Source organism: Choloepus didactylus, chromosome 1 (genome assembly GCF_015220235.1).
Source record: "Choloepus didactylus isolate mChoDid1 chromosome 1, mChoDid1.pri, whole genome shotgun sequence".
NCBI classification, from domain to species: Eukaryota; Metazoa; Chordata; class Mammalia; order Pilosa; family Megalonychidae; genus Choloepus; species Choloepus didactylus.
Genome location: NC_051307.1, coordinates 107,045,652 through 107,189,830, shown reverse-complemented (window position 1 = coordinate 107,189,830; position 144,179 = coordinate 107,045,652). Strand labels below are relative to the sequence as shown.

The 144,179-nt window shown below is 38.5% G+C and overlaps 1 protein-coding gene, 1 long non-coding RNA gene and 1 pseudogene across 3 annotated transcripts; 2 read left to right on the top strand and 1 right to left on the bottom strand.

The window, feature by feature from the left end:
- Positions 1-22,888: 22,888 nt before the first annotated feature.
- On the bottom strand, positions 22,889-95,213 carry EHHADH (enoyl-CoA hydratase and 3-hydroxyacyl CoA dehydrogenase). Its single transcript, XM_037839068.1, has 7 exons — positions 95,065-95,213; positions 77,732-77,835; positions 61,381-61,553; positions 57,754-57,865; positions 50,407-50,511; positions 30,585-30,926; positions 22,889-24,504 (listed from the first exon to the last, which is right to left on the bottom strand). The coding sequence occupies exons 1-7, from the start codon at positions 95,136-95,138 to the stop codon at positions 23,243-23,245; spliced, it is 2,172 nt and encodes a 723-aa protein (XP_037694996.1). The 5' UTR covers positions 95,139-95,213; the 3' UTR covers positions 22,889-23,242.
- Positions 81,673-82,787, top strand: LOC119536316 (annotated as a pseudogene).
- A 27,160-nt stretch (positions 95,214-122,373) lies between the features above and the next one.
- Positions 122,374-135,419, top strand: LOC119536298. Of its 2 annotated transcripts, none has more exons than XR_005217380.1 (5): positions 122,374-122,477; positions 122,706-122,802; positions 123,433-123,698; positions 125,470-125,596; positions 135,219-135,419. It is a non-coding gene; the product is annotated as an uncharacterized LOC119536298 (long non-coding RNA). The 2 variants fall into 2 exon arrangements; XR_005217379.1 differs by having other exon boundaries at positions 123,074-123,698.
- The last annotated feature ends 8,760 nt before the right edge of the window (positions 135,420-144,179 follow it).

Sequence of the window (144,179 nt, the reverse complement as noted above, 5' to 3'; positions counted from 1 at the left end):
TCAGAAAGAAAGACATTGTGAGACATTTTCCTGGTCTCAAAACTGTGAGTGAATAAATTCCCGCTCTTTAACCTGAACCCTGTCATGGTATTTGCTTAAAGCAGCCTAGGAAACTAAAACGGAGGCCTAATTCAGTTTCAAGAGAAGCTGAAGTTGCCTCAGCCACTTGCTAACTGGTATCACTGGACAAGGTAATTATGCCCTCCGAGCCAGCATTTCCTTCACTGTAGTAACACTAACTTCAGTAGGGTTGTTGTGATTAAATGAGGTAATGCTCATTAAATAACAGGGACAGTTCCTGGCTCAAAACAGGCACTTAAGATATGGTAGCTGACATCATGATGGTGATATAATAATAGCCATCATCGCCAAAGTACACTGCAGCACACAATGAATATCCTCACCGTAATATTCAGAATGCAGGATAGTCATCTTTAACATCCATGCTAGAACTCTTAGTACTCAATGCCCAGGAGTGTGTGTGTGGTTGCAGATACTTCAAGTAATGGGAGATTTAATGGGAGGTTTGATGTAAGGATGCACATGGTGTGATATGGGAATCCACAAACAGAAGCCATGGTATAGCCAGGCCTTCAGAAAGCAGAGTTGGATCCAGTGGCAACAGGAATTAATGAAGCTTCACTTCTGAGCTCCAGAAATGTGACTTTGCTATTCTCTGTGTGTTGGTGCCTCTCATCACCAAAGCACTTATTTGATTTTGTCTTTTCTCTACCTTATTACTTCTCTTTACTCAGAGTATCTGCTTCTTCCTAACTTCAACCCTATAGAGAAGAGTCCCAACCTCACCTTATTCTTTTCCACTATAATCCTTTCTGATATAACTCATGACGGGAACCTGACTGTCCTCTCCTCTCCCAGTTTGAATTCCTGGGAGTGAGGATCTGTTTTGACCATCATCTCAGTGGCTGAAGGAAAAGGAGAATTCATGTAATACAAAGGCCACATACACTGCTCCTTTCGCAGGAGATATGAGCACAATTTCCCAAAAAAAGGGACTGTGGACATGGAGGCACCACAACTGACATGCCTAATATAGAGCATAGTAAGTGTGTATCCAGTGAAGGTCAGGAGGCTAGGGGTGGCAGGGCAGATCAGAAATAGGATACTGCAATTTTCAAAGTCAGTATATGACTAGTTACGGGAATATAACATGTAACCAGTACAAAACTGGGAGCTTCTCCCAGGAGTCCCTTCTCCTTCCCCTCCTAGGGGAGTTAGCTCCAGACATAACGTCTATGTATTCTTCATGTAGCTATCTGGAAAATGAACCCCTTCTCAGCCCCTGCTTCAAGGGGACAAGGATGAGGCTTGCTTCCTTTCTTTGCCTCTCATTCTTACTCAGCCTGGAGGTGTACCTGTGTGGGATTTGGGGGCACCACTGTTACTCCAGCCCAGAGCAGGGCTATTTCACCCTGAGTCAAAGGTCAAAGCTGCTTCTCCCTCACTCACACCTGGCTTCCCCGAGGGAATCGTTGCCTTCTGAGATTTTCATCCTCTAGCTCCCAGAGAGAGAACCGAGCTCCAGAGCAGCTGTTGTAGAATTTCCAGGAGGCACAGAGCTGGGGACACCCCACCCTCCTCACATCTCCCATAGACATCCAAATACATGTCTGTGTTTAGAAATTGAAGGTGTAAATAGCTTTTAAAGTGACTAGGAGGAGAGATTTGTGGATTCATAGATCAACAAGGTTCGTTAAATAAAAACCCCCTTTCCTTATTCAGGAACGTGGAGTCACAGCAAGGTGATAAGGTGACTTGCCCAAAGTCCATAAAACTAGTCATTCCACAGACTATTCTTGGTGGAGAAGAAAATGGAATCAATGTTTCATGATTCCTAGGCCACTGCTCTTCCTTCTACTCTAGAGGTGTGAAGAGGAATTGGGCTATGTTTTGATACATTTTAAATTTTGATTACCCGGTTTCACTCTCTACCTATTGTTCGTTATTAGGATGATGTTTTGGGACTATGTTTATGGTATTATAGGCAAGGACCCAGCAATGACAAACCCTGCCCTTCCAAATAGGCTCCAAGGAAGTTAAGCACAATAAAAGAATCATAGCTTGTGAAACCAGACACTTCTTTGTTAATGGCTCAGGCATCCATTCCTTAATATGAGCCCAAGTGGTTGCTCTCTCCTGTAAAAAGCAAGCGGGGCCTCCTAACTCTTGGGTTCTCCCTGCCCTCTGGACAGTATGCAGAGGGACAGAAGTCTAAGAAGTAGGGGAACTATATGGCCAGGTTTGCACATCCGGCTTTGGCTTCTTTACTTATGCAAATGCATGTTAGGAGGAAAATGGGAGAGAGAAGAGAGCAGCTAGGACTGATCCACCTAGAGGTTTGTAAGAAGCACAAGAGAGGAGCACATACGTTCACTTCTTTAAAACATAGTTATCACATCCTTTAGTAAACATAGCCTGTATTGGTTATCTCCTCCTATGAAACAAATCATCCCAAAACTTAGTGGCATAGAACAACAATAATTTTATAATATCTCTACAGTTTTTGTGGGTCAGGAATTCAGACAGGGTATAGTAAGGATGACTTTTCTCTGCTCCACAATGTCTGGATCAGCTGGAAGACTCAAAGGCTAAAGACTGAACACTTCTGAAGGACTCTTCTGTGTTCACCCACATATCTGGTGGTTGGATGTTGGCTGGAACATTCACGCCTGGTCTCTCCATGTGGACTTCCTCCCAACATGGTAAGCATCCTGAGAGAGAACCAGGTGGAAGTCTTATTAACTTTTATGACCCAGCCTCACAAGTCAAGCAGCACTGCGTCTGCTGCATGCTATTAGTTGAGGCAGTTACAAAGGTCTGGCTAGGGTCAGAGGGAGAGAACATAGAATGGAATGTTCTCTCAATTCCATTCTCTCAATGGAAGCATGTAAACATCACACTATAGGAAAAGCATGAGGGATCAGATGTTTTTGGAAAATACAAGCAGCCACATAGCCCAAAGAGTGTCATGGCCTCTGGCCATTCAGATTAGAAACATTCCTTGTTGATAGGGGAAACAGGAAGGAAGACGATCTGAGAAAAGCAAAGTTGATTAAGAAGAGGACCTGAAATTCCATTTTCTCATGGAACCACCACTCTTCTCCTACAGAGATTCATTTAGAGACTCCTTTCCACTCTCTTTGTAACCTCTTTATCTTGACCCATTACAAAAAGTTAAATAAACTGTCTGTTTTTGACATCTGGATAGGACTAGGTTGATAAGCAAGAAGACTCACATGTGGATACTCAAGAAGGAGCCCTGCACAACCAACCTTCTTCCAACAAAACAAAACAAAATAAAAAAAACCTAACTACCTCATTTATTATGCCTAAAAGTCCATAGTAAATTTATATTTATTTGTCTTCAGATTATGTCAAATGTTGAGTTCAAAAATAGAAGTGATATCTTATTAATCATGTATACCTTAATACAAATTCATTTGGGTTTTCCACAGAGAGCCTCTATGTTGCTCAGTTGTGGTCCCCTCTCTCACTAAGCCCACTTGGCAGGTGAACTCACTGCCCTCGCCCCTATGTGGGACTTGACTCCCAGGGTTGTGAATCCCCCTGGCAATGCAGGATATCACTCCCGGGGATGAATTTGGACCTGGCATCGTGGGATTGAGAATATCTTCTTTACCAAAAGGGGGATGTGACATGAAATGAAGGGTCAGTGGCTGAGAGATTTCAAATGGAGCCAAGACGTCACTCTGGAGGGTACTCTTATGTGCTATATAGATATGACTTTTTAGTTTTTAGTGTATTGGAATGGCTAGAGGGTGATACCTGAAGTTGCTGAACTGCAGCCCAGTGACTTTGATTCTTGAAAACAATTGTACAACTATGTAGCTTGTATAGTGTGACTGTGTGACTGTGAAAACCTTGTGGCTCACACTCCCTTTGTCCAGTGTATGGACAGATGAGTGGAAAAATCGGGACAAAAATTTGATGAAGAATAAGGTGGGATGGAGTAGATGGAAAGAGTTAGAGATACTTTTTTGCTTTTATTTTTCTTTTGGAGTAAGGAAAATTTCAAAAATTGATTCTGGTGATGAATGCACAACTGCATGACGGTGCTGTGAAAAATTGTACACTGTGGATGACTGTAGGGTGTGTGAATATACCTCAATTAAACTGTATTAAAAAAATAAATGAACAATGGGGGGAGGAGGGGAATGGGATGTTTTGGATGTTCTTTTTATTTTAATTTTTATTTTACTTTTTTGGAGTAATGAAAATATTCAAAGTTTGATTGTGGTGATGAAAGCACAACCATATGACGATACTGGAACAAATGATTGTACACTTTGAATGATTGTATGTTATGTGATTATATCTCAATAAAATTGCATTAAAAATTCATTTGGGTTTGAACTTGGGGAAAAAAGGAACGAAAGAGGAGGGCAGAGATGGGCTTGAGAGGCTGGTAAGGAAAAGGTAGAGGTGAAGGAAAAAGAATAAAGAGTAGAAGCTATAATTACTTAAAACTTTGTCTGCATTAGAGTTTGCTTAGGGCCAGTTCTTGAGAGCAGTTACCATGGTTTTCTAGCCACAAACCCACAATATCAGCCTGGGGATCACATCCCCTTCTCCACCCCTCACCCTGAGACTGACCCTCAAGGTCAAGTCTTCTCTTTCATCCTACCCTTCACCAGAAAAGTTCTCACCAGAGATGCCTATTCCCTCTGCATGATCCTGTAGAAGGAGCTAGGTAATTAATACTTTCTACTTAAAAATAATAACAGTGACAACTAACATACTAACATTTGTTAACTACTTATTATGTGTCAAATACTATGCTACATGTTCACACTATCTCATAAAATCTTCACAAAAGTAATCTCTGAACTGCAACCAGTAGCCTTGATTTTTTTATTTATTGAGATATATTCACATATCCTAGAATCATCTGCAATGTACAATTATTCACAGCACCATCATATAGTTGTGCATTCATCATCAGAATCAACTTTAGAACATTTTTCTTACTCCAAAATAAACATAAAAATAAAAGTACAAAAGAACACCCAAAACATTCCATATTCTCATTCAACCCTATTTTTCATTTAGTTTTTGTCCCCATTTTTCTACTCATTTGTCCATATACTGGACAAAGAGAGTGTGAGCCACAGGGTTTTCACAATCACACAGTCACACCGTGTAAGCTACATAGTTATGCAATTGTCTTCAAGAATCAAGGCTACTGGGTTGCATTTCAACAGTATCAGGTATTTCCTTCTAGCTATTCCAATACACTAAAAACTAAAAAAGATATCTATATAGCACATAAGAATGCCCTCCAGCATGAACTCTCGACCCCATTTGAAATCTCCCAGCCACTGAAACTTTGTTTCATTTCACTTCCCCTCTTGGTCAAGAAGATTTCTCAATCCCACCATGCCGGGTCTAGTCTTATCCCCAGGAGTCAAGTCCCATGTTGCCAGGGAGATTTATACCCCTGGGAGTAATGTCCCAGGTAGGGGGAGGGCAGTGAGTTTACCTGCAGTGTGCAGCCACCTTGATTTTTAAAGATGATTGTATAACTACATGGTGTGACTGTGTGATTGTGAAAAACTTGTGACTCATACTCCCTTTATCCAGTATATGGATAGATGAGTAGAAAAATGGGAATAAAAAGTATGAATAATAGGGTCATGGGGGATGGGATGTTTTGGGTGTTCTTGTATTTTTATTCTTGTTTTTATTTTTTAATTTTTATTTTATTTAATTTCATTTTTGGAGTAATGAAAATGTTCAAAAATTGATTTTGGTATGAATGCACAACTATATGATGGTACTATGAACAATTGATTGTACACTGTAGATGATTGTAGGGTATTTGAATACATCTCAATAATACTGTATTTTTTTTTTTTTAAAGCAAAAACAAACAAAACATTAATCTCCAATGTAGGTCCTGGTACCATTTCTACTTTACAGATGAGGAAGCTGAAGCACAAAGAGGTTAAGTAACCTGTCTCAGGCAGCACAGCTGGTAAGGTCTGAAGCTGGGATTTGAACCCAGATAGCCTGGCTCTGGAGCCCATGCTCTTAACCACTGCATTGTTATATAGGGAAACCACATACAAACGAGTTATTAGAGAAAAAGATCATTCTGAACACCTTTATTATTTAAAAAAAAATAAACATAATGAATAGAATCCTACCTAAAGTATTTAGTGAGGGGAAAAGTAGCAAGTCAAGAGTAGAAAACATGAAGCAAGAATATACATAAACAAAATGGAGAACAAAACCAGGATGGAATATTGTAAAAGTAAAAAGTGATTTTTTTTTTTTTTTACAAAAGACTTGTCTCAATCAAAACAAGAGAATTAATAAGATTAGAAATAACATAATTTTTACAACTAGTACAAAGCAGATTCAGCATTTGAAAGAATATTGTTCTGACATATGTAGGTACAAGTAAATTTTGATAACCAAATGGGTGCTTGCTTATAAATATATAAAGCACTTTGATAGATCAAATACCTGGAAAAGAAATAGAAGCAGTTACCTCCCAAAAGATGCCTGGTCGTGCCAGATTTACTGAAATTTTCTTAACTTTCAAAGAACAAATAAATCCCTATGTTACATAAACTTTAAATATATGTGTTTGTGTGTGTATGTTACATGTTATCAACCCATTTTGTGAAGTGAAAATGATTGATCCCAAAATCTGAATAGGAAACTGAAATCAAATTATAGACCAATCTCATTTACGAACATAAGTGTTAAGATTTTTTTCTTAGCAAAAGGAGAGAAAAACACTTTATATGTACTATTCACTATGCTTAATTCTAGAAACACAAACTGGAATGCAGAAGGAAAAATAACATAGCACATCCATATTCAGGAAAAGTGAGAAAAAATGATTAATTATCCAAGGAGATTTTAATAAGATGTTTGCTGTAATTCTCATTTCTTCCTGATGAAAACTTTAAAAATGGGTGTTAGTAATAGGGATTGCTTTTGGTTATATAAGATTTAGTTCAGTAACTCTTCAGAAAATCAGATTGCCTGGTCTGCATTGTTTAAACCCATCTCTCTTATATGAGAATGTATCCTTTACTCTTGGAGAAAGAATGTGGATGAAGGGGGAGATTGGTAATGAAAATAAATCACTATCTTGGGGCAGAGACCCTCATATATATAGACTATGGCAGTAGGTATCTAGGGCCCAAGGAGAGATGAATTCAAGAAACTCAGCTCTATGAAACACCTTAGCAGTGCTCAGAAAGATGGGCCAGGAACAATTGCTTCTAGATGTCCTAATGATATACGTTTTGTTGTTTCTTTTTATTTGAACTGACTCCACACTATTTTTGGCCTTCCAGAAAAGAAATGAAGGTAACTTTAGCTATGTTGGGTTTCCAGTTTTAACATGATCTAGTGCATATTGAAACAAATAATCAATTTTATTCTTAAAGAAGAAACACATATTGGTTTTCTCAAGTCAGGATTTATCAGTCCAGATATGTGGTCAATAACTATACAAGAAGAAATTAAAATACATATAAATATTGGAAAGGAAGAAACAAAAGTACCTGTTTTGCTGATGGCATGACTGCAGACCTAAAAATCTAAGGAAATCAACTAAAAATTATTGTAAGAAGTGAGTTCAGTGCAGGACTGACTCTAATACCTCAAAAAATGTATGTATGAATATATACATGTGTGTATATATAAGTCAGTGTATACTGACATATAAGAAGGAAATACAATGAAAATGGATTCATTGTTGCTATTACAACAAGAAACATTAAACACATGGGATTGGCTCAAGTTGTAGTGAAGTTTTTTTAGGAGACATCAAAGAGCAAATGAAAAACTAAAGAAAGTTGTTAATAAATCAAATGCCATACCTGCTTAGAAAAGTAAATATAGTAGTATTTCCTAGGTTAATATGTAAACTCTTCAATTAAGGCCTCAGCAGTTTACTTTAAAGTATGTAACAATAACAAGAAGAATGCCAAAGAATATTTGTTTTAAAAGACACAATCATTACTTTGTGTAATATTTTTTGTTCTACCATGTCAAATATTTTTTGTTCTACTAAATTTTAAACCATTATTAAGTATTAATTATAAGAGCAATGGAGCATTAAGGTAAAACAATAAAACTGAATTAGAAAAAACAGAAATATAACAGATTAATTCAAACTCCAAGACAATATGTGACAAATCGGACACAGTGAGTAAAGGAATCGCTAATAAAGGCCAACTGAGATAATTAGATATTGCTATAAAGAAGCATTTACTTATATTCATAGCAATTAAGAACAAGATTTTGCAACCAGATAGTCTTTGACAAGTTTCTTAAAATGTCTAAGTCTCCTTTTCCTTATTGGTAAAATGGGACTAATAAGAACTATCTTTAGGGTAGTTTTAAGGAGTGACTTAAATAATGCATGTAAAGCACTTAGCACAATGCCAGACACATAGTAAACAGTTATTAGCATGAGTCAGAACGTTAAATATAGACTAGAACAAACAAAGTGGTTAAATGATCTAGAAATGCAAATAGAAGAACATGTATATTCCAGTAGTGGTGGAGAGGAAAAAAATTTCTGATAATAGAAGCATGAAAAACATTATTGGAAACAAGAAGTATATTCCAAAACTTAAAAAAAAAAAAATGTATTATTCGGAGTAAACACATAATGTTGAGCTCTCAAGTGAGGTAGTTTTGTAAAGTGTGGTGCCAGGCCAGTGGAGTGATGGACTGAATTACAGAATGACCTGAAAATTTCACTCCTTATTCATCTAAAAGCACCCCTGGAGGCGTGCCTGGGAAGGAAAGTTCATGGGGCCCTTCTTCCACTTGGGCCCAAAGACCCTCAATCTCTCCCCCACAAAAGGAGTCCCCGTTTGTACTGCCCTCCCCTTTGAGCTGGATTTGTCCAGAGCATGTATTCCCTCCTTCTTCAGCTTGGGGTCCATAGAGCTTCATAGGGGTCTCATAGGGGTCAGAGGGGTTGTGGTTTTCCCTGGTAATGCTGCCTGCTGAGCCAGCCCCCTCTGCTCACAGTGTCTGCTCATCGGGCACAGCTCTCGCCAGTCCAAGTGCACCTGCTAGTGACCCTCAGCCTGCCCAAAGGTCCAAAGTCCTCTTATACCTCTTCACTCATTGCCTCACCTTTTTGTTTTTTCCCCCCATGTTCCAGCCAATACATCCTCACAATGTACACACTCCTTTGAGCCTTTGTACAGTTCACTTTTTCTGGAGGGCTCTCTCCTTTTTCCTTCTTCATCAGGATCGCTGCTTTATCCTTTAGAAATCAGGTCACTCCTTTGGGAAGCTTTCCTTAATCCACCCCCAAGCCCCCCACCCCCGGCTTGGAAAGGCCCATTCCAGGCAATTTAGCAGCCTGTGTGTTTCCCACTAGATTGCATATTCCTTGAGGGTCAGAGACATACATAGCTCTTAGGCATCTTTGTTCCTAGCACAGGCTGGGCCCACAGTAGTCCTGATAAATGTGCCATCTGCTGCCATTGATCCCACTGCTCGTTGCTTGATTTGACATCACTGCCTGTAGTATTGAAGCTGCTCATACGAATTTAGGCAGTGCTTCTCAGCCTTGAGTGCATGCTAGAAATTCCTGGGGAGCTTGCAAAAATACCAGCTCCCAGGCCCCACCCCAAACTAAGTAAATCAGAAACTCTGGGAGTCAGTCCTGAGTATCAGAATTGTTTCAGAGCTCCACAAATGATTTGCCTCTGCAGCCAGGGCTGAGAACCAAAGATGCAAGACGTTTATCCAGAGCCACACTGAGAGCTGATCTTAAATCGACTCTGGCTCTAGCAGATGGGAAAGCTCACCCCTGCTGATACGGTTGCTATGCAGAGCCTTGGGGAGTCAGGAAGCATCTGGGCTCCCTCGCAGTGCTTTTCCCCAGAAGCACACACCCCCAGCCAGACAGGGATGAATACAGTGTTATCACTTTCACTTCTCCTTGGAGGGTAGCTGTTTAAACTCTCTTGCTGGAAACTGCCTTTGAATGCTGCCTCAGCAGTTCACATGCACCCACATAATTTAGTGGGATAAGACACTTCAGTTTGCATTACAGCACCTCGTCCCTCAAGTACTCCCTTTAAAATCTAAGTGTAACATAATAGTAATGGGAGGATCCAAGGTGAGCCTGAAATGTATATAATTTTAGGAGGGTTCTTCAAGGAAAAGGATACAAAATTGGAAATCACAAAATTGCTACCCAAGGTTTTGGAAAAGGCCCTTGCAAGTGCATTTTAAATGAACTTTAAGCTCCACTAGCTTTAGAGTAAATCTGCCTCTGCAAATAAGTAACATTTATCATGTCAATAAGTACCAGAGACTTCTCACATATAGGTTTACTTACAACCAACCTGCCTGGGTGTAATATCTTTGTTTTATGAACTAGGAAAATCAGGCTTAGGAAGATTCATTATTTTTTCCAGGTCACATATGGGAAAGCAGAACTCAGGCTCAGTTCCGGCTGATTCCTGAACCCAAGCAGAACTCAACATCTGCATAAACTGTGTACCCCAGGGCCTGGGGTTCTTAGAAGCAAGCACATCCATGTGTTTACCATGTATTGTCTGTAGACTGAAAACTTAATGAGGCTTGCATGTGCATGGACCATTTTTTGCATTATGTGGATGCCGTTGTAATTAACAAAATAAAGTCATTTATGACTTTAACAAAATAAACGATAATAATATTTAAAAATAATTATTAATTAATCAATATAATTAATATTAATTATTGATAATTAATCAATAATTAATTATTAATGTTACTAATTAACAAAATAAAGTCATTTATGAGAGTTACTTAATAGCTTTCATCATTATATCCCTTCTCAATCAACAGATATTAAAGGTACAACTCTTACATGAGCACTTGCAAAAAAAAAAATTATGGTAAAAGAGACCTCTGGTGGAAGTACTGGAGAGAGTTAGAAGTGCCCTGCATTAATTGTGGAACGGCGTGGCACTTCTTCCCTGAGACTGCTCCCGCAGGCTCCAAATGCTCAGATGGAGGTCTCTAAAAAGGTGGTTTACTAGATAATCCATTGGGGTGAGGGAAGAAAATAGCAGAACTTCTATTTATATTTACTTTTACCTTAACTTTTAAAAATGTCTATGTTTGCATATGTTTCATGAGGTATATGTTATTACAGTAGCAGATGTATGTGATTTATAAATAAGTCCATATAGTCTGGCATAGTAGTTAAGAGAATAGACTGCCTGGGTTATAATCTTGGATTTGCTACTCTGTGTCCTTGGGGAAGTATCCTTTCTGTACTTCAGTTTTCTCATCTGCCAAATGGAGATAACAATATCTATCGCATAGGGTGGTTGTGAGAATGAAATGAGTCAATACACATAAAACATTTAGAGAAGTGGCTCACAATAGTAAGCATCATAGAAATTTTTCTATGGTTAAGACAATGATGATTATTATGCATACATTAAAGGTACATCCTTTTTCTTTTATTTTTTTAACCAAAAAGTGTGTGATTTTAAAATTTTGGCAATTACTGCTCTAACTATTCTACTAACACTTCTAGAAGCACAGAACCAAATGACTCTGGAGCATCAGGTCAAGACCCTTGCTCAAGCTGCCCCCTCCTACTTAAGCGCCCTTGGGACCCAGGCTAGGACTCACTACCCAGATGCCTAATCCCACAGGAGTTAAAAGGTGCCCTAATATGCTGCAGTTATTTCTCTTTGTGCTGTCCTCTGGCACAGCCCTGCCCAGGAATGGGAGACAGACCGCTACACACAGCCTCCCTCTGATAGCTGGGGGATGGAGAGGCTGAGAAACAAGGCTCTACTTATAGCAGTCGCTGCTCCCTCCAAGGAAGAAGAAAGGGGTCTGTGTGTGAGGCCGCTGCCCTGCCAGCATCCCAGCAGAAGAGCCACTGATCCACAGCTCCCAGCTCCGCTTCCTTCGTCTCCGGGCCAGGACACTGGGAAATGGAAACATCCACCAACAGAGAGAAGAAGAAAGAAGTGCATTGAGTTTTGTTCATTCTGCCTCCTTTTCTTTCTTCTCTTGCTCTTTCCAGTGACAATCTCATCGTCTGTATCCTTCCAACGGCCCCAGTGCCCTCAAGCCCAGAGGACTGCTCTTTGGCTTCCGGAGTCTTTGGGTGCTGTCATTCCAGATTCTCTTTTCCCTGAAGGGCCTTTGCCAAGTGCAACCCCCCACTAGGTTCCCAGTTCTTATCTTCTTTCTTGTTGGGTCTGCCTCTCATCCCTTAGTCAGATTTATAGCTTATGCAAATAAACGTAGATGATTAGGCAAATGATTATGTAAACTATGCCTTCCCTTTTCTCATCCCAATTCTGGTGGTACTAGAAGAAAATAACAATAATGATTAAAAGATGGGAAATGGAATCAATGTGTGAAAAGTAAAGAAGCTGGAATTTAATCCAGAAAAGAAACGTAACAGTGATTTCATAGCAAGAATCTATTCCCACAAAGGATAAAATAAAAGGAAACTTTGACCCTCAAATTTCTATGAAAGGCTTAAATACATAGCAAATTCTAGGATCTTGCTCCTTATAGCCATTGCATTTTCCCACTGAAATTAGTGGCTCTTAGGAAATGATCATGTGAACTAATTTCCAAAATGAACTAATATGTTTTATGAATGGCTCACCCTATTACACTGATATACAGTATATAATATACACTGAAAAAATACTCCTGACTTTACTGACAAATAGACAAAATATCTACTGTAAAGAAACATGAATCCAATTGTTCAATGATTATTTTTAAAACTCTTGCCTATATTTTAAAGAAATAACAAAACTGGCTTTTGTTGAACCATGTAAGAATAAGCAATTGGTTTTAAAGACTGAAACAGTATTTAATGCTCACTCTTGTAGCTTGAACAAAATCAACAAGAAAAGTATGTTCATCTTACATAATTTTAAGTCTGGGAAAGGTTTTGGAATCCAAGTATGTGAAGATCACTGGAAAACTAATAGTGTCAAATGCTTTTGCAGCCAAAATTCTATCTCCAGTTTTCACCTACTCATATTGCCTGTATTTATGAAACTGACCCACGTCCCATCACAAGCTGTAGGAACCCACGGAACATTTTATCTAAAGTTATAAAAAACAGAGGTTATTAGAGAACCGCTGTTGAACAAATGAATTATATTCTCTTGCTTAGTTAAAACTGGCATTTTAACTAATTGGAATAGGAAGTTTTAAGAGAATTCAGCAGCACCATCTGGTGGGAAATGCAGCTCAAAACCCAAACAAGGGCTGAAGCAGGTGTCCAGTTAGAATGCTTTTGCCTCAGAGACGACAGCTTGCACCCAGGTGATAGCAGAGAAGGCAGTGACAAGTGGTTGTTTTCTGAATATATTTGAAGGTAGAACCACCAAGATGTGCGAAGGATTAGAGGTGAGGAGTGAGATAAAGAAGAGTCAAGGATAACTCCAAGGTTTTTGTCCTGAGCAACTGACAAGATGGAGCTACTATTTACTGGGGATGGAGAAGGCTGCAGGAAAAGCAAGATTTTTTTTGGGGGGTGGGGGTGTGGGGAGTGGGGAGGGAGGTTGGTGGTGGTGGTAGAGATCAAAAGCTCAATTTTGAACATGTTAAGTTTAGATATTCATTAGACACCCAAATGTGAACGTCAAGTAGAAAGACAGACAAGTAAGTCTACCTACTGCTTAGGTTAGAGGTCTAGGCTGAAGATGTGAATTTAGGAGCTTTCAGTCTGTAGCTGTAAAGCTAAATGAATCACCAGGAGAGGGGGTATAGTTAGAGAAAAGAAGAAGCCCAAGGACTGGGCCCTGAGTCTCTCCAATATTTAGAGGAGGAGGAGATAAAGAACCAGCAATGGAGAGTGAACAGGAGGCTGATGAAGTGGAGGAAAATCAAGAGAGCGGTGGTGTCCTGCAAGCAGGTGAAGCATGTGTTTCAAGGAAGAGGGAATGATTGATAAGCCAGGTAAGATGGGAGCCAAGAAATGACGGTTGGATTCTGCAATAAAAAAGTCCTTGGTGGCCCTGACAAAAGCAGTACTGGCAGAGTGGTGGGGACAAAAGCCTGTTGGTATAGATTCAAGGGAGAATGAGAGGAAAGCAATGAGAAGCCATGGGAATAATCAGTGAAGTTTTGCTATGACAGAAAGGAGAAAAAAGTGCCAGAAGGGGAAATGGGATCAAGATTTTTTTAAAGAGGGGAGAAAAAAATTTTGTTTTTCAAACAGCCTTTATGTTATTTTTTATGCATTTATGTAAGAATATATGTATTATTTACATCCATCCTTACTTATTTTAAGAACCATTTGAAGTGATTAGATCACATAAAATTTCACAGGAGAAAACAGTTTTAAAGGGATTTTTTTTTAAGATGGGAGAAATTACTGCTTGTTTACATATTGATTGGAAAGAAGCTGTAGAGAGGGGGAAGTTGATGAAGCAGAAGAAAGAGAAGAGAATGCTGGAGCCATGTGTTTGAGTAGGTGAGAGGGCCAGGATCTAGTGTACGAGTGGAGGAGTTGGATCTGATCTGCACGCATAGTCTGCTCATTGGAATAGGAGGGAAGGCAGGTTGTACAAGCGCAAAAGCAGGTGGGTAGATGCGTTGGTGGGTCCTTGTAGAAGTTCTCTTCTGATTGCTTTTTTTTTTTCCTCAGTGAAGGAAGCAAGGACATGGGACTGAGAAGGAGGAGATGAAAGAATAGGCGGTACAAAATAGGCATCTAAAAGAGTGGGGGAATAATGGACTAGGGAAATGTAGCAGGATGGCACCCTGGAGGTTAGTGGGCATTAATTTTTTAGTGATCACCTCCTTCTCCCAATTCTGTATTGATATTCTTTATTATTCATTCAGCACTGACATGCTACATTCTATATTTCGTCTCTGTTTTTGAAAGTCCTCTCTCTTTTTTATAATTACATCTCACTTGTTTCCAAAAAGGGTCTGAGACAACTTCCATGCAATAGAGAATGATTTAAAACTACTTAACTGAGAGCTTTAGAAAAAGTGGCATATATGCGAGGTCCTGTGCTTCTGAGACCCTGTGGGGAGGTCTGTCTAATGATGAGGTGCAGTGTGATCAAGTCCACGAAGTCAATCTAACTAAGGCTGTATCGTCCAACCTGGCCTCTACCACTAAGCAAGGTGATATTTTGGTTCCTATAGCTACTTTTAAGTTTTCAACTTTTTCAGAAGCTGGTTGAGGAAGCCATTCATCGGAGACCCCCTAGAAAACCCCCAGAATTTAGGCCAAGAAGTTGAGACTAGAGAAGATTTTGCTGATGCAAACAGTGAATTCTAGAGGCCTCAGGAGAAAGATTTGGTGAGTTGAGGAAGACGGGGCATCAGATATGGAAATGTTCAGAGCCATTCAAGAATGAGTGTTCAGGTGATGAGTGATGGCTGGGAATTATGGGCTTCAAGTAGTGACCGAGGAAAACAGGGATAAAGGTCTGATAAAAAAGACATACTTTTGAGGTCTACAAGGCAGAAGCTGTGTATTGGACACTGTGATGCACTGCCCAGATCCACCCCCTTCAGTACCAAAGCACTCACTCCTCCAGCTGCTGGCAGTGTTAGCTGCTGGGGGGAAGCTAAGGACCTGAGTTCCCCCAAGGAAATTGACCTTGGCCGAAGGTACCTGCTTTTCCCAAGGTCACACCTCCCTCCCTGGAGGCAGCCCACATCCAAAGGCAAGTCAGGTGAGGGTACAAAGATCCAGCCCCCTTGCCTCAATGCAGGATATCTCTGAAGGGCTCCGCATTGCAGCTCAGCTCCTCCTTCTGCTCAACCCTGCTGTCTTCACTCCCTTAGCGGTGTCATTCTCAAGCGCACTAACCATAGACCTCCTGCGTGGAAATCTCTCCCTCAGAGTCTGTTTCCTGGGGAACCCGGCCTATGGTAGGTGCTAAAAGAAGTAGTCCTAGGAAGAAAATTCTAAAATGGCATTATGAGCTGGATCACTGATGAGCCAGCTGGCAATGAGGCCCTCATTAGTGGTGGTAGGTAGAGTATTGCTAGCCCTGGGCATGCAGTGACTGTGCAAAAGTTAAAACTTTCACCAATAAAGAGGTTGGGATGGGATACCAGTAGAAGGAAAATGTGGGCAATATTTCAGGCTTTTGAGAGGTTTATAGGGAGTTGTAATTACATGGAGCCAGATGGCTGTTGCTGGGGGCTATTGCTGCACTAGAAAAACAAAATAAACGGTGTGAAGGTGATTAATTACCAATGTAAGATGAACTGTGAAAGTCAGGACTTTCCTGGCAGCATATAGGGAGACTCTCATCTCCTCTATAGTCACAGGGCAGAAAAAACAGAGGATCAGGTCCAGGACTTAATTATAAGGAAAGTGGAGTTACAAAGAAGGTTGAATTCTCAACTATGCCATGCTATGCCATGGTTAGGGCCTTAATTGGGAAATGGGACCCTGTGTCTTGGGATGGGAACATCTGGGACAACAAATTTGAAAATCCTAAATCCTCATATTCCCCTGAACCCTTTGAGCCTGCGTAAGTGGCCTGCTCCTCTTTGCTAAAGGCTTATACACCCACCCCTTTGCCACTGAATTGTACACTTGGAAATGGTTAAAATGGCAAATTTTATGTCTCATATATATATATATATATATATATACACATACACATATATATACATATATATATATATATACACATATATATATTATCAGCAGTGTCAGCTCTGCCATTTTCTTGTTTGCCTTTGCTTGCATTGTTTGTATTACTTTCAAGGAGTATTTTTAAGGGTGTTTTCTTTTATCAAATCTTTTGTTAAGGATTACTTTAAACTACATAATTTAGTCTGAATATTCACTTACCCTGTCATACATAATCTGCAATGTTTCTCAATATGCTGAAAGCAAATGAAAGCGGGAGAATGCCATTATCAGCCTCTTGGCATTTTGGAACTCACCCACTTCCCTCAAGAGATCTCACTCTTGACATTTGGCTATTTGCGATGCAACCTGGTGAGGACAAGAGTGTCCATCTGTACATTAAATATTAACATAGATCAATTTAATATTTTATACAAAAAATACTTTCAGCCAGCACTTCTCTGGATTGTTTTTCACACTCCCTTGGGTAGGGGCAACCCCATTTTGTTTTAGTGAGCAGAATATTTATGCACCCCAGATTCACCACCTCCCTTTTGATCAGTGCTGAGAGATATTGCTTCTTGAATTATTCTCCTTTTCCTTTCTGCAGTTGTTGACTAACCTTTCCTTCTGACTTTCTTTATTAATGTTTTTATTGCTAATTAAGTACCAATTTGAGGTCAAGTAGGCCTCTGAAATTTTTTCGTACTAAATGTTGATTTAAAGGCCTAACTTCAGATTCTTAGTGGGCATCTCCATGACCTGCCTGTAACAATTATAAGTAGAACATAATATAAAATTTATGAGAAATTCAACAACAAGTTGAAAAACAAGAGAAGACTAAATAGAACCTTTCTATATCAGTCTGGCCAAAAAAACTTTTTCTTTAAACAAGAAATACTGTTTAATGAGACTAGAGTAGTAATTCCCAAATCTCCCTATGCATCAGAATTTCTTGTGGTGGTAGAAACAAAACAAAACAAAAGCAAAAAACCTACCTTCATCAGTTATGATTAAGTTCAGCTGTGAGTAATTAAAAACCTACAATCACAGTGACTTAACCATGAATAGGAATTGATTTCTTTCTCACATAAATGACTGTTGGAAGGCAGAGTGGCAACTCTGCTCCATGAAGTCCTCAGGGACCCAAGCTCCTTACAGCCCTCCACTCCCATCCCTGGGCATGCATAACCCTTGTCCTCTTGGTGCAGTGTAAGGGTGGAACTCCAGCCATCACATCTGTGTTCCAGGCGGCAAATTGGAGGAAGGGACAAAAAAGAAATGGGCAAGGGATGCAGCACATCATCTGACTTTTAAGCTGTGTTTTCAGAGGTTGTAAGGTTACACTTAAACTTATATTCCATTGTTTAGAAAGTCTCATGTCCACCACTTGATGCAAGGGAAGATAACAAATATATTATGTATTTCTGAGCAACCACATGCTCAGCAAAATACTGGGGAATTTGTTACAACAGAAGAAGAGCCAACAGTCTCTGCCCAAATTTATAAATTGACAACTTCCAGGTCTCAGCCAGCTTAGGGAATCCAAGTGCACTTACGATTTAGTTGGAGGTTTTGTCCACTCCCATCCTATGGCCCTCACATTATGGCTAGATGTACCGAACGCCTCTCAGCTTTCATAGAAAAGAAGGAATAACCCAAAGTACAGTGAAAGATGTGTACAAATATATAGCACCAGCTCTGCTCTTGTCATTTCTAAGTGGCTTTCAGATACTCATCCTACCAGGCTATTATAAGTTTGTTGGAAGAGAACAAATAAATGTTGCAATTAAAATGCCTTGAAATTCTTTGGACTTTAAAAGACATGTTCATCTCTCTCATGTTCCTCATTGTCAGGGTGCTAGAAAAAAAAACATTAAGAAGAACAGATAAGATATAATTTTTTTTCTAAAAATGTAGTTCTACTAGAGACAATAATTTAAGTGGAAAAATTTCCCCCCACTTTGTTTTTTGTCTAGAAAACCTAATTTTATTATAGAAAGATACTTTCAGCAGCAAACAGAAGAAAGAGCTTTTGGCTTGAAATCTGTAGATGGAGTACCCTGGAAACAACACTAGGTGTTGCAGGGCTCTAGGAATTGTTTCTTTGTGAATTATTCCTGTGTGAATGGCACCCTGTTGGAGCACAGTATTAAAGGTGTTCCCTGGAGTTGTGTAATGCAGCTCTCCTGCCTGGAATCTGCATAGCTTGTCAATCTTAAGACATGTATAAGCTGACAAGATAAACAGATGGCACTGACAGTCCCAAGAATAGTCAAGGACCATTCATTTCTTACAGAAATCCATTTTTAAACATAGTCTGAAGAACTTGATTTAGATTAATCTCATCAGTGACTACCAAGAAGATTCAGATAATTGAGCGAGCCTGCAATATTTCTAGGTGTGTATTTTAAAAACAAATATAAGACCCTAGAAATTGCAGGTTCCTACAGTGCTGTGGAGTAAAATTTGCATAAAAAATTCTGTAATATTATTTATTAATCATGGGAATTTAGGGCCCTCATGTGCTCTCTCTCATGCACACCTGTTCCCACTGGAAATGAGTAAATAGGTAGCAACTGCAGCTGCGCAGGGGCTTTACGTATTCAAAGAATAACAGTCTCATCTTTAAAGCTAGAGTCTTAGGGCAAAGCTTAAAGGGTGCTAAGTCAAATATCATTAGAACACTTTTTAAAAATGTCATTCAAAAATTTTTTAAAGATAGTCATTAAATTACTAACAAAATCAGCTTTATTTAAATTGGAGAAGTTGTGGGTTTACAGAGCAATCATGAATAAAATATAGGATTCTCATATACCACCCCACTACCAACACCTTGCATTGGTGTGGAACATTTGTTACAATTTATGATAGCACCTTTTTATAATTGTACTATTGGTTAAAGTCCATGGTTTAACTTAGGGTTTACTATTTGTGTAGTGCAGTTTCATGGATTTTTAAAAAATTTTATTCTGTTACCATATGTACAACCTAGCATTTCCCCTTTTAGTCATATTCAGATATATATTTCAGCTCTGTTAATTGCATTTATAATGTGCTACCATCATAACCATCCATTATTAAAACATTTCCATCATTCCAAACAGGAACCCTATACATTTTAAGCCTTAACTTCCCATCCCCTATTGCCACCCTGTCCCCTGGTAACCTATATTCTAGATTCTGACTCTATGGGTTTGCTTAATCTAGTTATTTCAAAATACTGAGATCATACAATATTTGTCTTTTTGTGTCTGGCTTATTTTACTCAATATGATGTCTTCAGGGTTCATCCATGTGATCACATGTATCAGGGTATTATTCCTTTTAACAGATTAATAATATTCCATTGTATGCATATACCACATTTTGTTTATCCGTTCATCAGCTGATAGACACTAGGATTGCTTCCATCTTTTGGCGAGTGTAAATAATGCTGCTATGAACATCAGTGTGCAAATGTCTGTTCAAGTCCCTCCTTTAAATTCTTTTGGGTATGTACAATCTGTCAGGTCATATGGTAATTCCATACTTAGCTTTCTGAGGAACTGCCAAACTGTCTTCCACAGTGGCTGCACCATTTTACATTGCCACCAGCAATGAATGAGTGTTCCTATTTCTCCACATGCTCTCCAACACTTGTTGTTTTACTTTTTTTTTTTTTTTAAATAGCAGTCATTCTGGTGGGTATGAAATGATATCTCATTGTTTTTGATTTTCATTTCCTTAATAGCTATTGATGTTGAACATCTTTTCATGTGCTTTTTGTCCATTTGTATATCTTCTTTGGAGAGATGTCTGTTCAAGCCTTTTGTCCATTTTTTAATTGGGTTTAATTGGGGAGTGTTGAAACAATGTCCCCTGCTATGTTTGTTCGGGTGGAGTTGAAACAATGGCCACTGGGCCACCTTTGTCTGGGGCAGGTTGAAACAATAGCTTCCCTCAGAGCCAGGAGCCAGCGATCAGAATTTGCTAATCAAAAGCCAAGATTGGCTGTGCCTAGCCCTGTTCTTGGGCAAGAGGATTTTTGTGTTCCTTTTGGTCACCAGCAGCTAGCCAGAGACTGGACCCTGCAGTGGCCTGCCCTACGAGTGGGGGAAGGTGCTGGTAGAGCTGTGTAGAGACAGCAGTTTACAGTTCTTTACCGTAATTTATCTGTCTTTCTTTCCCACTCTTCCCTGGATTCTGAACAGTGTCCTTCTGGCCTCTGGAGTTTCAAAATAGTTGTTTCAGACAGTTCCTATCTGTCTAATCATTGTTTTGGAGGACTGAGTCCTACAGCTCCCTACTCTGCCATCTTCCCCCAAAGTTCCCCCAAATCAGCTTTTTAAGCATGTGCATTTTCAAGGATGAGACAGGATATTCTTGGAAAGTTTCATTATATTAACTACTATTGCTGATAAGACCCAACAAATTAAAATTAATTTTGCCTCTTTTAATATAAAAAAAAAATAAATGGACTATCTTTTTTCATTTTCTATATAGAGTTTTGGTCCTTAATCTTTACTGGATCATAGACATGTGAGAATATGATGTAAGATATGGTACCTCTTTTAAGAAATACGCACGCATACAATTTCAGGGGCTATTGACTCATGAAATCTATTCATGGACTTTTTAGTTTCAAAACCCCAATATAAAGGCTAGTGTAGAGTGAAAATGCATTTTAAGAACTTGAAATAAAATCCATTCAAGATTCAAATGAGGTAACACAGGCTTTTTTTTTCTTTTTTATATTAATTTGAAAATAAGTCACTTTGGAGATAAAGTTCATATTTTCAAGAGCCTTTTCCATTGATGTCTTTAATTAAAAAACTAATTTATATAAAATCCATTAATATGTACCTCAAATATATTCTAAATTACTGCAATTCAAGGCACACTCTAGATTTTTTTTTCCACAATGAAAAATTTATCCATTCATTCAGGATGTATCTATTAAAACTGTTGATAATTTTGCTTGAGTTCATTGGTGAAAATATTGTGAAACAGTCCATTTACATCACACTGAATAACAACTTTAGCCTTTATTCATTCATTCATCCATTTAACAGCTTTATTGAAATATAATTCACATACCATACAATTCACCTATTGAAAGTATACGATTAAATGGATTTTAGTATATTCAAAGTTGTATAACCATCACCACAACAATTTTGGAACATTTTCATCACTTCATACCCATTAGTAGTCACTCTCCATTCCCCACTTCCCCACCCTTCCAGGCCTGGCAATGACAAATCTTTTTGTCTTTATAGATTTGCCTATTCTGGTTATTTCACATAAATGGAATTACACAATATGTGGACTTTTATGCCTAGCTTCTTTCACTTAGCATAATGTTTTCAATGTTCATCCATGTTGTATAGCCGGTGTCATTCCTTTTTATTGCTGAATAATATTACACTGTATGGTTGTATCATACTTTGCTTACCCATTTTATCCCCTGATGGATTTGTGAGTTCTTTCCACTTTTTGGCTATTATGAATAATGCTGCTGTGAAAAATCATGTACAAGTTTTTGTGTTGACAGCTCTTTAATTTTTAAGCACACAAGACAAAAAGTAAAAACAGAACTCTTACAGTTATAACAAAATTATACAAAATTTGTTTTGCAGTCATTTCAGATTTTTCAAGATTCAACCATTTCTATTTCTAACATTACAAAGGATTGTTGTGGCAGGGAAACTGGCATCAAGAAAGCCTAGAAGGTTAGATGTCCAAGATCCCTTCTTACATTGTCAATAACTTAATACTTTCTATTACTACTCCAAGAAGAAGAGTAAAGACAAGGTTGTGGACACCTACTGGTCTCACAGCTGTGGACGTGTGCCTGGGCCTTGCAGAAGTGATGCGCAAAGCATGCCTTGCCAAACTACCCTGAGTTCCTTATTCTGGTGTGCAGTATTTAGTTCCCTCACCGTTTCTCAACTGTGTTTTGCCCGCAACTTCAAAACTGTTCTGCTTTTGACATGTTGCCTCTCTTTGGGAAGATTTCCATGTCCAATCACAGAGTCTCTCACTGTGACCCACCAACCGTCTCTACCCTACCCCCAACAGTATAGACTGAACTTCACCCCAGGCTTCCATGCTGGTTTAGTGCCCCTCTGGACTCTAGGTCTGCCTAGTGCTGTCAGATGGTATAAGATGCTCAGGAGCTGCTCGATGAATGCCTGTTGAATGAATGATCCATTAGATTTCACACCAGTGATGTATGTGTGTGAAGGTGAAAGAAGCAAAATGAATTAATGACTTAGCTCCATTCATGATTTATTAATTTATGACAATTCTCCATTGATCAAAGCACCTGGGAACCTCAACTTCTTCCTGAGGCTCTCTCCCTAGCTATCATGGTATCAACACAAGTTTATTCATTGGGACTGAAATAATTTATCTGATAGGGATAGATTCAGAGGCATAGGAAGCACATTCCTAAAGTTTTGTCCCATTAGAATCATCAGACAGAAGACCCAAAGAGGAGGTTTAAACTGACTATTTCTTTTGCTTTATATTTCAGAGCAATCTTAATCTGGATCTTTGGATGGAATTTCACTGAAATTCAGTGAGCAATACCTACATGCCAGCATGTCAGGTATAACCTGGAAGGCCGAATCACAATTTACTGCTGGGGGGCCCTGCCAAGCTTTGCCATTCTTTCAGAGGGGGGTTTCCCAGGGAAGCCAGTTTTTTCAGATAATCACTGGGTTCGAGTTGGGGGATATCAGGATTCTGCCTGTAATATTTCTGCAACTTCTCTAGCACTGTGGGCAGTCCTACGGTGGAAGCGTAGAACATGGGCCCACCCCTGTGCCTTGGCCATCCATACCCATGTAAATAGACAACGTCAATGTGCTCTGGGCCAGCAGCTATTCCTTCCCCCAAGATTCGGAAAGCTTCATTGATGAGAGCATATAAGCAGCGCTCAAGGATCTCATCTTGGTTAATGATACGTGGTTCAATGTGGTGGGTTTCTCTGTACTGTGACAGAAATTTGGAAAGCCAGGGATCAGGTTTGTGAATCCTACCCAATGGCTTGTCATATTGGTACCAACCCTTACCTGTCTTCTGGCCGAATCGTCCAAGTTCACAGAGCGTATCTGGAATTGGGCAATATCTACTGCTGCCTCGCTTTCGGGCAGGAGTTTCTGGAGGCAACGTAGGTCCAGTAAGATGTTGCCCCTTCCGAGATTTCCAACCTACATCTAACCCAGCAAGATCAGACACTCTAAAAGGTCCCATTTTAAAACCAAACTCTTCTATCACCTGATCTATCTCCTCTGGCTTACTGCCTTCTTCCAACAAGAAGTAAGTCTGATTGTAATAAGGATTCAACATTCGATTCCCAACAAATCCAAAGCAGTTGCCTACAACTACTCCGATTTTGTTAATCTTTTTTGCTAGGTTCATAACAGTGGCAATAGTAGTGGGGGAAGAGTACTGGCTGGGGATAATCTCTAACAACTTCATGACATGAGCTGGTGAGAAGAAGTGGGTGCCAATGACCAAGTGAGGACGATCAGTGGAAGAAGCAATCTCATTGACGTCCAGGGCTGAAGTGTTGGTGCACAGAAAAGCTTCTGGCTTGCATATGGCTGACAGTTCAGCAAACACCTGCTTCTTCAGGCTCATTTCTTCAAATACTGCTTCAATGACTAAATCCACACCACCAAGCTCCTTCATAGAAGTAGTTAACCTGGGTTTTGGTCCCAACCAAGGCTGGCCATTCTGCTGCATTTTGGATGCTTCCTTTTCCAAGAGGGAGGTTATTATACTGTTCGCAGTTTCGAGCTGCTTCTTGTCTGATTCTACAGCAATCACAGGGATGTTGGCCCTTGCAAGAGAAATGACGATGCCTCGGCCCATGGTTCCCAAACCTGCAAATAAGAGTGAAGGAAAAAAGAGTGATGAAATGTTACTGGAAACTGGAAAATTTCTCACTGGATGGAAGGCATCTGTGGAAATATGGCATTTATAGAGATTAATTCAAGGAATACAAGGGATTAAGTATTAGTTATGACTAGGTACTGTGTTAAGTGCCTCAGAGAATATAAAAATGTGTCAAATTCACACACACACATAAACTTTTAGAATTAATAAATAAGTTCAACAAGGCTATAGGACACAAGAGCAATATACAAAAATCAATTGTGTTCTATATACTAGCAATGAACAATTTGAAAATGAAATTAAGAAAATTCCATGTACAATGGCATCAAAAAGAATGAAATACTTAAGAATAAATTTAACAAAAGAAATGTAAGACTTGTACACCAAAAACTACAAAATACTGTCTAAAGAAATTAAAGAAGTCCTAAACAAATGGAAGGACAACTCATGTTAATGCACCAGAAGACTTAATATTATTAGGATGGCAATACTTTCCAAATTGATCTGTAGATCCAGTGCAATCCCTATCAAAATCCAAACAGTACTTTGTAGAAATTGACAAGCTGATCCTAAAATCCATATGGAAATATAAGGAATCCAGAATAGCCAAAACAAGCTTCAAAAAGAAAAACTAAGTTGGAGGACTCACTCTTCCTGATTTCAAAACTTATGACAAATGTACAGTATTCAAGACAATGTGGCATAAGAATAAACATATAGATTAATGAAATAGAATTGAGAGTTATTAGAAATAAACTCATACATTTATGGCTAATTGATTTTTGACAAGAGTGCCAAGACCATTGAATGGGTAAAGAATAATGCTTTCAACAAATGGTGCTGGGACAACTAGATATCCACATGCAAAAGGATGAAGTTGGACCCTCACACCATGTATAAATCCTGACTCAAAATGGATCACAGACCAAATGTAAGAGTTAAAACTATAAAACTCTTAGAAGTAAATCTTAGAAGTAAATCATCATGATCTTGGATTAGAGAATGATTTCTTAGATATGACACCAAAAGCACAGCAGCAAAAGAAAAAAAAATAAATTGAACATCATCAAAATTAAAAACTTTTGTACCTCAAAGGACACCATCAAGAAAATGAAGGCAATCCATAGAATGGGAGAAAATATTGCAAACCATATATCTGATAAGGAACTTGTATTTAGAATATATAAAGAACTCTTATAACTTAACAATAAAAAGACAAATAACCTAATTTTAAAAAGGGCCAAGGATCTAATTGACATTTCTCCAAAAAGACATATAAATGACCAACAGGAATGCTGAGAAAGTGGCACCCTGATACATTGCTGGCAGGACTGTAAAATGGCACAGTTCCTCAAAACATTAGACATGGAGTTACTGTATCACCCAACAGTTTCACACCTAGGTATATACCCAAGAGAACAGACAACCTACGTCCACATAAAAACTTGTACACAAATGTTCATAGCATTATTATTCATAATAGTCAGAAAGCAGAAACATCCCAAATGCGTATCAACTGATGTCCAGATGAACAAAATGTGGTATATCCATATGGTAGATATTATTCGGCAATAAAAAGGCATGAAGTACTGTTACCTGCTTCAACATGGGTGAAACTTGAAAACATTATGCTAAGTGAAAGAAGCCAGATATAAATGTCCACATATTGTATGGTTCCATTTAAATAAAATGTCCAGAGTAGGTACATCAGTAGATACAGAAAGTAGATTGTATCTACCACTGGGGCTGGGGACAGGGGGTAATGAGGGATGACTGCTAATAGTATGGCATTTCTTTTTGGGATGATGAAATATTCTAAAATTATTATGGTGACGGTTGCACAACTCTGTGAATATCTAAACAACATTGAATTGTACTCTTTAACAGAGTGAATTACATGGCATGTGAATTACATATCAATAAAACTGTTACAAAAAACCATGAGTAGGGCATGGCATCAGCACTCAGGGAGCATATAATCCAGTGGTGGGAAGATGAAAAATTCATAAATAACCATCATATAAGGTCAAGTAATTGACTTGAAAAATTCAAATTTCTTTGGTGATTCAAAAGAAAGAGATTATCTTTGGTTGCATGAACTAGGGAAAACTGAAAACTTCAAAACAAAGGCATTTGAAATGGGCCTTGAAGAAGGATCATATGGGAATAGGTGAAATTGGGGAAGTTGAACTTCTCAGTCAGATGAGGGAAAAGAGAAGGGGAAGAATATTTTAAACGAAGGCAATAATAGTGAAAACTGTAGAAAAATTATTTGGTGGCAAAAACATTGCAGTTCATCTTCCTCTTGGGCACACAGGAGACTGTCTTTTCCTGGTCCCTTGCATCCTGGAGAGCCTGTGACTAACTCTGGTCAATGCAATGTGGGAGGAAGAGATGTGTGCCATCTCTAGGACTGGCCCAAAAATCTACTGCGAGATCCCTCACTGGCACCTGCATGTGAAGGTTGCAGAGAATGACTCTGAGGCCTTGGAGAAGGCGCTAAGGCTAATGTTGGCAAACTATGGCCTGCAGGCCAAATCAGCCCACTGCCTGTTTTTACACTGCCTGCCAACTAAGAATGTTTTCTTTTTTTTTTATATTTTTAAATAGCTGAAAAAAAATCAAAATAAGAAGACTATTTTGACACATAAAAATTATATCAAATTCAAATTTCAGTGTCCATAAAGTTTTATTGGAACATGATCATACTTATTTATTTCCATATGGTTTAAGTCTGTTTTTGTGTTCTAATGGCAGCAGAGACTGGCCCACAAAACCTAAAATGTTTATCAGACTCTTTACAGTAAAGTAGGCCAGCCCTTGCTCTAGACAGTGGAAGAACCACTAGTTGGAAAAAATCTGGGTCTCAATGATCTGTGGGGTGAGCAAGAAATAAATCTTTATTATGTTAAGCCACTAAGATTGTTCAGTTACCTGTTAACAGCAGCAGGTGTTAAATACCTTATTTGAACCCATTGTGAATGAAACATTACTCTTCTATACTTCATATTGACTGTCTTTGGGGATTGGTTTTGAATATAAATTATCATCAGATAATTGATTTAGTTGCTCTGGAATAAGATAATTCCATTTAACTTTCCAAATTTATTAAACGTCTGCATTTTGCCCAGTAATAAGAAGGCTGAATAGCTCTCACTGCTTTAGCAACCTGTACCCTAAACTTGAGCTTGGTAAATACTAGGACATAGAGTGTAGGGTTCCAAATTGAGGCCTTCTAGCTCTTAGTCTGAGCCTCATATAAAATGTCCAACATTGTAGAAATTATGTTCTCACAGGGAATATAAGGAATAGTGAGAAATTACATGAAAGTGCTTTGTGATCTGTAACATAACTTAGGTGATATCTTAGATCTGAAGACAGAGCAGGCAAGGAAAGTGCTTACATCTCAGAGTGGGTCTGCTGAAGGACTTTCAGGGGGCTACAAATCAATTCCCAATCCCAAACACAAAAGCGAACCAATTTAATGCTTTGTAGAAGTGTTCCACCTGTAATTTTAGATATTTTTTCTTTATTTCTCTAACTTGGCACTTTTCATTTAATCACTGAAATTAAAACATGTGAAAACACATTTTTTGTTTTTTTCAAAAAGTTCTTAGCCTAACTCTTAATTTCTCTTCTCACACCTTGTAGTCTTAAGACATTCAAAACTGTCAGACAAAGGGCTGAAAGCTTTTCAGTTTGTTTTTTTATAGTCTTATATGCACACATATTTATACTGAATTTAGTTTCCTAATTTTGCCTCAGAAACACATATGGAGTCCTGCTCCCCTACAAATTACGACCTTTAACTGCCATGGAATTAAATTTTGTCAGCAACCTCTTCTACTGAGAGAAGTAAACAAAGAATAAGGGATGCTTCAAATACCAGTTCTGCAGCTTTTAATCAACTGCATTCTTCTGCCCTGCCAGCCTGATGACCCTGAGAAGTGGGAGAACACGAATTTGCAGTGGCACAATCTGAGCTGTGCTTCCAGCAGAGCTGAGAAACCTGGGCATGGGCTCATAGAAAGTGCAAAGTTGGCATCATCTAGGGTTGGGGATTTTCCAGGGGGCATGGTGGAAGGGCAATGAATCATGGCAAGGCAGCGGATGAAGTGATGACACTGGAAAATAAAGCTGAATAGAGAAGAAAGTAAAGATAAGGAGGACTGATCAAGTAATGGCTATAGTCAGAATAACCGACTCAGGGACATGGAAGGATGCGAGGTTGTGGTGAAAATACGAAATGTCTGATTTCAGAGGTGGGGAAATATTCAGGTGATGACATGGTCTATGGTGGAGTCCTAAGTGTGGTAGTGGAAGTGAAGTGAGGCAGAGCCGCTGGCTCTGAGGAGGCAGAAGAACTCAGAAGTGAGGGAGCTGAGAGAATTATCCACATAGGTGACAAAGACAACCAGGACAGCTGCAGGATTTGGGGCAAAGTGGCTAACTGTGAGCCAGGTACCAAACATGTCAGCAAACGAGGGAGAGCAATGCCAGTGATGAGGAGAGATGGACTGACAGACCAGAGGGCAGGACCACAACGGAGAGTGTCCTGAAAGGGAAGAGACCACAGGGTCCGTGGAGTGTGGGAGAAGCAGTAGCCTTCTCCTGAGAGTCTTGCAGGGGAAGCTGGCCTCAAGGAAAGCCAGGTTTCAGCCAGGAGAAGAAGAGGGAGCTTAGTGAAGAGGACAAGGATGAAGGAACATTCCAGAGGGCACATGAGAGCAGAGGGAGGCTCCAGAAAGATGAAACACACAGCAGTGTGGGGATAACCACAAAGAAGGGGGTAAATGACCCAGTTTCCTCACTTTATTTTTATCTACATTGACCTCTATATTTTCTATAAGCCCTTTCAAATATTTACAGAATGATGTGGGTAAACTTGAAAAAAACAAAATCAACTTCAAATTGTTAATCACTATATGCCAGGCACAAGCCTGAAGTCTTTTAAAAAAGCTCACAACAAGGAAATATGGAAACTTTCAGGCAATGGTTGACAAACACGATACTGATAAACTTTTGCTATTGCTTTGTGTTAATTGTTCTTGGCTTAAAGAAATGTAGGGAAAAAGAAACAGGTAAGTGTACAAGGATTAGAAACAAACTGGTGTTTCTGAAAGAGAGTACTGTACAGAAAGAGGAACAATCAGTGCTCTTTGTTGAACCATTTTATCCACCTCCTTAAAAGAGCAGAAGCAAACTAACAGAGTCAGGGCCAGAAAAGGCACATTGTGTTTGTATTAGAGACATAATGTTATATCAAAATTTGACTGAGACAATGAGCAGATTGAGAAGATATGGAGTGGGTTCTTTGCCCCCAAGATGGGTTGGTATTAGAGAGCTGGGTGAGGGTTAAGAAAGTTGGCACTTTTAGTAAACTATGGACCTCCTCCCCAGAAAACTGTACACAAGCTAGTGCATATAACATTTCCATTTATCATTTCAGGGAGTTAAAAATCCCCCAAAGATCATCCCTGGCCCACGACTAAGAGCAAGTGAAGCTTCAGAAAGAGGCCCAGAGGAGCCAATCAGGGAGCTAGCTTCTGAGGAAAGAAGACATTTTGTTGGGGAAAATGCTGAGGAGAAAAAGTAGGAAAGCCACTGTTTCAGGGCTCAGATGGATTTTAGGATAGTGGTTTTCAATCAGGGGAAGTGAATGGATCCAGGAACCAGAAAGACAGCCTTATTCCAAATGCCTAGTTACAAGAGTGAGAGGCAATACCTTGAATATGTTACAATAATAATCATTATTTGGAAATCCAGGAGTGAGGTTCATATAGGAAAGAACTAGAGAGGAGCCGAAACTATCCATTGCCTGGAGTCAGGCAGGCCTGGAGTCAGATCTTAACACCACTCATACTTATTAGCTCATTGTTGAGTAGCACTTCCAGACCTCACATATAAAATGAAGACAGTAATTTATACCTCATGGGCCAGGGTGAGAATTAACGTAGCAAGCACAGTTAATGTGTACCATGGAAACTGGCAATCAGTGGCCTCAGCAAATGGAAGCACTTTGCATGTGTAGATTTGGAGACTGACGTTAACCATCCCATATTCTTACCAAGAACGCCAACTGAGGAGATAGGCTGGGCCGATGCTGTTTTCCAGGATGCTCCAGAGGGAGTTGACCACTTATTTACCTCCCTCTCAGCCAGGAAGGCATATTGCAGGGCTCTAGCTTGCCCTGATTCCTGAAGGTACATAAACAGCTCCTCCTCCTTCTTGATGCCCACCTCATAGGGATGCTGCACGGCTGCCTGGACCGCACGGACACAAGTCTCCTGAGAGAGGCACCCAGGATACTGCCGCCGCATCTTCAAAAGGGCTTCGTGGAAAATGGTGTCCATGTTGGGCAGGCTCTGAACTGACTTGTTGCAGAGTCTACGAGATTCTAGAGATTGATCTGAAAGGAATGAGAAAGGAAACTGGATCTCTGGAAAAACATTATTTATACAAAGGGAATATATCATCATACATATTAATTAATGTATAATAATAACTAATACATAATAATAATGATGCCCTGCTCAAATTCAAAATAGAAAATGAAATACTATTCATCAAGACATTTAATGTAACACTAACACCAAAATCCCTGACATCTTTGCAATTTAGTCCTATAAGATAGAATTTAATAGATTTAAAGCAATTTTAAGTTACCTAATTGATGCATAAAAATTACTTTTTTCCTTTATTCTAAGGTCAAGACAATTTTATAATGATTAAATGTTAACCTGTCAATGAGTTTGAGGAAAATAATTTCTGAGTTAATAATATTTTAAATTCAAAATAATCTTAACTCAGTTCACAGTACTAACAAAAACTTTTAAATACATAGAAAAGAAAACCTATACTTGCACAAGGGAAGGCATATGTATCAATAGAAGAGAACTGAGAGTGCAGAAAAACACTCTTACAATTATGGTCAAATGATTTTCGACAAAGTGCCAAGTCAATTCAATGGGGGCAGGGAGAGTCTTTTTTAAAAATGGTAATAGGAAAATTAGATATCCACATGCAAAAAAATAACTTAGATTCTTACTTGGCACCATACTCAACAATTAATTCAAGATGGATCTTAAGTCTAAACTTAAGAGTTAAAAATATTAAAATTTCTAGAAGAAAACATAGGAAAAATGTTCCTGACTTTGGGTTAGACAAAGTGTTCTTATATATAGCAACAAAAGCACAATCCATAAAGAAAAAAAATCAATAAGTTGAACTCCATCAAAAGTAAAACCATTTGCATGCCAAAGGCCACCATTAAGAAATTGAAGTGTGGTAGCCAGAATAATGTTCCCCAAAGATATCCACTGTCCTTATCCCTGGGACCTGTGAATATATTACTTTACATAGCAAAAGCAACTTTGCAGATGTGATTAAGGTGAAAGACCTTGAGATGGGGAAGTTATCCTGGATTATCCAAGGGGGGCCCAATATAATCACGTGAATCCTTAAAAGCATAGAGCCTTTCTCAGCTGTGGTGAGAAAGAGTCAAGGGAGAAAGAAGGGTATGAGAGATCCAATGTGAGAAGGACTTGACCTGCCATTGCTGGCTTTGAAGATGGAGGAAGGGGGCCAAAAGCCAAAGAATGCGGCAGCCTCTAGAAGTTAGGAACAGCAATCAGTTCACAGCCAGCAAAGAAGTGGGGATCTACAGGATGAGGAACTGAATTCTGCCAACAACCTGAATAAGCAGGAAATGGATTCTCCCCTAGAGCCTCATGAAAGGACTACAGCAGCTGACACCTGGATTTTAGTCAGCTTACCAAACTTCTGATCTAAAAATGGTAAAATAACAAATTCGTTTTGTTTGAATTGCTAAATTTGTGGTAACTTGTTAGCACAGTAATAGAAAACTAACACGATTTATATTTTCCTCAAACTCAGTGACAGGTTAACATTTAATCATTATAAAATTGTCTTGACCTTAGAATAAAGGAAAAATGTAATTTTTATGCCTCAATTAGATAACTTAAAATTGCTAAAATTGTTCAAATATTTAAAAAAGCATTTATTTCCAAAATATATAAAGAACTCTTGTGATTCAAGAAGACAATCAATTTTAAAAATAGGTAAAAAAAAAACAAAAAACAAAAAACAAAAAGTTGAGTAGATATTTCACCAAAGATGGTATATGAATGAATGGCTAATACACAAAAAGATGTTCAACATCATTAGTCATTAGGGAAATGCAAATTAAAACCACAATGAATGTTTTAGGCAGCTTCTAAATAATGGATATCATTTCTGAGATTGGGCTGCAGAAAGACTCTGGCTTTGGTCTTGCTCACTCTCTCTTGCTCTCTCACATGCTCACTCTGATGGAAGCCAGCTACCATGCTACGGGCTGCTCTATGGAGAAATCCACGTGACAAAGAACTGAGGGAGGCTTCTGGCCAACAGCTAGTGAGGAACTGAGGTCCTCAATCCAGTGGCCCACAAGGAACTGAGTCCTTCCAACAACCACATGAACGAGCTTGGAAACAGATCCTCTCCCATTCAAGCCCTGATGTGACCACAGTCCCAGCCACCACCTTGGATACAGCCTTGTGCGAAATCCTGAGTCAGAGCACCTAGCTAAGCTGTACCTGGATCGCTGGCCCACAGAAACTGAGATAATAAATGATTGATTTTCAAGCCATTAAGTCTTGGGGTAACTTGTTATGCAGCTATAGTGAACTAATACAGATCCAGAAGAATCACTATCATTGAAAAGGCAGACAATACCAAATGTTGATGACATTGTGGAGAAACTGGGACCCTCATCCATTGCTTGGGAGAATGTAAAATGGTACATATACTTAGGAAAACAGTTCACAGTTTCTTAAAAAGATAAACAGAAACTTATTGTTCAACTCAGCAATTTCCCTTCTAAGAATCTACCTAAGAGAAATGAAAACATATGGTCATAAAAAAACTTATAAATGAATGTTTATAGCAGCATCATTCATAAGAGCCCCAAACTGATGTCCATTAACTGATGAATGGATAAAGAAAAATGTGGTATTGCTATACAACTGTATACTCAGCAATAAAAAGCAAACTACTAATAAATGTTGCAACACAGATAAACCTTCAAACCACTAAGCTAACTGAAAAAAAATAGGTAAAAAAGATTATTTATTATCTGATTCCATTTGCATTAAATGTCCAGAAATGGCAAATCTATAGAGACAGAAGGATCAGTAGTTGTCTAGGGTTGAGGTGGGGCTGGGAAGTTAACTGCAATTGGGCATGAGGGAACTTTCTGAAGTTATAGGACATGTTCTAAAATTGTATTGTGGGGATAGCTGTATAACTCTATAAGGTAAATTACACTTCAGTAAAGCTGTTAGAAATACCTAAAGATGAATGGATCAGGAAAAGTACAAGACCTTTAAGAAGATAATAAATAATATTTTATTAAAGAACATAAAAATACCTTAATAAAAAGATACCATGTTCCTGTATATAAAAATATAATAGCATAAAAATATAATTATTTTATGCACACACAAACATAGTTATCTATACAGGAAATTCTAAGTAGAATCTGTATGGTTCTATTTTTTTGAAATAACTCAAAAGAATGATGCTAATGTTTGCATGAAAGAATAAATGTGTAACAAATTACAGTTAACAAAATTTTAGGAGAAACTATTTTCTGAAAAGTGCCATCAACTTTTCAAGAATAAACCACCATATCAAACATGTAAACCTTAGTTACTTATGAACCAGGTTTATAAAGCAGTTTCACTATAAAAAGATGCATGAATATGTTAATGTGTGTCCAAGGGAGAGTGGGTAAGGTTTGAATGTAATCTTGTGCACATGGAAATATATCTTTGAGGCTCTGTGTAATTACAACCTCTCTCTCCCCTTTTTTTTAACCTAGGAGCCAAGAATTTTTCCTTAATGCTTGATTAATAAGTGGAGCTGAAAAGAATGGGTTTCTAAATTAGTGATTTCCTATGTGATTAAGAATAAGATTCAGGAAATGAGAGAAGACAGCAGCAAGCAGCATATGGTCCCTGCTCGCCCTGCTCCTGTTGAGGAAACCTGAACTCTTCCCAACAGGCCACCAATTACTTGCTCAATTTTCTAATGAGTTGGCCCAATATTGAATTTACAGGAAGACAGGCTCAGTAGAGAAGTATGGGGATTTCTTTCCAGGGTCTATAGCTGATTAAACTCACTGGTGGGTTTAAAAGGAAGGCAAGCGTGGACAGTGGGGAGAGAAGTGGAGGGAAAGGACGAGTGTGAGGAGGATCGAGTGGAAGAGGAAAGAGGGCTGAGCTCTCGGTGCTGTGGCTTAAACCTGCGGCTGATGTGATCTATGCATGTACCGGAATAGATGGCTTGGGATTTCTTAGAGCTGTATCTCTGTCCTTGTGACGCAACCACTGTTCCCAACATTACTGGAGCTGATTCTCAACCACATGGTGCATATCAGAATCATTTGAGGAGTTTACAAAATTCACATCTTCATGCCCCACCATAGACCCAGATAAGAATGTCTAAGGAGTGGGACCTGGGCATGACTATTTTTAAAAAATTCAACAATTCTTATGTATAGCCTCTGGGAGGTCCGTGTACACAGTTAGTCGGCCCCTATATATTCAGCCCCTAGGGCAGCTGCAGCTCCTGGCAACTTTGCCCTGGGTCAGCGAGGGGAAGGCCAGGGAGGAGAGGGGAGGGGAGGGACAGTTTAATGGTGTGTAGTAATTATTGCTGATCAGCATAATCCTGTTATCCTGGTGTTTTAGTTTCCTAGGCTGCTCAAAGCAAATACCATGAAATGGTTTGGCTTGAACAATGGGAATTTATTTGCTTATGGTTAGAATCTGGGAAAATGTCCAAATCAAGCCATCATCAAGGTGATGCTTTTTTCCTGAAGACCAGCTGCCAGTGATCCTTGTCTCCTCCTCCGCCATATGGCAAGACGCATGCTGGCATCCGCTGGTCTCTCCCTTCTCTTCTGGGGAAGAGATTTCAGCTTCTTGCTTCAGTGGCGCACACTCTCTCTCTCTCTCTCTCTCACTCTCTCACTCTCCTCATTCAGTTTATACAGGACTCAGTAATAGGATTAAAACCCTTCCTGAATGAGGTGGGTCACACCTTGACCAAAGTAGCCTCATCAAAAGGTCCTACTTACAAGGAATCCATAGGAATGGATTAAGATTAAGAACATATTTTTCTGGGGTACACACAGCTCCAAACCACCAGACCTGGGGATACTCAGAACCTCTCAGACTGTAGATGGGCGTTCTAGGTGCTCCCCAAGGCCAACACGGCCAAGCTTGGCCCACCCACTGGAGAACCATCATAGATGGTTTTTCCCTGCTCAATTTCCTATCCCTCTCTTGCTGTAGCTGTTTAATTGAAGGATGATATTATCGTACAGCTTCCATTTATTACTAAAAAATACACTCAGCATTTCCCCTTTGGTTCTACAGGTATGGTGTTTTCAAAGTGTATTTCTTATATTGAAGCCTCTGTAGTTTTCAAGTCCCTCAGCTGTACCTATGTAATAAGTAAGACAGGCAGTGTCAGTGGGTCAGCACCACCATTAGCTGCCCAGGAAAACCAGGATGAAAGGAACTGCTAATTAGTAACTCAAATATGCTTATAATTGAATTCTTTCTTTTTTTTTTTTTTTGTGATTTAATCTTTTTTTTTTTTTTTTAATCATCATTTTATTGAGATATATTCACATACCACGCAGTCATACAAAACAAATTGTACTTTCGATTGTTTACAGTACCATTACATAGTTGTACATTCATCACCTAAATCAATCCCTGACACCTTCATTAGCACACACACAAAAATAACAAGAATAATAATTAGAGTGAAAAAGAGCAATTGAAGTAAAAAAGAACACTGGGTACCTTTGTCTGTTTGTTTCCTTCCCCTACTTTTCTACACATCCATCCATAAACTAGACAAAGTGGTGTTTGGTCCTTATGGCTTTCCCAATCCCATTGTCACCCCTCATAAGCTACATTTTTATACAACTGTCTTCGAGATTCATGGGTTCTGGGTTGTAGTTTGATAGTTTCAGGTATCCACCACCAGCTACCCCAATTCTTTAGAACCTAAAAAGGGTTGTCTAAAGTGTGCATAAGAGTGCCCACCAGAGTGATCTCTCGGCTCCTTTTGGAATCTCTCTGCCACTGAAGCTTATTTCATTTCCTTTCACATCCCCCTTTTGGTCAAGAAGATGTTCTCCGTCCCACGGTGCCAGGTCTACATTCCTCCCTGGGAGTCATATTCCACGTTGCCAGGAAGATTCACTTCCCTGGGTGTCTGATCCCACGTAGGGGGGAGGGCAGTGATTTCACCTTTCAAGTTGGCTTAGCCAGAGAGAGAGGGCCACATCTGAGCAACAAAGAGGCATTCAGGAGGAGACTCTTAGGCACAAATACAGGGAGGCCTAGCCTCTCCTTTGCAGCAACCGTCTTCCCAAGGGTAAAACTTATGGTAGAGGGCTCAACCCATCAAACCACCAGTCCCCTATGTCTGTGGTCATGTTAGCAACCATGGAGGTGGGGTAGGCGAATACCCCTGCATTCTCCACAGGCTCCTCAAGGGGGCACTACATCTTTTTTTTTTTTTTTTCCCTTGTTTGTCTTTTTTCTTTTTTTTTTTTTTTTTTTTTTTTTTTAACTTTCCCTTCTTTTTTCAAATCACCTGTATGAAAAAAAAAGTTAAAAAGAAAACAAACATACAATAAAAGAGCATTTCAAAGAGACCATAGCAAGGGAGTAAGAAAAAGACAACTAACCTAAGATAACTGCTTAACTTCCAACATGTTCCTACTTTACCCCAAGAAAGTTACATAATATAGCAACATTTCAGTGAACTTGTTCCTACTACAACCATCAGAAATTAACAGACCATAGTCATTTCTGGGCATCCCCAGAACGTTAAATAGCTTATCTGTTCTTCTTGGATTATTGTTCCCCCTTCCTTAATTGCTCTCTACTGCTAGTTCCCCTACATTCTACATTATAAACCATTTGTTTTACATTTTTCAAAGTTCACATTAGTGGTAGCATATAATATTTCTCTTTTTGTGCCTGGCTTATTTCGCTCAGCATTATGTCTTCAAGGTTCATCCATGTTGTCATATATTTCACCAGATCGTTCCTTCTTACTGCCGCGTAGTATTCCATCGTGTGTATATACCACATTTTATTTATCCACTCCTCTGTTGAAGGACATTTGGGTTGTTTCCATCTCTTGGCAATTGTGAATAATGCTGCTATGAACATTGGCGTGCAGATATCTGTTCGTGTCACTGCTTTCCGATCTTCCGGGTATATACCGAGGAGTGCAATCGCTGGATCGAATGGTAGCTCTATCTCTAGTTTTCTAAGGAACTGCCAGACTGACTTCCAGAGTGGCTGAACCATTATACAGTCCCACCAACAATGAATAAGAGTTCCAATTTCTCCACATCCCCTCCAGCATTTGTAGTTTCCTGTTTGTTTAATGGCAGCCATTCTAACCGGTGTTAGATGGTATCTCATTGTGGTCTTAATTTGCATCTCTCTAATAGCTAGTGAAGCTGAACATTTTTTCATGTGTTTCTTGGCCATTTGTATTTCCTCTTCAGAGAACTGTCTTTTCATATCTTTTGCCCATTTTATAATTGGGCTGTCTGTACTATTGTCATTGAGTTGTAGGATTTCTTTGTATATGCAAGATATCAGTCTTTTGTCAGATACATGGTTTCCAAAAATTTTTTCCCATTGAGTTGGCTGCCTCTTTACCTTTTTGAGAAATTCCTTTGAGGTGCAGAAACTTCTAAGCTTGAGGAGTTCCCATTTATCTATTTTCTCTTTTGTTGCTTGTGCTTTGGGTGTAAAGTCTAGGAAGTGGCCTCCTAATACAAGGTCTTGAAGATGTTTTCCTACATTATCTTCTAGGAGTTTTATGGTACTTTCTTTTATATTGAGATCTTTGGTCCATTTTGAGTTAATTTTTGTGTAGGGGGTGAGGTAGGGGTCCTCTTTCATTCTTTTGGATATGGATATCCAACTCTCCCAGCCCCATTTGTTGAAAAGACCATTATGGCTCAGTTCGGTGACTTTGGGTGCCTTATCAAAGATCAGTCGGCCATAGATCTGAGGGTCTATCTCTGAATTCTCAATTCGATTCCATTGATCTATATGTCTATCTTTGTGCCAGTACCATGCTGTTTTGGCAACTGTGGCTTTATAATAAGCTTCAAAGTCAGGGAGTGTAAGTCCTCCCACTTCGTTTTTCTTTTTTAGAGTGTCTTTAGCAATTCGAGGCATCTTCCCTTTCCAAATAAATTTGATAACTAGCTTTTCCAAGTCTGCAAAGTAGGTTGTTGGAATTTTGATTGGGATTGCATTGAATCTGTAGATGAGTTTGGGTAGAATTGACATCTTAATGACATTTAGCCTTCCTATCCATGAACATGGAATATTTTTCCATCTTTTAAGGTCCCCTTCTATTTCTTTTAGTAGAGTTATGTAGTTTTCTTTGTATAGGTCTTTTACATCTTTGGTTAAGTTGATTCCTAGGTACTTGATTTTTTTAGTTGCTATTGAAAATGGTATCTTTTTCTTGAGTGTCTCTTCAGTTTGTTCATTTCTAGCATATAGAAACATTACTGACTTATGTGCATTAATCTTGTATCCTGCTACTTTGCTAAATTTGTTTATTAGCTCTAGTAGGTGTATCGTCGATTTCTCAGGGTTTTCTAGATATAAGATCATATCATCTGCAAACAATGACAGTTTTACTTCTTCTGTTCCAATTTGGATGCCTTTTATTTCTTTGTCTTGCCGGATTGCCCTGGCTAGCACTTCCAGCACAATGTTGAATAACAGTGGTGACAGCGGGCATCCTTGTCTTGTTCCTGATCTTAGAGGGAAGGCTTTCAGTCTCTCACCATTGAGTACTATGCTGGCTGTGGGTTTTTCATATATGCTCTTTATCATGTTGAGGAAGTTTCCTTCAATTCCTACCTTTTGAAGTGTTTTTATCAAAAAGGGATGTTGGATTTTGTCAAATGCTTTTTCAGCATCTATTGAGATGATCAATTGATTTTTCCCTTTCGAGTTTTTAATGTGTTGTAATACATTGATTGTTTTTCTGATGTTGAACCATCCTTGCATGCCTGGAATGAACCCCACTTGGTCATGGTGTATGATTTTTTTAATGTGTCTTTGGATTCGATTTGCAAGTATTTTGTTGAGGATTTTTGCATCTATATTCATTAGGGAGATTGGCCGGTAGTTTTTCCTTTTTTGTAGCATCTTTGCCTGGTTTTGGTATTAGATTGATGTTAGCTTCATAAAATGAGTTAGGTAGTGTTCCATTTTTTTCAATGTTTTGAAAGAGTTTGAGTAAGATTGGTGTCAGTTCTTTCTGGAAAGTTTGGTAGAATTCCCCTGTGAAGCCATCTGGCCCTGGGCATTTATTTGTGGGAAGATTTTTGATGACTGATTGGATCTCTTTGCTTGTGATGGGTTGGTTGAGGTCTTCTATTTCTTCTCTGGTCAGTCTAGGTTGTTCATATGTTTCCAGGAAATTGTCCATTTCTTCTACATTATCCAGTTTGTTGCCATACTGTTGTTCATAATATCCTCTTATAATTTTTTTAATTTCTTCAGGATCTGCAGTTATGTCACCTTTTTCATTCATTATTTTGTTTATATGGGTCTTCTCTCTTTTTGATTTTGTCAGTCTAGCTAGGGGCTTGTCAATCTTGTTGATCTTCTCAAAGAACCAACCTTTGGTGATATTTATCCTTTCTATTGTTTTTTTGTTCTCTATGTCATTTATTTCTGCTTTAATCCTTGTTATTTCTTTTCTTGTACTTGGTTTAGGATTGGTTTGCTGTTCATTTTCTAGCTTCTTCAGTTGATCCATTAGTTCTTTGATTTTGGCTCTTTCTTCCTTTTTAATATATGCGTTTAGTGCTATAAATTTCCCCCTTAGCACTGCTTTTGCTGCATCCCATAGGTTTTGGTATGTTGTGTTCTCATTTTCATTCGTCTCTATATATTTAGCAATTTCTCTTGCTATTTCTTCTTTAACCCACTGATTGTTTAGGAGTGTGTTGTTTAACCTCCAGGTATTTGTGAATTTTCTAAGTCTCTGATGGTTATTGACTTCTAATTGTATTCCATTGTGGTCAGAGAATGTGCTTTGAATAATTTCAATCTTTTTAAATTTATTGAGGCTTGTTTTATGTCCCAGCATATGATCTATTCTGGAGAAAGTTCCGTGAGCACTAGAAAAGTATGTGTATCCTGGTGATTTGGGATGTAATGTCCTGTAGATGTCTGTTAAATCTAATTCATTTATCAGATTGTTTAGGTTTTCAATTTCCTTATTGGTCTTCTGTCTGGTTGATCTATCTATAGGAGAGAGTGATGTGTTGAAGTCTCCCACAATTATTGTGGAAACATCAATTGCTTCCTTTAGTTTTGCCAATGTTTCTCTCATGTATTTTGTGGCACCTTGATTGGGTGCATAGACATTTACGATTGTTATTTCTTCTTGCTGAATTGCCCCTTTTATTAGTATGTAGTGGCCTTCTTTGTCTCTCAAAACATCCCTGCATTTGAAGTCTATTTTATCTGAGATTAATATTGCTACACCTGCTTTCTTTTGGCTGTAGCTTGCATGAAATATTTTTTTCCATCCTTTCACTTTCAATTTCTTTGTGTCCCTGTGTCTAAGATGAGTCTCTTGTATGCAACATATTGATGGTTCATTTTTTTTGATCCATTCTGCGAATCTATATCTTTAATTGGGGAGTTTAATCCATTTACATTCAACGTTAAAACCGTGAAGGCATTTCTTGAATCGGCCATCTTATCCTTTGGATTATGTTTGCCATATTTTTCCCTCTCTCTATTAATATCCTTTATTGTATCCATACCGAATCTCTTTAGTACTGAACCTTTCTCCAAGTCTCTCTGTCCTGTCTTTGTTTCTCTGTCTGTAGGGCTCCCTTTAGTATCTCCAGTAGGGCAGGTCTCTTGTTAGCAAATTCTCTCAGCATTTCTTTGTCTGTGAAAAATTTAAGCTCTCCCTCAAATTTGAAGGAGAGCTTTGCTGGATAAAGTATTCTTGGCTGGAAATTCCTCTCTCTCAGAATTTTAAATATATCGTGCCACTGCCTTCTCGCCTCCATGGTGGCTGCTGAGTAGTCACTACTTAGTCTTATGCTGTTTCCTTTGTATGTGGTGAATTGCTTTTCTCTTGCTGCTTTCAGAACTTGCTCCTTCTCTTCTATGTTTGACAGTGTGATCAGTATATGTCTCGGAGTGGGTTTTTTTGGATTTATTCTATTTGGAGTTCGCTGAGCATTTATGATTTGTGTATTTATGTTGTTTAGAAGATTTGGGAAGTTTTCCCCAACAATTTCTTTGAATACTCTTACTAGACCTTTACCCTTTTCTTCCCCTTCTGGGACACCAATGAGTCTTATATTCGGACGTTTCATATTATCTATCATATCCCTGAGGTCCATTTCGAGTTTTTCAATTTTTTTCCCCATTCTTTCTTTTATGCTTTCATTTTCCATTCTGTCATCTTCCAGGTCACTGATTCGTTGTTCAACTTCCTCTAGTCTTGTACTATGAGTGTCCAGAATCTTTTTAATTTGGTCAACAGTTTCTTTAATTTCCATAAGATCATCCATTTTTTTATTTAGTCTTGCAATGTCTTCTTTATGCTCTTCTAGGGTCTTCTTGATTTCCTTCATATCCCGTACTAGGGTCTCATTGTTCATCTTTAGTTCTTTGAGTAGCTGCTCTAGGTGTGTCTCTTCTGGTCTTTTGATTTGGGTGCTTGGGCTTGGGTTATCCATATCGTCTGGTTTTTTCATATGCTTTATAATTTTCTGTTGTTTTTGGCCTCGTGGCATTTGCTGACCTTGATAGGGTTCTTTTAGGGTTTGTAGACCAGTTGAAGTCCTTATCTCTAATTTATCAGATCTACAGCTTCGTGGAGTACACTTTCTCTAACTAACCAGCAGGTGGCGTCCACGAGCCACCTGTTCTCCACAAGCCAGATCTCCCCTGCTTAGCCTTTTTGGTGAGTGGGGGAGTGAGTCTTGTGGGGCCCAATTGGTGTCCCAAGCTTGCGTGTGTAGTTGGTGTTGCCTGCCCTGTATGTGGGGCGTGTTTCTGGGCAGTCGGGGAGGGGGGGTGGCCCTAACAATCAAATCTCCCTGATGATCCTAGAGTTTTAAAGCTACTGCAATAGTCTAATCCTTCAGTTCAGTCCTGCCACAGTTTGTCTCTGCCACTGACCCACAAGTCTTTGGTATTGGCGTATGGCTCCTGAGACTTGCAAGTGGGCCCCTCTTCCAGGCTGTGCACCCCGGGTCCTCTGTTGAGGGATGACTGTGCTATGTCGCAGGTGAGTGCCGTCCCCCCAGGGCAGTTCTGGGCTGCTGGGCTGTGTTGGGAGGCTCCCAGTCTGCTCAAATGATGGCTGAATGGGGCTCTGTTAATTCACACTGCTCCCCCTTCCCAGCTCTGGGACATTCAGCTGAGGTTGCAGGGAAGGCTAATGTCCACGCCCAGTTTTGTGGTGTGTGCCTGTTATTTGAAGCACTTCCGTCACACTGGGTTGTCTGGGGCAGCTCTGGGCTATGGGGCTGGCGATGGGCAGGAGTGTTTCCTGTCCACCAGGATGGTGGCTGTGAGCGGACACCCCCCTTTTCTTGGGAAGTTGTGTTGTTTAGTGAATTTTCTCAGCCACTGGATTATTGCCTTTTGTCTCAGAGCTCTCTTAGTTCTGCTCTTGACTTGACGTGCCCAAATTTCAATTCTTTGAAGCTTTCTGTATTGAGCTTCTTAGAGTAATTGTTTTAGAAAAAGCAAAAAGGATTTAAAAAAAAAAACAAAAAAAAAAAAAAACGGCCCTCCTCAGAGATCTAATGGGTTATTGAAATGCTAATAGACAAAGCAACCAGGGCCATTAAGGAAAGGTGCCCCGGGCAGAGAGATCAGCCTTGCTTCGGGATTTGCATATGCGCCTCAAGGCCTGATCTCCGCCCTTCCCCTTTCTGTGTTCACCAGAACTCCAAAAATCCTCTGCTTTTACTTTGGAGCTTCTCGTGTTGTTTTCCTTCTATGCCCGTCTCCTCTCTGCTGGGCTGGCTGCTCTCAGAGTCTCTGGTGTCTGGCCTCAGTCTATCTATGGTTGGAGTTTGAATCAGTAGAATGAGTTTCCAATAAGAGCAGCCACTGCAATTCTCCCTTCTCCTTCCTGGAGCTGACAGCCCCTCCTCCCCCGGGACTGAGCCTGGCAGGGAGGGGCGCGGGTCCCCTGGCCGCAAAAACTTACAGATTTCGCTGATCTCAGCAGTTCCACGTTTTCATGAGTGTTGTATGAAGTATGCCCAAAGACAGATTGCTCTGTGGTGTCCAGTCCACGCAGTTCCTGGCTTTTTACCTACTTTCCTGGAGGAGTAACTAAAACATACAGCTCACCAGTCTGCCATCTTGCCCCGCCTCTGAATTCTTTCTTTGACACGTCCACATTATTTTTCTTAATTCTATGAGAACTTCTAAGGCAGAAGAATATTCAAGTTTTTACAAAAAAATAAGTGAATCATGCTCCTGAGGGAAGAAAAGGTGGTGACAGTTTTCCTTCCTCCTGCTAAATGGAAAGGAAGAAATTTTCTTTGCCTAGGGTAACAAGAGACTCAACTTGCAGTTCACAGAAATAGTTTCCTTAGACTTAAAGGACTTGCTCTTCTCTAACCCTGATAAAGAGTAAGCTTTGTCCATCACAGTGGCTTGGCAAAGGACAGAACAACTGCACTTTTACAGGCTTCAGAGAGGCCACCCACAAAACTATGTAAAAAAGGAGACACGTACTTAGGCCTAGGGAAGGCAGAGTCACGGTGCTCTTTTGAAACATGTTTATATAAATGTTCACAGAAAGTAAAAATAAATTACAAGGAGCAAAACGTTAACATGAAGAGAAAGACAGATGAAACAGCTAAGATTTTTTTTGAAAGTCACAAAGTCCAAATGAACAAAAAGACCATAAAAGTTAACTGAGGTCTTAGGCAGAATTAGAATCGCTGAAAATGGCTAACACAGCCCAGAGCAGCCACACTAACAGGACCAGAGTTCATTCCAGGGACAAAAACAGCATTCAGCTTCCTGAGTTGAGGCTCCCAGGTAGATGTCCCTGTGTGCTCTACGTGAGCCACCTGCTGGGAAGGCCTCTTTATGCTCTTGGTCTTTGAATAACAGCAGGCACTTCAAGCTTCATTCTAAAAACATGCACATGGAAACAGTTCTTACCAAGTTTGGGAATAAGCAGCCTGTCAGCCACATGCAAATACAAACAAATAGCATGTTACAGGAACCGATCCTCCCCATTTTAGCTAGAGCAATCTGGTTCGTCCAAGTAATTCTGCATTGCTCTGCTAAATCTACCGCACTGCAGTAGTCTGGAGGCGTCACGAAGCTAATTAACTTCTACAGTTAACTCTCCAGGATATACCTTAAGTTTGTAGAGAGATTTGCAGCTACTTCCCAAATCACATTTTTAGATACATTTTAACCTCCTACACTCCCCTCCCCTCCAAAATTAGTTCCAAAACTGCTGATTGGAACTTTGGCCACTGGAAATTCCCTTCCCTACCTACTTTCCTATTGGATGTGGAAACTAAATAAGTGTTCTTAATTTTCCTTTTGCTATTTATTTTAAAGTCATCATTTGAGCACTGAGGGGGAGTGGAAGGGTTGAATTAATGGAATATTTTTACAAGTGAGAGAAGAGAACTCGATATTTTTCCATATAATGTTAAAAACTGAGATATAATTTACATACCACATACCATAAAATTCACCATTTCAAATGTACAATTCAGTGTTTTTCAGTATATTCACAGAGTTGTGCAACCATACATGCATGTTTTTAGCCATGTCTTTCATAACTAATTTACTGAGAGACTGCAGATTAGTGTTCCCATGCCAGTTGTAAAAAGTCAAAACTAGGAAAAGTTATTTCCATTATTACCCTTGGTCTCTGTACATCAGCGGTTCTCAGGGTGTGGTTCCCACAACAGCATATCCACATCACCCAGGAACTTATTCGAGATGCAAATTCTCGGGCCCCACTGAATCTAAAAGCAATGAGTGGGGTCCTGCAATCCATGTTTTAACAAGCCCTCCATGTGGGAGAAATGAGAGTTGAACTGCTTTTTGTTTATCTGAGATGCAGATTATGTCTTGAAGATGACTATTATATATGCAAATTCAACCCTTCCTCGCCCTCTTCCAAGTTTCCTCACAAAAAAAGCCACCCAGTGAGGCTTCCTGTTGGAAGCAGAGGAGCACAGCCCCTGGGCTCCACGGGAAGGGGAGCAGACTGAAATCCATGTCTTTGTTCTGTTAATAAAATCGAGTTTGTGAGCTTTACAAAATTGTTTCTAAATAGAGGAATAGATGACTTTCTTTATGTTGGTGGGGGCTGGAACTTGTTTTTTAAAAAAAAGATTTGCTTTTGTGTAGAATGCATATTTTTGTTGGATTTTTTTGGTTTATTTTTTTAGAATCCTCCATAGCAAAAAGCAAGACCTTTACCAAAATGGAGTTAAAGGAACCCAGAGACCTTTATCAATTAATTGTACTGTTTGTGAATTTGTAAAAACAATAACCAAGATGCTCTTAAAATGTTTATATTCTTATAATAAAAGGTTAATATGATATTTATATAATAAAAGAGGAAATATGAAGTATGTTTTTGAAAAAACAAAAACAAAGCAAAACAACAAAAAACAAGCCCTCAAGTGATTCTGATGCACAGAAGTTTGAGAACCATTGCTCTAGATCAAGACAATTACATCAGCTTCAGAAAACCACAGATTTGTACTTATGTATATACTTTCTATAATATATACATGTTTATTATTAATATATTAGATTTTTGTGGAACTTGTCCTCCAAATCAATCTGTCAGTTTCATTCTGCCAAAATGACCACATATTAATTGCCATATTTCAAAACAAAAAAGGAAGAGGAAGACAGAGAAGCATGAAAAGAAAGGAGAAGCACAAGACCTCACATGAAAGTAAAAGATAAAATAAATAATCTAGCTAAACTACATGTTTTCTAAGATAAGAAACAGCAAATGTAGATAAGATTCTCTGAACTAGTCCTTCAATGGATCTGTTCCATTTCTCTACCTTGTATCTCCAGCATTTATCTATTACAAAGCAGCACCAAGAAATCATAAGATTTCAAACAGTGGAGCTCATTTTCAAAAGAATAAACAAGCAAACAGTCAAAGTCCCAGAGCTTTCCATGGGATCCTAATCCCTAAAACCCAAAACAGAAACAGTAGAGCTGATCAGTTTGTAACAATGACAAAAAACTGGGAGTCCAACCACTGAGCCTTCCCCGCCACTACAGTGGTCACAGAACCAACTAATTTTGTTGAACTCTTTCCTTTTTACTGATGAAGAAAATGAAGACCGAAAGGCCAAAAAGACCAAAAAGGTGAGGTGATTTAAGGTCTACATAGTTAAGGTTGAGACTAGAATCCCGGTCTCCTGACTTCTAGTCCTGAGCCCATTTCTCTACCAGACTGCCCCCCTCCCACCCTAGCACGGTATTCCTTTTTCAAAAGATAAGCATTTTTTTTTTTTTTAAATCAAGAGTCTTTATTACCTACTACCTAAATATAACTACTGTTAAAAATTTGGTATATCTCCTTATTCATATGTATTTGAATACACACACATCTGTGCCATTTCCTATCCAGCTTTTTTCCTACTTACCATAACATGTAAGCATTTTTCCAAGTTCTTCAAATTCTTCAAAACTGGGAGTTTTAATGGCTGAATGGGGTTGATTCATTGAAATCTACCATTTATGTAATCACCCAAATTAGATATTTGAGTTGTTTCCAATATTTTACAATTAGAAATAAAGCTTTAGTGACTATCACCATATATGAGTCTTTGTATATTTCTGTGTTGATTTCTCTATGACAAATTCCTAAGGACAAAGTTCCTAAGTCAAAGGGTGTAAATACTTTTAAGCTTCAATAATTATTGTCCAGTTGCCCTCCAGATACGATATACAGTGTGATGAGAACTTATTTAAATTCAATCTCAGCATATTATTTTTTCTATCTATTCCAATTTTCTTGGAAAAAAATTAATGTCTTAAATCACTGCAGCTTTTCATTATTCATCAAGTTTAAAAACCATTTAAGAGTTAAGCATACTCTTATTATATGACCCTGCAATCCTACGCCTAGATATTTACCCCAAGAGAAACAAAAACATACGTCTACAAATATTTGTGTCGCCCCAAAGTGGAAAGAGCACAAATACCCATCAACTGAAAAATGGATAAACAAATTATGGTATATCCAAACTACAGAATACTATTAAGTAATAAAAGGGAATGAAATATTAATGCATGCATCAATGTGGCTGAATATCAAAACAAGCTAAATGAAAGAAGTCAGATACAAAAGATTCCATCTACATAAAATTCTATAAAAGGTAAAACTGTAGTGACAGAAGGCAGATCAGGATTGTCTGTGTCTAAAGATCAGGAGAGGGGATCAACTAGAAAGAGTCTTGGGAATACTCTTTAGAATACCAGAACCGTTATGTTGATTGTGGCGGTGGTTACACAACTGTATACAATCACCAAAATTCATCAAACTCTACCCTTAAAATGGGCAAATTTTACTGTGTGTAAATTATACTTAGATAAATCTGGAAAAAAAATAAAAGCAAAACTCATTTAAGAAATTTTGGGGAAAAATTAATTTCTTTCAGTTTTGCTTATTTCCTTCTAATTTTTCTTTGTATTCATGATTCTTCCTGTCATGTAGCTATGATAGGATATATGTAAACTAATATTTTAAGGATTTACATTACAAACATTTTTACATATTTCTACAAAGTCTTCGTGATCATAATTTGAAATAGTTACAAAATTGTCCACAGAGTTGAAAGCTCAGAACAATTCCCGTGCTGTTAGATGAATTACCAAGTTTTAAAGCAGATGATTTTTTAATATTTGGATGCCACCAAGTGGACAAACTGTGTAATGTTGTGGAGACTGAAAAGACCATTTTATAAAAGACTAGAGCATGATCCTCATCTGTTTCTTGAAGTAACCTAACTCCTGTGGTGGTGTGGAATTACGTACTCCAGTAAAACATGTTCTTAAACTTAATCCATTCCTGTGGGTGTGAACACATAGTAAGTTGAGCCTTTTGATGAGGTTACTTCAGTTAAGGTGTGACCCAATCCAATCAGGATGGGTCTTAATCCTATTACTAGAGTCCTCTCTAAGCAGAATTAAATTCAGACAGACAGAAAGCCATAGGAAGCAAGAAGATGACAGTCTACAGAACCCGGAACAGAAGGGAGAGGCCAGCAGAGGCCACCAGCGTATTGCCATGTGACAGAGGAGCCCAGGGCCCAGGATCACGGACAGCCAGCCCCAGAACGCCAGTCCACGGGAAGAAAGCATCACTTTAATGATGCCTTGATGTGGGCTTCTCCTATCCTCAAAAATGTGAGCTAATAAATCCTCATTGTTGAAGCCAACCCATTGCATTGCATTTCCTTGAGCAGCCAAGGAACTAAAACAACTCCCAAATCTGAATCTAGGGAAATCAGGCTTCCTGTCGAGACTGAGACGTTCACAAACTAAAGCAGGAGTGTGAACAGGCATGGGTCTATCTAAAGCCTCAAATCAAAGAATCATTTAGGGACCTCCAAATGCAAATAGCCTTTACTGTTGGGTAATGGAGTTACTGCTAACAAAACAATAAGCCCTCTGAGAAGGCACCATAAACCATGCAATGAAAACTTGAAGATTGTATGGAAGGCATAGAAAGATAGCAGTAAACTCATTCCCATTTGGGCAAGAACTTGCTAATTCTCTTTACCAGTCACTGCATTTTCTCTGCACGGTTCCTCACCTCTCCAGTTTTAAGCTTCTATTTTTGCATTGAAACAGCAACTGACTAGAGCCACAAAAAGAAATATTATTTCAGCAAAGTGGTCCCTGTCAGGCTAGACAAAAGACAAAGACTTTGAATGGTTTCGTTTACCACCAGCCAGGAAGAGATCTATATGCTGTCCTGCTCGAAACCCAACACTCCTCTCAATTATTTTTTCTGACAATCTTGAATCCAATCCATCTTGTTCATTTAAAGCTGCCAACCTCCTTAGATTGAAAAGAAACAGGTTATAAACAAAAATGAGATTTTAAAAAACCTCCAGGAGTGTCAATCCAAAGAACTCCTAAAGGAACACCATGAGTCCATAAGGTAAGAAACCAGTGAGAGATAGAACTCTGTTCGCTGAGACAAGCTCTGGAAGTCCATGGCTTTACAGTGGTAAAGTATAGAGAATGCCTATTTTCTGAAATGTGTGTTTGCTTGTTTGTTTGTTTTAACTTTAATTATATTTCTTAATAGCAAATACATTGAAGTGATAAAAATTCAAGATACGGAAGAGAAAACAGTGAAAAGTCTCCTTCCAACTGGTTCCCCTAGCTGCCCACCCCATCCCCAGAGGCAACTCTTTCCTGTGAATCCTCCCGGAAATACTTTATGCATAGACAAACAATTACATATATACATTCTCCCATATACACATTCTATCCCATTCCCCCTTTTTGGTGATACAAATGGAAACTACTCTATACAATAATGCTTTTTTCACTTAATGAAGTGATGTTGGAGATCACACCATATCAGTATATAAACAGTTTCTCATTCAGTTTTAAGCTGTATCATATTCCATTGCATGGATGAACTGTAAAATAGTTAAGCTGTTCCTTATTAAAATGGGCAGACAGTTTGTTTCCAACCTTGTGCTGTTTTTATTATCTTCTTACCTGAAACTTGCTGTGCGAATTTGACTGCTTCTTCAACTGGGTCTGAGTTTACAATTTCATCCAGGATACCTAGCTTGAGTGCTTCACTTGCCAAAACATGTCTTCCTAAAACAAAACAAAATAAAGCAAATCAAAGAACTCTGTGAAATTAAAGCAAAAGCATTATTCTCTCTAGTAGAAAAAGTTATCCGTCCTGGATGTAAGTACCTATTATTAAATAAAATCCATGAGAACCATACTGACTATTGTAATAGAAAGAGTAATATAGAGGGAACCAGAAAACTTGGATTTAAGCTCCAGGTCTGTCTTTTACTATTTGTATGACCATGAAGAGCTGTACATGGACCACAATTTCCTCACTGGTAAATGGGAATAATTATGCTTACCTCAGTACTTCTGAGTATTAAATGAGAATAATATATATGATAGCACTTTATAAACTGCAATGCTCTATCGAAATATGAGATGAATGATTTTTTGATAATAATAGAGGTAGTAGCAGCAGAAGCATCTACCTCATACCTAGCACAAACCAAGGGCTGTGGTTAATTTTTTAAAAAATAAGATAGAGTCCCCAAACATAAATATAGTTGGGTTGATAGGAAAAGTAATTATTGGTTAAATTGATATCATATAAGTTATAACCAAAATTCCACAGAACAAATGGAGTGAACTTCTGCCACTTTTTGGCTTCCCAGCACGTCTCTTGGTGTGTGGAATCGATACTGTGTGAGCTTTTGACCGTGCCTCCTATTACATATGCTGAAAAGGAAGCAGAAATGATCAGGCGATGGTTTCTTCAGACCGTGGCACCACGATGTACCCTGTGACCCCAAGCTCAGCCAATCGAGCACTCATCCAGGGTTTTTAGTCTGGAGCTAGTGACACTAAGCCTCAGACACCGTTCAGAGCCCACTTAACAGGTGGCACTATTTAGTGTCTGTGGTGGTGGTAGTGGGAGCATCTCATGTCCAGGAGGGGCTGAGCAGCCTCTCGTGTTCAGTGGTGCAGCCTCCAGGGTCCAGCCATTGCACTGGCAGCATCAAGTAGAGGACAGCAGCTCCAAGGGCTAATGGGAGTTTGGTGGGAGTTTGTATTACTCCAGGATTTTTGCCTTAGCAGTTCTTCACCGGGTGTAAATACATAATTTCATCTGCATATTCTGAAGTAGGGGATTGGGGATGCAGGCATCTCTTACCACAGGGTCAGAAGGAAGGAGACAATGACCTATTGCTTGCTTTCTTGCCAGTGCCATCTTGCCTTCTGAAGAGTGATTATCTTGTCTTGGTGGCAAACAATTCCACAGACTTCACTGCTCTCACAGACAGTGTTGGTTTCTGCCATCTTTGAGACAAATTCTCTATTAACAACTCTTTTTAGTGCTTGAGAGAACCACAAATAGGTTTTGTTGGTCAGACAGATGGTTCAATGATTGTTGGCCCAGGTCACTCTGCAACAGCAATATTTGGGCAGTTTTCTGGAATTGCCTTTGAAAACAGGCTTCCAAATCTCCTGGGATGGGGATAGGGGTGCAGAGAAAGTGGTGAATGGGTGAGTGACTTCTGGAGCCAACTCTCCGGTGTACAAAATCGCTTGGGTTGGGAGTGAGTGAGTCAGCCTCCCCAGGTTAGAGAGACCAAATGGGCATAAAGTGGAAGACAGAAACCGGGAAATAAAAGGACCTTCAGGGCAACTAAGTAGGGACTCACGAGCTACTCACAAGATGGACTAAAATTTTATTCAGCTGTAATGATTTCTTCTGGCCTGGATTTCACCAAAGTGGAGGATTACCAGTACTTTTCTTACAGAGTCCATGAGATTCCAGGCACTTTTAATCTGCTTCAAAGAACTAAGGGCTTAAAGATAGTTTTGTACCTCCAACCCAAATCCTCAGGCTGTGGTTTACACTTGTTTTTCTCTTGTGCTGCACTCAGTGTAGACAACACTCAGTGTAGAACCCAGTCCAATGGGCTCTAATAGGAATCCTGTATAGACTCATCCAATCTGGGTAATCTTAATTTTCTTCATAGCTTATTTACAACCTTAGTTTTTTTTTCCTACATGGAACCCTCTCCAGATGTCATTTTAAAGTGCCTCTAAAATTCAACTGCCTACTTAAAGTAGAGGTATTAGCTTTCTTCTAATTCACTGTAACCTTTCCATGCAAATCAAAAGCCCTCACATTCTTACTGTTTTTACTTTTGTCTCTTCAGCATGTTAAAAATAGTGATATTTCTCTAAGCAGTGCTGTGGGAAAAGGCCAATCCTAGTGCACTTCATTTCTTTTTGTCAAAGAAGTCAGTTTTCGTCATGATTTCCCTTAAGATACTCTTGCCTTTTCAGAGTTAATTCTGAAGACAAGACCACAAAATTCCTCGATAACCCCCACATACTTTAATTTTTGTAAACCTTAAAATTTACAAACTCACCTCACATTACTGATTTTCCCTTTATTATATGCCTCTTTGTTTCCTTTCTATTTTGTCTTTTGCAGAATGAACTGTTTCATGTGCTTTGAATTTCTGCGGTTTGTTGAACTGTACACATCCTGTTATGATTTCTATATTAGATACTTAAAATAGTTCACATTTTTAAAAGTATACTTATACTGCTGTAAATTAAAACAATTTCTAGCTTTTTAAATTGAAGACAAGAAATGTAATACTTTTAGTTTTTCCATTTCCCCTTTCTCATTCTATAGGATTTATATCTACCTCTCATCTGATAGAAAAAATCCACTTTTATGCATACACTCATATTTTTTGAATTTGGATCATGTACACATAGTTTTATATCATGATTTCTGCATCAAAACAAACAGGTTTTGATCAGCAATTTTCAAACTTTTTAGTCTTAGAAGCCCTTTGCACTCCTGAAAATGATTGAGGATTCCAGAGAGCTTTTGTGTATGTGGGTAATATTTATCAATATTTACTGTATTAGAAATTAAGTCGAGTGGATCAAAGACCTCAATATAAGAGACAGTACCATAAAACTCCTAGAAGATAATGTACTTCAAAACCTAGTATTAGGAGGTCACTTCTCAGACCTTACATGCAAAGCACAAGCAAAAAAAGAAAAAAATAGATAAATGGGAATGCCTCAAAATCAGAAGCTTCTGTACCTCAAAGGAATTTGTCAAAAGGTAAAGAGGCAGCCAACTCAATGGTAAAAAATATTTGGGAACTATGTATCTGATAAGGGACTGATGTCTTGCATATATAAAGAAATCCTACAACTCAACGACAATAGTACAAACAGCCCAAGTATAAAATGGGCAAAAGATACGAAAAGACATTTCTCTGAAGAGGAAATACAAATGGCTAAAAATCACATGAAAAAATGTTCATCTTCACTAGCTATTAGCAAATCAAGACCACAATGAGATATCATCTCACACCAATTAGAATGGCTGTCATTAAACAAACAGGAAACTACAAATGCTGGAGAGAATGTGGAGAAATTGGAACGCTTATTCATTGGTGGTGAGACTTTATAATGTTATAGCCACTCTGGAGGACAGTTTGGCAGTTCCTCAGAAAACTAGATATTGAGTTACCCTATGATCCAGCAATTTCACTTCTCAATATATACCCAGAAGAGGTGAAAGCAGTAACATGAACAGATATTTGCACACCGATGTTCATAGCAGCATTGTTCACAATTGCTAAGAGATGGAAATAATCCAAATGTCCTTCAACAGATGAGTGGTTAAACAAAATGTGGTATATACACATGATGGAATACTAGGCAGCAGTAAGAAGGAACGAAGTTGTGAAACATATGACAACATGGATGAACCTTGAAGACATAATGCTGAGTGAAATAAGCCAGACACAAAAGGAGAGTTATTGTATGTTACCACTAACGTGAACTCTGTGAAAAATTTAAAATAAGTGCCTTAAAAAGTAGAATATAGGGTACCTAGAGATAGTCAGAACCTAGTGAAGGGGGAACAATAATCTAATATGTACAGATGTGATAATGAGAGTGAACTTAATGGTATGGGAATGGTCAGGTGTGACTGGTTTGTTAATGGGATTATAAGTATCAGTGATGCATTGAAGGTAAACATGTTTGTAAATGGTTGTTTAAAGGCAAGTAACCCACAGAGTAGCACCACAAACCTAAAAGTATTAGCATGATTACTTACAAGGTATGACAATGATGCAGAGGGTTAACACCAGAGTGGTATGGAAAAACTACCCATTACGTATTAATAACTATATTTAATAGGAATATCTTACCAACTTTACACAAATACTAGGGATGAATAATTAGCAGCAGAAAAGAGCTCTGGGATGTATTATGTTATGATAATTGTTTAAAGTTGAGAATGATGATGACTGCACAACTAAGTGAAGATAATGTAAGAAACTGACCATTTATCTTGGGATAGAATATATATTAAGTCAAGATAGGAACATACTACTTAATAAATCAAGCCCTTGACTTGAGAATTGCTGTGTGAGATCAAAGGAAGAGATGGTTATATGGAGCAAAATCTATATTTTCCTGTAGCACACTATATAATTTAACTTGTATGGTCAGTTTACTCAAATGGTATGTGAATATCTTTCAATTTAACAAAATTAAGAAAAAAAATCGGGGGAGTAGGGGTATGGGATGTTTTGAGTGTTCTCTTTTACTTTTATTTTTATTCTTATTTTCATTTTTATTTTTTGGACTAATGAAAATGTTCAAATATTGACTCTGGTGTTGAATGGACAACTATATGATAAAACTGTGAACAATTGATGTACACTTTGGATAATTGTACGGTATGTGAATATATTTCAATAAAATTACATTTAAAAAAAGAAATTAAGTTGAGAAAGTTAAAAAAGTTTATTAATTGATTTTAAAGTAACAATAACAAACCCACTACCTGTAATATAAACCTCTTTTACGCAAAATAACTATATTTTTAAAACAAAGAATTTTGTGAGAAGAGTGTCACTGTTTTATATTTCTGCAAATTTCTTTAATATTTGGATTAGTAGAAGACAGCTGGATTCTCATATCTGTGTCTGCATTCAGTCATGATGTCATATGGCAAATAATAGGCTCTGGAAAATTCCACTCTACACTTCTGAGAGAATGAGAGTGAAAAAGGCAAATAATGTCTTATTATTAAGAAAATAGTTCTGATCTCATAGAGCTCTAATGGATCCAGGAAACACCCAGGAATCCCTAGACCATATTTTAAGATTTAGATTTAGATTATAATTTCAAAGACTGAATAGCATTCTAGTATATGAATGCTCCATATACCTAGGATTTATTTCTGGCCAGAGTGATTTTAGTTCCTTTTGTTTCATTTTATTTTTATCCTTTGAAAGATTGCAGGATTCCATTTTCTGGAAGTATAAAATCTTTACCAAAAATACATCAGAGTATTGATATCTCCTCATCATTTTTTTCCAGCAAAACAATGTGCTTGTTAAAATTCAATCTCTGATTCTATTTCATATCTGAAGAATTTCTTCTGTTTTTTCCTTTGGTTATTGCTTCTCACCTTTTTGCTTTGTTTTGTGCTTTGGGAGCTCTAATTACCCACAGCAGAGACCTCTGTTATTTACTTTCCATGTCAGCCACCTTCATTTGCAGGTTATCATTTTGCCAAATTCCTCTGAATTCTGTGTGTCTCTATATTGCTGATTCAGTTATCTGTTCTATCTTTTCTCCTTTCTATTGCTTCAGAAGTTAATGGTAGAGGCTAATTTTTTATTTTTAAAAGGGTGTTATTATTTAATAAAGAAAATATTTTCTTTTCTAATTCAGAATTTGATTTTTCTAAAACTTTTTGTTGCTTATCATCTGTTTCAGCAGATTCATATTTATGTTTCCATTTTCCTAATGCCGTAGACTTTTTTCACAGGTTTTGGGGTTTTCAGTTTTTTTTTGTTTTTTTTTTTTTTTTAATTTGTTTCTTTGTTTCTTTGGTTCATTGAACACTATCTGCTAATATTTGTTATTACTGATTGGGAGCCCTGAAACGCTAGCACTAAAACCCACCCTCAACATCCTGTTCAAATATAGAGAAAATCTACCTGGACCTAAAGCTGGTTAAAAGCATTATTCCCAACATCTCTCCCAGTACTTTGGGTGCCAAGAATGATCCCACCAAAGTCTAGAGCCTGAGAGCATCCTTGTCCTGTGAATGAACATAAAGAATCTCATCAGGTCCCAGCCGAAGCTCTCTGTGAATAGAGCAGAGGCTTTCTACACTGCTCAGTGAACAAGGAAGACAGCACCCAGAAAATAAAAGCAGAAGAAAGAACAGGACACTATTGTTCTCTTAGGCAGTTGGACAGAGAACATCTGGAAGTGAACTGCAGTGTGCTCAGACATATCTTTCCCAGATGGTATCTTAAAGGAATTGTGGAGAAGTGATGACTGGTGTTGCAGTTGCTCCACTTTCCAGAAGTACTTCTCTTATGGATTTTAGAAGATCAGAAGTTTATGGTCACTTAACCTTTGGGGTATCCCCTTTGGGGATAGTGCCTACAGGGTTGGTGGATTTTCCTCACTCATATCATTAGGGAATATTTAGCTTTCAATAACAATTTTATTAATCTTTTTTCAAAAATATTCTTTCTCAGAAAAAATGTTTTCTAAACTATAAGGCAAGATTCTTAGTATTATTAACAGCAGCTGTATTAGTTTCCTATTGCTGCTGCAATAAATTACCACTAACTTAGTGGCTTAAAATGACACAAATTTATTATCATACTGTTCAGGAAATCAGAAGTCCAAAATGGGTTGGCAGAGTTGTGTTACTTCTGGAGGTTCTATGGGAGAATAATCCATATCCTTGCCCTTCCAATTTCTAGAGGCTGCCTACATTCCTTGGCTTGCAGACCCTTCCTCAATCTACAAAGCCAGCAGTGTAGAATCTTTCTCCTCTCTGACCTCCTGCTTCCCTCTTATAATGTGCTCTTGTGATTACATCAGGCCCATTCAGAAAATCTCAAGATTCTTAACTTCATCACTTCTGCAAAGTCCCTTTGGAATGTAAGATAACATACTCACAGATTCTGGGAATTAGGACATGGACATCTTTGGGGGGGGGGCATTATTCTGCTTACCATGTCCATCATTATCAAATACCTTCCATGGGACTGGCACTATACCAGAGGAACATCATATTATTTCATTATTCCTTAAAACAAACATATTTGGTTGTTTTACTAATAAGAAAATGGAGGCTGAGAGAAGTTCAGTCCGGGCCAGTCTTTTCAACTGCCTACTTGACATCTCCACTTGGATATACAACAGGCTTCTCAAACTTAAGTCCAGTTCCTTGTATTGATCTAGACAGCTGCTGGCAAGGTTTGTACTGACCTGAGGTAATTAAGTCGAGTGCAGTAGGAACTCCAATGAGTCTGGGGAGAAGTTGGGTTCCTCTTGCACCAGGAAGAAGTCCTAGTGTGACTTCTGGGAAGCCAACTCGAGCCTATCAAAGATTGAAGGCATAAAAGCAATTGAACAAGATGATACTAAAGAATAAAGGCAAGCACTCCCCTGGATTTCCTACACCTTCAAAAACATTGCTTCATAGACTTCAGCAAGAGCTTCTATGGGGAAAGTTAATGCACATCCTTTCCTTTAATTAACAACATAAAAATAACTGTGCCATCCATAAGTTTTCATGTTGAAGCACATCTCTAGCATTCTTACACATTTTTTCTCTGACTCTATTATGACCTGTCTCAGCCAACAAAAATAATGGTCTTCAGGAATGACTTTCTGAAGTTCTGTAAAAGTCAAACAGCTTAAGAATGTGAAAAGACAACCCACAGAATGGGAGAATATATTTTCAAGTCATATATCTGATATAGGAGTTATATCTGGAATATATAAAGAACTATTACAATTCAATAATAAAAAGAAATCTAATTTTAAAATCGACAAGGGAGCTGAATTGACATTTCTCCAAAGAAGAGAACATGAAATATGCTCAATATCATTAGGTATCAGGGAGATGCAAATCAAAACCATAATGAGATACCATTTCACACCCACCAGGATGGCTCTAATCAAAAAGGCAGATAAAAACAAGTGCTGGAGAGGGTGTGGAGAATATGGAACACTCACACATTGCTATTGGTGATGCAAAATGGTGCAACTGCTTTGGAAATCAGTCTGGCAGTTCCTCAAAAGGTTAAACATAGAGTTACCATATGACCCAGTGTGAAGGTTAGGTTCATGTGTCAACTTGGCCAGGTGATGATGCCCAGTTGTCTGATAAAGCAACTTGGCCTAACCATTACTGCAAGGACATTTGTGACATGAAAGCTGGTTTATTAAACGATCAGTCAACTGATTGCATCTCCGGCTGATTGCATCAATGAAGGGAGTGTCTTCTTCAATGAGAGGATTCAATCAGCTGGATTTAATCCAATCAGTTGAAGATTTTTAAGGGATAAGCAAGATAACTTTCATTTCTTCTGCAGTCAGCCATCCTCTCCTGGGGAGTTCACGGAAGACCTTCATTGGAGTTGCCAGCTTGCTGCCTGCCCTACGGACTTGTGCATCCTGCCCTATGGAATTTGGATTCATGCATCCCCACAGTTGCATGAGACACTTTTATAAAATCTCATATTTATAGATATCTCCTGTTGGTTCTGTTTGCCTAGGGAACCCTAACTAATAGACCCAGCAACCCCACTCTTGGGTAAATACCTAAGATAAATGAATGCATATATTCACACAAAAACTTGTCATAAATTTTCATAGCATCATTATCGAGGCAAGTTTAAATAAATGATGATATATCTATATAACAAAAATTATGCAGTCTTTTAAAAGAGTATTTGCAGTAAAATTAACAGCTTATTTCTTATCAGAAACCCCAAATGCCAAAAATCAGTGGAATGATATATTTAATGTGTTGAAAGAAAAAAAGTCTCAACCAAGAATTTTACATCTGACACAACCATCCTTCAAAAAATGAAGGAGAAATTAAGAAATTCCCAGAGAAACAGGAAGTGAAAAAGCTTGTCACTAAAAGATTTTCCCTACAGGAAATATTAAAGGGAGTTTTTTGGGCTAAAGTGAAAGGATGCAAGACAGTAAATCAAATCCATATTAAGAAATAAAGAACACCAGTAAAGGTGACGAAACGGTAAATATAAAAGATGGTATTAATGTATTTTTTGCTTGTAACTCCTCTTTTTTCCTATCTGATTTAAAAGACAACCACATAAAGCAATAATTACAAGTTATATTGATGGGCACACATTGTATAACTAATTTGTGACAATAACAGCATACATGGGAGGAAGGGAATGGAGCTATAGAGGAGCAAACTTTTTGTATATCATTGAAATTAAGTTGGTATTACTATGAACTAAGATGGTTATAAATTAAGATCTTAATTGTATTCTCCAGGGCAACAGCTAAGAATAATATAACTCTAAAATATATAGTAAAAGAAACAACAAGGGAATTAAAAGGGACTAGAAAACATCTATTTAACACAAATGAAGGCAGAAATGGGGGAACTGAGGAATAAAAAAAGGCACAAAACATACAGAAAACAAATAGCAAAATGGCAGAATTAAGTCTTTCCTTTTCAGTAATTATATTAAATATATATGGATTAAATTCTTCAATTAAAAGGCAGAGATGGCAGAATGAATTAATAATAATTAATTATGAGTTAAATATAATATTAGTATAAAATAGAGTAAAAACTAAAGACAATAAAATCTCAGATACTGATTTTTTTTTTTTAAAGGTTTCTGTAAGAAAGAAAATGCATAGGAAAAAGATCAGAAGGAAATATAATAGAATGTTAATAGTGGTTATTTCTGAATTGTGAGTTTAATTTACATATTGTTATGGGTTGAACTGGTCCTCCAAAAAGATATGTTGAAGTCCTAATGCCTATACCAGTGAATGTGACCATATTTGGAAATAGGGTCTTTGCTGACATAACCAAGTTCAGATGATGTCATACTGAATTAGGGTGGGCCCTAATCCAATATGAATGAGAAGAGACACAGACACAGAGACAAAGAGGAGAACGCCATGAGAAGACAGAGACACAGAGGGAAGATGGGCATGTGAAGCTGGAGGCAGAGACTGGAGTTAGATTGCTACAGGACAAGGAATACCAGGGATTGCCAAAACAGTCAGAAGATAGGAAGAGGCTCTTCTAAGAGCCTTCTAAGAGAGCCTGGCTCTGCTGACACCTTAATTTTAGACTTCTAGCCTTGAGAACTGTGAGACAATACATTACTACTGTTTTAAGCCACCCAGTTTGTGGTACTTTTTCATGGCAGCCCTAGAAAAATAATAAACATCTGTATACATTCCTGTTATTTTCTAATCTCTTGCAATTACAAGGATTATTTTTATCATTAGAAAAAAAGCTACTTACAAAAATGTTACCTTTATAAGACTTGTATCACAGATCTCATTTTGCATGCTTAAAAACCCAAATTAAATCTTTTCCAAAAATAAATTCATTTTCTAATTTTGTATTCTTTTCAAATAGGACCTTGTCATCTCAGGTACTGCTAATTATAAGGGGCCACAAAATTGAAACCTCTGAAATAGGAAATGAGAATGTGAATATTTATGCATACTCAGGGGTGATAATTACAATATTCAATACTCTATACTGCATGAGCATGGCTCAGTGAAGTCTGATACCGACCCAGGAATTCTCCTTTAGTTGGTGGATCATGGAAAAGTCCGAGAATTATGGTTAGGGAAATCAAAGGAACAGTCAGGGGGCTCAGGGTAGCAGCTATTTACCAACCAGAATGGAAGTATTTTAACAATCGGTACCACTGTACTGGTAGGTATCAGCTGAATATCAACATTAGAGATACCTAACAGTCATTAACCAGTAAGCTAACCATTCACTAATTATCACTTCTGATGCTTATGACTACATTTACAGCCTGCCCTAAAGAAAAGCCCCACAGACCAAGCCCCACATGGAGCCTCAGCCATTACCTCTGCATGGGCAATCCTGTAGTGACAGCCCAGGGCCAGCTCGAGTCCCCCTCCTAAAGCCAGGCCTTGGATAGCTGCTACCACCGGCTTCTCATTTCTCTGTATTTCATCTACTAAGTTTCCCAACGAGAAATCAGAAAGTCTCGGAGCTTGGAAGCTGCGGATATCAGCACCTAAGGACACAAAGAAGAGGAGAAAAGAGGGTTGAGAAAGACATGAGCTTTGTTATACGACAATAAGGCACCAGATAACTCTTAAGGAGTCTAAGGCCTCTTTGGGCCCATGAAACACTGCACATAAAGAAACAAGTAGCCTGGAAATGGAGAAAGATGAGGGAAAATCCTTAAATGTTTATCAGGAATCCTGTAATATTCTAATATCTGTCTTTCCATATGACAGGCAGCATTTATATCTTTAGAAAAATTTAAAAGTTCAAAGAAGGTAACAGGGATTCTCCTCCAAAGATCATTATTCTGAGACTGAGTCAGCCCCTCTCATTTTGTGCATGATGCTCACCAATCTTATGCATGACAATTTAGCCCCATATCTTTGTTAAGGTCACAAGTCATGACATTATAAAATCTCAGAGTCAAATACATACAAATTTATGAGCTATATGTTAATTGACCAACTTGGAATCATGTTTCTGTGACAGAATTTTTGTGATCAATGAAGGTAACAACAAAAATAAATAAATAAAACAAAAATAAAAGTAACAATATTTATGGCTTTTTTCTGTTATAAAAATAGCATGTATTATGGAAAATTTGAAAGATACACATTACAAAGTACATAAAGATCACTCTAAATATTATCACACAGAGATAAATTAATTTTTTAGTGAGTTTCTAGTTTTTTACCCTATGCACATATAATTTTCCTGCTTTGTGACCCTGAGTAAGTTATTTTATCTTTTTGTCTCAATATGTACCTTAAAGGAATGAAATGAGAATTAAATGAAACTTTAACTATAAAATGTTTTTAAACAATATTGAGAGCATACTATAAAATCATTTTTAATATTTTCCTTTTTTCACGTAACACTATACATAGTGAACTTTTTATCTGTTCTTTGAAAATATTAAGCTTTTTGTAAATAAAGTAATTATTTCATGTGTGGACTATTTCATCCTTTTTCTTTTTTTTGGGGGGGGGGTGGGGGGTGCTTCTCATCTAGCATCAGTCCAGGAGTTACACTTCTTTTTCAGCAAACCATCAGATTTCAATCTCCAGTCCAATGTTGAGTTCTCTTTTGTTTGTTTGTTTGTTTGTTTTTAGATCCCTTTTGGTTTTAGAGAAACAAGATCAATTTCAATCTGGATCTCAAGCCTCTATCATTCCTGTGTCCTTAGGCTGAAATGGTTCTTCATGTAATAATGGGAATTACCATCTATTGGGTGAATAAGAAGCAAGTAGTTTCTTATTTAATTTTCATAACACCCAGTTTAAGTAATATAATATCCTCATTTTATGAGTAAGGAAGTTAATAAGGCTTTGAGATGTTAAATGACTAGAGTTCACACATGACTTGTAACTGGTAGACTAAGGATTTGAATCGGGCAGTTTAACTACAGAGCCAACATGCTTAAATACTATACTACATACAAAGATATAATTTTTAATAAGGACAAAAAAAGAAGGGGCAGGGGTGGAGGGGTATAGGAACAATGTATGTGTATGTTATTGAAAATAAGTTGGTATCAAAGCAAATATGATTGTTTTATGTTTGGGAAGTTACATTTTAACCTCATGGTAACCACAAAGAAAATACATTCAGAAAGAAATGAGAAGGTTCTCAAAATGGCACAATACAAAAGCCATATAAATATGTAAGTAGTCATTAATGGAAGAATTGAGAGTCAAAAAAGGTATGACTTACAAAAACAAAAACAAAATAACAAAATGGCAGAAGAAAGTTCTGCATCATCAGTAGTTATTTTAAATGTAAAGAGATTAAGGTCCCCAGTCAAAAGGCAGAGAGATTGGCAGAATGGATTAAAACATGACCCAACTATATACTGTTTATAAGAGACTCACCAAATTCAAGAACATAAGCAGGTTGAAAGGAAAGTAGTAACAAATTATCTGGTATTAATAAAATAGACTTTTAAGTCCAAAACTGCTATGAGGGACAAAAAGGTTCACAATATACTGATAAAAGGGTCAACTCAACAAGAAGACAAAACAATTTTATATATATATATATACACACACACACACCTAACAGCAGAGTCCCAAATATATATGAAACAAATATTGATAGATTTGAAGGGAGAAATAGATAGTTCCTCACTAATACTAAGAAATTTCAATATACCACTCTCAAGAATGAATAGAGCATCTACACAGAAGATCCCTAAGGAAATAGAAGACTTGAAAGATACTCTAAACCAGCTAGACTTAACAGAAGTCTATAGAACACTCCACCCAACAGCAACAGAATACACATTCTTCTCTAGTGCACCTGGATCATTCTCCAGGACAGACCATATGGAAGGTCACAAAACAAGTCTCAATAAATTAAAAAATATTGAAATCATATAAAGTATCTCTCTGATCACAATGGAATGAAGCTAGAAATCAATAACAGAGGGAGAAATGGAAAATTCACAAATATATGGAAATTAAACAATGTATTCTTAAACAACCCATGGGCCAAATAAGAAATCACAAGGGAAATTAGGAAATATCTTGAATTGAATGAAAATACACAACACACCAAAACTTATGGGATGCAGCAAAGGCAGTACTGAGAGGGAAATTTAGCTCTAAACGCTTACATTAAAATGAAGAAAGATCTTAAATCAGAGACCTTACCTCAAAATTAGAAGATCTAAAAAAAAACAAAAAACAAAAAACAAAATAAAACCAAAGCAAGCTAAGGGAAGGAAATAACAATGAGATAGAGAATAAAAAACAATAGAAAGAATCAACAAAACTGAAAGTTGGTTCTTGGAAAAGATCAATAAACTCGACAAACCTTTAGCTAGACTAACAAAGAAAAAAAGGGGACACAAATAACTAAAATCAGAAATAAAAAAGGACTATAAGAGGATACTTTGAACAACTGTATGCCAAGAAATTGGATAACCTAGATGAAACAGACAAATTCCTAGAAACATACAAACTACCTACACTGACTCAAGAAGAAATAGAAGATCACAATAAACCAATTACTAGTAAAGCGATTGAATCAGTAATCAAAAACCTTCCAATGACGAAAACTCAGGACCTAATGGCTTCATAGGTGAATTTTACCAAACATTTCAAGAAGAATTAACACCAATCCTGCTCAAAGTCTTCCAAAAAATTGAAGAGAAGAAAATTCAGAAACAAGAAAACAAGAAAAGAAAACTCAGACAAATATCCCTTGTGAATACAGATGCAGAAATCCTCAACAAAATACTAACAAAACAAATCCAACAGCACATCAAAAGAATTTTATAACAAGATCAAATGGGGTTCATCTCAGATATGCAAGAGTGGTTTCCAATAAATGTAGTACATCACATAACAGAACATAGGGAAAAAAAAAACCCCACATGATCATCTCAATGCAAAAAGGCATTTGACAAAATTCAGCCCTGCTTCTTGATAAAAACACTTAGAAAACTAGAAAGAAATGGAAAGACATTCTGCATTCATGAATTGGAAGAATAAATATTGTTAAGATGTCACTTCTTCCCAAAGCAATTTACAGATTCAACATAATCCCAATGAAAATTTTGACAGCCTTCCTGGCAGAAATGGAAAAGCCAATCAACAAGCTGATATGGAAGGGTAAGAGGCCCCAAATAGCCAAAGCCATCTTGCAAAAGAACAAAATTGAAGGACTCAAACCATCCAATCTTAAAATTTATTACAGAGCCATAGTAATCAAAACAGCATGGTACTGGCACAAGGACAGACATATCAAACTGAGAGCTCAGAAATCAACCCTCACATATACGGCCAACTAATTTTTGACAAAGGGTGTCAAGTCCACTCAATGGGGAAAGAATAATCTCTTCCACAAATGGTGCTGGGAAAGCTGGCTATCCACATGCAAAAGAATGAAGTTGGACCCCTATTTCATACCATTTACTAAAATTAACTCAAAGTAGATAAAATACCTAAATATAAGAACCAGGACTACAAAACTCCCAGAAGAATACATAGGGAAGCCTCTTTAGGAGCTTGTGTTAGGCAATGGTTTCTTAGAATTTACACCCAAAGTAAAGCAACAAAAGAAAAAAATAGATAAATGCGACCTCTTCAAAATTAAAAACTTTTGTGCTTTAAAGACTTAATCATGAATGTAAAAAGCATACCCAATGGGAGAAATTATTTGGAAACCAACAATCATAACGGTTTAATATCCAGAAGATATAAGGAATCCTAAAACTCAGCAATAAAAAGACAAACAACACATTTTAAAAATAGGCAAAAGATGTGAATAGACATTTCTCCAAAGATTTACAAATGGCTAAAAAGCACATGAAAAGATGCTCAACATCACTAGCTATTAGGGAAATACAAGTCAAAACCACAGTGAGATACTATTTCACACACACCAGAATGGCTACTGTGAAAAAACAACAACAGAAAATAACAAGTGTTAGAACAAGTGAGAGGATGTGGAGGAATAAGAACATGCATTCACTGCTGGTGGAAATGCAAAATGGTGCAGCTGCTATAGAAGACAGTTTGGCAGTTCCTCAGAAAGTTAAGTATAGAATTAGCATATGACCCAGCAATTCCACTTCCAGGTATATTATATACCCAAAAGATTTAAAAGCAGGGACTAGAACAGATATTTACATACCAATATTCACAGCGGCACTACTCAAAATTGCCAAAAGATGGAAGCAACCCAAGCATCCATGGAATGAAGTCCTGATACATGTGACAATATGAATGAACCTTGAAGACATGATGTTGAGTGAAATAAGCCAGACACAAAAGGACAAATATTGTTTGATTTCACTGATATGAAATAATTAAAATAAGCATACTCATAGAATTAGAATTTAGAATTTAGGTTACCAGGGGATGGGGTTAGGGTAGAGAATCAGGAGTTAATGGTTAAATTGTACAGTTTCTGTTTTGGTTGATCATAAAGTTTTGGTAATGAATGGTGGTGATGGTAGTACAACAGCGTGAAGATAATTAAGCGCAATGAATTATACATGTGAATGCTGTTGAAAGGAGAAATCTTAGGGTGTATATATTTTACTAGAATAAAAATTAACAAAAAAACACACATAGAACTGTACAACAGAATCTGTGAACCCTATTGTAAACAATGGACCACAGTTAATAGTACAATTATAAAAATGTTCTTTCATGACTTGTAACAAATGTACCACATGAATGCAAGGTGTTAATAATATAGTGCTATATGGGAACTCTGTATTTTATGCATGATTTTTCTTCAAACCTACAACTTCTCTAATAAAAATACATACATACATACATAGTAAATAAATAAGAGAGGGAAAAAATACTGCATTACATTCTTCTGCATACAACATAAGGTTAGTATTATGATTATCCAATTTTACAGAAACCAAGGCACCAACATGAATACAGTCATTTCACTTTTTAACTGTTTATTTTGTGCACAAAGAAATGGAACTAATTTTTGGATACTGACTTCATATTCAGTAAAATTTTAAATTATCTTATTATTTCTGATTGATTGTTGCAATTTTTCTATAAGTACCATCATATCTTCTGTATAATGAAGCTTTGTCTGTTTTCCAATCCTTATCCCTTTTATTTCTTTTTCTTGCCTTAGCTGAACAGAAATGATGAAAGTAGTCAAGTTGAATTGTTCCTTTCTCACAGGGAAAACTTTCAATTTACCATTTTGTTTGATGTTTGCTGTAGTTTTTTTTTTTTAATAGATACCTTTTGTCTGATTAAGACATTTCATTCCTATTTTAGTTTACTAAGAAAATTTATCTTTAATGAATGTCATATGTTCTCAAATGCTTTTTCTGTAGCTATTGAAATAATCAGGTAATTTTTATCCTTTAATTTTTTTTTTTTTTACTCATCATTTTATTGAAATATATTCACATACCACGCAGTCATACAAAACAAATCGTACTTTCGATTGTTTACAGTACCATTACATAGTTGTACATTCATCACCTAAATCAATCCCTGACACCTTCATTAGTACACACACAAAAATAACAAGAATAATAATTAGAGTGAAAAAGAGCAATTGAAGTAAAAAAAGAACACTGGGTACCTTTGTCTGTTTGTTTCCTTCCCCTATTTTTCTACTCATCCATCCATAAACTAGACAAAGTGGAGTGTGGTCCTTATGGCTTTCCCAATCCCATTGTCACCCCTCATAAGCTACATTTTTATACAACTGTCTTCGAGATTCATGGGTTCTGGGTTGTAGTTTGATAGTTTCAGGTATCCACCACCAGCTACCCCAATTCTTTAGAACCTAAAAAGGGTTGTCTAAAGTGTGCGTAAGAGTGCCCACCAGAGTGACCTCTCGGCTCGTTTTGGAATCTCTCTGCCACTGAAGCTTATTTCATTTCCTTTCACATCCCCCTTTTGGTCAAGAAGATGTTCTCCGTCCCACGATGCCGGGTCTACATTCCTCCCCGGGAGTCATATTCTACGTTGCCAGGGAGATTCACTCCCCTGGGTGTCTGATCCCACGTAGGGGGGAGGGCAGTGATTTCACCTTTCAAGTTGGCTTAGCCAGAGAGAGAGGGCCACATCTGAGCAACAAAGAGGCATTCAGGAGGAGACTCTTAGGCACAAATATAGGGAGGCCTAGCCTCTCCTTTGCAGCAACCGTCTTCCCAAGGGTAAAACTTATGGTAGAGGGTTCAACCCATCAAACCACCAGTCCCCTATGTCTGTGGTCATGTTAGCAACCATGGAGGTGGGGTAGTCGAATACCCCTGCACTCTCCACAGGCTCCTCAAGGGGGCACTACATCTTTTTTTTTTTCCTTGTTTTTCGTTTTTTTTTTAACTTTCCCTTCTTTTTTAAATCAACTGTATGAAAAAAAAAAGTTAAAAAGAAAACAAACATACAATAAAAGAACATTTCAAAGAGACCATAACAAGGGAGTAAGAAAAAGACAACTAACCTAAGATAACTGCTTAACTTCCAACATGTTCCTACTTTACCCCAAGAAAGTTACATAATATAGCAACATTTCTGTGAACTTGTTCCTACTATATCCATCAGAAATTAACAGACCATAGTCATTTCTGGGCATCCCCAGAACGTTAAATAGCTTATCTGTTCTTCTTGGATTATTGTTCCCCCTTCCTTAATTGCTCTCTACTGCTAGTTCCCCTACATTCTACATTATAAACCATTTGTTTTACATTTTTCAAAGTTCACATTAGTGGTAGCATATAATATTTCTCTTTTTGTGCCTGGCTTATTTCGCTCAGCATTATGTCTTCAAGGTTCATCCATGTTGTCATATGATTCACCAGATCGTTCCTTCTTACTGCCGCGTAGTATTCCATCGTGTGTATATACCATATTTTATTTATCCACTCATCTGTTGAAGGACATTTGGGTTGTTTCCATCTCTTGGCAATTGTGAATAATGCTGCTATGAACATTGGCGTGCAGATATCTGTTCGTGTCACTGCTTTCCGATCTTCCGGGTATATACCGAGAAGTGCAATCGCTGGATCGAATGGTAGCTCTATATCTAGTTTTCTAAGGAACTGCCAGACTGACTTCCAGAGTGGCTGAACCATTATACAGTCCCACCAACAATGAATAAGAGTTCCAATTTCTCCACATCCCCTCCAGCATTTGTAGTTTCCTGTTTGTTTAATGGCAGCCATTCTAACCGGTGTTAGATGGTATCTCATTGTGGTCTTAATTTGCATCTCTCTAATAGCTAGTGAAGCTGAACATTTTTTCATGTGTTTCTTGGCCATTTGTATTTCCTCTTCAGAGAACTGTCTTTTCATATCTTTTGCCCATTTTATAATTGGGCTGTCTGTACTACTGTCATTGAGTTGTAGGATTTCTTTGTATATGCAAGATATCAGTCTTTTGTCAGATACATGGTTTCCAAAAATTTTTTCCCATTGAGTTGGCTGCCTCTTTACCTTTTTGAGAAATTCCTTTGAGGTGCAGAAACTTCTAAGCTTGAGGAGTTCCCATTTATCTATTTTCTCTTTTGTTGCTTGTGCTTTGGGTGTAAAGTCTAGGAAGTGGCCGCCTAATACAAGGTCTTGAAGATGTTTTCCTACATTATCTTCTAGGAGTTTTATGGTACTTTCTTTTATATTGAGATCTTTGGTCCATTTTGAGTTAATTTTTGTGTAGGGGGTGAGGTAAGGGTCCTCTTTCATTCTTTTGGATATGGATATCCAACTCTCCCAGCCCCATTTGTTGAAAACACCATTATGGCTCAGTTCAGTGACTTTGGGGGCCTTATCAAAGATCACTCGGCCACAGATCTGAGGGTCTATCTCTGAATTCTCAATTCGATTCCATTGATCGATATGTCTATCTTTGTGCCAGTACCATGCTGTTTTGGCAACTGTGGCTTTATAATAAGCTTCAAAGTCAGGCAGTGTAAGTCCTCCCACTTCGTTTTTCTTTTTTAGAGTGTCTTTAGCAATTCGAGGCATCTTCCCTTTCCAAATAAATTTGATAACCAGCTTTTCCAAGTCTGCAAAGTAGGTTGTTGGAATTTTGATTGGGATTGCATTGAATCTGTAGATGAGTTTGGGTAGAATTGACATCTTAATGACATTTAGCCTTCCTATCCATGAACATGGAATATTTTTCCATCTTTTAAGGTCCCCTTCTATTTCTTTTAGTAGAGTTATGTAGTTTTCTTTGTATAGGTCTTTTACATCTTTGGTTAAGTTGATTCCTAGGTACTTGATTTTTTTAGTTGCTATTGAAAATGGTATCTTTTTCTTGAGTGTCTCTTCAGTTTGTTCATTTCTAGCATATAGAAACATTACTGACTTATGTGCATTAATCTTGTATCCCGCTACTTTGCTAAATTTGTTGATTAGCTCTAGTAGCTGTATCGTCGATTTCTCAGGGTTTTCTAGATATAAGATCATATCATCTGCAAACAATGACAGTTTTACTTCTTCTGTTCCAATTTGGATGCCTTTTATTTCTTTGTCTTGCCAGATTGCCCTGGCTAGCACTTCCAGCACAATGTTGAATAACAGTGGTGACAGCGGGCATCCTTGTCTTGTTCCTGATCTTAGAGGGGAGGCTTTCAGTCTCTCACCATTGAGTACTATGCTGGCTGTGGGTTTTTCATATATGCTCTTTATCATGTTGAGGAAGTTTCCTTCAATTCCTACCTTTTGAAGTGTTTTTATCAAAAACGGATGTTGGATTTTGTCAAATGCTTTTTCAGCATCTATTGAGATGATCAATTGATTTTTCCCTTTCGAGTTTTTAATGTGTTGTAATACATTGATTGATTTTCTTATGTTGAACCATCCTTGCATGCCTGGAATGAACCCCACTTGGTCATGGTGTAGGATTTTTTTAATGTGTCTTTGGATTCGATTTGCAAGTATTTTGTTGAGGATTTTTGCATCTATATTCATTAGGGAGATTGGCCGGTAGTTTTCCTTTTTTGTAGCATCTTTGCCTGGTTTTGGTATTAGATTGATGTTAGCTTCATAAAATGAGTTAGGTAGTGTTCCATTTTCTTCAATGTTTTGAAAGAGTTTGAGTAGGATTGGTGTCAGTTCTTTCTGGAAAGTTTGGTAGAATTCCCCTGTGAAGCCATCTGGCCCTGGGCATTTATTTGTGGGGAGATTTTTGATGACTGATTGGATCTCTTTGCTTGTGATGGGTTGGTTGAGGTCTTCTATTTCTTCTCTGGTCAGTTTAGGTTGTTCATATGTTTCCAGGAAATTGTCCATTTCTTCTACATTGTCCAGTTTGTTGCCATACAGTTGTTCATAGTATCCTCTTATAATTGTTTTAATTTCTTCAGGATCTGCAGTTATGTCACCTTTTTCATTCATTATTTTGTTTATATGGGTCTTCTCTCTTTTTGATCTTGTCAGTCTAGCTAGGGGCTTGTCAATCTTGTTGATCTTCTCAAAGAACCAACTTTTGGTGATATTTATCCTCTCTATTGTTTTTTTGTTCTCTATGTCATTTATTTCTGCTTTAATCCTTGTTATTTCTTTTCTTCTATTTGGTTTAGTGTTGGTTTGCTGTTCATTTTCTATCTTCTTCAGTTGATCCATTAGTTCTTTGATTTTGGCTCTTTCTTCCTTTTTAATATATGCGTTTAGTGCTATAAATTTCCCCCTTAGCACTGCTTTTGCTGCATGCCATAGGTTTTGGTATGTTGTGTTCTCATTTTCATTCGTCTCTATATATTTAGCAATTTCTCTTGCTATTTCTTCTTTAACCCACTGATTGTTTAGGAGTGTGTTGTTTAACCTCCAGGTATTTGTGAATTTTCTAAGTCTCTGATGGTTATTGACTTCTAATTGTATTCCATTGTGGTCAGAGAATGTGCTTTGAATAATTTCAATCTTTTTAAATTTATTGAGGCTTGTTTTATGTCCCAGCATATGATCTATTCTGGAGAAAGTTCCATGAGCACTAGAAAAGTATGTGTATCCTGGTGATTTGGGATGTAATGTCCTGTATATGTCTGTTAAATCTAATTCATTTATCAGATTGTTTAGGTTTTCAGTTTCCTTATTGGTCTTCTGTCTGGTTGATCTATCTATAGGAGAGAGTGATGTGTTGAAGTCTCCCACAATTATTGTGGAAACATCAATTGCTTCCTTTAGTTTTGCCAGTGTTTCTCTCATGTATTTTGTGGCACCTTGATTGGGTGCATAGACATTTACGATTGTTATTTCTTCTTGCTGAATTGCCCCTTTTATTAGTATGTAGTGGCCTTCTTTGTCTCTCAAAACATCCCTGCATTTGAAGTCTATTTTATCTGAGATTAATATTGCTACACCTGCTTTCTTTTGGCTGTAGCTTGCATGAAATATTTTTTCCATCCTTTCACTTTCAGTTTCTTTGTGTCCCTGTGTCTAAGATGAGTCTCTTGTATGCAACATATTGATGGTTCATTTTTTTTTATCCATTCTGCGAATCTATATCTTTTAATTGGGGAGTTTAATCCATTTACATTCAACGTTATAACCGTGAAGGCATTTCTTGAATCGGCCATCTTATCCTTTGGTTTATGTTTGCCATATTTTTCCCTCTCTCTATTAATATCCTTTATTGTACCCATACCGAATCTCTTTAGTACTGAACCTTTCTCCAAGTCTCTCTGTCCTGTCTTTGTTTCTCTGTCTGTAGGGCTCCCTTTAGTATCTCCAGTAGGGCAGGTCTCTTGTTAGCAAATTCTCTCAGCATTTGTTTGTCTGTGAAAAATTTAAGTTCTCCCTCAAATTTGAAGGAGAGCTTTGCTGGATAAAGTATTCTTGGCTGGAAATTTTTCTCACTCAGAATTTTAAATATATCGTGCCACTGCCTTCTTGCCTCCATGGTGGCTGCTGAGTAGTCACTACTTAGTCTTATGCTGTTTCCTTTGTATGTGGTGAATTGCTTTTCTCTTGCTGCTTTCAGAACTTGCTCCTTCTCTTCTGTGTTTGGCAGTGTGATCAGTATATGTCTCGGAGTGGGTTTATTTGGATTTATTCTATTTGGAGTTCGCTGAGCATTTATGATTTGTGTATTTATGTTGTTTAGAAGATTTGGGAAGTTTTCCCCAACAATTTCTTTGAATACTCTTCCTAGACCTTTACCCTTTTCTTCCCCTTCTGGGACACCAATGAGTCTTATATTTGGACGTTTCATATGATCTATCATATCCCTGAGGTCCATTTTGATTTTTTCAATTTTTTTCCCCATTCTTTCTTTTATGCTTTCATTTTCCATTCTGTCATCTTCCAGGTCACTGACTCGTTGTTCAACTTCCTCTAGTCTTGTACTATGAGTGTCCAGAGTCTTTTTAATTTGGTCAACAGTTTCTTTAATTTCCATAAGATCATCCATTTTTTTATTTAGTCTTGCAATGTCTTCTTTATGCTCTTCTAGAGTCTTCTTGATTTCCTTCATATCCCGTACTATGGTCTCATTGTTCATCTTTAGTTCTTTGAGTAGCTGCTCTAGGTGCTGTGTCTCTTCTGATCTTTTGATTTGGGTGCTTGGGCTTGGGTTATCCATATCGTCTGGTTTTTTCATATGCTTTATAATTTTCTGTTGTTTTTGGCCTTGTGGCATTTGCTGAACTTGATAGGGTTCTTTTAGGGTTTGTAGACCTATTGAAGTCCTTATCTCCAATTTATCAGATCTACAGCTTCGTGGAGTACACTTTCTCTAACTAACCAGCAGGTGGCGTCTATGAGCCACCTGTTCTCCACAAGCCAGTTCTCCCCTGCTTAGCCTTTTTGGTGAGTGGGGGAGTGAGTCTTGTGGGGCCCAATTGGTGTACCAAGCTTGCGTGTGTAGTTGGTGTTGCCTGCCCTGTATGTGGGGCGTGTTTCTGGGCAGCCGGGGAGGGGGGGTGGCCCTAACAGTCAAATCTCCCTGGTGATCCTAGAGTTTTAAAGCTGCTGCAATAGTGTAATCCTTGAGTTCAGTCCTGCCACAGTTTGTCTCTGCCACTGACCCACAAGTCCTTGGTATTGGCGTATGGCTCCTGAGACTTGCAAGTGGTCCACTCTTCCAGGCTGTGCACCCCGTGTCCTCTGTTGTGGGATGACTGTGCTATGTCACAGGTGAGTGCCGTCCCCCCAGGGCAGTTCTCGGCTGCTGGGCTGTGTAGGGAGTCTCCCAGTCTGCTCAAATGATGGCTGAGTGGGGCTTTGTTAATTCACACTGCTCCACCTTCCCAACTCTGGGACAATCAGCTGAGGTTGCAGGGAAGGCTAATGTCCACTCCTAGTTTTGTGGTGTGTGCCTGTTATTTGAAGCACTTCCGTCACACTGGGTTGTGTGGGGCAGCTCTGGGCTATGGGGCTGGCGATGGGCAGGAGTGTTTCCTGTCCACCAGGATGATGGCTGTGAGCGGACACCCCCCTTTTCTTGGGAAGTTGTGGTGTTTAGTGAATTTTCTCAGCCACTGGATTATTGCCTTTTGTCTCAGAGCTCTCTTAGTTCTGCTCTTGACTTGACGTGCCCAAATTGAAAGTCTTTGAAGCTTTCTGTATTGGGCTTCTTGGAGTAATTGTTTTAGAAAAAGAAAAAAGGATTAAAAAAAAAAAAAAAAAAAGGGCCCTCCTCAGAGATCTAATGGGTTATTGAAATGCTAATAGACAAAGCAACCAGGGCCATTAAGGAAAGGTCCACAGGGCAGAGAGATCAGCTTTTCTTTGGGATTTGCATATGCACCTCAAGGCCTGAGCTCCGCCCTTCCCCTTTCTGTGTTCACCAGAACTCCAAAAATCCTCTGCTTTTATTTTGGAGTTTTTTGTGTTGTTTTTTTTTTTTTCTATGCCTGTCTCCTCTCTGCTGGGCTGGCTGCTCTCAGATTCTCTGGTGTCTGGTCTCAGTCTATCTATGGTTGGAGTTTGGATCAGTAGAATGAGTTTCCGATAAGGGCTGCCACTGCAGTTCTCCCTTCTCCTTCTCGGAGCTGACAGCCCCTCCTCCCACGGGACTGAGCCTGGCAGGGAGGGGCGCGGGTCCCCTGGCCGCAAAAACTTACAGATTTCGCTGATCTCAGCAGTTCCACGTTTTCATGAGTGTTGTATGAAGTATGCCCAAAGACAGATTGCTCTGTGGTGTCCAGTCCACGCAGTTCCTGGCTTTCTACCTACTTTCCTGGAGGAGTAACTAAAACATACAGCTCACCAGTCTGCCATCTTGCCCCGCCCCTTTAATTTTTTAATAGGATGAATTACATTGCTATTTTAATGTTTAACAAATCTGATATTACTGGGATAAAAGTGATTTTTATGCTTTCTATATCTCTGTTAGGTTTGGTTTTATAAAACAATGTTTAAATTTTTATATCTAGGTTGAAGAGTGAAATTGGCCTGAATTTTCCTGTTTCATTCTGTCCTTGTCAGGTGTTGATATCAAATCATGCTAGTCAAAAAATGAGATGGGAAGCATTCCCTCTTTTTTATATTTTCTAAAATGTTTGTGTAAGATTGGAATGATATTTTCCTTGACTTTTCAGTAGAACTTGCCAGTGAAGTCATCTGGGCCTGGAATTTATTTTGTCAAAAGATTTTTTTATTACTAAGTCAATTTCTTTAATGGTTATAGAATTATTTGGGTTTTCTATTTTTTCTTTATTCAATTTTGGTAAGTTACATTTTTCTAGGAATTTATCCATTTTCATCTAAATTTACAAATTTACTGTTAAGTTGTTCATAATATCCTCATTATCTTTTTTAATGGATACAACATCTGGAGTGACATCCCTTTTTTCATTCCTTATATGTGTTAGTCATGCCTTCTCTTTTTTTCTGGATCAATCTTTTAACTTTGTCATTCCTCTTGAGTCACACTTGTTTTCTATTTCACTAATTTCTCCTGTTTATTATTTCCTTCCTTCAACTTTATTTGGGTCTATTTTACTGTTTTGCTTTTCTTTTTAATCCCTTGATATAGATGCTTAGCTCATTATGTTTCAGCCTTTTTTTCTTTTCTAATATATACTTTTAAGACTATAGATTTCCTACTAAGTTTTGCTTTAGCTGCATCCCTCAAGTTTTACATGTTTCATTTTCATCATTTGGTTCAAACTGTTTTCTAAATTCCATAATGGGTTCTGCTTTGACTCAAAGGTTATTAAGAAATGAATTTAATTTCCAAACGTGAGAATTTCTAGTTATATTTTTCTTACTGATTTCTAGCTTAATTGCATCAGTGTCAGAGAAATTTTCTAAATGAAATTTACTGAGACTTGGTCTCATGTTCCAGCATCTGGTCAACTTTTGTAAATGTTTCAGATGTATTTGAAAATAATGTATATTTTTTCAATTGTTGGGTGCATTGTCCTATATAAGAATGTTGGGTTGAGTCTGGTCATCCTTAATGCTTTTCTGGAAGAATCATATTTTCTGCCCCAGAGTCCCAATTACATTCCCCATTCTACCTCCTTTCTTACTGTGAGATGTAAAATTCTCCATAATTCCAATCCCTCTCTTCATACCTAGAAATCATCCTATTGTGCTCCCAACCTTAAATTTCCAGTGAGTAGGCCATTTACTAGCTGGCTAATGTTAGGCACATTATTTTAATCTCTTTTAGGCTCAGGCTTCTCATGTGTAAAATGGGAATAATGGTCTTTTGTAGGATTTACTGAGGATGAATATGTAATGTGGAAAAATTCTACTATTTTCATTATTATTAACAAAGAACCTATTCAGTAACAGTACACAAAAGGCAGGATAAGTGGTGATTATTATAATGATTAACATTTTTATATTTATTTAACAACATAGTTCCAACATCTGTTTGTTCTCAGTCTACCATTAACATACATTAAATTCCTCTGGCTACAGTAAGATTGAATAGACCCTCATAGACACTTGACTTTTGTCAAAGGGTATAATATATTCATCCCAGAAGAGAGGAAAAGTGCCACAAATGCATTGAATAAATCACCATTTCAGGCATTTTTGCCAGATTTTGCCAATAATTTTGAATCTTTACACAATAACCCAATAAGAAGTGCCATGGTCACTGAGATGGATGAGTATCGGAAGAAAAAATGAACTCCATTTCAAGATTCTGTGTGAATTTTAACATGACATTTACTTAATATCTTCCATATACAAGGACTGCAGTAAGAGCTTTCAGATGTGTTATCTCATTTAATCATACAGAACAATAGATATTATTGCTCCTCCTTTAGTGATAAGAGAAATTGAGGTTCAAGGGTTTAGAGGGGCTTTCTCGAGCTCACTTGGGGTGGAGATATATACAGAGTAGGTATACATTAGCAGGTATAATAGCCATCAGGCCTGGAACTAAATGTCCTCCAAAGGCCCAACCTGACATTAAAGAGACTAAGGATGCCTTTCTGTATGTATTTTATATTTTATAATAATGGAAATGGCTGAAGTTGTGGAACTGTGACCCATGACATCCTATGAAATTTGCTAACTACTTGTAAATTGTACTTTGAAAGTTATCACTGTTACGTATTAAAGTTCACAATTAAAAAAAAGAGAGAGAGAGAGAGACTAAGGTCAAAGTCTTCATTGGGTCTCTTTTGTGACTCCTGACTCTTTCTCCACTATGTTTCTCATTCCCACTTAAGTCTTCCATGTCTACCACTCAGGGATTACCCATAGAAATAGCTAATGCAGTTGTCAGTCTCAGCCTGTGGCTGGATTCCAGAGATAGTGGGAGAGAATTAGACACTGGTTACCTGCAGAGAATTTGCCATCTGCTCCACAAATCACAATGGCTTTTACTGTACGATCGCTTATCGCTTTCTGCAGTCCCTCTTTTATTCCATAGAGTACAGCCCGACTAAAAGGAAAAAAAAAAAACAAAAAACATGAAGCAATTAAATCAAATTTAACTTCTACCATTTCAGAGTTTTCCCCTTTCCAAACAATGAAAAATTAAATGCATATACACATAGTGAATTATAAACCTTGATAACTTATCATTAAAACTTCCACTGATTTGTTCAACAAATAATATATGTCTGAGCTGATTCAATGAATCAATTTTTAAAAATCTTATCATCCTGAACTCTGCTTTAACTTTGCTCTCTTAGAATCAGTACTCATCCTTTTTCAAATATTATTACTTACCCACTATGCACAGTACAAGAATCTTACAACATCTTAGGGAGAAAAAAAATGCACATAATTCATCATGTACAGCACAGTAAGTTGAGTGGTGTCATATAGGTACAAACAGAGTGATGCAGAAGTTCAGAGGGTTAGAAATTACTTTCAATTTGTCATAATGGCAAAATGTAAGAAAACTGAAGGAAAAACAGTCCAGGAGATATGGCAGGGACTGCTTGTTAACCCAAATACACATATCCCCTTCTTAAAAGTAATGATACCTGATTTTTAGTTGCATACATGGCTGCCCAAGATAAAGACTACGTTTCTAAGCCTGCTTTGCAGTAAGGTCTGCCCAACGCATTAAGTTCATACCAATAGGATGTAAACAAGTTTGGTATATGCAACTTTGAGGAAGAGTGAGTCCTCCAAGGATTGGATATACTTTTCTCTTTACCTTTCCACCGTACTTCTTGCAGAAATACAGGATGTAATGACTACATTGGGAGCAGCCATCTTGGAGCAAGAGGTGGAAACCATGCATTGAGGATGGCAGAGCAAACGATAGATGGAATTGGGGCCCCTCATGATTGTGGAGCCACCATGCTATTCCAGGACACTTCTGTGAGAGAAATAAACTTTTTCTTGTTTAATTCACTGTTATTTTGAATTTTCTGTCACTGGTAGCTAATCCTAATAACAACTAATATAGGAGGTAAGGGCAAAGTCTGAGAAATATGGAGCATGTAGTAGATTTTGCCAAGTTGTCAGTGAGAGTGTCATCCACAGAAAAGAAAGCTGAAGACAAGACTGAATGAGCCTACCAATGGAAAAAAAAAAAGAGAGCTGAGATATGCCCTCATTTCAGGAGTGAGAGAGATGCAGTAGAGGGATTCAGTATTAGGGAAGCCCAAAGTCACAAGGACCAAAGGAAGAGAATTTGCCAAGAAGCAGATCAATCCAGTGTCAAGGGATGGTGAAGGATGGGGACCAAAGTTTAAACTGAGGAACTGCTTAAAGGAAAAATGATAGAACCAGGATTCCAATCAGCTTTGTCTTGAAATTTCTTAATACTCTGGGTTAAATCCCTGTTGTTTAGTATACAGGAGTGGACTAGATCTTAAAAGAAACAAAATAAATAAATAAATAAATAAAAACTTCTGTGAAAGGCATGTTGTTAAGACTGCAGCCATGAGTTAAAATCTTGGGCAGGGGGCAGGGGAAGATGGCGGAGTGGTGAGGTGTGGGATTTAGTTACTCCTCCAGGGCAGTTGGTAGAAAGCCAGGTGGACTGGACACCACAGAGCAATTTGACTTTGGGCATATTTCATACAACACTCACGAATGCGTGGAACAGCTGAGATCAGTGAAATCTTAACCATTATGTTCAAGTGCTAACTATGGTGATAAATGTACAACTATATGATGATACCATGAACAACTGATTGTATACTGTGGACAATTGTATGTTATGTGAATATATCTCTATAAAATTGTAGGAAAAATATGAATAGGGGTAAAAGTGCTGGAGAAAACATGGAGAGAGGGATATACCTATTTACTGTTGATGAGGAGGCAGAAGGGTTTAGCCTTTCTGGAGGTCAGTGTGGTGGTTCCACATGAAGCTAAGTATGTGGGGGCCATAAGGTCCTGCAACCTCATTATGGGGTATGTACTTGGAAGATCTGAGAGCAGAGACATGAATGGACATTTGCACATTGGTGTTTATGGAGGCAATATTCATGATTTGCAGTGGGTGGAGGTGGCCTAAGGGTACACTGACTGAGGAACAAAATGGTGAACTGCGGTGTATGCATGTAATGGAATATTGAGCAACTACAAGAAGGAGTGAAGTTGTGAGACATGCAAGGAGATGAATGGATCCTGTAGATAGCATTTTGAGTGAAGTACGCCAGAAACAAAGGCAAACCCTATAATGCCTCACCAATATGGACTAACTACAATGTGTAAACTCAGAATTGAATCTTAGAACACAGCATAACAGGTAAATGATTATTGTAATGGTCCCTAGATTGTGAGCTCTTACAGCAGTCAAATCTATTCCTGAATTGTAATGGCTATCTCCAAACTCTGAGATGCTGATCCCTTTGTGTATGACCTGATTGGTCTCTGGAACACTGGGTGTCTGTGTGACACCTGAAACTCAGAGCTAGAGCTCGGCGGATGTGGGTGTCAGTGTTGACACATACAGCAACTGTTTAAAAAAAAAAAAAAAAGCTGAAGAAGAGCCCAGACTTCAATTGGAGATATGAATGAAGCAGATCTGGTTAAGACTAGGGCAGATGGGGCCAGAGGGTAAAGGTCGAAACTGACTGTGTGTTAAAACTTCAACTTCCATGTGAGACCAAGGGAAGAAATGTTTATTTGGTGCAGGATTTATATTTTCTAAACAATATAACTTCTACAGTCAGTTTGTTCAAACACCACAAGTACAAGGAACTTTGTATAGGAAGTGAGATATGGTAGGTTTGTATAGGTTAGAATGAAATAGCAATACAACCCAAAGTAATTTTGGCAGAGAATAAAAATATATATTCGGGGCCCTGAGGAGCCGAGATGTTGGACTTCCTCACCTGGATTGTTGCTGATGTTCTCACAAACATGGGGGACTGACAGCTTGACATGCTGAGCCCTCTGTCTTGGGGCTTTCCCCTATGAAGCTTGTTGCTGCAGAGGAGAGGCTAAGCCTGCTTCTAATTGTACCTAAGAGTCTCCCCGAGTGCCTCTTTGTTGCTCAGTTGTGGCCCTCTTTCACTGAGTCACCTCAGCAGGTGATCTCACTGTTTCCCCTGAGTGGGACCTGGCTCCCAGAGGTGTGGATGTCCCTGGTGGTGTGGGATGTGGCTCCTGGGGATGGGTCTGGACCTGGCATCATGGGATTGAGGGCATCTTCTTGACCATGAGGGGAATGTAAAGTGGGGCAAAGTAAAGCTTCAGTGGCTGGGAGATTTCAAGTGGGGTCGAGAGGTCACTCTGGTGGACATTCTTGCGCACTACATGGATAACACTTTTAGGTTTTAATGTATTGGAATGGCTAGAGGTAAGTACCTGAAACTACCAGGCTCCAACCCAGTAGCCTTGACTCTTGAAGACGACTGTATAGCGGTATAGCTTACAAGGGGTGACAGTGTGATTGTGAAAACCTTGTGGATCGCACTCCCTTTGTCCAGTGTATGGATGGATGAGTAGAAAAATGGGGACAAAAACTAAATTAAAAATAGGGTGGGATGGGAGGGGATGATTTGGGTGTTCTTTTTTATTTTTAATTTTTACTCATTTTGATTCTTTCTGGTGTAAGGTAAATGTTCAGAAATAGACTTGGGTGATGAATGCACAAGTATATGATGTTGCTGTGAATACTGACTGTACACCATGGATGACTGTATGGCATGTGAATATATCTCAATAAAACTGAATTAAAACAAACAACAAAAAAAACACAAAAAAACCTTAGGCAGGTGGAACCGGCATCCTTGGGAGGCAGGCCTGCAGCAGAGGCTGCACCTGCTGTGGAGCCCCAGCCTAGAGCCGGAATTGAAACAACAAGATGAATGACCAGGACTGAGGGGACATTAGCCCCTTCCAGCAAATGGTGGCCTCAGACCTGGGGCTGTGATCTCCTCCCTCTTCATGAGACTCCTGGGTGTGGTGAAGGTGTGCTTGTAGTCTCGGCGCCCATCGGTGCCTAGTGACCTGCTGCCTCCCTCCAGACTCCGGATCCTCTCCCACATCAAATGGAAGTACCTTCCACACTGCAAGGTATTCGGGAGCCCCTGCACCTGTGCCCAAATGATGCCTGCTGTGCCACCTGGTTTCAGGACCCCACCTGCTTCACTGGTACCATGGATGCCTTTGTGAAGATTGTGAAGCATGAGGGCACTCAGACCCTGTGGAGTGGCATCCCAGCCAGCCTAGTGATGACCGTGCCAGCCACTGCCGTCTACTTCACCGCGCACGACCAAGTCAAGGCCTTCCCGTGTGGCTGAGCACCGACCTCTGATCTCTATGCACCCATGATGGGTGGTGCACTGGCCCATCCAGGCACCGTGACCGTAATCAGCCCCCTGGAGCTGGTGTGGACAAAGCTTCAGGCTCAGCATGTGTGATGCCCTGAGCTAGGCACCTGCGTCCAGGCTGCAGTGGCTCAGGGCAGCTGGAACTCCCTGTGGCTGGGCTGGGGTTCCACTGCCCTGCAGGAGGTGCCCTTTTCAGCCCTGCACTGTTTCAACTAAGAGCTGATGAAGCGCTGGCTGAGTGGGCTCAGGCCAAAGGACCAGACATCTGTGGGCATCTGCTTGTTGGCTGGTGGCATCTCAGGGACGCTGGCAGCCAACCCAATTCTGCCCTTTGACATGGTGAAGACACAATGCCAGGCCATACTGGGAGTGGTGGAAGCCAAGCGAGTGACGCCCCCACGTGCCTACTCCACCTGGCTGCTGCTGAGGAGGAGGAGGAGGAGGAGGGTGGGGGGGGAGGAGGAGGGGGGGATGATGATGATGATGATGATGATGATATAATGATCCCGGTTGAGGAGCTCTTTGCAGGCTTTCTCTAGAGGATCATCAAGACCACCCCCCTCTTGTGTCATCATCAGCAGCACTTAACAAATTCAGCAAAAGTTTCTTCCAGTGGCTCAAACAGGAGAGGCTTCAGGGCCCTTGAAGGGGCCAGGGGATAAGGACCCCATCTCTTCCAGGGATGGGGTGAGGTGAGCAGGAGGAGACTGAGCCAAGTGTGTTTTCCTCATGCCTTTTCCATGAGCCCCAGGGGTAGGAGCTGCTGTCCCTCCAGTCCACCTCAGACAGCTTTCTTCTTGCTGCTCCCCAGCCCCAAGGATTATCACTTTCCCACCCATGAGTTCAAGAACAAATCTGCTAAACCTGCCCCTGCGCCCCACCCCCACCTTGTTCACCTCTGGTTTGCTGTAGCTGGGGCTGCACCCAGGAGCCAAAAATCCTGGGCCTGTTTCTGTCACCCCCTTCCCTACCCCTGTTAATTCCTTAAGTCTAAAGATGATGAACTTAAAACACACACACACACACACACACATATCTTAGGCAATAACGGACATATGTCATACCTCATTTTAGTGCACTTCACTTTATTGTGATTTGCAGATGCTGCGCTTTTTACAAACTCAAGGTTTGTGGCGGCAAACCTTCATTGAGCAAGTACCATTTTTCTAACAGCACGTGCTCATTTCATGTCCCTGTGTCATATTTTGGTAATTCTCACAATAATTCAAACTTTTTCATGATTATTATATCTGTTATGGTGATCTGTGATCAATGATCTTTGATGTTACTATTGTAATTGTTTTGCGGCACCACGAACTGCACTCATATAAGACAGGGAACTTAATCCATGAATGTTGTGTGTGCTCTGATTGCTCCACCAACTGGCCATTCCCCCATCTCTTTCTCTTTCTCCTCGTGCCTCCCTATCTCCTGAGACACAACAATACTGACATTAGGCCAGTTAATAACCCTACAATGGCCTCTAAGTGTTCAGGAAAAAGGAAGAGTTGCTCCTCTCTCACTTTAAATCAAAAGCTAGAAACCATTAGGCTTAGTGAAGGAGGCATGTCAGAAGCTGAGATAGGTCAAAAGCTAGGCCTCTTGTGCCAAGTTGTGAATGCAAAGGAAAAGTTCTTGAAGGAAATGAAAAGTGCTATTCTAGTGAATACACAAATGATAGGAAAACAAAACAGCCTTATCGCTGATATGGAGAAAGCTTTAGTAGTCTGGATATAAGATCAAATCAGCCACAACACGCCTTGAAGCCAAAACCTAATCGAGAGCAAGGCCTTAACTCTCTTCAATTCTATGGGAGACAAGAGAGTTAGGAAGCTTCAGATGAAAAGTTTGAAGCTAGAGGTTGATTCATGAGGTTTAAGGAAAGAAACCAGCTGCAAAACATAAAAGTACAAGGTGAAGCAGCAAATGCTGATGTAGAAGCTGCAACAAGTTATCTAGAAGATCCAGCTAAGATCACTGATGAAGGTGACTACACGAAACAACAGATCTTCAATGTAGATAAAACAGCCCTCTATGGATGAAGATGCCATCTAGGATGTTCATAGTTAGAGAGGAGAAGTCAATGCCTGGTTTCAAAGCTTCAAAGGACAGGCTAACTCTCTTGTTAGGGGCTAATGCAACTGGAGACTTTAAGTTGAAGCCAATGCTCACTTACCATTCTGAAATTCCTAGGCCCCTGATGAGTTATGCTAAATCTATTCTGCTATGCTCTATAAATGGAACAACAAAGCCTAAATGACAGCACATCTGTTTCCAGCATGGTTTACTAAATAGTGTAAGCCCACTGTTGGGAACTGCTGCTCAGATAAAAGGATTCCTTTTAAAATATCACTGCTCATTGACAATGTACCTGGTCACCCAAGAGCTCTGATAGAGACATACAATGAGATTAATGTTGTTTCCATGCCTGTTCACACAACATCCATTCTGCAGCATGTGGATCAAAGAGTCATTTTGACATTCAAGTCTTATTCCTTAAGAACTGCATTTCGTAAGGCTATAGCTGCTATAGACAGTGATTCCTTTGATGACTCTGGGCAAAGTAAATTGAAAAGTTTCTTGAAAGGATTCACCATTCTAGACGCCATTAAGCACATCTGTGATTCATGGGAGGGGGTCAAAATATCAACATTCACAGGAGTTTGGAAGAAGTTGCTTCCAACCCTCATGGATGACTTTAAGGGGTTCAAGACTTCAATGGAGAAAGTAACTGCAGATGTGGTAGAAATAGCAAGAGAACTGGAATTAGAAGTGTAGCCTGAAGATGTGACTGGATTGCTGCAATCTCATGACAAAACTTTAATGGATTAGGAGTTGCTTCTTATGGATGAGCAAAGAAAGTGGCTTCTTGAGATGGAATCTACTCCTGGTGATGATGCTGTGAACACTGTTGAAATGACAACTAAAGATTTAGAATGTTACCTAAATTTAGTTGATAAAGCAGCAACAGGCTTTGAGAGAATTGATTCCAAGTTTGAAAGAAGTTCTACTGTGGGTAAAATGCTATCAAACAACATCACATACTATAGAGAAATCTACCGTGAAAGAGTCAACCAATGTGGCAAACTTCATTGTTGTCTTATTTTAAGGAATTGCCACAGCCAGACACTCCAACCTTCAGCAACAACCACCCTGACCAGTTACCAGCCATCAACATCGAAGCAAGACCCTCCATCAGCAAAAAGATTATGACTTGCTGAAAGCTCAGATGATGGTTAGCATTTATTTAGCAATCAAGGACTTTTTAAATGAAGGTATGTATATTATTTTCTTAGACATAATGCTGTTGCACACTTAATAGACTATAGTATATGTAAACATACACTATATGTAAACATAATTTTTATATACACTGGGAAACCAAAAAAAATTCGTGTGGCTCACTTTGTTGAGCTACTCACTTTATTGCAGTAGTCTGGAATGGAACCCCAATATCGCTGAGGTATATAATTCCCTTTCACCTAATTCCCTTTCACCTGGCCTTGACTGGTTAATGAGAAACCAACTCAGCTAATGAAAAATAGCTTCTGAACCATTACATAATACTGAGAAGTCCAAAATGCACATATTTCATTCTGGGTAAACAATAGCTGCAAAATTACCTACAATTTGTTTAAGTCAGAAGAAGAGGCTGGTTCACATTTTACCCCACCCCTACTCTTTTATTTCTTATTTTCTTGTAAATTTTGCAAATACCAAAAGCAGGAAAAAAAGAAAAATGAAAATGACTGTAACAGATATAGCTTTTCTAGATTCACAGCTAGCTAAAAGGCCACAGCCTTGTAACAACATGATGGCCACAGGGATTAAGAAATTATTTTCTCTCCACATTGTCAGGCATGGAGAAATGGAGTCTGGAGTACAGATAAAATTTTACATATGCTATGACCAAAACTCTTTACCGTCTTTGACCATAGGAGGTCTTTTTGGACAGTTTTTTTGTCTTGTTTTGTTTTAACCAAAGATCAACAAATCAAGCATGTGGTTTGTGACCAGCTTTTTCTTTCGTTTTTTTTTTTAAAGAAATTCAAGAGAAGAGAAAATAAAATAGAATACATTAAACTATATAATGTTTAAGGACAAGTTTTGTTTCCCAAAACTTTGGTTTCAGTTACGTATTTGTAAGTATGTGTGTCCTGGGTTGCTTTGTAAAGTGTGGGCTTCTTTCTTTCTGAATTACAGCTAAAAAAAGAAGTGTGAAAGCCTTTGTTCTGGGAGACAGGGGCTGGTAATCGGGCCCATTCTACCACAGTCAAGAGGGTTTGCATTCATCTAAAAGGAATGAAACATGGGTGGCTGACCTACCAAAGAAAGTTTTAAAAAATTATTCAAATAAGAATCTCTTGGTGAGTTAGGAAATGATAACTTCCCACATAAAATTAGAAATAGGAAGGAGAAAAGGAAGGAAAAGGGAAGAAAGGAAGGATGGAAAGAAAAGTACAAAAAAACATATATATATTGGCGAGACCTGTTAAAACCTGGTGAATGTGCTGGGCTGTACACTCGTATCTAAAATTCAGGGCCAGAAGACGACAGATGGGAACCGGCAAGGTGATAGTTGTTCCCAAGTAGAGAAAATCGTGATGAAGCTAAAATGGACCCTGAGCAGCTGCACCTTTGGTAGGGGCCTGAAAAAGTCCTTCTGACAAACAGGAATCATAATACCTAACATTGTTATTGCCAGTTTATAATCTCCAGTGTATTAAAACCTCACACGAGATAGATATCATTCTCCCTAATTTATTGCTGTGGAAACTGAGGCTAAAGGAAGTTAAAGTACTTGTGATGACACAGAAGGTAGGTGCAGGGTCTCCTCAGAGAAGCTGATCGCATGACCTAGAGGCAACATGGGACCGTAACTATAATCGTAGAAAGTTCGGGCAGGAAAGAAAGAAAATCACAGGCTTTGATGAGAACATCAAAAGCCTATTTTCCTCCAACATCCATGATGTATGGCACTTCCTCCCCCTGCCCAGGCTTCTCACGGATGACCCAAGCGACAGGAAACTCCTTCTCAAGGTAGCCCGGTCCATTTCTGAACAGCTCTTTACATTCATGCATGAATACATTCAATAAATGTTCAACATATGCACACCATGTGCCAGGCACACCGTGCCCTGACACTAAGCTAAAGCCTGTTTCCTTCTCGGCTCCTTTGGGTCTCACGGAAGAAGTCTAATCCTTCAGATACAAGACAGCCCTTCTAATATTTGAAGATACTTAACCAGTGCTTCCATTTTTCCCCCTCTTTTTCAGGTAACATTCCTCATCCTCCAACCCCTCCTGAGGATATGGCTCTAAGTCCCCTTACAACCCTGGAGCTCTCTACAATCACAGCATAGCAGTTTCCATCTTCCCTCTGTGAATTTTTGGCACAGAACTAAAAGAGAGGACTCCAGATGTGGTGACCCACTCCTTCAGTTACTCGGTTAATTCTGTAAACACTTGCTCACCACCTACTCTGAAACACACATGAGTGCTATGAGTATAGAGGTAAATAAAAATAGAAACCTGCAAGAGGCTAAACCTGCTTATAATTGTGCCTAAGAGTCTCCCCCTGAGTACCTCTTAGTTGCTCAGATGTGGCCCTCTCTCTAACTAAGCCACCTCAGCAGGTAAACTCACTGCCCTCCCCTCTACGTGGGATCTGACTCCCAGGGGTGTAAATCTCCCTGGCAATGCAGGATATGACTCCTGGGGATGAACCTGGACCCGGCATCATGGGATTGAGAACATCTTCTTGACCAAAAGGGGAATGCAAAATGAAACAAAGTAAAGTTTCAGTTGCTGAGAGAATTCAAATAGGGTCAAGAGGGCACTCTGGTGGACATTCTTATGCACTATATAGATAACCCTTTTTAGGTTTTAATGTACTGGAATAGCTAGAAGTAAATACCTGAAACTATCAAACTCCAACCCAGTAGACTTGACTCTTGAAGATGATTGTATAACAATGTAGCTCACAAGGGGCTGACAGTGTGAATGTGAAAGCCTTGTGGATCACACTCCCTTTATCCAGTGTATAGATGGAACAGTAGAAAAATGGGGACAAAAACTAAACGAGAAATGGGGGGGGGGGGTTTGGATGTTCTTTTTACTTTTATTTTTTATTCTTATTTTTACTTTTTTTGGTATAAGGAAAATGTTCAAAAAATAGATTGGGGTGACAAATGCACAACTATATGATGCTACTGTGAACAGTTGATTGTACACCACAGATGATTGTATGATATATGAATATATCTCAATAAAACTGAATTTAAAAAAAAACAGAATCCTGCAGCTTATGCATGATTGTTCTGTAAACCCATGACTTCTCTAACTTAAAAAAAAAATTTCTGACCCCAAGGCAGTCACAATTCAGTACAAGAAACAGATGCATGCAGAGTTAACCAAAACAAAGTACTAGAACACAGGAATGAACAAAGTACAAAGCTTAAAGTTTAGGTACAGGAAGACTTCACAGAGGAAGGGACTTCGAACTGGGCTTTGGAAAACACAGTGGAGATTCTCAAGTGGACAAGAGCATTCAAGCACTTTCTGAAATGTAATAGCTGCTTTCCAGGCTGTGGGTTGCAGTAGGGCAGTGGTTCTCAAATTGGCATATGCATAAGCATCACAAGGGGAACTTCTTACACTGCAAATTTCTAGGCCCATCCAAAGATTCTGCACCACAGCACGTGTGATTCTGAGGTCTGTGGTCTATAGACCACACTCTGAGAACCACTGCAGTAAGGAGATCACCAGCTCTAAACACTGGTCTCTAGTATCCACCATCAGCTACATGCCACCTGTTTGGGGGACTTTTGTTATTACCTTTATTAAATAGAAACCATAATTATCATTATTATAACTAAACTACCATTTGTTGTTTACTGACTGTATGCAGGTGTGTATACGAGGAATTTTAGTTGGGTTATTTCATTTATTCTCATAATAATCCTGTGAAGCAGGTGTTATCATTCCCATTTTACAGATGAAGAAGCTGAGTAAAAAGTTAACTTACCTAGAGTCACTTAGTTTAAGTAGTAAATGGCAATGCAGAGATTTAGAGACTGAGAAGCCCATGTTCTTTTCAATGTATTTCACTTGCTACCTGCCTCTCTGAGCTTTTTTCATCTTCATTCTTCCAGCTTCTGATAATCTACAATCTTAATAAACAGAGGTCCTAATAAAAATGTTGATTTAAAAATGGCTTGAGGATAGAACCTTATCACTAAAATCTTTTTTTTATCCAGGTGTACATTGAAACACTAAGCATCATCCTTTATTTAGAAAGTTTGCTCAACTAGTTCATAGATCTAGCCAACCCAGTGATTGGTATTTATCCCATATATTTAGAGATCAGTCTCACTCTTACATTTTACAGCTATGTACTAAGGCCCCAAAAGGGTAAAATCCTGGTTCAAACCTCCCCACACATTTTCAAAAACCCTAGTGGTTCAGCACCGCCCTAGAGAGCTGTTGGAAATGTGAGGGGCATTTTTGGTTGTTGCAATGACAAGTGGGTACTACTACCATTCACTCCTAGGGTCAGGGATATTAATTATCCTTTAATTCACAGAACAAATCCAACAACAAATTGTTCTGTCCAGGTGCCAATAAGTACCCCCACTGAAAAACACTGAACCACAATATGATGATGCCTTCTTAAGGAAAGAAGCAAAGAAAAGTTCCTCCCACTACAAACATGTGTATGTGGGAGAAAATGAAAGTTAGGGGAAAGATCAGAGATATATAAAGAACCCTCTTACAGCAGATATATTTATTGTCCACCAAATATCCAAGTGCTCCCTACATGTCTCACCAACTAAACATTATAACTATTCTGACCAATGAACTGTAAGTAGAAGTAGCATATATCCTTTCAAGCTTAAGCATTTAAGAGCTAACATGCTGTTCTCTGTTTTCTTTTCCCCCTATCAAGGAGTCCTGGAAGTCACATGTTGAGATGGTAGAATCCCAAGATTACAGTAGCTTGGATTACTGAGTCACTCACTGCAAAGGGGACAGCTGTCCTGGAAGGTCACCCTAACAGGCATCAGAATAAAAAAGACTAAAAAGTAAACCTTTGTTCTGTAAAGTGACATTTTGGGGCTACCTTGTTTGTTGCAGCCTAATCTAACTCATCTTAAGTAATACATCCCTAAAGAAGGAAATTTCATAAAATGTTGAAATTGTGGGTTATAGGACTGGAAGAGTAGGAGAAATATTTAAAGATCATATGTTTAAGGAACAAATATAGATGCATAAAGTCTCTCTAGTCTTTTACTAGATCCAATCTTGGGTTTCAGCTTTTAAGAACAATTTTTAGTAATTAAGAGGCTCAAAAAAATATTTTAAAAAACTCAGGGTTAGAAATAATAGACAAAAGGAGTTGTAGTATCTGCTATGTAACTTGGGAGAGAGAGGAAGAGAATAAATAACATAAATATTTGTTTTCATGAAATATATAATAGCCAAGTGCTAATAGCAAAGTACCTAGCATTTCTCCTGCAAGGGAGGGGGAATGAGTTAAACACCAGAATCATTTAAAAATTATCAGAAAATATTCCTAGTTATGGGTATTAGATTGTGAAACTTCTTTTCGCAAATTCTTGATGAACACAGTTTTCCTTTATGAGCAAGGCTGAGGCAGAGAATCCAAGCATCTACTAATTCTAATTAGAATACACTTAAGTCCAAAATTGTTATGTGATCATATTAGTTATATTTTTCTTCATCAAAACCAAAATAACTGATGTTTTGTTCTTTTCTAGAATGGCAAATAAATGGATATATTGTTCATGTGTGATTCTACTACAATTTTTGGTATCATTAAATGCAACAATTCATATTAAAATAAGAATTTTAATGTTAATAGTAATTATAAAATCAAATCTGATGACAGTAGGATTAAAAATGCTGTTAATATTAGCAGATTTCCACAGCCAACATCATACTCAACAATGAGGCTGAAAGCTTTCCCCCTAAGATCAGGAACATGACAAGGATGTCCACTTGCACCATTGCTATTCAACATTGTACTAGAAGTCTAGCCAGAGTAATTAGGCAAGAAAAAGAAATAAAAGGTATCCAAACTTAAAAGGAAGAAGTAAAAATATCCCTACTCACAGATGACATGATCCTCGTATAGAAACTCCCCGAAGAATCTACAAGCTACTAGAGCTAATAAAATAATTCAGGAAAGTGGCAGGATATAAGAGCAACATGCAAAAATTAGTGGTATTTCCATACACCAACAATGAACAATCCAAAAAAGAAATCAAGAAAACAATTCCAATTATAATAGCAATTAAAAGAATCAAATATCTAGAATAAATTTAACCAAGGATGTATAGGACTTGTATATGAAAACTACAAATCATTACTGAAAGAATTTAAAGAATTCCTAAAGAAATGTATGGATACCCAGTGTTCAAGGATTGGAAGACTTAATATTGTTTAGATGTCAATACTACCCAAAGCAATGTGCAGATTCAATGCAATCCCAATCAAAACTCCAACAGACTTCTTTGCACAAATGGAAAAACTAATCAAATTCATATGGAAGTTCCTTTTTGTCCAACATCTTAGCAAGGTTGCAGTGGTAGCAACTGCTCTCCAAGCTTCACGATGCCACCCAAGGACAACAAGAAGATGCCAGAAATTTGACCAAGAAACACAAAGACCCAGTGAACAAATCTTCAAAAGCAAATTTTGGGACATGCTCAATAATCTCATCTTGTTTGATAAAGCCACATATGACAAACTCTGTAAGGAAGTTCCCAAATACAAGCTTATAACACCAGCTATCATCTGGTTCCCTGACCAGGACAGCCCTTAAGAAGTTGCTTAGAAAAGGATTTATCAAGCTGGTTTCAAAACACAGAGCTCAAGTAATTTACACTAGAAACACCAAGGGTGGAGATGTCCTGGCTGTTGGTGAAGATGCATGAACAGATCCAACCAAATATACATTTTGAAAAATAAAACTTTATTAAATTCATGTAGAAGGACAATGGACCCCAAATAGCCAACATCTTGAAAAAGAAGAATAAAGTTGGAGGACTCACATTTCCCAATTTCAAAACATGTTACAAAGCTACAGTAATCAAAACAGTGTGGTACTGGCACAGGGCAGACACATAGACCAATGGAATAGAATTGAGAGCACAGAAATAAACCCACCCATCTATGGCCAATTGATTTTTGACAAGGGTGCCAAGTCCACTCAATGAGGAAAGAACAGTCTCTTCAACAAATGGTGCTGGGAAAACTGGATATCCACATGCAAAGGAATGACAGCAGACCCCTACCTCACATTATAACTCAAAATGGATCAACAACCTAGACATAAGAGCTAAGACTATAAAACTCTTGGAAGATAACATAGGGAACATTGGGACCTTATATTAGGCAATGGATTCTTAGACGTTGCTCCAAAAGCACAAGAAATAAAAGAAAAAAAGAAATTGTATTTCATCAAAATTTAAAACTTTTGTGAATCAAAGGACATTATCAAGAAAGTGAAACGACAGCTTACAGAATGGGAGAAAATAGTTCAAAACCATATATCTGCTCATGATTTAATATCCAGAATATATAAAAATTCCTACAACTCAACAACAAAAAGACAAACAACCCAGATTTAAAAATGGGCAAACAACCTGAATAGATATTTCTCCAAAGAAAATATACAAATGGCCAATAAATACATGAAAAGATGCTAACTCCATTAGCCATTAGATTAATGCAAATCAAAACCACAAGATATCACCTCACATCCACTAGAATGGCTATTATTTAAAAAACGTAAAATAGCAAGTGTTGGCGAGGATACAAAGAAATAGGAACACTCGTACCTCATTGGTGGGAATGTATAATGGTGCAGCACTTTAGAAAACTGTTTGACAGTTCTCCGAAAAGTTAAACATAGGACTACCATATGACCCAGCAACTCCACTCCTAAGTATATACCCAAAGAATTGAAAGCAGGGACTTCTGCAAATACTTATACATCAATGTTCACAACAGCATTATTCACAATAGCCAAAAGCTCAAAATAACCCAAGTGTTGTCCGACAGCTGAATGGATAAACACAATGTAGTATATACATACATTGGAATATCATTAAACCATAAAATGTAATGAAGTTCTGTTACATGCTACAACATGGATGAACTTTGAAGATACCATGTTAAGTAAAATAAGCCAGACACAAAAGGACAGATACTGTATGATTCAATGTACATGAAATAACTAGTATATGCAAATCCATAGAGATAGAAAGTAAGTACAGGTTACCAAGAAGGACAGTGGGGGCGAGGTGGAGATGGGGAGTTAATGTATAACGGATGCAGGGTTTCTGTTTGGTTATTTGTTACCACAATTAATTAAAAAAAAAATCAAGACTAAAGAGGCAATTACAATTAAGTGCAATACATGATCCTACACTGGATCTAATAATAAAGGAGAAAATGCCCAAAAGGATATATTGGGACAATTGAAAAACTTGGAATATAGATCTTACGCTTTATATCAATGTTAAATTTCTCTGACTTGAAAACTGTTCTTAGGAAATATACATGGAAGCATTAAGTGTTAAAGGAGCATGATATATGCAATCTACTGTCAAACGTTTAGACAATCTAGATAGAATGATATAGCAAAGGTGACAAAATATTAAAAGTTGGTAAATCTAGGTATCTGGGTGGGGGTATTTTGGAATTCTCTGTATTGTGTTTTTATTATTTTTGCAACCTGTAAATTTGAATTTATTTCAAAATAAAACATTTAAAAATAGGACATTTTTATTTTAAAAACAACAGACCAGTAAATAAATATCGACATGGTAAATAAAAAATAGATACAAATAAATTTTTAAAATTAGCAGCTCTCCTCATTCAGTGTCTTTTTGCTCCAGCAGGCAGGTGATTAAGAACTTTGACCAAAAAGGTCTTTCTTTCTTCACTTTATACAACATGATTCTTTGTATATGATAATTTCCTCTAATCTTACTACCTGTGGATGGGTGGCTGAAAACTGTTCCTGAAGCTGATGTATCACTATACTTTTTTCAGAGATGTGGAAATCTATATAATAATTCTTTAATTTTCAAAAAGACAGCATTAATCTCATTTTGAAAAGTAATGCTCTAAATATTTTGCACAGATCTGGGTTAGAGAATTTAACAAGGAAGTTACCCCATGATGAAATTAAAGAAGATAAATTGCACAGTAGCTTTTCAGAAAATAAGCCTTTAAGGCTTATTCTAACATGGGTCTTTCACTGATGCCCTAAAAACCCGAAATTTAGAGCTGATCAGGAGAAATAACTGCATTTCTGGACATACTTCTTTACTCACTGCGTTGGCAAAAGAAAAAGAAAACAAAAAAAAAAAAAAAAAAAAGAAAGAAAGAAAGAAAAAAAATAGAAAAGAAAAGAAGAAAAAGAAAATTAACCCTCTTTATCTCTTTTTGTCCGAGTGCTAAAATCCTTGGTAACACATTATAACGGGGTCCTGGACTCGAGGTTGGGGAGCAAGACTCTCGACCAAGGTTCAGGATTGTACCAAATCCAGGACCTGTAGAATAGAAAAGTATGCCAGACAAGCCAAAGCTGTAAGTAAGCAGAAAGGGCTAGCACGAAGTTCGGCGTCAAAGATCGAGGTCGAACCCAGCTTTTCCACCTAGCAGCCACAGGTCTCTGAGTCTCAGTTTCCTCACTAGTAAAACGGGATGCGAGTTCTCTGCGATGATTAACTATGCCAACCATGTCAAGAGGCCCAGGCGTACACTAGGTCTCAATCTGTGTCAGTTTCTTTCTCAGGTTAAACCAGTAGTGGAGAGTCAAAACCTCCCGAGCAGGCAGATAGGTGAGTGGTCAGCTACCCCCGGCTGGAGGTAACGGAACCTGTTACCTGATTGCGTTGACCGGCGGGTTTCGGAGGCGAATCAGCGCCAGACGGTTCGGCAGCCGCGCATACTCGGCCATGTTTTCTCTGACGCCGAGGTCGCCTCCGCCCCCAGTGCAGAGAGAAGCCACTTTCAAGAGTGTCCCGGGCCGGCCCCGCGAGGAGGGGCGCCCGCTGGGCCAATGCGAGCCCCGGCGCCGCTCTGGAGAGCCCCGCTCCGCCTACCCACAATCCGACAGCACTCCAGGCCTCGGGCTCCCTCTTCGGACCAAGCCCTCCTCTTTCCCAAGATCCCGCTCCCTCGCGAGGACGGGAAGGCCTCCACAGACGCTTACGGTAGCTTTCTCTGTTTTGGCTCCCGTCCTCCTCCCATCACAAAGTAGATCAGGGAGGACAATGGTAAAATGAGTGGGACTGGCAAGTTGAGGTGTCAACGCCCTAGCAAAGAGGGACCGGCTTCTTAGGACAAGTTTTGGATTCACTGAGCTGGTCAAGATGCCCTCATCCTTTTTCATCTTCATAATCCTTCTGCAGCAGAGATCTGGGGCTCTGACAATTATATGATATGATACACACCGGGAGCACATAAAACACGCACATCATGACTTTGACCTAAATGAGTGTGGTACTATTAACCGTTTACATCACACAGCAACTTAGTGAAACCTTTGAGTTTCTTGTCTGCCCGGTCCTTCCCTTTTATTTTCTGCCATTCCTAAGGATTGTGATTTCTATTACTTCATTCATCTATAAATTGAGCACCTACTATGTGCTAGGCCTAGCCTGGAGGCTGCAAAAATAAACAAGGCACAGTCCCTTCTCTCCAAAAGCTCAGGCTAAGAGGAAATTTCTCTAAGTGTGATTGTTCCCCACAGTCCATCCAGTGGTCTGAATGCAGCCTGGAAATTTCAGAGGAAAAATCGATGGAATAATTTTATTCACTGATGTTTCACAAATGTTAACCATAATTAAGAATTATTATCATAGATATTCTTTTGCCTCTTGAAAATAAAAACAGGTTCCAACTCTTAGCAAAGTACTGATTGTCTTGTAGCCCAGTTAACAAACAGCAGTCAGAACTCATTCATTCCATCAACAACTGCTTCAGTGATCACATCTTTAAAAGCCAGTCTACCTATGACAGCCTATCACTCCTTTTTTTTTTAAATAAATTAAATGTCATTTATTGAGAAGAAAAGGTACAACACCAAGAGTCCATATACATATTAATATTCTTTTTCTTAATATTCCCCTATTAAAATATCGTCTGTTACACATGAAAATAATGAGGTGATTTCAAACTGTCATCACAATATTTGATTGGTTTACAAAGCACCACCCCCATGGAGCCTACTTCAATTCCCATAAGGAAAACAATTTGTAATCCTTTGTTCAACTGAATATATCATAATCTGAGCTATTGAGTGGTGAGTACCTATCAATCTTCCTATTTTTTTTTCTTTATTAGAGAAGTTGTGGGTTTACAGAACAATCATGTATAAAATACAGGATTCCCATACATCACACCAACACCAACACATTGCCCAGGTGCAGAACCTTTGTTACAACTGATGGGAGCACATTTTTATAATTGTACTATTAATTTAAGTCCATGGTTTAATGTAGGGTTCACTGTGTAGTGTAGTACCATGGATTTGGTTAAAACTTTTATTCTGTTACCGTATCTACAATTAATATTTCCCCTTTTAATCATATTCACATATATATTTCAGTGCCATTAATTGCCTTCACAGTGTTGTGCTACCATCACCACCATCCATTACCAAAACATTTCCATTATTCCAAATAGGAACCCTGTACATTCTAAGCCTTAACTTCCCATTTCCTATCCCCACACAATCCCTTGATAGCCTATATACTAGATTCTGACTTTAACTTTATGAGTTTACTTATTGTAATTGTTTCATAACAGTGAGATCATACAATATGTGTCCTTTTGTGTGTGGCTCATTTCATTCAACATGGTGTCTTCAAGGTTCATCAGTGTTGTTGCATGTATCAGGACTTCATTCTTTTTCATGCCTGAATAATATTCCATTGTATGTATATACCACATTTTATTTATGCATTCATCAGCTGATGGGTGCTTGAGTTGCTTCCATCTTTGGGCAATAGTGAATAAAGCCACTATGAATATTAGTATGCAAATATCTGTTCAAGTCCCTGCTTTCAGTTCTTTTGGGAATATACAAGTAGTGGGATTGCCTGGTCATATGGTAGTTCTATACTTAGCTTTCTGAGGAACCACCAAGCTGTCTTCCACACAGCGGCCATACCATTTTACATTGCCAACAGGAATGAATGAGTGTTCCTGTTTGTCCACATCCTCTCCAACAACTTGTTAATTTCTCTCTCTCTTTTTTTAATAGCAGTCATTCTAATGAGTATGAAATGGTATCTCATTGTGGTTTTGATTTGCATTTCTCTGATGGTTAATGATGTTGAGCATCTTTTCATGTGCTTTCTGGCCATTTGTATATCTACTTTGGAGAGATGTTTGTTAAAGTCTTTTGCCCATTTTTAAATTGGATTATTTGTGTTTTTGTTAAGTTGAAGGATTTGTTTATATATTCTAGATATTAAACCTTTATCGGATATGTGGTTTCCAAATGTTTTCTCCCATTGTGTAGTTGTCTTTTTACTTTCATGGTAAAGTCCTTTGAGGTACAAAAGTTTTTAATTTTGTTGAGTTCCCATTTATCTATTTTTTTCTTTTGTTTCTTGTGCTTTGAATGTAAAGTGTAAGAAACCATTGCCTAACACAAGGTCCTGATGTTTCCTTACATAATCTTCTAGGAGTTTGATATTTTTAGCTCCTAAATTAAGGTCTTTGATCCATTTTGAATTGATTTTTGTATATGGTGTGAGGTAGGAGTCTTCCTTGTTTTTTTGCAGATGGATCCAGTTTCCCCAGCACCATTTGTTGGAGAGACTATTCTTTCTCATTGAGTGGTCCTTGTCCTCTTGTCAAAAATCAGTTGGCCATAAGGTCCTGCAACCTCATTGTGTGTTATATACCTGGAAGAGCTGAGAGCAGGGACATGAATGGACATTTGCAGTCTGGTGTTTATGATGGCAGTATTCACAATTTACAATGGCTGGAGGTGGCCTAAGGGTGTATCAACTGTTCTAGTTTGCTAATGCTGTGGGAATGCAAAACACCAGAAATGGATTGGCTTTTATAAAAGGGGGTGTGCTGGTTTGAATGTATTATGTCCCCCAGAAAAAGCCGTATTCTTTGATGCAATTTTGTGGGGCAGACGTATTAGTGGGGATTAAGTTGGAACATTTGGATTAGGCTGTTTGCATGGAAATGCACCCCACCCAACTGTAGGTAACTGATGAGATATTCCTATGGAGGCATGGCCCCACCCATTCAGGGTGGGCCTTGATCAGTGGAGCCATATAAATGAGCTGACAAATAGAAGGAACACAGTGCAGCTGTGAGTGACATTTTGAAGAGGAGTACAAAGAGGGATTTGGAAGAATGCACAAAAGCTACAGATGAGAGGCAGTTTGAAGATGACCGTTGAAAGCAGACTCTTGCTCCGGAGAAGCTAAGAGGGGACAAATGCCCCAAGAGCATCTGAGAGTGACGTTTTGAAGAGGAGCTGCAGCCTAGAGAGGAACGTCCTGGGAGAAAGCTGTTTTGAAACCAGAACTTGGAGCAGATGCCAGCCACGTGCCTTCCCAGCTAACAGAAGTTTTCTGGATGCCATTGGCCATCCTCCAGTGAAGGTACCCGATTGTTGATGCCTTACCTTGGACACTTTATGTCCTTAAGACTGTAACTGTGTAACCAAATAAACGCCCTTTATAAAAGCCAATCCATTTCTGGTGTTTTGCATTCTGGCAGCATTAGCACACTAGAACAGGGGGTTTATCTGGTTACACAGTTACAGTCTTAAGGACATAAAATGTCCAAGGTAATGCATCAACAATTGGGTACCTTCACTGGTGGATGGCCAGTGGTGTCTGGAAAATCTCTGTTAGCTGGGAAGGAACGTGGCTGACATCTGCTCCAAGTTCTGGTTTCAAAATGGCTTTCTCCGAGAACATTCCTCTCTAGGCTGCAGCTCCTCTTCAAAAATGTCACTCTCAGTTGCTCTTGGGGCGTTTGTCCTCTCTTAGTTTCTCTGGAGCAAGAGTCTGCTTTTAATGGCTGTCTTCAAACTGTCTCCCATCTGCAGCTCCTCTCTCGGCTCCTGGGCGTTCTTCCGAGTGTCCCTCTTGGCTGTGTCAAGCTCGCTCCTTCTGTCTGAGCTTATATACTGCTCCAGTAATCAAGGCCCATGCTGAATGGGTGGGGCCGTGCCTCCATGGAAATGATCTCATCAGAATTACCACCCACAGTTGGATGGGGCACATTTCCATGGACACAACCTAACCCAAATTTTCCAACTTAATCCCCATTAATATGTCTGCCCCACAAGATTGCATCAAAGACTATAGCTTTTTCTGGGAGACATAATACATTCAAACCAGCACATCGACTGAAGAAAAGAATGGTGAACTGTGGGGTATGCATACAATGGACTCTTGAGCAGCTGCAAGAAGGAATGAAGCTGTGAGACATGCAACTAGGTGACTGGATCTTTAGGACAGCATTTTGAGTGAAGCACGCCAGAAATGAAAAAACATTATAATGCCTCACTAATGTGGACTAACTATAATATGTAAACTCTGAGAATTGAATCTTAGAGCACAAAGTTATCAGGGGAATGCTTATTGTAATGGTCCCTAGATTGTAAGCTTCTATAGCAGTCACATCTATTCCTGAGTTGTAATGGTTATCTCCAAATTCTGAGATGCTGAGCTCTTTGTGTATAACCTGGTCAGTCTCTAGAACTTTGGATATATGTGTGACACCTGAAACTCAGAGCTAGAGCTTGGCAGCTATGAATGTCAGTATTACCTCATACAGCAAGTGTTTAAAAAAAGCTGAAAAAGAGTTCAGACTTCAATGAGAGATATGAATGAAGCAGATAAGGCAAATCAGGCCAAAGGGTAAAGGATGATACTGATTGTGTTTTAAAACTTCAACTTCTATGTGATACCAAGGGAAAAAATGTTTATTTGGTGCAGAATCTATATTTTCTGTAGCACACTAAATGATTTAACTTGTATGGTCAGTTTATTCAAACCCAATAAATACATGGAACTTTGAATAGGAAGTGAGATCTGGTACGTTTGTACAGGTTAGTGTGAAATCCTGATACATCCCAAAGTAATTTGGGCAGAGAATAAAAATATATTTGCAGGCCCCCATGAAAAACTGGAGAAAAATGAGAAAATATTGGACCTCCCCACCTGGGTTATCACTGATATTCTCAAACATTGAGATACATAATTTAGTATGCCTCAATCTTGGGGCTTGCCCTTATGAAGCTTGTTACTGCAAAGGAGAGACAAAGCCTACTTATTATTGTGCCGAGGAGTCTCCCCCAGAGAACTTCTTTGTTGCTCAGATGTGGCCCCTCTCCCCCCCCCCCCCCAAGGCCACTTGGCAGGTGAACTCACTGCCCTCCCCACTATGTGGGAAATGACTCCCAGGGGTGTAAATCTCCCTGCCAACACAGGACGTGACTCAAGGGGATGAGCCTGGACCTGGCATTGTGGGATTGAGAACATCTTGACCAAAAGGGGGACGAGAAATAAAATAAAGTTTCAATGGCTGAGAGATTTCAAATGGAGTCGAAAGCTCACTCTGGAGGGTATTCTTATGCACTATATAGTTATCCCTTTTTAGTTTTTAGTGTATTGGAATAGCTAGAAGGAAATAACTGAAATTGTTGAACTGCAACCCAGTAGCCTTGATTCTTGAAGATGAGTGCATAACTATGTAGCTTACATGGTGTGACTGAGTGATTGTGAAAACCGTGTGGCTCACACTCCCTTTTTCCAGTGTATGGACAGGTAAGTAGAAAAATGGGGACAAAAATTAAATGAAAAATAGGGTGAGATGAGGGAGGGATGGAATGCTTTGGGCATTCTTTTTTACTTTCTTTTTCTTTTTTTGGAGTAAGGAAAATGTTCAGAAGTCGATTGTGGTGATGAATACACAACTATATGATGGTACTATGAACAGTTGATTATACACTGTGGATGATTATGTACTGTGGATGATTATATGGTATGTGAATAGATCTCAATAAAACTGAATTTTTTAAAAAAATAAAAAATCAGTTGGCCATATATGTGAGAGTTGTTTTCTGAACTGTCAGTTCAATTCCATTTGTCTATGTGTCTGTCCTTGTGGCAGTACCATGCTGTTTTGATTACTGTGGCTTTGTAATAAGTTTTAAGATTGGGAAGTTTGAGTCCTCCAAATTCGTTCTTCTTTTTTCAAGGTGGCTTTATCTATTCAGGGCCCCATACCCTTACATATAAATTTGATGATTGACTTTTCCATTTCTGCAAAGAAGGATGTTGTAATTTTGATTGGGATTTCAGTGAATCTGTAAATTGCTTTGGGTAGTATTTACATCTTAATGATATTTAGTCTTCCAACCCATGAACACAGAATGTCCTTCCATTTATTTAGGTCTTCTTTGATCTTTTGGCAGTGTTTTGTAGTTTTCTGTTTGCAAGTCCTTTACATCTTCAGCTAGATTTATTCCTAGATATTTGGCTCTTTTAGTTGCTATTGTGAATGGAATTCCTTTCTTGATTTCTTCTTTTGATTTTTCATTGCTTGTTATAGAAACACTACTGATTTTTGGTATTGATTTTGTGCCTTGCCACTTTGCTAAATTCATATATTAGCTCTAGAAGCTTTGTTGTGGATTTTTCAGGGTTTTCTGCATATAGGCTCATATCATCTGTAATTAGGAAAAGTTTTATGTCTTCCTTTCCAATTTGGATACCTTTTATTTATTTCTATTGCCTAATTGCTTTGGTAAGAACTTCCAGCACAATGTTGAATAACAGTGGTGACTATGGGCATCCTTATCTTATTCCAGATCTCAGAGGGAAAACTTTCAGTCTTTCACCATTAAGTATGATGTTAGCTGTGGGCTAGACATCTATGCCCTTAATCATGCTGAGAAAGTTTCCTTCTATTCCTAGTGTTCTAAGTGTTTTTATCAAGAAAAGGTGCTGTATTTTGTCAAATGCCTTTTCTGTATCAATTGAGATGATCATGTGTTTTTTTTCCCTATGTTCCGTTAATGTAGTGTATTATATTAATTGATTTTCTTATGTTGAACCACCTTTGCATACCAGGGATAAATCCCACTTGATCATGGTGTATAATTCTTTCAAAATGCTGTTCAATTAGGTTTGCAAGTATTTTGTGGAGGATTTTTGCATTCACAAGAAATATTTTTCTGTAAGTTTCTTTTCTTGTGATGTCTTTATCCGGCTTTGATATGAGGTTGATGTTGGCCTTGTAGAATTAGTTACAGAGTGTTCCCCCCCTTCAGTTTTTTGGAAGGGTTTGGGCAGAATTTGAGCTATGTCTTCTTGGATTGTTTGGTAGGATTCTCCTATGAAGTCTTCTGGTCCTGTGCTTTTCTTTGTTGGGAAATTTTGATCATTGATTCAATCTCTTTACTAGTAATTGGTCTGTTGAGATCTTCTCTTTCTCTTGAATCAATGTGGATAGTTTGTGTGTTTCTAAGAATTTATCCATTTCACCTAGCTTATCTAATTTATTGGGATATAGTTGTACATAGTATCCTCTTATAGTCCTTTTTATTTCAGTGGCATGGGTAGCAATATCCTTCTTTTCTTTCTGATTTTCATTATTTGTAGCCCCTCTTTTATTCTTTGTCAGTCTAGGTAAAGGTTTGTCAATATTAATGATCTTTTCAAAGAACCAACTTTTGGTTTTGTTGATCCTCTTTATTTTTTTTTTTGTTTGTTTTGTTTTGGTTGTTGTTTTCTATTTCATTTATATCTGCTCTGGTCTTTATTTCCTTCCTTCTTCTTGCTTTGGGTTTAGTTTGGCCTTCTTTTCCTAGTTCTTCCAGTTTTGGATCTCAGTCTATGATTTGAAATCTTTATTCTTTTTTTAATGTAAGCACACTTCTATAAATGTACCTCTCAGTACTGCTTTCACTGCATCTCAGAAGTTGTGGTATGTCATATTTTCCTTTTCACTCACCTAAAAATATTTCCTTATTTTGCTTCTGATTTCCTCTTTAATCCATTGGTTGTTTAAGACTTTGTGATTTAAATTTTCACATATTTGTGAATTTTCATTTCTCCTTTTGTTATTGATTTCTAACTTCTTTCTGTTGTGGTCTGAGAATATACATTGTATGATTTCTATATTTTTTAAAATTGAGATTGTTTTGTGACCCAGCGTATGGTCTATCCTGGAGAATGATCCATGTGCACTGAAGAAGAATGTGTATTTTGTTTTCGTTGGGTGCAGTGTTCTATATGTCTGTTGGTGTATCATTCAAATCCTGTACTACCTTATTGATCTTCTGAATAGATGTTCTATCCATTATTGAGAGTAGTATGTTAAAGTCTCTACTATTAATGTAGAACTGTCAATTTATCCCTTCAGATCTGCCAGTATTTTCTTCATATATTTTGGGGCTCAGCTGTTAGGTGCATATATATTTATAATTGCTACATCTTCCTGTTAGATTTTTCCCTTTATCAGTAAATAATGACCATCTTTGTCCCTTGTAACTCTTTTAGACTTAAAGCCTATTTTATCCAATATTGGTATAACCACCCTAGTTCTCTTTTGGTTACTGCTTGTATGGTATATATTTATTCCATCCTTTCCCTCTCAACCTACTTGTATCTTTGACTTTAAGGTGAGTCTCTTGCAGACAGTATATAGTTAGGTCATAATTTTTATTCATTCTCCCAGTCTCAGCCTTTTGACTGGAAAGTTTAATCCATTTACCTTTGAAGATACTACTGATAATAGGGGACTTTGGCCATTTTTCTATTTAGCCTTTATAAGTCTTATGACTTTTTTTGTTCCTTACTTCCATTAATGCCTACTTTTATATTTATTTGCTTTTTTGTGTGTTGTAACATATTGAGTACCTTCTCATTTCTATCTGAATATATTTTTCATCTATTTTCATTGTGGTACCATGGGGTTAAAATTTACTATACAAAATATGTAACAATCATATTTGGTTTGATAACAACTTAACTTCAACAGCATGCATATATATTTTTCATATAACCCTCTGCCCCCCACCGTTTTTTATACTTGTTAACCACTTACATCTTTGTACATGTATGTCCAAAATCATAGATTTATCATTATTTTTTATTCATTTGCATTTTAGCACCTATATGAAGTAAGAAGTGGAGTTACATACCAAAAAAGTACAATACAGTAATACTAGCATTTATAATTACTCAAATGGTTACCTTTACGACAGGTCTTTATTTTTTTTTGCTGCTTTGAACCACTGTCTAGCATCCTTTCCTTTCAGGCTGAAGAAATCCGTTTAGTATTGCTTGTAGGACAGGTCTAAGTGATAATGACTCCCTCAGCTTTTCTTTATCTGAGAACATCCTAATCTTCCTTCTTTTTTTTTTTTTTAATCTTCATTTTATTGAGATATATTCACATACCACGCAGTCATACAAAACAAATCGTACTTTCGATTGTTCACAGTACCATTACATAGTTGTACATTCATCACCTAAATCAATCCCTGACACCTTCATTAGCACACACACAAAAATAACAAGAATAATAATTAGAGTGAAAAAGAGCAATTGAAGTAAAAAAGAACACTTGGTACCTTTGTCTGTTTGTTTCCTTCCCCTATTTTTCTACTCATCCATCCATAAACTAGACAAAGTGGAGTGTGGTCCTTATGGCTTTCCCAATCCCATTGTCACCCCTCATAAGATACATTTTTATACAATTGTCTTCGAGATTCATGGGTTCTGGGTTGTAGTTTGATAGTTTCAGGTATCCACCACCAGCTACCCCAATTCTTTAGAACCTAAAAAGGGTTGTCTAAAGTGTGCGTAAGAGTGCCCACCAGAGTGACCTCTCAGCTCCTTTTGGAATCTCTCTGCTACTGAAGCTTATTTCATTTCCTTTCACATCCCCCTTTTGGTCAAGAAGATGTTCTCCGTCCCACGATGCCAGGTCTACATTCCTCCCCGGGAGTCGTATTCCACGTTGCCAGGGAGATTCACTCCCCTGGGTGTCTGATCCCACGTAGGGGGGAGGGCAGTGATTTCACCTTTCAAGTTGGCTTAGCTAGAGAGACAGGGCCACATCTGAGCAACAAAGAGGCATTCGGGAGGAGGCTCTTAGGCACAACCGTAGGGACGCCTAGCTTCTCCTTTGCAGCTCCAATCTGCTAGCTCCAATCTGCTCTTGAAACCCTACAGGGCTTTTTCATTTCAGTTATTGTGGTCTTCCACTCCAGTAATTCTGTTTGGTCCCTTTTTAAAATTTCTATCTCTTTACTTAGACTCTCATATTGTTCATTTATTGTTTTCCTGTTATTCTTTAGTTCTTTCTCCATACCTTCCTTCATCTCCTTGAGCATTTTTAAGATCATTTTTAAAGGCTTTGTTCAGCATATTCACATTCTCGACTTTGTCAGTGTTTTCTGTGTTTTTATCTTCTTCCTTTGGATGGGCCATATTTCCTGTTTGTCTTATACACTTGTTGCACACTGTACATTTTAATATTTAAAAATGTTAACTCTGGGATTTATTCCCTGAGACGTCTGTTTCTTGGCATGTAATCAACTGGTGATAAGACAGAGATTTTCTTAATTTTTAGCCCTCCTATCAGGAAGGATTATCTAAGGTAAATGCAGTGTACAGGACTTTCTCTGAATTTCTGGGCCTCTGTCTTGTCTTGGGTTTTGCTTAAGTATTGTTTTGTAGTTCCCCTGTTTATGGGAGTTTGGTTGTCCCCTTTGTTTCCAGGAGGCAGACCTTCTCCTGGGTGTTTGAAGCTGGCAGGCCTTTATCCCAGGCTATCTGCCTGTATAGTTTTTTACAGTCCTTTAGTTGTCTCAAGCTGCTTTTGGCTGGAGGGCAAATTCTGGGAGGAGGGTCACCTGAAAGGACTTTTCCAAGTCAGTCTTTCCCAGAAAAAACAGGTCCAGGGACCCATGACAGGGGTGCAGACCAGTTCCAAGTGCTCCAAGGAGGGGATCAGGAGGGTGCCAAGAGCTTCTCCTATTGCTTCCCAGAGCTGAGCTATCCTGGCCTGCCCCGGAATTGTAGCCCTTCAGCTGTCTTCTGCAGCCCTGAGGAAGCACTATGTCCTTAAATCTCCACCACTTCTGCCTCTTTCTGGGGAGGACTGAAACAACGGCTGCCCTCAGAGCTGGGCCTCCAGCAATCTGAATTTGCTAATCAAAAGCCACGATCAGCCATCGAATGTGCCCACCCGTGTTCTTGGGGAAGAGGATTTTTATGTCCTTTTCTGTCCCCAGTTCGGTAGCCAGTGTGAACTCCATGGCAGCCTGCTGTGTAAGTGGGGGATGGGTGCCAGTAGCCACTTGTGCAGAGAGAGCAATTTACAGTTCTTTACCATAATTTATGAGCCTCTTCTTCCCCCTCTTCTCTGGATGCTGTAAAATGTTCTAGCCTCCAAAGGTTCAAAATAGTTCTTTCAGACAGTTCCCGCCTATTTAGTAGTTGTTTTGGTAGAAGGTCTGAGTTGTACAACTCCCTACTCAGCTTTCTTCCCCAGAAGACCAACAGTCAGCCAATCACAAGTAGTCCAATACTATGCCTCTGAGTGCTAACCAATCAACAACAGCTTCATTTAAGCAACCACCTAGAACAGGTGCTGTCAATCCCTAATGCCTCTGAAAATTCCCCAATCCTTGAACTCCACCTTGTCCAAAAGTTCTATGTAAGATCAACAGTCTGTTTTGCTTGAAGAGACTGTGTCGGACTAGCATAGCTTTTCTTTGCTATAGTGAGCAATCAAATTCAACTTTGTCTTATTTCTGATAGTGTTGTCTAAGGGATCACTTCCACCACAGCACCTTAGCAACCTTGCACGTCTCCACGTAGGCCCTTACCAGCTCTGGGTGGCCTGAAATTCTTCCTGGAGCAAGAGAGATTAGTGTGTTGTGGGCCAGTATTGTGGCAGTTTCTCATCCTTATCTTGGAGGAGTCTGCTGTAGACTCTTTCTGGTGTTTCAACCTTTCAGCTTTTCAGTGATCTCTACTTATCCCTAGGTTTGAAGATACTTTTTCATTATACGTCATCTCTGTCAGCTTCTGAACTGAAAGTCATGCATGAAATGTGTCTTCTTGACAGCAAAAGCACCTTTTAGAGACATTCCCAGCATTCTCTAGCATCTGATTTCATTTCGTGTTGAAAGTGCAAATAGGCTATAGCTCAGCTTTATACTTTTCCAGATCTCTCTCCCAATTTCCCATCATATTATTTTGTTGAAAAGTAAATGTTTCAGACACTAATGATAATCCTTTCCAGCCTTTCAAACAAAGTGACCCTATTTAGAAAGAGGCTACTTAGACATAAATTTAAGAGATGCCTTAGGTTATCTAATCTAACATTCCTCCTAATATAGGAACACCTCAACAACATTCCTAGCACAAGATTACCACTCCTTTTTGAATGATCCTAATGATGGGGAGCTCAGTACATTACATGTAGATAGCTCTGCTTGCTTAAAAAAAAATGTATATTTTCCTGAAATCTGCCCTGTTCCCTGGGACTTTCTACTTGTTGGTTTTATTTTTATCCTACTGGTTCTGTTTCTCTAGTAAAACCCTGGCTGATACACTCATGTAGGAAAATATAGTTCAAATGGAAACAACAGTGCAGTGGACCAAAAAACTTCCCTCATGAGAGTTCCTTAACTAGGAGTGTACTTTTTTTTAACTGCTGAATGTACCCAAAATCAGAATCTCCTGGAGTGAGTCCCAGGTATGTATAATTTCAAAATATATGCCTCTCCCTCCTCCAGTTAAGAACCACTGTCAATGCAAGCAGTAGCATGTTTGAGAACAGTACCATGTATGGTTTTGCTTATACTGCATTAGCAGTGCCTAGCACATATAACTGTTCAATAAAAATATAACTGGTCCAGTATTTAGCCATATAATATGGTTATCAAATAGCTCACATCATATCCTCAAGGATTCCATTATTAACCTTCTTAAATCTCTTTCTGAGTTTCAATACATTTCTCTGGTCTCCTATTGTTTTAATCGTCTCGAAAACCAAAATGAAATTAATTTGGCATATTCTGTTCTTACTAAACACAATTTGTCTCCTGATGACTACAACTTCCATTTCACAAACTGTTTCCTTAATGAACTGTTCTAAAATTTCATAAGGTATTAACATAAAACGTAGCAGTCGATAGCATCTTTTATGATCTTTTTGCCCTACTCAAGACTCAAAACAATTGCCCATCCTTAGTCTTTTGGCCCCTTTCCTTTTTCTTAGGATTTCTCAAAGCCATAATTATGTTGGTGTAATCCTCACACTTAAAACCAAGACACCCTGAGGGGAAACCTGGAAAGAAATAACAGTTGCTGAAGTATTTTATTATTCTATTAATGGAAGTATGAATTTTGTCAACCTGTGTTATCCGGACCTTAACAATGCATTTTATATTAATTTGCCTCATGTTTGCTGTTTAAAGCAGATGGAAGAAATGATCCTAGAGGAAAGTCATAATTCATTTGGATTCATCTCAAAGGAACATAATACTAACACTGGATATTTTTATTGAATGCTAGTCATATGCCAGGAAGTATTCTAAATGTGTATTCACTCAAAAAGGGAGAAAACCACCCATAATGATTAAGAAAGATACAATATATCTCATATTTAAGAACAAACCTACTTAATTTTAAAAAATGGACAACAAGTATTGGCAAAGATGTGGGGAAAGTGGAACCCTCATACATTACTGGTGAGAATGTAAAATTTTGCCCAAACATTCTGGCAGTTCCTCAAAAACTAAAAATAGAGTTGTATAACTCAGTAATTCTACTCCTAATATATACCAAGACAATTAAAAACTTATGTTCAAGGAGAGGCTCTAAGATGGCAGCATAGAGAGGAATGGAAGCTAGTTAGTCCCCCTGGAACAACTAATAAACAACTGGGAACAACTAGTAAATAATCCAAAACAACTGCAGGAGGACAAATGTGACCATACACTCATCATACACCAACCTGAATTGGAGGAATGCCTGAGATTGCAGCATAAAATCTGTAAGTAAAAACTGCAGATCCAAGCTGGGCGCCCCCTCCCCCATGGCTGGAGCTGCAAAGCCTCGGGGTGCTAGGGAGCAAGCAAATACAGCTCAGCTGAGCTCCAACTGGGGTTTTAATTAACAAGTGTGGACTTGTCAATACAAGCTACGAATCCCCAACAAGCAGAGGCTTTGGGTGATGACTGATCTTGGAGAGCTGGAGGGTGGCCACCGGCTGGCCCTGAAGAGGGTTTTCTGTCCTTGTTTTGGCTCAGTGGAGAAAGCCTCAGCCTTTTTCAGTTCCCAGCACTCTGACCCAGACAAGAGTGGAGATAGCACAGGCAGAGAGAGACCATTGAAATGCTAATGACCTCTCCCTAGGGGATATATCTTCCCTAAGAAGAAAGAGGTGGGGCCCAGCTCTACTACCTGCTTTCCATTCAGAACCAGACCCCAGAGCCTGGGGGAAAACAGCCCCGGGACACACCTCCTTACACCCATCTGGTGTTACAGGCTGACAGGCACCACCTGCTGGGCAGAAAAGCACAGTGACCTGAGGCCTCACAGGTATACCAATTTTCTAAGACACACCTTCAGGGAAACTGGACACTGAATATTTCTTCCTTCTGGAACTGTAGCCTGTTTTGATCTGGGAAAACCTGATTGGGGTAACCAAGGAAACCATGCCTAGACAACAGAAAACTACAACCTACACTAAGAAAAACGAAGTCATGGCCCAGTCAAAGGAACAAACTTACACTTCAACTGAGATACAGGAATTTAAACAACTAATACCATATCAATTCAAAAAGTTTAGGGAAGATATGGCAAAAGAGATAAACCATATACTGAAAACACTGGGTGTACATAAGGTAGAAACTGAAAGTTTGAAGAAACAACTGGCAGAATCTATGGAAATGAAAGTCACAACACAAGAGATGAAAGACAGAATGGAAACATACAACCACAGATCTCAAGAGGCAAAAGAAAACACTCAGAAACTGGAGAACAAGGCACCTGAAAGCCTACACACAAAAGAACAGCTAGAGAAAAGAATGGAAAAATATGAGCAATGTCTCCATGAACTTAAGGACAAAACAAAAAGCAGGAATGTACGTGTCATTGGTGTCCCAGAAGGAGAAGAGAAGGGAAAAGGGGCAGAAGCAATAATAGAGGAAATAATCAATGAAAATGTCCCATCTCTGATGAAAGACATAAAATTACAGATTCAAGAAGTGCAGCATACCCCAAACAGAATAGATCTGAATAGGCCTACACCAAGACACTTAATAATCAGATTATCAGACATCAAAGATAAAGAGAGAATACTGAAAGCAGCAAGAGAAAAGCAATCCATCACATACAAAGGAGGCTTGATAAGACTATGTGTGGATTTCTCAATAGAAACCATGGAGGCAAGAAGGAAGTGGGGTGATATATTTAAGACACTGTGCCAGTTTGAATGTATTATGTCCCCCAAAATGCCATTATCTTTGATGCAATCTTGTGTGGGCAGACATATTAGTGTTGATTAGATTGTAATTCTTTGAGTGTTTCCATGGAGATGTGAACCACCCAACTGTAGGTGGTAACTCTGAGTGAATAATTTCCGTGGAGGCGTGGCCCTACCCATTTAGCATGGGCCTTGATTAGTTTACTGGAGCACTATATAAGCTCAGACAGAAGAAGTGAGCTTGCTACAGTGAAGAGGGACACTTTGAAGAATGCACAGAAGCTGAGAGAGGAGCTGCAGTTGAGAGACAGTTTGAAGATGGCCGCTGAAAGTTGACTCTTCCTCCGGAGAAGCTAAGAGAGAACAAACACCTCAAGAGCAACTAAGAGTGACATTTTTGAGGAACTGCAGCCTAGAGAGGAATGTCCTGGGAGAAAGCCATTTTCAAACCAGAACTTTGGAGCAGACGCCAGCCACATGCCTTCCCAGCTAACTGAGGTTTTCCGGATACCATTGGCCATCCTCCAGTTAAGGTATCCAATTGCTGATGTGTTACCTTGGACTCTTTATGGCCTTAAGACTGTAACTTTGCAACCAAATAAACTCCCTTTTATACAAGCCAATCCATCTCTGGTGTTTTGCATTCCAGCAGCATTAGCAAACTAGAACATATACTGAAAGAGAAAAACCACCAACCAAGAATCCTATATCTGGCAAAACTGTCCTTCAAATATGAGGAAGAGCTTAAAATATTCTCAAACAGACAATGACAGAGTTTGTGAAGAAGATACCTGCTCTACAGGAAACACTAAAGGAAGCACCACAGACAGAAAGGAAAAGACAGGAGTGAGAGGTTTGGAAAACAATTTTGGGAGATAGTAGCACAGCAATGTAAGTACACTGAACAAAGATGACTGTGAGTATGGTTGAAAGATGAAGGTTGGGACCATGGGGGACACCAGAACAAAAGATGAACAATAAAGACTGGGACTGTGTAACTCAGGGAAACCTAGAATGCTCAATGATTGTAATAAAATGTACAAACATGTTTTTACATGAGGCAGAACATATGAGTGTCAATATTGCAAGGTGTTAAAAAACTAGAGACCATAATTAACAGAAACATTGTATTATGCTTCCTTTAATGTAACAAAGGCAATATACCAAAGCTAAATGCATATGGTGGTGGGGGGGATAGGGGAAGGGTATGGGACTCCTGGCATTGGTGATGTTGTCTGACACTTTATTCTACTTTAGGTTAATGCTATATTTTCTCTTATTACTTTCTAGCTGTTGTCTCTCTCTCTCTCTCTCTCTCTCTCTCTCTGTCTCTCTCTCTCTCTCTCTCTCCCTTTCTCTTTTCTTCTTCTTTTGTCTCTGTCTTCTTTGACTCTTCCTCCTTCTTTGTGGAAGAAATGGAGATGTCCTTATATAGATAGTGGCAATGGTGCTGGATACATAAATATGTGACTATACAGGGAACCAATGATTGTTTACTTAGGACGGAACGTATGGTGTGTGAACAAAACCGTCTTAAAAAATGGGTCGATGAAGAGAACTTGAGGGCACTATATTGAGTGAAATAAGACAGAAACATAAAGGCAAATATTGCAGGGTCTCACTGATATGAACTAATTATAATATGTAAACTCATGGACATGAAATATAAGTTACCAGGATATAGAATGAGGCTAAAGAATGGGGAGCAGTTGCTTTTTATGAGCAGAATGTTCAACTAGGGTGAACTTAAACATTTGGAAATGGACAGAGGTGATGGTAGCATGTTGTGAGAATAACTAACAGTGCTGAAAGGTGTGTGAAGGTGGTAGAAAGGGTAATGTCAGAGTACGTATGTCACCAGAAGGAAAGTTGGAGGTTAAAATACGGGAATGTATAAAACAGTGAATCTGTGGTGGACAATGTCCATGATTAACTGTACAAATATTAGAAATCTCTCTCACAAATTAGAACAAATTTATGACACTATAACTAGAAGTTAGTAATAGAGAGGCATATAGGAAAAAAATACAAACTATATACTACAGTTGGTAGTATTTTAACATTCTTTCATCAACAGTAACAAATGTACTATACCAAAACTGTGAATCAATAATGGAGGGGAGTGGTTAGGGGTATAGGAGGATTTGAGTTTCCTTTTTTTGTCTTTATTTCTTTTCGGAGTAATGAAAATGTTCTAAAAATTGAAAAAAAATTAATTGTGGTGATTGATACACAGCTGTATGATGGTACCATGGGTAATTGATTATACACTTTGGATCTTTGGATAGTTGTATGGCATATGAACAATCTCAATTATATACATATATATATATATATACACATACATACATACATATATATATATGTGGCACCCCATGGCCTGAGCAAAATAGGCCTGCAGATCTTTGGTGCACAGCAGTCTGCGTGACCTAGGCAGCTAAATGTTTACCCTATTGTCTTTCTAAGCCAGTAAGGAGAAAAGAGTAAATTGACCTTAAGATGTAAATTTATGGGAAGAAGGCAGGAAGTGAGAGACTCTTAGTCTCACAAAAAGAGCAAAATGTAATTGTTTAAGTGTTATTCTAGTCCTTCCTGCACCACCCCTCAGTCAGAGTAACCTGTTCCCACATCTATGCTCCCCCCACCCTTAGGAATGTCTTTGTCTAAAACCCTTATAAAAGGGCTTGCTGTTCTCTGAATTGTGCGGCCGATTTTCCCTGCGAAAGCGGCACCTGCCTGGCCTGAGAAAAGCCATTTGAATTCTGCCTCCCTGTGAGTAAGCCCCAAATAAAGTTCATGTTTCAGCAAATGCTGGGCATTCTCTTTGGTCTTTTGACTGGTAAAGCCCCCTCGGGCTGTGACAATTGGCAGGCCAGCCAGGAGACCAAAGGGGCCCCCACTTCTGCAGGCATGAACCCGGAGAAGGGAGAGACCCTGGGGGGGATACCGGGGTGGCCTGAGACTTCGATGTGGGGTGGGGTAGCTACCTTCCTGGATGAATGGGGCCCACCGAGGGACTAGGGAGGTGTGTGCACCTCCCTGGTGGGACTATTAGATATCCTGCAGCAGGTGGCAGGTGACTTGGGAATCCAGAAAGAGAAAAAGCGCTGTCAGATTGCAGCTGTGGTGGGATGGCCATTGTTAGAAGCCGTACGTGCTGCTACTGAGGAAGCTTTGACAGCAAAGGCAGCCATACGCCGCCTGAAGGATAAACTACAACTGGAAAAGGATATGAGGCTGGCACAAGCTGAGCTGAGGGATGCCTTGAATGAAAGGTTAAAGTGAGTAGATGAAAATTTGGCCAAGCTTGCATGCCATTATGCTAAAGTGAAAGGGTGCAAGCTGCACAAAATGCAAGTCAGATGCATTCTATCCTTGCCTGACTGGGATCCTAAGGTTTGGGACCCTGTGGATTTCTCTTCAGAGGAAGAGTCACAGTCAGAATGGGAGGTTGAAGAGGAGTATAAGCTTGTCTGTCCTTTGGTCCAGCACAAAATTAAATCAGAACAGCCAGTAGGCTCTACTGAAGGAGGGGAGGGTGAGGCAGAGCAGGCCCGTGATGAGCCAAAGGTGCTTGTCACATCATGGGAATTCTCCCTAGCGGAATTAAGGGATATTGGGAATCAATATTGACAAAAGCCTAGAGAGCCATTAGTAAACTGGTTGCTCCTGCTATGAGATGATGGTGCAGACACACTCTGCTCACTGGGTGGGAAATGAGTAAGTTAGCCACCATTTCCACTCACCCCTCCCTACACCAGTGATTTTACTCGCTTGGAACTACTATAGAGACTCATTCACTTTTTCAGTGGCTAGTCAAACAATGTAAAGTTGTCTGGCCACAGGAAGGGGACTTACCCCACACCCCGCTACAGTGGAATAGCATAGAGGAGCTTCAGGATATATTTCGGGGTTTAGGCATGAAACATTCAATTTATGCTAATGAAACTGTGGGACCAGATGATGTCACTTTCATTCAAGGTTTATGTGGAAAAATTCTGCACATGACCCCTAATCAATGGTATGGAACTTTAATGCCCCTCCTCAAGCCCCTAATAGGAAAGCCTCTTGTGGAAGCTGCCCAAGAGATCATGGAGTTGGGATAAATGGACTGTCTGTGGAAAAACAAGTCTGGGGTTAGAGCAATGAGGCAAGTCCCCAGAGAGCAAGATGGCCCACATAGGGTGTCATGTAAGCAAACGTGGGCAGATCTCATAGCAGCTGGAACAGAAATAGAAGAAATTGATGAGCAACTAAATTCTGTACTAGTTAAACTGTGGAAGAAATTGCCCAAAGAGCAGAGGCTTACTAAGCAGGAAATTAAACCTTCAGGAAAAAAAATTGCATTAGGCTATCAGGCACATGGTACACGAACGGAGGCCTCTGCTCCACCAGCAGAGGAGGTTTGGGAGGCCCCATTTCCCCTGGATTAGGGGCAGGGCTGAGATCCCCAGATAAGAACAATTTCTGGGAGCACTGGGGATCGGAGGCCACACATTGAATTAACTATTTTTTGGTCTCCCACTAATGAACATAGAGTTTTAGACCTTGTAGACATAGGAGAAGAATGTACCCTAATATATGGGAGGAAACCACAAAGTGGAGGCCCCACACTAACTATTGCCAGTTATGGGGGCCAAGGAGTTAAAGCAACTCAAAAACAGGTTTTAACGCAAATTGGCCGGCTACCTCCCCAAACTTACACAGCATATGTTTCCACTATTCTGGAATATACACTGGGGACAACTGCAGACAATTAGAGGGGAATTCTGTCTCCAGTGTTGTGTTGTAAAAGCAGTCCTGAGAGGACACGCTAAATGGTCACTGGTAAAGGTGTCTCCTCCTACGTGCACAGTTCCCATTTGCCAGTACAAGCTACCTGGAGGGCACCAGGAAATTACAGCTATGGTAAAGGAGTTAGAAAGGGTGGGTATTATTATTCCCACCCACAGCCCCTTCAACAGTCTGGTCTGGCCAGTAAAGAAGTCTGAAGGCTCTTGGAGAATGACCACTGATCATAGAGAGCTAAATAAGGTAACCCCTCCTTTGTTTGCAGTGGTGCCAAATATTGCCACATTGCTCCAGGATATTAGCACAAAATTAGGCTTGTTTCATTTTGTGTTAGATCTTGCTAATGCCTTCTTCAGCATTCCTCTAGATTCTTCCAGTCAACCTGTGTTCGCCTTCATGTGGGAAGGACAACAGTGGACTTTCACAGTGTTACCACAAGGGTATATTCACAGCCCCATAATTTGCCACAGCCTAGTGGCTAGAGGTTTAACAAAATGGGTGCCTCCTGATGCTGTCATTGTGTTCCATTATATTGATGATATAATGCTAATTAGCAATTCTCTTCCAGACCTGGAAGAGGCTGCTAAAACAGTGGTGACCCACCTTGAGAGTAGAGGATGGGTGATAAACCGAGAAAAAATGCAAGGACCTGGGTGTTCTATTAAATTTTTGGGTGTTTTCTGGTCAGGTAAGACAAGAACTATTCCTTCTGCTGTTATTGATAAAGTGCAGAATTACCCTACCCCATGTACCCCCAAACAATTAATGGCTTATTTAGGACTAATGGGTTATTGGAGGTCTTTTATACCTCACCTGGCACAAATTCTTAAACCTTTGTATTTGTTAGTTCAAAAGGGAAAAACGTGGGAGTGGGACATTCCCTAACAGGCTGCTTTTGAGACATCATTGCGTGCTGTGGTGCAGGCATAAGCCTTAAGGGGAGGGGGGACCTGATGTGCCTTGTGAATTGGATGTGGTCAGTACCAACATTGGTTTTGGGTGGGGTTTGTGGCAAAGGCAACAGGCTAAACGTGTACCTATCAGATTTTGATCACAATTATGGAAAGGTGCAGAGTTTCGATACAGTCCTTTAGAGAAGCAGTTGTGTGCTGCTTGTAATGCCCTATTACAAGTAGAAGGGCTAACTCAAAAATGTCCAGTGACTTTACGAACAGCCATACCTATACAGGGGTGGATCTGTGACACTGTAAGCAAGTCACATTCTGGGAGTGCTCAGTTGAGCACATTAACAAAGTGGAAAGCTTACCTCCTACAACACAGTGTTTTCAACAACAGCCCTTTAAGTGCAGAAATGCATGAAATCCTGTGACCAGTCTCCTATGTAGAAGAACAGTTTATCTCACTACCTCCCAGCCTTCCTGAGGTAGCTTCTCCCCAGTGCCCACCATTGATGGACAGGGAAGTATACCTGACTCTGCTTGGTATACAGATGGGTTGGCACATGGGCAGTCAACTAACTGGACAGCAGTGGCTGTCCAGCTGAGCACTGATACCATCTAGTGGGAAATGGGAACTCTGCAAAGCAGCCAATGGGCAGAGTTATGGGTGGTATGGATGGTGATTGTCCATGAGCCAGGGGATGCTTTAACTGTTTTTACAGATAATTGGGCTGTTTACCGAGGCCTGACAGTATGGATGGCTACATGGAAGCAAGAATAATGGTCAGTGGTCGGTCGCCCCTTATGGGGGAAAGAATTGTGGGAAGACATCTGGACAGCCTGCCAAAGGAGTAAGATAACTGTTCTCCATGTATCAGCCCATAATACTAACTCTTTGCCCGGTAACATCGAAGCAGATGCCCTGATGAAAATCCACAGTATGGCACCAACAACACGAGGCAGCTGAATGGCTACGTCAGAAAACTGGGCACCGAGGGTACCTAACCCTATGGAAATTGGCACAGCAGTTCCAGTTGCCCATTACTCAGCAGGAACTAAAAGAGGTAGTAGATGCCTGTCCTTCCTGTTCAATGCAACGGCCCAGAATTCTTCCCCATCAACTTGGACACATCGGCCGGGACCAAATTCCTGTTACTTGGTGGCAGGTAGACTACATTGGGCCCTTCCTCTATCAGAAAGTACAAGGTATGCTTTTATGGCTGTAGACATGGCTTCGGGACTTTTATTAGCTTTCCCAGTAGGAAAATCCAACCAAAAAGCTACCATACATAGTTTAGAAAAGTTAAGTGCCTTTTTCGGAGTTCCCACACATGTAGACAGCGACAGGGGGACCCCCTTCATTGGGCAATTAACCCAGGCCTGGGCTACAGAACATGATGTCCTTTGGATGTTTCACTTGCCCTATAACCCCACAGCAGCAGAGTTAATTGAAAGAATGAATGGTCTTTTAAAGGAACACTTAAAGGATGATAAAAACTCCATACAACAATGGGCTCCACGACTGCATCCAGCTCTGATTAGCATTAACTCCAGGATCAGAGTGGCTGCTCCTGCTCCTGTGGAAATGGTAACTGCAGGGCCCATGCAGGCCTTACAAATTCAAATAAGGGCCAGCTGCTCTCAAGCAGCAGTGAGGCAGTGATAATAACCTGCTCTTGTCTGTGCCACAAACACTAGAAATTGGGGAGAAAAAGGTCAATTGGCCCTGGTCCTGGCCTATGCAGCCTCATTGGCTGGGCATCCTAAGCCCTTGGGGGGGTTGGGGTTGCCCAAAACTTAAATATTCGACCACAATTTATTTTTAAAAATGCCTAAAGTGGTGTATATTGTTAATCCTGGGCCCCCTATACCCCAGGGAACAATGTGTATTACTATGGGGAGTCTCATTATGCCCAGGTTAAGTTTAGATCTAACCCCTGAAAGCCTTATACAATCTCAGGGGGAAAAGGTGTGGTATCTCAAACCCCCACATATTGCTCCTTTGCCTGGAACACTGTTGTCTATGGATGGAAATGTAGCTTGTGTATTGTTAGATCACCAAGATCTACCCCTTATTGTACCCCACAAACATCTTTTTTTTCTCCCATAGCACTGCAGGAAATACATTTTTACAGTGGGCTTCTGCTGTAACCTCAGCCCACAATAGGTACCAGTGCTGGGTATCCACTGAATTGCCATCTCAGGCGTCACTGGCCTCCCAAACCACCTGGGATGCCATGCTAGGGTGGCGGAATACCCACCAATGGCAGGCATGGATGGAAAACTAAATGTAGAATAAAGCAGACTGCCTAGCAGTTTCATCCTTTAGCTATTTTAGCCCAGACAGTACTTGTGCTAAATGGTAGAACTCATTAACCTGGCCATAGCATCACTTGCTAACAGGTTTATCTCTCTGTACCAGTATATTATTACTATGTTGTTTATTGTATTGTTGTTGTAAATTATGGATGTAAAGTCTGTCCTATGGTCAACACAAACTGTTGCACAGGGGTGGATTTTGGCAACCCATGGCCTGAGCAAAATAGGCCTGCAGATCTTTGGTGCACAGCAGTCTGTGTGACCTAGGCACCTAAATGTTTACCCTATTGTCTTTCTAAGCCAGTAAGGAGAAAAGAGTAAATTGACCTTAAGACGTAACTTTACGGGAAGCAGGCAGGAAGTGAGAGACTCTTAGTCTCACAAAAAAAGCAAAATGTAATTGTTCAAGTGTTATTCTAGTCCTTCCTGCACCATCCCTCAGGTCAGAGTAACCTGTTCCCACATCTATGCTCCCCCCACCCTTAGGAATGTCTTTGTCTAAAACCCTTATAAAAGGGCTTGCTGTTCTCTGAATTGTGCGGCCGATTTTCCCTGCGAAAGTGGCACCTGCCTGGCCTGAGAAAAGCCATTTGAATTCTGCCTCCCTGTGAGTAAGCCCCAAATAAAGTTCATGTTTCAGCAAATGCTGGGCATTCTCTTTGGTCTTTTGACTGGTAAAGCCCCCTCGGGCTGTGACAATTATATATATATAAAACAATCAAACAAAAATATATATTCATGTTAAAACATACATTATTCATAATACCCCAAAAGTGTAAATGATCCAAATATCCAACAATTGATGAATGGATAAACAAAGTTCCATTCACACAATGGAATATTATGTAGCCATAAAATGGAATGAAGTATTGATGCATGGTATAACATGGATGCACTCTGAAGCACTATGCTCAGTGAAAAAGTCAGACACAAAAGGCCACATATTGTGTGATTCCATGTGTATGAAATATCCAGACTAGGCAAATCCATAGAGACAAAAAGTAGTTGCTTAGGGATGGGGAAAGAAGGGGGAGTGACTTCAAATGGGTATGGGGTTTCTTTTAGGGTGATGAAAATCTTTGGTTCTTAAGGTCTTTCAACTGACAGGATGAGGCTCATCCAGATTATTAAGGATAATCTCCTCTATAAATCAACTGTAGCTGCCAGCCACATCACAAAAATACTTTCATGGCAATACCCTGATTAGTGTTCAATTGGCTAATTGGATAATTGAGTTTTATAGCCTAGGCAAGTTGATATAAAACTAACCATCACACTGAGCAACTAATAATGTCAGAATAGATTTTAGATATACTTCCTCACATTATAATAGAAGTAAATGACAGAAACTATTGAGGAATTTTCTTGCTGCTTTGTACTTCATTCACAGATTGGTACAGGTGGATACTGGGAGAGTGTGTAGATGTGAAGACTGGTAACTTTCACCTTGAAGGAAGCTGGGTGTATGCTGAAGCAGATGCTACTAAAGGCAGAGCAAACAGGGAGAGAAACCTGGGTTCCTAGATGATGACATTGTTGAGTTTCTGGAGCAAACAACCCTGATGCCTGTCAAAACATTCCCATCATAGAAGTCAGTAATCACTTTATTGTTTAAGCCAGTTTGTGTAGCATTTTTGTGGAAGGTATAAAGATGTGCTGCCCAGTTTCCCTTTCAAGGAAGGATTTGCTGCACAACTGTGCAAAGTGTGGTTAGCAGGTAGTCCCCAGCTGTCAGCTTCTCCAGGGTCTATCTCAGCTACAGAGAGCCACCTTGCTCAAGATGACACCCTCCTTGGGGCAGACTGCATCCAATATAAAGGGCTGGCCATTTTAGCCTAACACAGGCTCTGATACTCTCTCTAGAGCTTTCTTCCAGGTTGGCCAAGGATTCCTTGAACCTGAATAATTTGTCTTCTTCCTCTGCCCAGTCCTGCTTCCTCCCAATTCCTAATAAAAATCTTTCTCTCCATCTCCATATCAGTGTCTACTTCCAGAGAACCCAATCTGTGATATGTTTTCTGTAACATTCAGTCAAAAGCATCCTGAGATTCAATGGGATAGTTTGAGATTTGTCTTATCTAGAAGAAGGGAAATGTACTCAAAATCTCTCTTATTTTTTAACTTTGTATTATGGATTTTCAAACATAAACAAAAATAGAGAGAAGAATATGATGAAACCCAATTTTCCTCCCACCAAGCTTCAACAATATCAATATATGACCAAACTTTATCATCTGAACCCTAATTATTTAAAAATAAGTCCCAGACATTACGTTATTGCATCCATAAATACAACAGTGCATTGATGATTGTTTTGAGATACAATGCAATGCCATTATTTTTCTCCATTCTCCTGTCAGTCTTATTCCTATTATCTCATCTTTTCTTCCTCTTCCTACTGTCACAGCTTTAAAAAGATGAAGTATTTTCAATAGAAGAGGGGGAAGTAAGGAATAGAAGGGCCCAGAAATAACCCTGGAATCTATTTTATTTATTCATTCAACAAATATTTTAGATTTTTCATCTCCCAGAGAGTTAGGATACTCAATTTTCACCACTGTAGGCAGCTGTTCAGATAGGTGGTACAGTAATATATTTTGTCAGATAAGCTAATCAGAAATAAGAACAAAAACAAACAAGTCCTCTAATTAGCAGTCCCTTCACACTTGTCTTCTATAGGTCACAGGGGTATCAAGTAATTTTTCTACTAGACAGAACTATACAAAGTTTGCTCCAAGAAAGACCTTAAAGAGAAAACTGATGCCCATAGAGGTAAAGTGACTTGTGGGTAGTTAATAGCAGAACTAGTCATAGATCCCAAATAAGCTGCTCTGAGATCTCTGTGAGTCGTGATTGTTTGAACCTCTTATAAATATGGCTAAAATGATTTAAAAATTTTAAATGTGATTAAAACATTATAATGTTATATATTTATTTTTACCAAGTTATGGTGTATTGATAGCAAAAGGAAAAAGCCCTAGTCATTGAATGAAAGAACCAGATGGGCCTATAACATTAACACTTAATTATTTTCCCATCAGCAGGTCTGTCTCTCCTTCACTAATTTGGAAGTTCCTTGAATGCAGGGGATTGCCTTATTCATCTCTGTATCCCTAATGTGTGGCCTGGTATCTGTTCTGAATTAATGAACAGATAATTAAAAGAAATTGGGAGCCTTAGATTCTAGAACTGATTGAAACTGGCTAACTGTGTGACTTTATGCAGATTATTTAATTTCTATGGCCCATAGACTCATTAAAAAGATCATTGACACATTTAATGAGAGTTGAAAAAACCCTTAAATTTCATCTACTCCAACTATATTATTTTAGGGTACTATGGGATTACCTGGTTATTTGGAACACAGACCCACTATCAACATTTCAATAATAATACTTCCTTTGCTAGCTTTGTCACATTGCACAAAGTTTGAATATTTAAGAGAAATTACCTCTGATAGAAGGTCAAAATGAAATTGTGCCAGGTTATTGGCAATTTATTCACAAAGCCTTTATGTTTACCTTTTGAAGCTGCTTGGGGCAGTTAGTTTTACCTAACTGGCCAGTTAAAACTGAAGCTAGAACTCACAAGAGCTGATATTTAACCATTCATTTCTGGGAAATGTGAGAAATTTGCCAGAAGTGCCACAGTGTTTGAAATGGACCCAGCAGTGGCCAGAACAGAACATTCAACTGATGATCTGAATTGGGTAACATCTGCAAGGTTAAGTTGCCTTTTTCTCTCCTGGACTGGGATTTTCCTAGTTTTTTTCACTTGAGAAGGTAGGTCTTGAACATAAATCTGCTCTTATAACACCTTGAGGCAGACTGGGGGCCTTGGGGGAGGTGGTGTGCGTTTTGAGAATCCACTTCTGGTCCTAGTTCTGCCACTAATTGTGTGACCTTTACTCAGTCATTAAATTTTCCTTATTTGAACATCAGGAGGTTGACTAAATGATAATCTTTAAATTTCTTCTCAGTTCTAACATTCTGTGACTTCTTTCTCCTAAGGATAAATCCCCAGTTCAGCTGGTTCTTTCTGTTTTATTCCTGGCTTGACTTCTTTCCTTACATAATCATCTTATTGAATATCTCCATGTTCTTGAAGGTAAGGCATGGGTTTTATTCATCTTTCCCCTAGTACCTAGTACAATAACTAAGCAGGTGATAGGTAATCAAAATATTTTAAACAGGGTTAAAATTGGTTCCTATGCAAGAACTCGTTCAGAGGGGAAGGGAAGGCACAAGCATCATTAATCATTTAAAAGCTGGGGATACAGAAAATAGGAAAACTGGTTCCTAACGTTCCAACGGGGAACAAGAAAGAGAGAGAATGCATAATGGAGCACAAATAGTTAATACTATTGAATGCTTTCCAGGTATTATCTCTAGCAATACACCACCACTATGTTCTCCATTTCACTGTTGAGGAAGCGGCAGAGAGAGGTTAAGTACTTGCTTAGATAGATTGGAGTGAAAGTGGCAGCTTTCGAATCCAGGCAGCGCGACCTCAGAGCCCGCACCGCCAAGTGTTCCACTGGGCAAGGAAATCAAGAAAATCAAAAGAACAATCTCGTGATTTCTTCAAGGAGCCGGGCGAGTTTGGAGAACAGTGATGAGTTCAAGATACAGAAGGAGCAGAGGGAAGTGGTATTAAAAAGGCTTCAGAAACTGGCAACGAAGTTTGCAAAAAACTTTTTTTTTTTTTCCGAAAAAACTTTGCACTTCTCGGGGCTAGATTACCCAGCCCAGAAGGCGGGCAGAAAATACCCGGACGAAAACAACCTGTTTTCTGAAACCAAACCCAGGTGAACCTTAAAACAAGTCGGAAGTGACGTCACTAGCTGTGTTGCCCGGTTAGTGGGATTACGAGGCGGTGTGGAATTCCGGCCGGACGTGACGCAAAGGAAGTTACGCCCTGGTGGAGGTACCTGGTTGTAGTGGGCGTCAAGATGGGCGGAGCGGTGCTTCTGCGATCTGCTCTGAGCTTTGGGTCCAGGACAGGTAACCTGCAGGCGGGGGCGGGAGCTGGGGGTAGTGTCCCTGGTTTCTCCGGGGCCCAAGCTCGGGCAGGGAAAAGCTGCTGTCTCATTAAGTGCGTGGAGGAAAGGGTCCTTGGCACGGGACTCCCTGAGGAGATGGGGATACGAGGAGCACTTGGGAGAGGGGGTTGTGGGGGCCGAGGTCGTCTAGGAACTACAGTCTTCTAGGAGTCAGGCTTGGGGGCCATGGAATCCCAAGCATTGGCTCTTGGGGGTGGAGAGAGAGCCTGGGGCACTGAGATGAACTGACCTAGAGTTCCTCGCCCACCTACCCCCACCCCGCTCTGCTCGAAGGGACAGGAACCACTTCTTTTCGTCTCTTTATCCCTAGGACAACGTCTTCCACTATTAGGCTTTCTTTAGATGCCCAGAATTAATTAATCAATTAATGAACGATCGAACGAACGAACCTGATTCTGGCTCAGCGGGGGAACTTCCCCAACCTTAGTATCCCTGCCTCTGAATGTGGAACTGACTAGCTGTTTGCTAACCAGTGGTTTATGAGGATGCAGGTGCAGTAGAATGGCAGCACATTGTTGTTTTTGTGGTTATTGAAATTTAGAAATGTGTTTTAATACTTTTTTCTGGTGTGAGTGAAGATGAGGCGATTGATTTGGCTGGGGAAAGTTTGGCCAGCAAATGATAAGCTGCAGCTGTAGCATTGAACTTCTAATTAGTGTTGTAAGTGCTTTCTTTTCAGCAATATAAATCCACTTTCCTTTTTCCTAATGCTTTCTTTCCTGTGTTGAAGTACTTCTTACGTTTGAGGTACATACGTGAATTATTTTATAACAAGAATGAAAATAGTAATTTATAAAAATTGTTTCACCTAGTGTGTACAAATAAGGTTAAGTCCCACAGAACAGTTGTAAGGAGTCTCCGAAAGAAAATCCCAGAAGATTAATAAGTCGTTTCCTTTGTAAAGCATTCGTTTAGGTATTTTAAATGTGATGAAGAGTGGGCATAGACCTAAAAAACAAGTACTCTAACCAGATTGTTTTGTGTTGTCAAATGGAAAAAAGTGCAGACATCACATCAGGCTGTGTAATAGAGCCTGAGCATGAATCACTAACTGGATGCAATCCCAGCAAGGTGATGATTTGATTGTGTCTATGGGCTTCATCCTATCCAATGGGAAAGTATATCTTGAGAGGTTCCAGAATTTTATCTTTAGATTAGATGTAATGGGATAGGAAAACCTGAATTTATGGCCCCCCCCCTTTTTTTTCACAAAGAAGAAACTAGTAAGCATTTTTAGAGAAAATCTAAGCTGTGCTTAAAATAGGTTAAAAAGAAAAAACCCAAAAGTAGACATGTAAATATATTATTGCAGCCATTTAAATTTTTTTTTTTAATTGGCCTGCCTATAAAATTTTTTGCCTAATTTCTTGAAAGTTCTGGGAATTTGGAAGGATTGTTTTCCGTTTTCATCCCCACCTTTGTATGCTCTTACTATGGTACCATCTTTAGAATGCATGTAAATATGATACAAAGAAATGTTTTGAGATTCTCTAGTTTTATGTTAATGTTAAAGTATTACAGCAAAATTTGACTTTATTTTTAAGTGTCAGTCTAAATTTGCTACCTGAATCTGCTATTCAATATCATGTCCATTAAATTTTGCACATCTAATATTTATGTAGTATATTGAACTATTGCTCATAATTACCTATAATGAATTGATATCTGATTGGTAACTTAGGTATGTACATTGACATTCTTGAGGTTTTCAGTTTTGCAGAACACTGATATCTATGGAATCTAATATGGACGTCATTTAAAGAAACCCACGGACCATTCATGGACAAAAACATGAATCAATTTGATTTGTGGCATTCAAATCATAGCACTTTGGGAAAGGTAAGTTGTTGACTGGGTTTTATGTTAAGTGAGAAATCCAGCAGCTCTACATTGACCTCAGTAATTGTATGATTGTAATGGAAAAATATAGACCTGAATCTCTTTAAACTATGCTTTCTTTTTTTCCAGCACAAAGTACACATTTTTATTCAAATAATTCTTTTAGCATAATTTTATTTTTAAGAAATTAAATGTACATTATTATACTTGATGTGCCACATATTACAAAAGCAAACATTTCACCTGTAAGGATCTGCAGTTTTCAAGTAATTATCCATAGTGCACCCTGGAAACTAAAATTAAATACATAAATTAAATCAGTGGGGGAGATAGTAACATTGTAAAAGGGGTCTAGATTTAGTGCAGTATATCATACCTTAGGTGCAACCCTAAAATATCTGCTATGTGCTTGGCCAGACGAACCAAACCCACAGACCTGGGTTTGTGACTGAAGTGACCACTTGGCACTCCACTAAAGGGAAATCTTTCTCTGATCAAATATGACTTATAAAAATAGTTTTCTTTTGCCTACTTGATGAGCATTGTTCTGTTTCTTACTATGTAATATTTAGGGTATGAATTCAGCAGCATGCTATTAAATAAATTCAAACTTATAGTTAACATCTTTTCCAGTTTATAAAAATGAAGTCTTCAGCTCACTCTGTTCTCTGAAGAAGCACAGATAGAGACATAGCATGAACATTCAACCATTCCTCTTACTGAGAGTAGCTTTGGGTAGAACTTACAATATTTGTGTTAGCCACGTTTAGTGATAATTGCTCCCCAGTTGACAATCCTAGGGACTTCTCTCTGCTAGCTAATACTACTTAGTTAGATGGAAACTTCAGTCTGACACCAAGGTTGAGAGCAAAGGAGATTAAAAAGGAACTTGAAGTCCTACATAACATTTTATTCCCCTTTATTTAGTCATTATTTGTGGTGTTATGGGAAGTAGGTCATAACACTATATATTAGGTTCTTGCTTTTTGCATTCTGGGTACATTGTGACTCCCAACTTAAAAACAGACTCTTCTGACTAAAAGACAAAATGGCAGGAAGGATCTCACTAGTGATGCTGCCATACCCAATATACCGAGCACCCAATCAATAGATATTCATTTCAGCCTTATACTCTTCTAATCTTCTATCTGCATTTCTTGAGTAATGGGACTTCAGAAAGTTACTTCCCATCAAATAGATAATCCCCTTGTCATAACTTAATATAAAACTCATGAAAATGGTCACAAAGTGTGGTAATCTTGTATTTCATCTTACAGAGAGAATCCCTTACTAAAGAGCCAACAATCAACTAAATGGAATTACCTAGCCAAGTAGCATCATTTGCTCTCTGTCACTGGCTACCCCAGTGGGTGCATGGTGGCAGGGATGGAGGCTAATGACCATGGTGTCCACTTGTCTTATCACATATTGTACCACTCAAAGCTGTTGGCCTGCTAAGTCCGGGGAATAGAATTTGAAGGCACAGCTGAGTACCTTGAAAGAATTGGTGCACCCTGCAGGGTGTACTATGTCCTCTAAATCAATGTTCCTTATATGGTTGAGTGACCCTAATAGGTAAGGTCTGGGAAACAAAAGTGTGAAATCAGAAGTGGTCTCACTAATCATCACTCCCAGTGACCCACTTGGGCAGTCTGTACTTCCCACCCTACAGCTCAGGATTTTAAAGGTTTAAAGATCTTAATAGCCAGAAAGATAATGCTTCCACTAGGAAATGCAGAAATCTCATTAAATTTCAAGCTATGGCTGGCACCTGAGCACCCAAGAGTCCTGTGCTGAGATACCGGCATGCAAGAAGAGAAATCATCATGTGGCAAATGTAATTTACCCTGCACATCAGGAGCAGGTAGACTGATTTTACACAGTGGGTAAAGGGAATAATATATTTGATAGCTTGGTGATTCAACTGGGTGTCCCTTTTTATCCCTTTGCCCAATTTAAATGGTATATGATAAGTAAAATAGCCACCACCTGAAAAGGACATGGTGACCAGGGCTAGGTCACCTGAATCATTCAATAGCAGAGCAGCTAACCATGGATGAGGAAAATCTAGGACAGAGAGTAGAGTAGGAGTATGAATGAGTATCAGTTGTAATTTCAATACCAGCTGCAGACACTGTAATTTATCCCACTAGCAATCCCCTTGTAAGTTTCTCCCAGTAAAAGAGACCCAACAGAATCCTGAAGGAGCTGCTCTCAGAAATTATACAAACAGGTAGTTCCAAATAATGCAAGAGATTGGTTATAGTAGATGCTGTGGTGCCCAATTCCTTAAAGATTAAAGCACTGATTTCCCCAAGTTGCTGAAAGTGAGTAGTTGATACAGGACTACAAAAGTCTAGACTCCTTTCTCCAGTTTGGGACAATTCTGAAGACCGTCCTCCTCCGTATCTACTTGTGGGATTAGGTGAGGCCTTTATTGGAACTGCATGATATTCCAACTACTTCTTCTGACCATTTCTGTTGCATTTAGTCTTATACAATGTTGACTTGGAAAACAATTCCTGCATGCACATATCAATCTCAGATCCTGCTTCTCAGGGAACCTCACCTTCTCTGAAGAAAGCACGTGACTGGAGTCTGCTGGGCCTCTCCCGGGGTTAGCTTCTGGTTTCTGTTGCTTTCTCCAAAATGTCTCTGGGTTTCTGTCTTAGCTTCTCTCTCTCAGTTCCTGTGTGCCCTTGCTTGTTTCTGCCAGGGCGTTTCTCTCTAAGCATCTGGGCATCTCTTAGCTTCTCCAGGGCAAACTCTGGATTTCATCTCTTAGCTTTTCTGCTGGTTCTGGTTTCAATGGCCATCTCCAAAATGTCTCTGGGTGTTCTCTCTAAGCATCTCTTTCTTTTAATTATGTTTTAATCAGGACCTTCCAAAGAGAGAATTATTTTGTATGTATGAGGCAATTGTTAGTATTTCACTGTCATAATGATCGGAATTTAAAGTGATTGACATAATATGTTGTTCCTGTAAGGTTCTACTCTGCTTTCTTTTTGGGGGAAGATCTCCTTCAATACTATAGAGCCCAGTAGAAATAAAACAACTTGTAGGAATGAAATTTCAAATAGCCATTGAAATCATCTTGCATCCAAGTTTGGCTTTGTAATCGTACATGTCCCAAATCTTCTGATAAATTTCATTTTATGCCTTAGGTTTACATAAGAAAAGAGGCAAATGTCTTCGTTTCTTTCTTCTGTCTTATACTGTTTCCTTCGTCCTTCCCTCCCTTCCTTCCTTTTCTATTTTTCTTTTCTTCCCCTTCTCTTTTCCTCTTCTTTTTCTTCCTCCTCCTTCTCCCCTCCCCTACCTCTCCCCTCCCCCCTCCCCCTCCTCTTCCTTTTCTTCTGCTTCATCTTCTCTTTCTTCTTCATCTTCTTCTTCATCTCTTAGGTGATTCATTCTCCAGCCTTTTATTTTTCTGTGCTAGTGGGTAAAGTTTCTCTTTTTTCTATTTTACCTTTCCTAAATTAGATGTTTTATCAGTCTGTTAATTTTCAAAACCTTGACTTCTAACTTTGTGATAATTTTTGACACCTTTTAATTACTAAGTATTAAACCTGTAGATTTTCCTGGTCTCCTTTGTAGATCCACATTGGCTTCTTGTTTAGAATTTTTTCAGTTCTAAAAGCAGGAAGTACTTCTAGGAATTCATCCACAGATATATTTGCACATGTGTGCAAAAATTGCATACAAAGATATTTATCATCATATTGTTTGAAATAACAAAATCTACAGATAACCTAAACATCCTTCAACAGGGGTCTGGTTAAATAAGTTATGTAAAGTACCTTCATACATGGACCTCTTTGCAGCTGTTAAAAAGAACAAAGTAGATTCATTGGTGCTGACATGGAAAAATCTCTAACATACATTGTTAACTGAGAAAAACAATATAGAACTATATGTATGCTATGTTCCCATTTGTGTTTTTAGAAAGCATATATTTATGTACACATATGCAAAATTTCTTCAAAACTATATAAGGTCTATTGACAAGTACACCTGGGGAATGAGACTAGAGGTCTAGAGTAGGAAGGAGACACATTTTTTCTGTGTACTCCTTTTAGTGGATTGAATTTTTTACTCTGAGCATGCTTTTATTTTTTTTAATACCAAGAAACAAACACCAAGAATAATTTAATAATTATGGAGCCTACTACCATTCTTAAAACTTTTTGTCCTTATAATTATTTGTGCTAGTTTAGAAGGAGTGGGGTTACAGAAATGAGTTTAATTTTTTCAGCACTGCATGAAAGGTTTGGTGGTATTATAATGAGTTTTTAACTTTGACATGGAACTATGACTATTTGTGAATAAATTAAGTGATTAGTGATGCCAAATTCATTACCCATGTGTAGTATACAGCATGTTATTGACATGACCAGGTGATACAGCTGTTGTACCTTTGCAGTCTAGGTGTGTATTGCATTGGCATGGCTCCTCTGAGTTTCTCAGTAACACTGAATGGGATCAACTTTATTTGAATTGCTGTTTAGGAGCTCTATACTCTTTAAACAGGTCTTAAAGTTATTATTTCACTTTGTTCTTGATGTTTTGAACTGGCTTAGGACATTTCAAAGAATAGCTTGTTCTTTCTGTTAGTAAAATCAACAAACCAGAAAGATCATTTAGAGAGATATTTATGTAAGTAATCCCATTCTGTATTGGGAATATTATTTTTAATTTGTTGATTATTTGCCTTGGAATTCAGCAAAAATCTGGCCACCTTTGTGTCTCCATACTTTCATTGTGGGAGATTTGGAATAATTTGGGATAATAGTATTAGGTGAATCAAATGAATTATCTGAGAAGTTTAAAGATATAATAATCTTCATTATTTTAGTAGAGGGATTTTAATGAAACTTTCTCAAGAATAGTCGTGTAGGATACGTTGCTATTTGGTATCATTTACATATCTTGTTAAAATTATAAATGAAGGCCACTGATCTAGATGCTGAGTCATGATTAATAGACTAGAAGATATTATGACATGTCAGATATTTTATATCATACTTTGGCAGAATATTTTGTATGGTGTAGTCATCTTTGTTAAATGATGCCTTGCATTTTGAGTTCCTTGGGATTCAACACTAATAGCCAGAAAAGGGAAATCATTGGGTGGGATGCCTAGAGTGGGATTCCTTACTCTAGTTAAGAGAATGAATAGCAATGAATTGAGTCTAAGGGTAGATTGTGTTTCCTCAGCCAAGATGCTAGAACATGGTAAACGTGACATATAGAAAGAAAGGAAAAGTTACATGTAGACAGCATAGAATTGGGAAAGATACATAAATGTGTGCATTTATGTATATGTGTGTATATATATATGAATATATATATATAACATCATGTATTATATACGTATAAAATCTTCTGGGAACCAAAAATTCCTGATAGGGAAGTATCTAGGTAGTGCAAAATGAAAAAAAAAAGTCAGAATTTGAATGCATCAGAGTTGGGCCAGTAATGGCATCAATCCATGATTTTGAGATCAGCTTAAAGTATTTTGGAAGTTGTAAGATACTTCACCAGGGTCTAACTGACAGACAGACAAAAGCCCGAGAATGAAAAAAATTATGATGAATCTAACAACGTGTAATATTATGATTAAGGGTATCGTTTTAAGATTTTGTGTTGCAGTATTGTTTTGGGGAGGAGAAAAAAAACCTCAAGAATTTATTGTTCAATTTGCATTTTAGCTAGGTCCATAAGCCTGTCCTAGAATTCCAACCAAGGTGAACCAGAACTCCATGAACATAAAAAAATTTTAATATACAAAAACTAATTATATTGCTAGAAATACCTTAAGGAACATAAGAACAGTTTTTAACCAATTTTGTGATTACATAAAAGGATAGCTGAGATGATCTAGATTGGGGGTGGTGGTGTTTGGAACTATTTTGTTCAGAAAAAAAGACTTTGGAAGGGTTGTTCTCTGTTATTTGAGGCCAAAATTAAGCCTAAAGGGGAAAAAGTATAGAATTCTAGTTAATGGTGGAGCAGATTGCCAAGAGGTAGTGCACTCCAGATCATTAGGGTTGCTTCAGCAGAGTTTGAATATCAGCAGTGCTGTAGAGGGGGATTATACTAGATTATTTTGAAGGTCTCTTTCAAATTCTAAAATTTTTTTATAGTGTAATAAAGTGATTTGGAATCACTTACATTCTGTTATTTCTGTATTGAAATACTAATAGCTAACTTATCCCATGGTCACTTATATACCAAATTCAACTTACCAATAAATAGGAAATACATTTTTAAATTATTTAAGCACCCAAATTGTGAGACACAAATTCCATGTGATTTTCTCATGTTCTCACTCAGTTTATTTACTTTGATTTCAGATGTAGTTCTGACAGCCTTTGTTAAACAGTATCTAACTCTACAGCATATTAGAAGCAGCAAATTATGAATAGACTGAGTGCTCCTGTTAGAGGTGAGCACACTGGCAAGGAAGAGCAAGGAAAAAAAGTTGTAAAGGAGACCAACTAATTAAAAAATGGTAGCAACCTGGGCTCTTTTGATTAGATGAAAATAGCTCTTCATTAATGGATGCTACAATTGATAACTCTGAGCTTAACTTCAGTAATTTGTTTGTGGTATTTCCTGTTGAAGAAAACAGGGAAGCATACTTGAGTTACAGAAAAATATCTCTCTTCAATGTGTTTAACAATAAAAAAACGTAAGACAGATACTTAGGCATTTGGAGAGGCTGTATTATGTAGTAGAAAGCATGGACCCTGAAATTGTATAGACAGATTTGAAACTGGGCTCCAATATTTACTAACAGTTCTATAAATTAAATTTATTACTCATTCCAAGCCTCAATTTCTTCATCTGTAAAACAGGAATTTACTGAAGATTAAAGATAATGTATGTTAAATGTTTGCCCATATTAGATGCTAAGTAAATAATAGCTATTATTATTTTATTATTACCATAAAGCTTATTCCACCTTGAATTTTTTTACTTTTTAAGTAGAGCAAGAACAAATTTATATAATAATTTTAGTGTAGTTTAATAAGTATTAATGCTAATAATGGTTATTGAAAACCTTTAAAAAATTTTTATTGTATAAATAATTCGTGTCCACTTTACAAAAGTTAGGATATAGAAAATATATATATAAGCAGAAAAGGATTGAAGTCATCTGTAATCCTCTACCCATGTAAACATTTTAGTGGCATGCTTTATTTTTTTATGCAATTTTATCGAGATATATTCACATCCTATAAAATGATTCCAAAGTGTACAGTTACTTGTTCACAATATCATATAGTTGTGCATTCATCACCACAATCAATTTTTGAACATTTTCATTACTCCAAAAAATAAAAATAAGAATAAAAGTAAAAATAAAAGAAAAAAAGAACACCCAAAACATCCCATAGCCCTCCTACCCCCTATTATTCGTTTACTTCTTGCCCCGTTTTTCTACTCATATGTTCAAACACTGGTTAAAGAGTGAATTGCAGTGTTTTCACAATCTTACATAGTCATCCTGTGTAAGTATATAGTTATACAGTTGTTTTCAAGAATCAAGGATACTGGATTTCAGTTCAACAGTTTCAGATATTTCCTTCTAGCTATTCTAATACACTGAAAACTAAAAAGGGATATCTATATAATACATAAGAATGATCTCCAGAATGACCTCTTGACTCCATTTGTAATCTCTCAGCCACTGAAACTTTATTTTGTTTCATTTCTCTTCCCCCTTTTGGTCCAGAAGGCTTTCTCAGTCCTACGTTGCCTGGTCCAGGCTCATCCCTGGGAGTCATGTCCCACGTTGCCAGGTAGATCTACACCGCTGGGAGTCATGTCCCATGTAGGGGGAAGGGCAGCAAGTCCAGCTGCTGAGATGGCTTAAAAAGAGGGGCCACATCTGAGTAAGAAAACATGCTTTATTTTTAAAGTGCTTTGAAACTACTGCAGGATGTCACTGCTGAGTGGTGGTTGCTGAAACTGATTTCTACATTACTACAGTTGGAGAACTTAGTCACTATACTTTTAATCAGAATATGCAGTGAAAGATTGTGACATGGCATGATGTGGATTTAAATAAAGCCCCAGCCCTCATAAATTTTGTTGTATTGAAACCAGTTTTGTAGAGCAGTGGGTATAGTTTGGTGCTCTGGAGCCAGATAGTCTGAATTTGAATCCTAGTCAGTTAACTACCTGAGTTTCTTAACTTCTCTGTGCCTGTTTCTTCATATGCAAATTGTGGGTAATAGTAGTGTTTTAGTTTGCTAGGCTGCTGAAAGCAATATGCCATGAAATGGGTTGACTTTTTAGAATTTATTAGCTTACAAGCTTACTGTTTTGAGGCCGTGAAAATGTCCAAATCAAGGCTTCATCAAGATGATGCGTTCTTCCTGAAGAGCAGCTGCCAGCAATCCTGGACAACTCTGTCATGTGGCTAGGCATGTGGCGGAGTCTGCTGGTCTCTCCCTTCTCTACCAGGTTTCCTTGCTTTCAGCTTCTTCTTTCTCTCTCTCTCTCTGTAATCATCCTGTTTATAAAGAACTCCAACAAGAAGATTAAGACCCACCCCAGGCCATGCTTTAACTGAAGTAACCTCATGACAACCAATTTACAATAGGTTTACACCTACAGGAATGGATTAGCTTTAAGAACATTATTTTCTGGGATACATACAATTCCAAACAACCACAAAGAGTATCTAATTCATGGGATTATTGAGAGGATTAAGTGATTTAGTCTGTATAAAGTGCTTAGAAGAATGCTTAGCACAAAGTATGGGCTCAGTAGATATAAGCTGGTATTAATAAATTTTAAAATCTTGAAGTTTTGCCAAAAAAAGGCAGATTTATAGGAGCACATAAAAAGAAACAAATTGGAATGTGCATAAAAGTAATCAAGAGATAAAAAAAATCTTTTCAAAAAAAAAGAGAAGAGAGACGTGTGGCAGGGATGTTAGTATCTCCTGAGGGACATAGGTTGCAGGTAATTGTTTTCTAAACAGCATTTCAGATGGCTTTAACCTTTATTCTGTTGAATTGCGTGCACGTTTACATTTTTGCTCTGTTTTTCATTTGAACTTTGCAAAATGGTCTGATTTTTTCCATTTGAAGGCTTTGTTACTTTGTCTACCTGTTTAAATGCTTTCAAACCATAATATTCCTTCCTAATTCAGTTTCTTTCATTAACCCACAAAATCAACTTCATTTTACACTGTATCTTCCAACAAATATTTTGGTCATGCTTTTAGAGATCAAAGGCCCTTTAAGACAATCTGATATCATGGACAGTGATCAAAGAGATTCAGGAAGTATCATTAGATTAGTTTATCTGATTACAGCCTAAGGTAGTTCTGTAAGAATTTGAACATAAATTCTATTGTCATTTGAAGTGAAGAGTATTAAACAAATAGATAAGCCAATCAACATATTAAGCCATTCTGTACACTGTATCTTTTAAAATTCTTTTTTCCCCTCCTTTTCTTTTTCTTTCTTTTTTCTCTCAGCATGGTATCTCTCAGATCTGATTAATTGCTGACCAAAGAGTTATAGCCTTACAAAACTCTATAATTTTTTAAAATTTATTAGACTTGCTAGTAGAATTTGTTTTGTTTTGTTTTGTTTTAAAGCATCAAGTACCAAGTTTTTGAAGACCATGGCTTACCACCATAATGCATTCAAGATCTGAGTTTGAATAACCTCAAGACTTAGATCCTCTTCAAAAGCTTCAAGTTTCATCTGCAATAAAGTGCTGCATTGAACCCTATCACAAAAAGTAAAAGCTTTTAGGGACAAAGGTTTATTAATAAATTCCATTTTATATCCTTTCATCTGACTTCTTTTCAATTTCCTTGGTCTTTAGGTCTTTCGTGTTGCTTATGTTCCTTTAGACTAGAACTAAAAGAATGGTGCTTTCCAGATAATGTTCTCTGGCCATAAGTTTTCGTTGGTAGAGAATATGATAAATTTAGAATCAGATCTTTGTTGTGTTCTATAATAGATGTATTGAGTCAACAATACGAATATGAAGTAAAGATTTTTGAGTTCAGACTATAGTCTCAGTGGCTGTGTGGTTTAGAGAGAAGAGCCTTATGATTCTTATTCTGTCTCTGCCTCTGACTATGAATGTGGTAACTGAGAAAGTCACTCCAAACTTTACTTCATCTGTAAAATAAATTTGATAATATTTTCCCTGCCTACCTCCCAGAGTTGTTGTAAGAATCAAATGAATTAATGTAAATAAAAGAGACTTTTATATGAAATGTGTCATGCATACCTCTGGTCCTGTTACATAGTTGTAGGTCATTTTCCTCAGTTAATTGGCTCTGGGAAGGAAGGTAGGGGTTTAAGCACACTGAGAGCTTGCGCTGTGTCCAGGTTGGATACATGGTAACAAGACTGTGTTAAAATTTTTTTTTATGGTTGCATAGAATACTATTGTGGGCTAATTCTAAGAAAGAAGACCATAAATTTCTATTAAATTATAAGTTAGCATTGATAATACATATTAGTGCTCTTGAGCCCTTATGGGTTTTAACATTTTAGTGGTTTGTAAAATCTGTTACTAAGTTATGATCAGTAATTTTTTAACAAAAGAGCACAGAATAGAAAATTTCATAGTGTATCCCACATGATAAGGATAAATATTGTTTTAGTTATATATAAATATATATATCTATGTGAATATATATACACACACACACATATATATATGAATGTGTGTGTATTTGTATTTGTGTATTTGGTCATTAAATAAAATGTATTTTTTCCTATGGATGGAAGTCACTGTTGTAGGAATGTCATTTTAGTGCTAATATACTACAAATGCACAGAAAGTGCATTTGGACCCTTGAGAAATTTGGTGTTTCTTCTCACTTCATACAGCTACTTGAGATAGGAGTTAACACTTAATATCAATTTGACTTTTAGTCTAATTGATGAGATAGCTTTTATTTCATAGCACAGAGAAGGCTTGTAGGCCTTATGGGTATTTTATTTAATATTCTAATACTATCTACTCTGACACCCTATTACGTTATTTAAAGATGGTATTAAATGCTTTTCCTTTTTAAATTTTTTTTTTTTTTTTTAATCTTGCTAGCCATTGTTTTCTATTAAGAAAAAAAATTCTCAATTTACAATTGTTTGAGGACTCAGTAGAGAGAAGCTATTTAAAATACAGTTTTTATGACTGGGAGTTTGGTCTCTAGAAGAAAGAATGCCAATTTTTTCTTTCTCTAAGTAACTAAATTTATATTTAGACTAATGATTTAAGATAAATAAGTCACTGACCTTAACTTATTTAACTGTTTACCCTAAAAAATGATATCTACTTCTTTGTTGATTGTATTGGTTAGGAATAGATGACTTTCATATTATCCATGAATAATAGGGAATGGTTTCTTCAATTCCTTGATGAACTAATTCCTTAGTGCTTTAGTGTACTGAAATGCTGTATTTTTTTCCACAATCAATATAAAGTCATTTATTTTTAAATTAGAAATAAAATAATCATTTACATTAAAAACAACAACAACAACAACAAAATCTTTCACACATCATATTCCAAAATATAAGCCCCAGGCCTCCATCTCAGAGATCAAAAGCCTGTGAGTAGAGCTTGTCTCCCCTTGTTGCTAGGGCCAATCCACTGTCTGACATCATAGCCTTGGGCAAAAAGGGCATCCATTGGCTCTGTCAGAATGCTGGGCATGACTGGGAAGGGTAGCCCTTGCAAAGGAAGCTAATGAGCAGTGCCTGGATTAGAGTGTTCACCCTCTACTAGAAAGCATTAAGTCAAAGCTGAAATATACCTGGTACCCCAAATGAGGGAGACTGGCAGAGACCAGCAGGGAGTATAAGGGGCTTAGCACTGGGTCAGCACAGTCACTACACTTGAAAATTCCCCAGCCTTCTGCTTCCTCCACAGTATGATCTGGTGGAGACAGAGACACTGTCAAGCTCATTAACCTGATAGCAGGAAAAGCCACTCAGTAGTCTCTGGTCTCCCCCGATCTACTCTACCCTGGAGATAGGACATCCCATAAGTCACCTGAATGATGCCAAATGCCGTGGGATATTGTCAGGATAAGCCTAGCCTAAGTAGCAGGTGGTAAGGTGTCATCACACCTTCTGGCTGCTAAGCAGAACAATTGGGATCAACTTAGTCTTCATCCCAGAGATCTATGATATTCCCACTACTCATCCAGAAATCAGGAGATTCCTTGATGACATAGTAAAATCAAATATCTACTGTGGTTCATTAGCAGGTGGGCACATGTCCTTTATCTAATTTTTAACCTATCTCAAGGTTATTTTTTTGAGGTCATAGTATTCTCCGCTTATAGTTTCCTACTTCCTGAGACAATGCATATATTTACACACACACACACACACAATTATAAAAATATATCTGGAACACATGAAACGAGTGACTGAATACTTGCACCAGTCTTGTGAAATATGAAATGCTGTATTTGTTGTCCTGGGATTGCCTATTTAAAGCTTTAATGGAAGGTTGTACATGGTATTGGCTTTCTCTGCTTACAAATTCTGTAAATGTATATAGTCCTAGCAACATGAATATCTACCAGAAGATTTAAAATGTAAAATCCAACTGTTTCATTTTCCCTAAACAATCATGGTGAAGCTTCATGCATTGGTGGAAACAGAATGCATTGCACAGATTGTGTAAATTGAGGCTCTTATTTGTGTGACAATTGGTAGCTGTGGCATAAAGTTTCATTTCCATTTATGATTGACAATTTTTGTCCCACCCCTTCTCTCCCCTCTCCCAAATAAATCACATTGACATTGCCTCTTCTCCATTAGAAAATAGGATTTACCTATGTTAAGGTCAAGAAAAGTAGTTAGGCAGTCTCAGCTATTCTTGACTTCTTCAACTCTCATGTCTAATCTGTCATCAAATTCTGTCTTTTCTACCTCTTAAATATCTTTCAAATTATACATGTCTTTCTGTTCTTACTCTGAGCACACCTCTTTATGCTACCATCATCTTTATCTGTACTTCTGCAATAGCTCTTGACTGGTCTGTATTTATTCTTTCTCTAATCTTATTGTTTTTAAAGTGGTCTTTTAAAAATACAATTCTAATTTTTTGGTCCCCCGCTCTAAACTCTTGGTATCTTATTGCCCTTAGAATTGAGCCCCAAATCTTTAATATGTCCTACAAGGCCTTACATGATATGGTTCTTATTTATATTTTCAGCCACTATTCTTGCCTACTAAACTCCAGGTGCAATGGTCTTCCAGTTCCCTGAATACGCCAATTTCTTTTCCGTCAGGATTTTTGCAGATACTTTATGCTTAGAATGCTCTCCTCTGTTTTATCCCTCTTCACTTAACTCCTAATTATTCTTCATGTCACTTTACATATTTCTTCAAGGAAGCCTTCCCTCACTCCCCAGACTAGATTAGACCCCCTCCTCCATGATTCTTTTACAGATCACCCAGTTCTTCTCACATCTAGCATAGTTGTCATTATTTGCTTCATCATTAGTTAATAATCTTACCCAAAGATTAAAGCTACGTGAGGACAGGGACTCTTATGTGTTTTATTTACCACTGTATCAAATAGGAATCCGGTAAATATTTGTGGACTAATTTTTCCTAAGCTACCACTCTTTTCACTTAGATACTTCAGGTACTCTAAATTCTACCAGGTTGCTTAACTTTTGTTAAGGACCCTCCAATTGCTTCCTGTCTCACTCCAAGTATAAGCCAAAGTCCTTTTAATGATCTCCAGGGCCTTTCAAGATCTGCCTCCTCCCTCCCTTACCTCTCTATCATCTACCTGTCTGCCTCAGCCACATTGGTCTCCTAGCTGATCCTTAGAAGGTGTGCCAGTTTGAATGTATTATGTCCCCCAGAAAAAGCCATACTCTTTGATGCAATCTTGTGGGGCAGACATAATAGTGGGGATTAAGTTGGAATGTTTGGATTAGGTTGTTTGCATGGAGATGCTCCCCACCCAACTGTAGATGATAACTGATGGGATATTTCTGTGGAGGCATGGCCCCACCCATTCAGGGTGGGCCTTGATCAGTGGAGCCATATAAACGTGCTGACTCAGGGAGATGGAACTCAGTGCAGCTGTAAGTGACGTTTTGAAGAGGAGCAAGCTTGCTAGAGAGGAACGTCCTGGGAGAAAGCCATTTTGAAACCAGAACTTTGGAGCAGACGCCAGCCACATGCCTTCCCAGCTAACAGAGGTTTTCCGGATGCCATTGGCCATCCTCCAGTGAAGGTACCCGATTACTGATGTGTTACCTTGGACACTTTATGGCCTTAAGACTAACTGTGTAGCCAAATAAACCCCCTTTTTATAAAAGCCAATCCATCTCTGGTGTTTTGCATTCCGCAGCATTAGCAAACTAGAACAGAAGGCCAACCTTCTTTTTTGCCTCAGGACCTTTGTACTTGATATTCCCTGTGCCTAGAATACTCTTTCCTTATATATATGATTTAATCCCTCATCTCCTTCAGGTTCCTCACATCATGAAATGTTAACCTTTTCAGAGAGGCCTTCTCTGACTACCGTGTTTAAAACTGTAACCTCACCACCACCCCATGGCATCCCTGTCCCTCTTCCCTGCTTTATTTTTCTCCACAGTACCTATCTCTGACTGATGCCCTGTTTACCAGTGTTTCCCTCAGCACTGAGAACAGTGCCTGACATGTGGTAAGCACTTGGAAAATATTTATGAGTGAGTTTAACCTGTACTCATGAAGATGCATATTTGGGACAGTGAGCCCTATAACCCAAATTATGGGGGCTTAATAGTTCAAAATGGTTTTTAAAAGTTGAGTTAAATTTATTTATATCCTGCCTGTTCTAAAAGTTTTTAAATTGGCTTCTAAAAGTATATAGTACAATGGAACAAAGATATACAAAGAAAGCAGAGACTGTAATAGTAATTTTAAACTGGGTAAAGTTAGTACACAGAAGGTCCTGCACAGTGGCTAAAGGCAGGCTATAAATTTGATTCATAAAAAAGTTAGTTTGTTTAGAAATAATTGGACTGGAATCATGAACTTCAGTTTATGGCACAAGTCACAGACATTTGAATCTACTTACATAGGATACTAGAAAACATTTTTGGCTTAATTATAAGAAATCATGAAGTTACTCTTCTAGAAACAACTTGCTTTTTTTTATTAGGAAAATACTTTCTATATTGGTATAAAATGTACACAGTCTGTCCATTATAAAGACCCTGCTATGTTTGAGAGACAGCAGTCATGCTTACCAGACTGCTTGTATTACATCCAGGACATTTCCAAGGTTGATCTAAACATAGTAATTGAATATTTTTAAATGTCTGCTGTCAAAGATACCAACTAGCATATTAATTTCCTTAGTTTCTCCTACTCTAATCATGAGGTAGTCTGGGATTCCAGTGTTTGTGACTTCCCTCTTATTGAGGTAGATGATTGACAACTTAGAAATAGGTTTCTATACAATCAGCAACTGAATTGGGGTTGAGGATAGGGAGTTAAGTAGGTAAATTAGATTCCGAGAGATATTTTGGTAATCAACAAAATTAATGAGGTAACCAACATGAGAGCAACCTTTTTTTGTGTGTGAAGTTAAAGGACTTAGAGTACATGCCTACTTTCCTAATTCTAGCTTTTTTTTTCTTTTTTTTTTTTTTTTTTGTCTTTAAAAATTGAGGCTAAGCACATCCCAAAGTAATTTGGAAAAAGAATTAAAATATATATGCAGTCCCCTCCTTACCCCCCGCCAAGGAGCTGGGGGAAAATGCGGAAGTGTTGGACTTCCTCACCTGGATTGTTGCTGATGTTCTCATAAACATTGAGGACTGGTGGTTTGGTATGCTGAGACCTCTATCTTGGGGCTTGCCCTTATGAAGCTTGTTACTGCAAAGGGGCGATTAAACCTGCTTATAATTGTGCCTAAGAGTCTCCCCCTGAGTACCTCTTTGTTGCTCACATGTGGCCCTCTCTCTCTAGCTAACCCAACTCGGCAGGTGAACTCACTGCCCTCTCCCCCTACGTGGGATCTGACTCCTAGGGGTGTAAATCTCCCTGGCAATGCAGGATATGACTCCCTAGGAAGAATCTGGACCCAACATCGTGGGATTGAGAACATCCTGACCAAAAGGGGGATGCAAAATGAAACAAAATAAAGTTTCAGTGGCTGAGAGATTCCAAATGGAGTCGAGAGTTCAATCTGATGGGCATTCTTATGCACTATATAGACAACCTTTTTTAGGTTATAATGTATTGGAATAGCTGGCAGTAAATACCTGAAACTATCAAACTGTAATCCAGTAGCTTTGACTCTTGAAGATGATTGTACATAACAATGTAGCTTACAAGGGCTGACAGTGTGATTGTGAAAGCCTTGTGGATCACACTCCCTTTATCCAGTATATGGATGGATGAGTAGAAAAATGGGGACAAAAACTAAATGAAAGATAGGGTGGGGGGGTGATTTGGGTGTTCTTTTTCCTTTTATTTTTTATTCTTATTTTTACTTTTTCTGGTATAAGGAAAATGTTCAAAAAATAGATTGGGGTGATGAATGCACAACTATACGATGATACTGTGAACAGTTGATTTGTACACCATGGATAATTGTATGATATATGAATAAATCTCAGTAAAACTGAATTTAATAAAAAAATGAGTCTAAGAACTGAGGAGATATTTGCAGGTCAGAGATAGAGAGGATGTGAGGTTGAAATGAAGAAATCTCATTAAACTCTGCAGTATTTGACTAAATTCAGCCAGTATTTTGAGGAATGCTTAGTGGCATTCCACTGGCAAAATGTGCTAGCTCTTTTTCTCTTCTTTTTTAGCTTTCTCCTTTCTATTTTTGGCTTGGAGATAAAAAGTACTTTTTGAAGTCATATCTTCTATCCTACCCCATTTTGCAGGGTTGAAAGAGGGGAACTAAACCAGAAGTGAACGTTTAGGGAAATAATTGAAATACATGTTTTTAAAAATCACTTATGTTCTACATAGCATGAACAGACAACAAGAACATAGCAGAACTATTAAAATGGGCATGTTCCAGTTTTCTAATGCTGCCATTAAGCAATACACCAGAAATGGATTGACTTTTATAAAGGGGGTTTATTTGGTTACACAGTTATGGTCTTAAGGCCATAAAGTGTCCAAGGTAAGGCATCAACAGTCACAATCGTGTACCTTCATCGAAGGAAGGCCAGGAAAACCTTTCTAAGCTGGGAAGGCATGTGGCTGGCATCTGCTAATCCCAAATTGTGTTCTAGCTTCTCTCTCTGTTCCTGTGGGTTCTTCAAGATGTTGCTCTTGGGGCTTTTATCCTCTCTTAGCTTCTCTGGAGCAAAAGTCTGCTTTCAACGGCCATCTTCAAAATGTCTCTCTCTAAATGTTCTCCAAAATGTCATTCACAGCTGCTCTGCATCTGGGTCTGTGTGGCTCTTTTTAAAGTACTGGAGTGATCCAATAAAGACCCACCCTGAGTGGGTGGGGCAACACCTCCATAGAAATAATCCAATGAAAGGTCTCGCCCACAGTTGATTGAGTCATATGTCCATGGAAACACTGAACCAATAGATTCCAACCTAATCTACACTAGTAAGTCTGCCCCACAAGATTGCATTAAAGAATATGGCTTTTTCTGGGGGACATGATATATATACAAACCAGCACAGGGCATAAAAGGACAAATCATGTAAAGGGAAAGTACTTTTACATAGCATTATGTACAACTTTTTGCTGATTAAATGATTATATTGTTTACATTTAATTTTTAAGTACACATCATTCTAACTAATTTTAAACATATTAATTGAATTTGCTTTATATATTTGATTTATTTGATGGAATTTTATGTTCAATTTTAAGAAATCGTGCATCTCTTCATTTTGGCACCTGACTAGAACAGGAGAACACTTGAGAATGGACAGAACCACCAGTGTAAAAGTGATGCAGATCATCATTTCTTCTAGCATAAGTGATGTGGAAGCAGAAAAATCTTGTTTTCAATAAAAGTGTTGAAGGAACAGAAAGAAAATATTCCCCAACTTCTTTGCTAATACCAATTTTGCCATACAGTGAGGATAGAAAAATATATCCAGGCTTTTAAATCAATATTTCCCAAACTGTGTTCTCTACCTGACAAAGCTAAAAGAAACTCTGCAAACCAAAAGGCTCTGCAGTGACATGTTTGGAAAATGTTGCATTCTTTTCTGAAAATTTATAATGCATATTAGCATTTTCCTAACTTATGTGTGACCAGAACCTCCTTTTATTATTATCAGTAACCCTTGGAATAGTGTTTCAGGAAATGCTGTTCTAGATTGAAACATAGGAAACTTAATATATACTTGCATACATATATATATATATATATATATATATATATATATATATATGCATATGTATATAATATATTCTACAATATTTGATATACTCTAAAACTGGCCAAACAAATCCTGATTATTAAGAAAATAATTATTTCTTAATAAACAGATGCTAAAATATTAAATTCATACATTTGTATTCAAATATGTGGTCATTTAAATAATCTGTGTATCATTCACACAGTTAATCACTGT

Bases quoted from the DNA above. Each gene is read 5' to 3' on its own strand.
- EHHADH (XM_037839068.1), bottom strand. From the start codon at position 95,138: ATGGCCGAGTATGCGCGGCTGCCGAACCGTCTGGCGCTGATTCGCCTC. The intron at 61,554-77,731 runs GTAACCAGTGTC...TTGTGTCCTTAG, and splicing joins AGATGGCAAATTCTCTGCAG to GTGCTGATATCCGCAGCTTC. The intron at 30,927-50,406 runs GTAAGAAGATAA...CATTCCTTTCAG, and splicing joins ATTCGCACAGCAAGTTTCAG to ATCAATCTCTAGAATCTCGT.